The sequence below is a fragment of the Scomber japonicus genome, chromosome 16, assembly GCF_027409825.1.
Source record: "Scomber japonicus isolate fScoJap1 chromosome 16, fScoJap1.pri, whole genome shotgun sequence".
Classification (NCBI taxonomy): domain Eukaryota; kingdom Metazoa; phylum Chordata; class Actinopteri; order Scombriformes; family Scombridae; genus Scomber; species Scomber japonicus.
Genome location: NC_070593.1, coordinates 17261420 through 17379647, shown reverse-complemented (window position 1 = coordinate 17379647; position 118228 = coordinate 17261420). Strand labels below are relative to the sequence as shown.

General features: G+C 41.5%; 3 protein-coding genes across 3 annotated transcripts; 2 read left to right on the top strand and 1 right to left on the bottom strand.

Annotated features, from left to right (window-relative positions):
- Nucleotides 1-11435: 11435 nt before the first annotated feature.
- arf6b (ADP-ribosylation factor 6b) lies at nucleotides 11436-13517 on the bottom strand. The gene is made up of 2 exons (XM_053336301.1): nucleotides 13419-13517; nucleotides 11436-13188 (listed from the first exon to the last, which is right to left on the bottom strand). Exon 2 carries the CDS (start codon nucleotides 12503-12505, stop codon nucleotides 11978-11980), a length of 528 nt encoding a protein of 175 aa, XP_053192276.1. The 5' UTR covers nucleotides 12506-13188; nucleotides 13419-13517; the 3' UTR covers nucleotides 11436-11977.
- Nucleotides 13518-25775: 12258 nt separating this feature from the next.
- aspg (asparaginase homolog (S. cerevisiae)) lies at nucleotides 25776-40255 on the top strand. Its single transcript, XM_053336299.1, has 16 exons — nucleotides 25776-26155; nucleotides 28076-28202; nucleotides 31418-31529; nucleotides 31681-31806; nucleotides 31919-32002; nucleotides 32674-32800; nucleotides 32899-33011; nucleotides 34025-34210; nucleotides 34355-34468; nucleotides 34578-34697; nucleotides 34913-35008; nucleotides 35709-35872; nucleotides 37234-37320; nucleotides 37847-37946; nucleotides 38044-38109; nucleotides 39046-40255. Exons 1-16 carry the CDS (start codon nucleotides 25930-25932, stop codon nucleotides 39085-39087), a joined length of 1890 nt encoding a protein of 629 aa, XP_053192274.1. The 5' UTR covers nucleotides 25776-25929; the 3' UTR covers nucleotides 39088-40255.
- A 5955-nt stretch (nucleotides 40256-46210) lies between these two features.
- On the top strand, nucleotides 46211-111376 carry kif26ab (kinesin family member 26Ab). The gene is made up of 16 exons (XM_053336294.1): nucleotides 46211-46475; nucleotides 46735-46953; nucleotides 71445-71918; nucleotides 77133-77344; nucleotides 95252-95435; nucleotides 98234-98446; nucleotides 99485-99578; nucleotides 100210-100472; nucleotides 101331-101514; nucleotides 102364-102523; nucleotides 102877-103039; nucleotides 103927-107227; nucleotides 107866-108059; nucleotides 108974-108997; nucleotides 109091-109241; nucleotides 109332-111376. The coding sequence occupies exons 1-16, from the start codon at nucleotides 46422-46424 to the stop codon at nucleotides 109511-109513; spliced, it is 6072 nt and encodes a 2023-aa protein (XP_053192269.1). The 5' UTR covers nucleotides 46211-46421; the 3' UTR covers nucleotides 109514-111376.
- The last annotated feature ends 6852 nt before the right edge of the window (nucleotides 111377-118228 follow it).

Genomic DNA, 118228 nt, shown 5'->3' with positions numbered 1-118228 from the left:
AAATGTTTTATACATATATGGCCCTAATATTCGGCTGTAGTCGGCTGTTGGTGTAATTGTAGGCTGTGAAAGTAGATGGCAGACATGCACCAGCACAGACATGACAGCTGTGAACGCAAGAGGGGTCACACACAGAGACAAGGAAGTGATGGAACAGTTGTTTTTTAATGTTTATTTTGATGTTTATGTTTGAGGATTAGTCTTGTAAATATTGAGCTTTTTTATTTTTTGGTTGTTTTTATAATGCAAAACATATTTAAAGAAATGTGAATGTTTGGAGTTTACAGCCCAGTGAACTGCAAAAATCTACAAACATGAAACTTGCATCTGCTCCTAAGCACTGCCCTTTTTCTGTTGTGCATGATTTAATGAACACTGTAGGGTTATTACATTATAACAATACACACAATTACATATTGGATAAAGCAAATGTCAACATGTTATCTCTTTAGAGCATACTGCAGATGTGAGTACCTACTGTGTGCCATTAGTGTGTCAGAAAGCTCACCATTGTAATTTACTGCATTTCCTCTAATTGTTAATGAAGTATATAAATGACATTGCCTGTTTGTAACACTAGGGGGCACTGACACAGTCACTCAGAAATACAAACAAATAGAACTGAACTTTATCAGATGGTCTTCCCTACCGCTCTCACTTACAGGTCGTATCAACTCTGTTAAGATGAATGTGAAGCCTAAATTTCTCTACTTATTTCAGAGCATGCCAATTTTTATCCCCAAATCCTTTTTTCGACTACTTGACAGACATATCTCATCTTTTTTATCTGGAATAACCGTCCTGCCAGAATCAGAAAAGCTGTTCTTCAAAAACCTAAATCAGCTGGTGGATTGGTGCTCCCAAACTTCCAGATTTACTACTGGTCTGCCAATATCCACAGTCTCCTACATCTGTTCGCTGCCCATTATGGGCTCTGTGATTGGGCTCCTGCATGGGTTGGAATGGAGGAGGCATCTTGTAAATCGGCCTGTCTGTCAGCTATTTTTTGTCCTCATCTCTCCCTCTAGCCACCGTGTGCTTGAGTTCAAACCCTATCGTGAAGCAATCTCTCTGGATATGGAGTCAGTTTAGGAGACATTTTGGTCTACAACCTGCCTCAATCCTCTCACCTTTAGTTAGGAATCCCCTGTTCCCCCCATCTTTAATGGATGATTGGTTTGGGGGCTGGTTCAGGAAAGGGCTCAAAACAATTAAGGACCTATATATTGATGATGTATTTGGATCTTTCTCACAACTCTCTCAAAAGTATAATCTCCCACATTCACATCTTTTTAGATACTTTCAAGCCCGCCACTTTATGAGAAACGTCTACTCGCAATTCCCACACATCCCCCCCAAATCTGACATGGATAAGATCCTGGAGGTCCATATTAGCAAGAGGGGGTCTATTTCTCACCTGTATGGCTTAATTCACTCATTCTCACCCATGTCCATCTTGTCTTCTAAACAACAATGGGAAGAGGAATCTTGACTATACATTCTCAAAAGCAGAGTGGGATAAAGTAATTTCTAAGATCCACGCATCCTCTGTTTGTGCCTGTCTTGGTCTCATTCAATTAAAGCTTGTCCACAGGGTCTACTGGACTAAGACAAGGCTCGCCAGCTACCTGCGACAGATGCCATCAGACCGACGCAACACTTATTCATATGTTCTGGACCTGTCCTTCTTTAACTCAGTTTTGGCAGCCTATCTTCAATACCTTGAAGGGAGGGGGCTAGAGGGTGGGGGAGGATGGGTGGGTTAATTTTGATGACATTTTGATTGTATCTGCCTATTGCCAAGAAAAAAAAAGAAAAAAGAGAGTTATCAAAAAAAAGAAAAACAAACAAAAACAACAACTATTAATTATGCATAAACATTAAGTCTGTGCAATTACCTCAATAAACTAAGGCTGTAACTGATTATCACAGAACTAAATATTACTTGTGCTGTAACAACTGTTAAAACTTACTACAATAAGAGAGGTGGAAAAATAAAGCGTGACTGAAATTCACAATCCATATGTTTATGTAGCTCACCCATTTTTAAAAAACTAAAGCCAACACAGTAATACCAGCTCTCCCAAAAGTGTTTCCCCTCTATGTGAGGGGAATTCCACACCAAGCCCCAGATTAGGTGGAAGATTACGGCTCTTTTTCAAGCATAAACCATGAAGTACGCCCTATACTCCCACAGGCATGCAGGGGCCCCTCATGGCCTTTTATGCTGCTCTCTGTTTACACAGTGGAGCTCTAGTGTAATGAGCAGGGTGGCCTCCAACACTCAGGCCAAATAAAAATGTTAATGCTAAAGTTGATGTGATGGGGTTAACAGTAAAGTTTCCATTAAATATTCAAATCACACAAGTAAGTTTGATTATGCATTAATATGATGTGATCCTCAGCAGCTCATGCTAGTGTGACTGGATATGTATCCAGGAGTTCAACCTGTTCACCTGAAATCTGATACTGTAAGTACATGAGTCAGTGTACACACTCATGAGTCAGTGTACACACTCATGAGTCAGACAGTGACTGTTCCCGAGGTCATCCTCAAATTCATTCGATTTTTAAAAACTGGATATAGATATATATATATATATATATATATATATATATATATATAAAATCCATTTTTAACATATTATTTAACTTAATCAATAAAACCTTGATCATCATGGGAGCTTTTATCAAGTGCTTACTCTTCTGAAAACACACACTTATGTTCAAATACATTATTTCCTAACTAGTAGATTCATTATTAACCAATATCCCAACAATGATTTTGAAATGTTTGAAACATATGTGTGTAATGAAGAAAGTCAGAGGTGTGCTTGGGTTAAATTGTAGTTTACCAAACTGACCCCTGAATCCCTGTAGGCCTTGGTATTTTTATATAATTTATAAATACTACAAATGAAATAAGAATACTACTTTTCTGACATGTCTCTTGTGCCTTTAGCAGCTGGACTGTAAAAGACAAAAGCGGGCCACTCTTCAGGCTTCCTTTGGCTTTGACCAAGATAAGTCCAGCTAATTAATTTGACTCACAGCTGGTAGTAAGTCTATGCCCCCCAGTGTGGTGGAGCCAGGCCCCAGAGGGGTTATGGGAAGGATTAGAGGAGCTCCACTACACTGTGTCAACATCTCACCCCCTTGGCCACCCATAGCTCTCCCAGTCAAATCATTTAGAATCTATTTTTCAGTCTCTCTGGTGTTCTCTCCTCCATAAATGTAAAAAAAATAATTAAAATAGTGTAGTCATACACTTCTTGTGGTTGACAAATTAGGCTAGCACTACAGGGGAATACAGAGAAGCTCACAATAAAATGAGGACAACCCACAATGAAACACTGGTGTCTGTGTAATCTGTCATTATATACATGTTACAGCTGATTCTGGTGACCGTAAACATTCATTACTGAACATGTGGCATACATGCTGCATGCACCGAGACAGAATGAGGGCAGTTTCTGCCAACAGATGGTGCTATTAGTGGAAAAAAAACTCTTAGCTGTGCAGAAAACATGCACCAAGGAAAAACAGTTCAAGTCCTCATAAATAACAGAATAGACCCTATAAAGTGCATGGTTAAACAGTGACTGTTCATTAATTATGGTATTGATGATAAAGTTGTCTTATGTGACTGATTAATGTGCAATGCAACCTTGGGCCAGTCTACACGTGGAGTATACTGAAAAACATCTGCATGAGCTCCGTAATCCACACACCCTTAAACTGAGATAGCATGAGGGAGCAGTACAGCGCCCCTCCAAACCAGATGGGTGGAGGAGAGTCCGACTCCCATGCCTGTCTGCTGTTCTTCACTCTGCTACTTCACAGCCAATTGACACAGAGAAGCCTTTGTGTCACCATCATCATCACGCTGCCTGGAGCCAAGAGACACTGTTCCAGAAAGGGAGACTCATTTTCTGACTAACTATCAGGGAGTGGCTCAAGAATAGACATCAAACTGGGCTGATTAAAAATAGAAAAGGCTGCCTAAATGTGTCCTCTCATTCTTACACACATACACACACACACACACACACACACACACACACACACCTTTCACATGACAATACGTGAGTCTACTGAACTTCACTTCACACTCTCACAAACACCACAAACAGATAACAGGCCAGAGCTTCATTCCAAAACAAGAGCATGTGATCAGTGCTCTTTTTCAGCATCTAGAATAATGAGGCACAACAATTTTGATCATTTGTAACACTCTTGCTCAGTGGATTTGAGAGCAAAGAAGTGATACAATGACAACTAAGCAAAGGCATGACAGGACAACTGTTGTCGCCCCTCCCAACCACACACACACACACACACACACACACACACACACACACACCTCCTCCCCAACCAGCAGGGAAACAGGGGAAGGGCGGGGGGTGCTGTTAAGACAGCTGTGCTGCAGTTCACACAAACCCAGAACTGTGAAAATATTGTGCACACTTGCCTTCTTCTACTATTCCTACCAATGCAGTTATGTCAGCACTATGACCTGCCTATGACTGTGTATATATAATCAGAAGTGTGGGCGCTTTTTAAAAACTGTTAACTAATAGATATTTGCTATTTGGTTTGATGTTATTGATATATACTGAGTCACTGAGTTCAAACACGGCATCAGTAAAAATGTAATAGTGTATTGATCCATTGCTTGAAATACTACAGGTTTTGTGTGGACTTGACTTCCTGTGTCCCTACAGCATACTAGTGCAATGATGTATTTGTCATCATTAGGATGTGTGGTGGCCCAGCACTGTGGGGAGAACTACAGAGGGGAGGGAGCAGCGTGTGTGTGTAGCATTTCCCTGAGTCATTACCTCTCAGTAGCCTAAATCTGGACTGTGTGTGTGTATGTGTGAGTAGCAGCGCCTGACTTGCCAAAGATCTGAGATTTCCTCCAAGCCCAAACTGCTGTCTAATACAGATGCAATGTCACTCGAAACACTGACTCGTCTGTAATTACAGCAATCTTGTCAAACATACAGATGTAGTCAGTCATGGAGCATGACACTGTGGTGACAAGCTCCTGAAGGAAGCCTTTGAGGTTGCTTTGCATGGATCTCCATCATTCTGTCAGTTAGCCTGTGGGAGCTGTGAGTGAATACATGTGGCTGGTAGATACTGTCGGGTGAATGGATCCCATCTACACTGCTGCACACTTTGATGTTTAAATTGTCCACTCTGAGAATGTTGAGGAGGTTATGTAAAGCCAAATTACAGATGTTGCATGGCAGAGGTTTTATTTATTTAGTTTTTATTTTATTTATTTATTTGCACTAACAACATCCAGAAGAAGAGGACTGTGCAGGTGAGATCAGAAAACTCGGTGGGGTTTATAGAATGAATCTCACCTCCTTACTTCAATACACAATACTTCAACAATATAAAATAAAATGTGTGTATGTGTATGAGAACACGTAAACTTGAGCATAAGTACAGTATATCAAGTCAGGTTCATCAAGAATATCCTAAGCTTATGTTTAAAGTGATTTACACAAGTAGACTGGGATGAAATATGAATATATCTGTTCCATAGTTCAGCCCCTCTGTATCTCATAGAGGATCGACAGAGTTCAGTACAGAACTTTGGGAGATGTAACCTGTCTTGTATTGAGTTTGTGTACATCACTGTTTAACTGAAAAAATGCTTTACAGGGCAAAAAACTGATAAGATATTCAGTTGTTTGAACAGAGGGCCTGAGTGAGCAGACCAGTCACTGTATGTAGCAATTCTGCAGAATCGTTTTTGTAATATATAAAGTTTATAGAGATAGGTAGGGTATATAGCTCCCCAAATTATATTACAATATATTAGATATGGATAGATTAAACTATAATATAGAGTTAGGAGACATTTTTCAGTTTTTTTTTCATACAGTTCAAGCATAGCCATATCAGTTGAATACTTTTTCCTAAACTCATATTGATGTTCATAAAGAATATTGCACTCTTGGAGATGTTCCATCATTCTGTTATAAACCAATTTCTCTAAAATCTTTGAGAAACAGAAATAGGGCGATAATTAGTAAAAAGACTATGGTCTCCAGATTTGTACAAAGGGGCTACTTTAGCAATTTTGAGGTTGTTTGGTATTAATCCCGTTTCAAGGGATTTAGCAAAGATATAAGCTAGTTTTAATAATTAAGCTTGACCTGATCTCATCATGACCAGCAGCTGAATCTTTCAGACCAATAATTATGTCCATTTCTTTATCAGTAGAAGGATTAAAATTCTGTGCCAATATTTCCAATAAAAGCACATGCAATATCAGAAGGGTCAGAGTATTTTCTATTTCCATCAACAAACTGGGAAAGAAGAGTAGCTGAGACCTTTTTCCTGTTTAGGAGCTGATTAATGATAATAAGGTGTTATTTGAGGCCTCATCAAGTTCGTCTGAAAAGTTTTTTTTCTTTGCATTTCTAATAAGATGGTTGTATTTGTTTTGATAAGTTTTATAATTAACAATATTCAATGGAGATGGATTATTGATACATTTGTTATACAACCTATTCTTAGCTAGCAAAGACTTCCTGGAGACTTGGGGTAAACCAGGGTTTTCTGAAAGTACTATTCTTTTTTGTTTGATTACTAACCAAGGGAAAACACTTATTAAATAAAGCGTTGAAAGACATAAAGAAAGATTGATATGCTTGTTCTGCATCATCATGAGTATATACTGTACATCATCCCAGGGAATAACATCAATCACCTCCTCAAATCGGTCAATATTTCTTTTGTTGAACACTTTAAAGCTTGAAACGTTCTCTCTTTCCTGATGGCTAACTGAGGTCCCTGATGCTAAATGAAATACAGGAAAATGATCAGATATATATCAAAATAAAAGACACCTGCCTTCCATAAATTGTTGAAATAGTTGGTAAATATGTTATCAATAAGGGAGATGAAGATGAAGGAGTCAATCTAGTGGGTTTAGTGAGTAATGGATATAAATAATTAGCATACATAATGTTCAGAAAATCAGCAGTGAGTAAGTGGGACTCGTGGTTAAATAGGTTAATATTGAAATCACACCATCTCTATTTTTGGATTGAAAATGATTACGTAGGTGTATTAGGTCACTTCCCTGTGTACTGCATGAATAAGCACTGAGCAAATACATTAAACAAACACATGATTTCATATTTGTTTCAGGAAAAGATGCACTTTGGACCTTCCCTCCCTTTTTATACTGTACTATTGCTTACATCTGAATGCAATATGTTGAACCCTCAGCTATGATCCACTTTACTCCCTGTCTGTTACAGCTGGGAAAACACAGCTTATGAGTCCGGGGACAAATTGGTTCACACTGTCTCACAGCTGTGTTAGACATTCTGCAATTCTCAAGAGGAACCGTGTGGACAAATTTCAGGTTTTCACATAATAGAATATAAATAGAAGGCCCGAGGCTTCAAAAATATAATATGACTTAGATTGGATGTTTTTTTGTTTTTTTAATGGATGGAAAGAACATGATTATAGGCTGGTGAAACTGTACCAACTAAACTGTATGGTTAGTGGCTTAAATGATGTAGTTAATGCTTGTATGAGCACTGTGTCCATCCATTAAAAGACAAATTGGACATGTCATGTGGACTTCCAACACTTCATGATAATTTTCTGCTCCTCTGAATTTGTAATTTCACCACAGCAAGTAACCTTAAGCTGCAGATATGACTGGAATGTATTTTGGACCAATGCCCAGAGTGCACCTTGGACTTCGAAACCTCCCATTTTCAAACTTATTTTGCTTTCTTACACCACAGTTAAGATTATTTGGGAGTAAAACTGCACTCAGACACCTGCAGTCAAACCACAGTATGAACAGCAAATGATGCATCTGTGCACGCTTACACTTTTTTTTACAAGGCAACCAAAGGCTTGCATTTGCCTTGGCATTCAAGAACGTTAACCTCAGCAGGAAACCTGAAACAACTTTGAGGCACTTCCGGACCCGTTTTAACAGTGAGCCCTGCATGAGTTCATTATTAACAGCTTAGAGGCTACCGAAGGTGTACTTGAATTATAAGAGGCTGTTTGACTGTCCTTGAGGATAAGCAGCTGCAGAACAAAGCTGAGTGAACTGTGGCTTAAAGTAGGTGTTCCCTCCTACCATTTGGAAGATAAATAAACCTTTTTAATAACGGTGTTCACCTCTGTGCGTAAGAATATCTCTGTGCCTGCATGCATCACAAATCATACAGTGATTATCCAGCTGGGTGTGGCTGTTGAACAGTAGGCCAACATTAAAGATAGCAATGACTACATTCGAGCTCTCACTCAGAAATGTGTATGAATGTTACCTCCACTAGTGTTATTCTGAGTTGAGAGGAAGTGAAGACGGCAAAAGTGAGGATGGCAAACCACACCCCTGAAAAACCACAAAAATTATATCAGGCGAGGTCTGTAGGCATGGCAGTAATGCAGCTTTAACACCAATCACCAGTTATTTCTGAGTCGAGTGAGAAAGGACGACTTGTCGTTGCAACAGAGAGTGAAAGGTGTTCAAAGATTGCAGAACTTGGAAAACAGGGTCAGTTGCGACCTATTCCCACTCTTCCTCTTTCCATGTTATAATAGAGGAACTCCCTGGAAACTTGCAGTACAGTCAGTCACCTATTCAACACCAAAACCACCAGGCCACACTGGCAGAGATCCCATCAGAGTGTCGTTATAGTAGCTGCTCTAACAACAAGGCATTTTGGCTGCCTTAGGTAAACCTGTCGCACACAATTGTTGTGCAAGGCAGTGGAAGGAAGGAAGTGTTTAGGCAAATGTGCCCTCTTATTTTGCATACAATGACACCTGTGAATTATGGCTATCAAGAGCTCAACATCTCATCAGTTTCAGTTTTGAGATGCTTCAAGAACCTGTCAAATGCAGGCCACTTCTGACACATCATAAGCAAGAGGAATGAGACTCATTATGTGCAGCACCTATTACTGACCTTCTTTCTTGTGACCTAAAACCTATTCCTAACCTTTCCTTTCAGGAAATGTAAGGAATTCCAGTCGGCCACAGAGGGAGTTGACAAAAAGGCCAGGAGGTCTCATCTTCACAGAGGAAAGGCCATAAAAATGCTTGCTTACAGTATCTGTCCTTGCCTCGGGGGCCCTGGTGTTGCCAATAAAGCTGTGAGGATCATATGGTTGTAATGAAGTGGTGGGAACCAAAGTGGCCATTAGAGCCCAATTAAACTGCCATCAGCTTCTAATGGAGGTCCTTGACCAAGCCCTCACTGAAAGAGATGAGTATTTACAAATACCATTGGAAGCTAGGATAGTGGCTCAATTTGCAGCTTACGTTTGCTGCTGCTGATTTTAATTAATGCTTCTCTTTTAATCAAAGCTTTAAAAATCGCAGTTGCATGAGGTGCACGTGGGTTGTGGGAAACATCTGTAGTAGAGTCATATCTGTCTATGTCACCTGACCTGTCTGACGGAAACCTCCGTGGTTCTAAAGAAAACATCCTGAGGCCTCCACAGCAACTTGCTAAAGACCAGATTTTCCATACAGCGACTGCCACCTCGATTATACAGCTAAAAGTATGTGGATGCAGATGCATGTATACACAGAGATACAGTGTCTGAATGTTAGTGAACACTGCAAATCCTCTGCTCGTCCGCTTGAGAGGCACAGGGCATGCAGCCCGCTCTTGTAAATGCAAACTCAGCTTACACAGTGCCAGTTTTTATGTAGATATGTAAAAATGCTGGGAAAGAAAGTGGCCTTCAGACTGTTGAGAAAAGAAAAGTAATACCAACTAATCTTTTGTAGCCCTAAACAGCGATTAAAGCATTTGTCATTATCTTTGTCAGGAGTGAAAACACTTTTTAATCAGCATTAACAGAAACTAAAACATTACTTCATGTGACTCAGCAGTGTCTGTCTTTCATACTCTACTGGAATTCTCCTCAAAATTTAAAGCAGAATTTATGAAAATATCTAATGTGCGCCCCAAATCCTTCTTCTGCCATGAAAATGTGATGTAGTTATGCAAACTTGAACTGGGAAAGAATGACTATTCAGCAGCAGCAAGAATTTAATGAGGTCAGTATTTCAGCAGTGGACTAGAGCCCCAAAAGGATGTGGACCTCATCTTTCTACCCTGCTGCCAGGTACTGACACTGAGGGGTGTGATAGAAGTTCACCATTCATCTTAGATTGTAGAGGGATCACAATATCACGCAGATTATTTATAGTAGTAATACCATTACACACTTGCTGTGCTTGTAATTGTGTGGAAAAGGGAAAATATATGGTTGTGAGTGGTCTTATTAAATGTTATTAGCATTATTCATTAAGAATTTTTAAAAACTTACATACTGTATTTTCCTCTCAGTTTCTCAACAGCAGCCCCGGATCTGTCAACTTGAACATAAATCATTCCCACTGAATTAAAAACAACAGGGACTTGCTTTTTAATGCCAGTCCCAGTCAAAAGTAAAGTCAGGAAGTTTCAGCTGACAGCTCAGCATCAACTCAAATGTGGCTTGCGACCAACATGCAACATTCAAAAAGAATTCACAGTTCAGCTGTATATCTTCATTGACCCTCCAACTCTCATGCAAACTATCATGTGGCTCTGTTGTTGTTCCAGAAAGACCAGCAGTCGGACTTCCTGTTTTGTACATTTTCCCCCTTTTACTGGCAAGGGCACTGAGGCCAACGACTTAGTTTGAGAGCTAAGAGAGTTCTTATAAAGATCCAGCCCAATAGCACTAGAAACCAGAGGAATTTAAACACTGTAGACTTGTAAAAAGGCATTTTTTAGTCTTTCTTGTGTTTTCTGACCACGTCACTCTGCTACTTCCATATAAATACATAAAAGGTTTGGAGCATTTACAGACCTACTGTCGAAAAACCAGAGACATAACAGATTTAAAATCACTTTTTTAATAAGACATTACAATGACATTGTTCTGTACATGGTTCCCCTAGTCAAAAGAGGAGTAAGAGCTGCACCACAAGGTGTCTTCAACATTTCACCAGCAAGCAGCTCCCTCTGACTGCACGACAGATGGACTCTGATGGAGGGTTACTGTACTTTCGTACTCATGCTACAGATATAGGCTATCATATAATGTCCCATTACTGAGACTAATCAACTGTGGTATCAGATTGAGAGAGCTCAGAGCTGAACGACATTCCTTTGGAGAGATTGAGTCGACTGACTACGTGTTACCCAAAATTAAAAATGCATCCTGACAAGCATGTTCAAGAGTTACTGGAGGCCTATTTGTTGAATATTCAGCACAATTAAGTATCAAGACATGACACAAAAGGTCAATCAGTTAACTATATAGCCCACATATGGGGGATTGGGAGAGGGATAACAAAACAAGTCTTTTTTTCCCCTCTGATGTCAAGACTGATGACAATGAAATGTGAGCAGTGACAAATCCCCCCCCCCCCCCTTGCAGCAGTCAATACCATTCAGAAGAAACACTTTTCATCACAGTACTGTGTTAAAACAAATGTCAAAGTCCTTCAAAGTAGGTTGCTTGACATTAAAGATCTCACCTTTAAAAGAAAATAACGAGAAAGAAAAAACCAAAAGATCCAAGTTCAATGCAACAAAGATTGAAGACCCTTGAAACCATCTTTAGTCCAATAATGAAGATAAAAACTCCAGCTTCATTAGAAAAATTATATAAAACAGGAAAAACAACAGGCAAAAGCGGTGATCTCTGTGGCTTTAACAATAGGACCAATTCATTCAATATTCATCAAGCAAGCTCCCCTAAAAATGAATGTGATATAGGCCTGCTACACAGTACAAGCAAACTTTAAGCCAGCAAACCCATTTTAAGATAAATTAGTCATGGGGTAAACGCAGTATTAAAAATAAATGGGGGATAATAAACTTTTTCTTAACCATACTCATTTGAGAAGTTATTTGTTATTTGCAACTTTATTATAGTTTTGACCTAAAACAGTCAGCACTCAATCATTAAGATTTGTAATTTGAGGTTAGCCATGTCAAGCCCTCATACAGTCCATCACCTGTGGTCGCACAGGAGGGCTGAACATACCAATTCCTATCTCTGATGCGGGTCAATCCGAGCTTCTCTTGGATTTCATGTGGCTTCATGGCATCCGGAAGGTCTTGCTTATTGGCGAATATCAAGATGATGGCATCCCTCATCTCTCGGTCATTAATGATGCGGTGAAGTTCCTGCCTTGCCTCGTCGATGCGATCCCTGTCCGCGCAATCCACCACGAAAATTAACCCTTGGGTGCCTGTGTAGTAGTGTCGCCACAGGGGACGAATCTTATCTTGGCCTCCAACATCCCACACGTTGAACTTGACGTTTTTGTAGGTGACAGTCTCCACATTGAAGCCGACTGTGGGGATTGTGGTTACTGACTGCCCGAGTTTCAGTTTGTAAAGGATTGTTGTCTTTCCAGCAGCGTCAAGTCCAAGCATTAATATTCTCATCTCCTTGTTTCCAAATATCTTTGAGAGCATTTTCCCCATGTTGAACTCTTGTGCATAAATACTCGGTTCGTAAAGAGAGAAACAGCAACTAGCACACCGATTATTATTTTCACTTGGATTATATCTTCAGTTTGATTATGAGCTTACTTGTGAAAACATGACTCAACGAAGAGCATATGTGTGTGGGGGGAAAAAAGTCAAAAATACACGCTCATTTTAAGTCTAGGAAACAGTACTTGATGGACTTTTTTTTACTTGCGAGTCTGTGCGTCAGGATCCTGTGAGATGCAGGGACATTTATGTTCAGAGTACCACTATGCTTACAGGGCCTATACACACCATGGCACGGTTAGTCTAAAAACTTGGCAGCAGCTGTTGCAGGACGTTCATTGTGTAGCCCAAATCAACATAAAACTGCATCAACAAAACAGACCGTGGCTTATAAAATTCGTTCAGGGCAGATACGGCGTGTATATAAGGCCCAAAAGAAAGCCGCGGGACATGTAAGGTCCCTCTGGTGTTTGTGTCTGGCGGTCCTCCTAGCCGGGTGCGCCCTTCTTCTCTTCAGCACTACCGGGGGAGAAAAGCAGCTTTCTGCAGCTAGTCCATCAAAGCTTCGTGCCGGTTACCTTCACCTCGCTGGGGGGACGTCTTCTGGGGGGAAAATCCTCCGCGATTCAGCAACACTTGTATTCACTCACGAAACTCCACTTCTCGTCCCCCTGAAAGAGATTTAGGAGGAGGGTCAGACATCCCAAATTAGCTGGCTACTGCCCGTGGCTGCTAATGACGGCTAGCATTAGCTAGCTTGTTGCCTCGCAAGCTAACAAGCTAACGGCAGTTAGCTGTAGCAAACTAATCATATTTGGACATAAAATACGTGCGACAGTGACAAAACCTTTGCCTATGCTCTCTCTGAATATAACTGTTAATTGAAATATAAGTCATTTACCTCCTATCTCTCCCCTCCTCTTTGGATAAATACACCCAGCTCTCGTCTTTCTCCTTTAAGCCGAGCTGGTCGGAGTGCTGCTACACCGGAAAGGTGTGGAGCTGCATTAAGCGCCACTTCCTCCCGTCGGCTTCACTCAGCTGCTGCCTCTCACTGTCTGGAGCGAGTCATGAGATCAACTATACCTGATATTAAATAAAACTTCGTTTTCTGACTACTTACTCAGTTATTATTAGATGTAGCAAAACTTGACAGCGATTACTGTGAGACTGTAACTTGAATGGTTTATTCTAACGTTGTTGGTGCCGCTTGGTTTTGTTCTTCTCGGTCATTAATTGTTGCGTTAGCTGAATAGTGAATAGTATAACATTTCTGTCAAGACAATGAAAATATACTGCCTCTTTCAATAACAATTTAATGGCATTAGTTTAGTGAATCTGACTATACAGGCTTATGTAAGGGGTAATGCCACCACCTTGTGGTAGTCAGAGGCTATAGCTGCAGTCAGTCAGCCTCATGTCTGTTAACAGTCACTGAGCATTTTGTCTGTCTTTGCCTTGTCAAACCTCTGGCGATCGATCTCACTTAGCTGATTTGTTAAACTCGGAAATCCTATTTACAAATAAACAAATCATTACCAATTCCGACTCACCCCACACGTTGTTAATGAAGACAAAAGGCATTAGTCCTGCTATGGCTTTATTTTCACGTTTGTTTCAAAGTTTGTTTTCAAAAATAGCCAAAGGCAAACATGGTGCGTTAAAGGAGCCGGCCTAAAATTGGTGCGCTGGAGATGAAAGAAAAAAGAAAGAAAGAAAGATAGATTTTTTAAAAACGGAAGCTGTATTGCGTATTGCTGCCACACCAGAAAAAGAAAAACAACATCAGTATCACACGTTTCACGTTAAACGTGAAGTTTCAGTATCACGTTATAATGTGAAACTTGTCACGTTATGTGATAGTCTACTCATATTTGAATGAGGAAACGGTATAGGATATGTGTAGGATACGTGTCTCGTGTCTCTAGGAGTGCGTCTCATGTTCACAAATTAAGTTGAACTTCATGCTTGGAATAATGACGAGATCTTGTTTTTACAAAGCACAGTGGATGATACTGTGATAAATATGTTACACTGAGAAGGATTTTAAAATGCATGGGGTTGTACGGACGATCGGACTCATTCATTCAAGTGTATACAGAGGGATGAATGAGTCTGTCTGACCCTCTTATGGTAGGGTCATTCATTGATCTGACGGAGGAGGAGTCACCTCAGTCCACAAGCACGTTAAGAAGCGCACAGCAGGTAGTCTTCTTCTGACTCCTTTTATGGTGCGCAGACAAATCTCTCTCCGTAGCGTACGTGGTAGGATGAAATGCATGTACACCGAATGTTTTAACCATGGATCCTCACTTCTGACAGCTTAAAGAAAATATTCACATCAGATAGAGGGTATGTAGCAGCCAGTAAGGTATTAACGACCGACAACGTAATAACGGCCGATAACGTAATATTTTGCCAATTTTATAATGTAACCTAATACGTAATAACATACCAATGGCGTTATTACGTTATTGGCCTGGGGGAAAATCCTTTACAAATGCAATAACTGGAGCCACGTAATAATAGCTATACTAATACCACTTCATTTAAGTTTCATTTATTGGATATGAAGTGTCACTCTCAAGGCCGTAGCCTGGATTTTTCAAATACCGAGGTTAAAAACAAAATTACAAGAAGAAGCCACTTTATGATACATTTGTGCCAGTCTCTGGCTGTGCATTTCTCAGTCATGGTCACTCTTGTGGTCCAGTTCTTTCTAATCATTTCCAATTTTTCAACTTAAATCAACTCCTATTTCAGTATTCTACAACTTATATTTAAAAATTATATATAACTGTAATATATGATTTTCTTTGTTTGTTCTTAAAATGTGGAATGGAGCACGGCCTGCTGGGAAAGGGAGAAAGGGCTCATCCAGAGCGATAGATAGAAAAGCTCTGGGCTGATCCAATGAATGAACAGTTCGCAAAATCGGGTCACTAGAAAACATATTTCTGCCGATTTTCAAGTCACAGTTCACATCTACTGCAGCAAATATTTTTTTCTGGAAGTGAGCACTATATAACTGCGACTTAAAAATCCTCCAGTAATATTTTTTATTTATTTTTATCTATTTATTTATTTTTTTATCTCCAGTAATATCTATACAGTCTATGGTAATATGCTGTTTATAGTTGTGAATTTGTGACGAATCTGCTGACACAGCTTGAGCTATTCGTCATTGCCCGATTTCCGTAGCTGCCATAGCTGCCCGATTAGCTGTACGGTGACAAATATGCACAATCTAAATCTAAATGATTTAGATTTAGCATTTAGATTTAACATTTAACATTTAGATTTAGTTTTAGACATTTAGATTTAGATTTAGACTAAATCCAGCCACCAGCCACATTGATGTGTTTTGTATTATTCAACAATGCTATGCTGAGCAATCTGTAGCTAGGCTATAGCAACGGTCATTATACGGAAATATCAGACCTCCGAAGGCAGCGACTGACAACTCCAGAACTGACGGTATTTCTGCAGCTGCCAGTCAGCTGCCAGTGCAACTGACGGTATTTCAGCACTTGCCAGTCAGCTGCCAGGGCAACTGACGGTATTTCGGCACTTGCCAGTCAGCTGCCAGGGCAACTGACGGTGTTTCAGCACTTGCCAGTCAGCTGCCAGGGCAACTGACGGTGTTTCGGCAGCTGCCAGTCATATGCCAGGGCAACTACTACTACTACTACTACTACTACTAATAATAATATTACATTTAATTTGCATTGCATTTTACATTTCAACAATCTCAAAGTGCCACAGAGCAGAAAATAAAAGAAAAAGAAGAGGTTAAAAGAGAACATATAAAAGACACTTAGCAAAATGCTTTAGTAGCCTAAAAAGATAAGTTTTTAGGTATTACTCTTGTGACCTTGACCCACATTGATTTATAGATTTGCAGTGTGACTGTTGGTGAAAAAAAGGATGTTTTACAGCAGGGGTGATTGTAGGACTAGGATCAGACCTTTAGAGGGGCTCAGCTCCTAATGAGAATTGAATGATATTCAATGCCCTGCAAGTGTTTAAAAAAAAAAGAAAAAGATAATTCAGTGTTTCCCACACAATTTTTAGAGACTATGGTGGGTTTATTCTTTAGTTTTAGGGGTGCTGAGATCAAAATTAGGGGTGTTAGAGCATCCCTAAAAAGAGTCTAAAATAGCTCCTGGTTTACAGAATCCACATTTTATGCCATCTTCAATTCAATGGTTGTGTTGTTTTATGGGATGGTCTTCACTAAAATGACAGACATCTCCATAAATGTTTTAAATGTCGTGTGTCGACATATTTCATTTTGTCATTGAAGTTGAATTTGTAAATATATACCTTTACCTTTAGCCTAATTAAAACAACTAATTAGAGATTTATGAGCCCCCCCCCCCCCTCCCCCCACCACCACCACCTCCAAACCCTGTTAAAAAAAGAATTAAGTAACTTTTACTGAGTACATTTTTAACAAGCTACTAACTTTTAGACCGGTACTTTTACTTGTACTTAAGTAAAATTTCATCAAAGTAGTGCTACTTTTACTTGAGTAAATTATTTCAGTACTCTTTCCACCTCTGCGACTGACCAATCAGAATACAGCATTTAATAGAGCCGTGTAATAATGTATAAATAATAAAAATCAAAAAATAGTCTGTTTAATATACGACACATGACTTATTTTGGCATACAAAGAACCAACTTGTAACCAAAGACTACGCTGTGTAAAATGTGAATTAACTTCTTATTAGTAACTTTGGTAAGTTTCAGATTTCAATTCATAAATAATATCGATGGAGGGGGGCCCAAAAAATGCAGTCTGTCTAGTGTAGTCCATTTATGTAATCCGGCTCTGGGTTTGAATTCAGTATTTCACTGTGAAATAATACAACAAAATGTTGTGAAACCTTGGTATCAGTTTTTCTCTGTAATTTACTTTGTCTGCATTGATTTCACAGTAAATTTTAAATTATAATTATATTCACATTACAGTTAAAGCCTGTAAGTGATAATTTATAAGTATAAGTTCCAATAATTTATTGTGAAATATTACAATTAAATATTGCTGAATCCTGGTAACATGTGTTGCTTACACAGCTTTTTTAGTAGAGGCCAAATTAAACATTATGGGAATCCAGACTGAGTCAGTTCCGAATGTTTGTTAATAGACTTGAGGTCATCTAACTTATGGTAAGAGAACAAGGAAACTCCCTTGAAAGACCAACTGAGCAGTTGCTTAGAAATAAGTGAAAATATGTGATGAGTAGGGGTGTGACGTATGGTGGCCGAGAAGGGTCATAACACATGCAAATGCCAAAACACCTGCAAACTCAGAAAACACCTGCAAACTCAGAAAACACCTGCAAATTCAGAAAACACCTTCAAACTCAGAAAACACCTGCAAACTCAGAAAACACCTGCAAATTCAGAAAACTCAGAAAATTTGCAGGTGTTTTCTGAGTTTGCAGGTGTTTTCTGAGTTTGCAGGTGTTTTCTGAGTTTGAAGGTGTTTTCTGAATTTGCAGGTGTTTTCTGAGTTTGCAAGTGCTTTCTGAATTGGCAGGTGTTTTGGCATTTACAGCAAAGTGTTTTCTGAATATGCAGGTGTTTTGGCATTTGCATGTGTTATGACCCTTCTCGGCCACCGTATTGACGAAATCTCGCGAGACGAAAACGCGACGATATTTCTCGTCGAAGTGAATTTTGTCTCGTGAAGCTATAATTAAGGGGCGCACCAAAAAAAAAAAAAAAAAAGGACCATCGGTTTTCTATCGCTCATTCGCACGTCATGTCTTCTTTTTATAATGTCACGTGTGGATCATTAACCTTGTTACAGCTTCTACCTGCTGAGAAGATCTCAGTCAGAAGTAGCAGATGAGGAGAGGAGCAGTGGTAAATTGACCTCAGACCTCTCTACAGTGAGAGCCTGAAGTAGGAGGAGCACCTATGGAAGCCTAATGATGCCAAAAGTAAAAAACAAATTATAACACAATTTATATGTTGTTCTACTTTTGTGTGTATTTATGTGATACAGGATTTGTGCAATTTACTTTTATTTCTGTTTTTTATTAGCAATATGTTATAATTTTTGATAATTGGATTCTTTATTTAATTTATATTTATATATTTTGTTTCTACTCTTTATAATTTACTTTTTAGTATTTGTGATTGCCTCTAACTTTTATATTTATGGTTGTTATTTCCATAAATACCAAAATCTATAAAATATCTATATGGGGAAACCTCTTACATGCTGCATACTGCATATGATAATTATATGTTTAGAAAGTAGAACTAAAGTGATTCATTACAAGATGATTAGTTAAAACATTTCAATTCAATTTCCATTTTGTGAATTTCAAATAAAAGAACAGTCATTTATTTCCTCATAGAAGTTCTTCAAAATGAATTTAAAATCTCGTCTCGTCTGGATCTCGTGAACCCAGTATCGTGTCTCGTCTCGTCTCGTGAGCTGAGTGTATCGTCACAGCCCTAGTGATGAGTATCTGCATTTTTTGCACAGGACCCCAAGATAGAAACACTTTCTCATTCTGTGCCCACTAGTGCTGTAATTTGCTACTTAGTGACATTAAAGTTTGATTTGATTGGATTTGATATCACGAAGTTTAATTTAGTTTTTTTAGGAATATCTGTATCAACATAAAACCTAATTGTCTATATGAGCTAATTCATTACACTAATAACAGGCATAATTACTCTACCAGATAGGTGGTAAAAGGAAGGTTTACAATGCCAATACCCAAATCTAGTGCAATGAAAAAAACTGAGCCATGTCGAAATGGAATTTGTCATAATAAACTAAACAAAACTAAACTAAAAATATAGGTTAAATAGTATAACTTAGAATTTTACCATTCTCTAATTTTCCATTTTTACAGGCTACTAAAAACTGGACTTGATGTTTACAAATCATTTAACTACTGTGTCTTAAAGTATGGGTTTCATTTTTTAAAATCTATCTTAAAACATTACTGACATGCCCAAATGTGCATAGAAAGAGTTGTTGATCAATGTAAATGTTCCTCTTCTCCATTCCCTCTAAGCCATTTCAGTGCAAGTGATGGGGTACAAAATCTTCTTTTTGTGCAAAAATTAATTCTAATTCTTCCAGTTCATCTGAAGCTATATAAGGTTTCTGACAAATCAAGTTGATATCTTCCAAAGTTTCAGTCTTATTAGTACTCCTTTGTGATCATGTCCTTCAGCATAGACCAACTGTCTCAGGGAGCACAAATGCCAAATTTCATTCTAAAAAAAACCTGCAATTTTAGAAAAAATGACTTTGTCTAACTTAAAATGCTGAAACCTTTTTTCTTTGGTCCAACTTTTCCAAAGGCACAATTACAATGACTGTTTGTACATCATTGTACTCATTGTACATATGAGCATACCAGTTTTATTTTAGGATAAACCTGAAAAAATGTGAACCTCTTTTTCATGCAGCTGTCTCTTTTCCACTTTTATACTTGACTGCATATTATGTCTGTATTTTGGAGGGAAATAGACAACCTTGTTCTCCAATACACACAACGTATTATAATATGATTTAGTTGATTATTAATCAAAAGAAACAAAAGACAATAAGGGGATTGTAATAATAATGCTTGACACAAATAATTTAAGATAAGATAGCCTTTATTGTCATTGTAAACTTACCTACAAAGCAAAATTGGGAGTCCTGCAAATGATAAAAACACAGATTAAAAATAAAAAGACAAAATACAATAACAGAATAGTTTCCAAGGAACAGATTTGATGGCATTTGACTAAAAGAAGAAGTGAGAGTTAATTGTTGTTTTTGAGCTGTGGAGGGCCAAACCCAATTTCCAAGAAAAATTGCACAAGAGTCATACAGAGTATTAATATCTTCTGACTGACTTTCTGTGATATAGGATATGAGAGTTCCAGGAACGGGATGGTGCATCTGATCAAACACAACTAAATCCTGTTTTTGTCATTGTACTATCAGCTTTGACTAGCTGGTCAGAACACGAGGGACTACTACAAGAGTCTGTGCTGGGTCCTCAATATCCAACACACTTTTAATGTCCATTTTTATGTGTAAGAGTATTTTATGCATCTGGCTCCTCTTTGGGTCAAGCTATATCTAGATTACAATTGACCAATCTTCTAATATGGCTTGATAGCAGTGTCATATTTAAACAGCACATGGAGAAACTGGAACAGAAACTTAAAGCGATGGTTTGGCGTAATTTCGACCTAGCGTCATATGCACCATGAGGTCTATCTAAACACCACCTCAGCCGTTTATTTTCATTTGGTCGGAAAATAGTGGAGTTAGAGCCATCAGCCAAATGGCTTAGTACAGGCGCTAACGGGACCACCAGTGTATCTGGTAAATGACCCCACTAATAATGCCTGGATTGTTATCAAACTTCTACAGTAGTACAAATAGGGTCTTTACTCATAAATCGATGCATTGGAAAGTTAGTAAGTACACCAGGAGTTTATTAAAATAACACTTAGCTGATGGCTTTTACTCTGCTGCTACTGCTAAAGCTGTAAACATCGTCAGGGCAACTGACGGTATTTCAGCAGCTGCCAGTCATATGCCAGGGCAACTGATGGTGTTTCAGCACTTGCCAGTCACATCGTCTGGTGTTTCCGACAGCTACCAGTGAGTTGCCATAGTAACTGCCACTGTTTTACCTATATTAAAGCTATGTTTTAATTTCCAATTATTTTTCAGACCCTGATTAGTAGAACACCGGGAGGTCTAGGGCCACAACCCGCTACACCATCTACAGGTACATTAAGTGCGGAATGACATGGTGTGATAGGCTTTAGTTTAGACCTTAAAGCTGTTATAATAATAATAATGATAATAATAATAATAATACATTTAATTTGTATTGCACTTTACATTTCAACAATCTCAAAGTGCTACAGAGCAGAAAATAAAAGAAAAAGAAAAGGTTAAAAGAGAACATATAAAAGACACTTAGCAAAATGCTTTAGTAAAAATATAAGTTTTTAGGTCTCTTTTAAACACATCTGCAGTCTGTGAGGCCCTCAGGTGGTCAGGGAGGGCGTTCCACAGCCTTGGGGCTGCAGAGGAAACACAGAGGCCCGATCACCCATGGTGCGGAGCTTGGCTCTAGGGGCTTGGAGGGTACAGGCATTGAGCATGATGCGTTTACGTGAAAAGGACAGCGTCGGAAATGAGAGAATTGAGTGAATGTAACAGGGGTACTTAAAAGTTTGGTCTTCTTTGGGTCATTTATAGAAAAGTTATTGCTCTTGTGACCTTGACCCACATTGATTTATAGATTTGCAGTGTGACTGTTGGTGAAAAAAAGGATGTTTTACAGCAGGGGCGATTGTAGGACTAGGATCAGACCTTTAGAGGGGCTCAGCTCCTAATGAGAATTGAATGATATTCAATGCCCTGCAAGTGTTTAAAAAAAAGGAAAAAGATAATTCAGTGTTTCCCACACAATTTTTAGAGACTATGGTGGGTTTATTCTTTAGTTTTAGGGGTGCTGAGATCAAAATTAGGGGTGTTAGAGCATCCCTAAAAAGGATCTAAAATAGCTCCTGGTTTACAGAATCCACATTTTATGCCATCTTCAATTCAATGGTTGTGTTGTTTTATGGGATGGTCTTCACTAAAATGACAGACATCTCCATAAATGTTTTAAATGTTGTGTGTCGACATATTTAATTTTGTCATTGAAGTTGAATTTGTAAATATATACCTTTACCTTTAATTAAAACAACTAGTTAGAGATTTATGAGCCATCACTTTGTCATTTTTGTACTACAGCCCCCCCCCCCCCAACCCTGTTAAAAAAAGAACTAAGTAACTTTTACTGAGTACTTTTTTTAACAAGCTACCTTTTACTTTTACTTGAGTATACTTTTAGACCAGTACTTTTACTTGTACTTAAGTAAAATTTCATCAAAGTAGTGCTACTTTTACTTGAGTAGATTATTTCAGTACTCTTTCCACCTCTGCGACTGACCAATCAGAATACAGCATTTAATAGAGCCGTGTAATAATGTATAAATAATAAAAATCAAAAAATAGTCTGTTTAATATACGACACATGACTTATTTTGGCATACAAAGAACCAACTTGTAACCAAAGACTACGCTGTGTAAAATGTGAATTAACTTCTTATTAGTAACTTTGGTAAGTTTCAGATTTCAATTCATAAATAATATCGATGGAGGGGGGCCCAAAAAATGCAGTCTGTCTAGTGTAGTCCATTTATTTAATCCGGCTCTGGGTTTGAATTCAGTATTTCACTGTGAAATAATACAGCAAAATGTTGTGAAACCCTGGTATCAGTTTTTCTCTGTAATTTACTTTGTCTGCATTGATTTCACAGTAAATTTTAAATTACAGTATTATATTCACATTACAGTTAAAGCCTGTAAAGTGATAATTTATAAGTATAAGTTCCAATAATTTATTGTGAAATATTACAATTAAATATTGCTGAATCCTGGTAACATGTGTTGCTTACACAGCTTTTTTAGTAGAGGTCAAATTAAACATTATGGGAATCCAGACTGAGTCAGTTCCGTTTGTTTGTTAATAGACTTGAGGTCATCTAACTTATGGTAAGAGAACAAGGAAACTTCCTTGAAAGATCAACTGAGCAGTTGCTTAGAAGTAAGTGATAATATGTGATGAGTATCTGCATTTTTTGCACAGGACCCCAAGATAGAAACACTTACTCATTCTGTGCGCACTAGTGCTGTAATTTGCTACTTAGTGACATTAAAGTTTGATTTGATTGGATTTGATATCAGGAAGTTTAATTTAGTTTTTTTTAGGAATATCTGTATCAACATAAAATCTAATTGTCTATATGAGCTAATTCATTACACTAATAACAGGCATAATTACTCTACCAGATAGGTGGTAAAAGGAAGGTTTACAATGCCAATACCCAAATCTAGTGCAATGAAAAAACTGAGCCATGTCGAAATGGAATTTGTCATAATAAACTAAACTAAACTAAAAGTATAGGTTAAATAGTATAATTTAGAATTTTACCATTCTCTAATTTTCCATTTCTACAGGCTACTAAAAACTGGACTTGATGTTTACAAATCATTTAACTACTGTGTCTTAAAGTATCAGTTCATCTGAAGCTAATATAAGGTTTCTGACAAATCAAGTTGATACCTTCCAAAGTTTCAGTCTTATTAGTACTCCTTTGTGATCATGTCCTTCAGCATAGACCAACTGTCTCAGGGAGCACAAATGCCTAATTTCATTCTAAAAAAACCTGCAATTTTAGAAAAAATGACTTTGTCTAACTTAAAATGCTGAAACCTTTTTTCTTTGGTCCAACTTTTCCAAAGGCACAATTACAATGACTGTTTGTACATCATTGTACTCATTGTACATATGAGCATACCAGTTTTATTTTAGGATGAACCTGAAAAAATGTGAACCTCTTTTTCATGCAGCTGTCTCTTTTCCACTTTTATACTTGACTGCATATTATGTCTGTATTTTGGAGGGAAATAGACAACCTTGTTCTCCAATACACACAACGTATTATAATATGATTTAGTTGATTATTAATCAAAAGAAACAAAAGATAATAAGGGGATTGTAATAATAATGCTAGACACAAATAATTTAAGATAAGATAGCCTTTATTGTCATTGTAAATTTACCTACAAAGCAAAATTGGGAGTTCTGCAAATGATAAAAACACAGATTAAAAATAAAAAGACAAAATACAATAACAGAATAGTTTCCAAGGAACAGATTTGATGGCATTTGACTAAAAGAAGAAGTGAGAGTTAATTTTTGTTTTTGAGCTGTGGAGGGCCAAACCTAATTTCCAAGAAAAATACGGAGTCATACTGCTAAAGCTGTAAACATCGTCGAAATGTCGCGTGATCACTGAAATACCGTGTGGTCTCGTGAGACACCCGCACAGCTCACCTATGATCTGTGCATGATCGCACGATATTTCGATGATGTTTATAGCTTTAGCAGTAGCTGCAGAGTAAAAGCCATCAGATAAGAGTTTATTTTAATAAACTCCTGGTGTACTTACTAACTTTCCAGTGCATCGATATATGAGTAAAGACCCTATTTGTACTACTGTAGAAGTTTGATAACAATCCAGGCATTATTAGTGGGGTCATTTACCAGATACACTGGTGGTCCCGTTAGCGCCTGTACTAAGCCATTTGGCTTAGTACAGGCTTAGTAACTCCACTATTTAGTAACTCCACTATTTTCCGACCAAATGAAAATAAATGGCTGAGGTGGTGTCTAGATAGACCTCATGGTGCATATGACGCTAGGTCGAAATTACGCCGAACCATCCCTTTAAGATAGAACATGTGTCTGCCTTTAGGTCAGGAACATGAATGTACAGTCAGCCATCATGTCTGAACTTGACTATGCAGGTATGCGTCTTTCCCCTGCTTATATATGTATATATATATGTGCTTTGTGTGTTTCATAAGAAGAGATCATTATAATACACATCACTTACATGAAAAAGTAGGCTGGTCAAGTAGTATTCTATTCTGTTGTTTTTATTGATAAATGTCTCCTGCAAAAGCTTCCTCACTTCTCTACTTCAATTATAAAACCACTGCTCAGCAGACCAGACCTCAGTACTATTTAACTTGGGTAAAAACTTAACTTATCCTACTGGCTGATTTTAGACTTGCAATCCCAAGTTTGTCTGCCTGTTATTTGTATCTGCTTTCTCTGCTGTACTCAGGTCCCTCTTCTGATAAAATAAAAATAAAAAGTTATATAAAATATATAATGCTAATTATACTGTATTGTACAGCTAAATCACACAACATCAGTGAGTTAGCCCAGCATAAGTAATTATAATCTATACAGTAAAGTTATGCCTCTTTTAATAAAGTAATAAAATCATTATTCCACCCCTGTTAATTAAAACCTCACTTGAAGCAGTTGTATACAAAACTGCCATTATTTTATTTAATTCATACAATTCAAATATAACATTGCACATAATTTTATTCAAAAGCAATCCCTTAAAGTTACATTTAAAGGTTTTGGAGTGACACTGACTCACACATAACCTGCAACAGTGTAGAAGGAATTTGATGGGTGTCGTTAGGCCACACCCTAATTGACGACGTCAGAGTGGGCGCGTGTCAAGGATAAAATTAGAGAGCGGGACATAAATGAGGAGGGGACAAGTAATGTGCTACTTATTATACTACTTAAATATAATTAAAACGACTGTTCCGCCCTCTTTGTATCACATGGTTACGATGGAAGCTCTCTGTTTGTATAAAAGACCGGGGGAAAGATAGCCTACAGTTTTCAGAGCACTGAAAGCACCACAAGACCACTGTGTTTTGAACACTGTCAACGCGCGTTTTTAAAGGGACAGCATCTGCTCACTTCAAGATCATCATGGCGGACACCAGCACAACGACATCTCTTGCCCGGGCTCTATCACACCAACAACTGGACCCGTGCGACCCTTCTCCTCGTGACCCGCTAGTGCCGGGCCGGAGAAGGGCTTTGTCGTTCAAGTCGTCCCTCAACCGTCTTGATACCGATGACTCCTGCGTTATAGAGTCTCGGGTCCTGGTGCTCAACACCGGAGGAACCATCGGAATGAAAGTCGATCATGACGGTAGCTATGACCCAGTGTAACTTCTGTCTTTTCCATTATAGTTTAGTTTAATTTATTACTCTACACATATTCAAATGATACAGATTACACACATAGACAACATGAAATGTGTTGGAGATAACCGGTAGCGATTCGGTTCTCTTCTCTTGCTTTGTTTGTGACACAAGTTGCAGTCTGACTCCTTAAAGGGTCTGCATGTGTGGTCAGGTCTTTAAGCACATTTGAAGGATACAATAGCAAGACTAAGTGCCATGGAAGAGTGACACTTCATGTCCAATAAATAAGTAAATATAATAATAAATAAACTTAAATAAAGTGATATTAGTATAGCTATTACTTATTGGTAGTGGTATGTTGTGGCTATGGAAGCTAGAGTCGGTGGTAGTTTGCTGATATCATGCTATTGCTATCATGTTACTTTGACTATAGAAAGAACTACGTGTCAACAACATGCACGTGCATCCCAAAACATACTGCGATCAGTTTAACTTAACAGCTGAAGCTATATGAGTAAGCAGGCTCAATAAAACGTCGTGTTTTGAATCCAAACGTAAAGTGGACCAAATCAGTGATGAACACAACTAATACTTTTAAGCTCAATAAAAAAGTTAGACTAGTACGATCACAAGTGACTCTAGATAGCTGACTAAAGTAAATAATGTGGGAACACTACTGTATTGTACAAACAGCTGCCTTGTGGGTGTGAGCATCACTCACTCACTCCCTCAATGAATAACTAGATGTTGACATGAGCTGTTAGGCAACATCTGGACCATGCAGGGAGGCAAAATAACACTCAAAGGTCCTGCCACCTACACTCTTATTTGCTGTTCACATTTGTTTCATTTCCTAATCTCATAAAGCCAACACAGTGTCTGACAAATACAGCAGAATTATTGTCATTTTTATTGTAATTGTAGGTTTGTCTTTAAATCCAATTAAATGGCCTGGAGCTGACATACAGTTTGTGTGTCAGAGTGTTGATCCATCAGCCTGTACACACACACACACATTATGACACATGACTTAGGTCAGTGATGTTAGTCATTAAGTCTGTCAGTTTAGTTAGACAGATAAACAGATAGATAGATAGAGTTCAATTTCATAACATAAATAACTTAAAACAAATTAGGGAGGTGAGAAACAAATACTGAAGGGCCAGATTAAAGAATGACAATAATTAAGATAGACTAAATAAAGTATATAACTACTTAATAAAATAAAATGCTGACCGTAGATTTTAAAAAAAGTACATTTACTATAAATGTACTGAATGTACTCTTGTAAAGAAAGTAACAAACTGTGTAGTGATGTTCTTTGTCTAAGGTCAGAGTGAATTTTTTTTTTTTTTATATATATATTTTTTTTCCGGCATAGACGCCTTTATTCAACAGTAGACAGACAAGAAACATGGGAGAGAGGGAGATGTGACATGCAGCAAAGGACCTCCGGCCAGGATTCGAACCGGGGTCAGCCGTGTATATGGCATGCACTCTAACCACTCAACCACCTGCGTGCCCAGAGTGAAATATTTTAACTGTGTGTCATAAAATTTGGAAATTGTGTCAACACATTTAGACAATGTCACAATAACTTGAAACATAAGTTAACTCCACTTTGGACCTTTTGATATATGTTTATTTTGTGTGAATATGGAGTTATGATTGCATTGTCATTTTCCTTTTTTAATGTTACACACAAAGTTCGCCTGTGATGATTTCAGAACGTAGGTTTCTCGATGTCTTTCCGGGCTGATGCTGGAGTGGCAGTCAGCTGTCGCACGTTATCTACAATTTGTGCCAGTGTTCAGTGAGAGTGCACAAATGGCTATCCTTACATTTACCACTAGGGTTCAGTATGAGACTGATATATGGTGTTGAGATGATGGTAAATTCCTTGTGCAATTACTGTGATCCACAGTGCTTAAGCCAGAAGCCAACGCTCTTGTGGCGATGCTGAAAAAGCTGCCTATTCTCCACGATGCGGCGTATGCTGAGAAGACCTGCCTGTATGACTACTATAATCCTGAAGACACCCTGGTCCTGCCGTAAGTGCTCCCTGAATTCCTCCCTGCTCAGTAGGGAACAAATACAGTAGCCTATTTACTGCACTTTACACTTGAAGTGTTTTCACTGTATGTATAATCCATGTTGGGTATTTAAAGCTGCAGTTGGTAACTTTGAGGAGAGAGAGGACTTAGCATCAAATTTGAAGAAGTACTGTACAACATTCAGATCCCTCTCCCTCTCCCTCTCCCTCTCCCTCTCCCTCTCCACTGCACTCCTGCCCTGCCTCCAAAGTCCCTCCCCCAGAGGAGGCTGACATGCGCGCGACGGCACGGGACCACGTGCACCCGACCACGTGCACGCAACCGGCAATACATGAACTACACTCCACACAGCTAGATATAAAACGCTTTACAGTGACTTGCACATGGCTGTACCTTACCTAGAAACTCTGAGATATGAGTTTGACCGAGCTGAGGAGGAAGGGGAAGGGGGAGGGGGCTGTGTGCGTGAGCAGTGATCGACAGCTGTCAGACACTCCATCAGACACAATCCTGCCTCTGATTGATTTTTATTCCCAGCTGCAGTGGATTCTAGCAATTTGCAGTAGGAGCAGTAGGCGGGGCTAAATGAGCCTGTTTTTTTTTTCTTTTACAGATTACTAGTTTCATGTAATGCTGTCTTTACATAGTGACAGTCTTAGCAAATATGACAAGAAGTTACTTTTATAAGACTTACTAACTGCAGCTTTAATGGCTTATTTAAAAGTGTTAGAACCATCAGTTATATGTGTCAGCTGCCCTGGAGAGAGGGTCATAGGGTTAACTTTTCCCTATGGCAAACTGTCAGTATGTTTAACTGATATATCAAGTAAAACTATAATTATCTGGTGCTTGAAAGATTATTATGTGAGCATTAGGTGAGTAAGGGCAGTGGAGATTACACAGAGTTGCCACAAAAATCAATGTAAGAAAGGATATTATTGTATTTGTATTATTGCATGTATTATGGAATAAATATGTTCACCTATAGTACAATTTGACTTATACTACCTGTCTCAATGAGAGAAGTATTTTGTGAAATGCTTGCCTGACAGGAAACGCATGTTGACGTGGCCTTTAGCAATAGGGGTAAATACCAAGAAGGATACAGGAGCACGGAACTGTATAACGCCTGAAGTACTTTTGTGTCTCTGCACTTGCTTACGTCACCTCTGTTGCCACCAGTGTCTCTAACAGAAACATAACCTTGATAATTGCAATACAGATCCTACGCCTCTTATCTTGCCTGCCACTGTGAAAGTTGAAGGAGTTGCAGGGTAGTAGCATGTAGATGTCTATATAACAGACCGTGGTAGATGTTTTGTGAAAAGCTTGAGGTTGTGCAGTTTTGGCTTATAATAACTATTCTAGAGGACTAAATATTACTACTAATATTAAATCTTTGCAAGGCTCATATTTAAAAGATTTTTTTTACATGAATATTTGGGCATGCTTTCAATAGATTTCCTTTTTAGATTTTTTTCTCTTATGTGTTGTATTTACTTACTTTAATATCTGCTTATCTTTGAGTTTATACAGTGTTAATATCAACTGAAGTCTAATGGGTGTACTGTTGATAGCATGCCCAGCCTTTGCTGAATACTTACTTCAGAGGAGGGAATTGGTTTATTGATTTATTGAAAAGCTTTATTCATGTGATCTTGAGAGGCAACGCCACAAGGTTGTATGCCCTCCCACCTCCAGCCTTCCTCTTGCTACTCTCGAGCTCCCCATTATCCACACACACACACGCACACACACACACACACACACACACACACACACACACACACACACACACACACACACACACACACACACATATTCATTATTCGTAAGCTATGAGGCATCTTAGCACGGGTATGCTAATGTGTGGCTTTGCTACACCTTAGGATACACTGCCAGATAGATGAATAATTGGTGATTTGAATGGTATTCTTCTTGTGGCACTTTGGCTTCAAGATTATCAACAGCATATGTTGTAGGGCCGTGTGTAGACTTAAGGCTAATTAGAAGAGTGTGTTTAGGACCCCTGGTTGTGTGGACTGGGGCTCACCCGGTTTTCCCCCTGCTGTTCCATTCAGCTCATATCTCCATGTTAGAAGGCTGGCCTATGGTAATTTCGCGGGGGTGTCTCCCACTCTGTTTCTTTAAAACGGAGATTAAAAGGAAAATCTTTCCATGGCTGTTTAGCCAGTCACGCTGCCTTATACGGAGTGTCGCAGGTGGGGCCATGGGACGCCTGAGTTAAACTCCACTTAAAGGCAACATAAATATGGATACATGCACCCCCCCCCTCCCCCCGCCTCTGCCCTAAACTGAACCAAATGGGCCCAGATATATTGAAACAGCCACCATGTCCTTCAGCTCTGCCTGTATTTTTCACTGCACAGTGGTAAAATCTCACAGAACATTAATACTTTTCCATGGAAAATGAAAATGCCTACTTTGCAATATGCAACAATATGCACTGCCGTGCCCCTCCCTTTTACACTTGCAAAGGTCTGTCTCTGCCTGGAACAGGTTTTGGCAACTTGCTGCTGAGACAGAAGGCTCAACTAAATATAGAATGTTTCGCTTCATAAAGTTGGCTTGGTTTTGGAGTTCCCCTACCATTCTTTAAACTCATGGCTGACATTTAACCAGCACTTGATCCAACTTTGTTAAATGAACACAATGAAGACAGTCATTAGCAAAGCAATTAGACCTATAAAACACGGATTTATCAGCAATTCATGCATGGGCGTCACCTCTACGTTTTTTCTTTTTTAACTTTTCAGTTCCAGACTCGTGCTGTCTCTTACTTGACATCTTGACATAATTCAATCCTCACAGTCACCGTTGAAAAACAGCATCGCAGCAACTGTGCAAACTCTGATGGAAGATGTGATAACTTGAGGGCTGTACCATTTCATTCAGGAGAGGGGGGGGGGGTCTTTTTTTATAGATAAAGTAAAAACATTTAATTTGCCCAAATTGAGTATTAATAATAATGATAACAATAATAACAATTAAAAAAACAATAGTGGGCCTGTTCAAAACATACTAGTTTTTGTAATTTAATAATATGATAATTAACATGACTTTTTTTTTTCTACATGCTCTGACAGCTGAAACCCATGATTAATAACTGGCTGTTGTGTTTTTTTGTAAATATGTAGACTCAGTTTGTGTATGTGATGACTGAAACTCATACTCTTTTTTTTCTCTTTCAGGTTGAGTAAAGAAAAACGGAGGATAATTTACACTATTGTAGAGTACAACCCTTTGTTGGACTCCTCCAATATGACCACAAAAGACTGGGCTAAAATTGGGAGGGACATTGAGGTACTTGTTGCTGGCTTCCTTTTTTAATTTTAAGGTTTTGAGTTGATTCCCTATCTATAACACTGATAAACAACACATAATATATGCTTTTAAAAACCAAGCATCAGTCTAAAAAGTTGTCACAATTGATGGTGTATCTATTGATTTCCAGACAGAATATGAGAACTATGATGGCTTTGTGGTCCTTCATGGTACAGATACCATGGCTTACACAGCATCTGCCCTGTCCTTCATGTGTGAACATCTGGGCAAACCAGTCATTCTCACCGGCTCACAAGTAAGAACTGCTGTCTGCAGAAGTCTCACGCCACACGGCAAAGAATAAAATACTTCTGCAGCATTTTAAGTATTCACTTCCCCTCTCAAGATAAGATTTTTTTTGTCTTCAGGTGCCTATCTATGAGATGAAAAATGATGGCAGAGGCAACCTGCTGGGGGCGCTAATGATTGCTGGCCAATATTGTATTCCTGAGGTGAGGAAACAGAGAGAATACTCACAAACATGATATGAGATTGTTAGATATGTGTTATGTATCAGCCTCAAAGAAAAAAAGTGAGGATATGCTGTATTTGTGAATAATAGAGAGAGAAGAAAAGTAAATGTGAGACCCCAGACTTTTGAGACTTCCTTTATTACTGTCAAGACGTTTTGTGTGCGTGCGGGAGATAAGTAGTAAATTAAATGAATCCCAAACTAATTGATAAAGTAGAATAAGTAACCCTGTCATATTACAAACCTAATGTATATATTTTGTAATGTATTGAGAAAATGTGCCGTGTTCTTCAAAGACAGGTGTGGGCACAGTTGGCATGCAAAAAGATAACAAAACCTCTCCTAAACAGCTCGTCTGATGAGAATGCTTTCTAACGACAATGAGATGTGTTTCGCAATACTGAACAACAATTATCAGAACAGGAAGAACACGGAAAAGTCTTATCTATGTCTGTACGGCTGAACTTGCATCCGTTATACATACTGTGATTACTTGTGCTTAAGCATTGACATTTTTAGATCCATAAACGCAGATATCCAGGCACAGTGTATATATCCCATAGGTTCTGCTGTGTAAAAGGGATTTTCATTTGCACAGGAGCAAATGTAGTGCATTGAGTAATATGTAGCATGGTGTCTCTGTCTATTCAGGTGTGCTTGTACTTCTACAACAAACTCTACAGAGGGAATCGTGTGACCAAGGTGGATGCTGGGAGTTACAATGCATTCAGCTCTCCTAACTTGGCTCCTCTGGCCACAACTGAAGTGGACATTGCAAGTAAGCCAGTGTCCTAAAAGGGCTGTCTTCAATAGTTAAGAAAAATGAAATAAAATAGAATGAGAGAGTTTCTTTTTTTCCTTTCTTTCTTCCTGTAGTTGACTGGGACACCGTGTGGATGCCAAACACCACATCAAAGTTTAGAGTCAGCACCGAGCTGAACCGGAACGTGGGCTTGCTCAGGCTGTTCCCAGGAATCACTACTGAAGCTGTAAGTCACTTTGTGAATCAGTATCATCTAATGGCACTCCATTATTAATTGGTAATTACATCAAGGGGAGTAATAAACTAAAAAACAACATATTGTAAATGTTTTAGCTAAGAATGTTATAATGAGCTAGTTTTTACTTCTCAGACTATTATAGTGTAATTAAAGATGTGTTCTTTGAAAGGTGACAGACTGCTCAAAATCTGTTTTTTACTAATCTAATTGTGCTAGTACACACGTTAAGTTACTTTCCTGGTCATGTAAACTGCCATCAAAGCTCAGCCCGGAGAAAGATGAGACGGAGTTATGGGCCATGACCAATCACACTGTAAAGGGGGGGCGGGGCGGGGGGGGGGGGGGGGTTGGCATAGATGCTGTAACATTTAGCTACACCTCCCCCTCTCCAGAGGCTGCTGGGAGAGTGACTTTACTGTCTCAATCTGCTCCCACTGCCCAGCCTGGCTATCAAGACTTCCTTAGAGCCTTAAACTGCCTTTATGAGGCACTTTTTTGATTAGGCTCCAGGCTCTTGTGTGACCACTGCGTTTGCGTCTGTGAGAGCTTCATTGGTAATCTGCATCAAACAGTTCTTGACAAAGTGCTTATCACATCAAAAATTACTGACTGAACTTGGTACTTTTAATGATACCTTCTTCTCACATTTCATGGTAACTGCCTTGTTCTTGCCAAGTGACTTTATGCTTGCTAACACCTTCAGATTAATTGCTCTCCTTCCTGCCATTTCAGTCATCTGCCATTCTAGTCATATGCCATGGCTAATGATGTGGTATAGGGCCTCCTAGTGCCAGCCAACCAGCGACTGAGATACTGGTTGCATAGATGGTACCAGATGGGCTTTTAGGAGAGTGTATGGTCTCATGCTTTGGAGGGCTGCAGGAAAAATGACATGGAATACTAATTCTTCAATCTTGATTCTCCCTAGTTGAGCAGCCAATTCAGTTTGCCATAAATTTGTGGTTTTTGTGATATAAAAATGTGCTTATATGTGTTTCCAGGTGAGGGCTTTCCTGCAGTCTGCCATAGAGGGTGTGGTCCTGGAGTCCTACGGCAGTGGAAATGCCCCCGATAACCGCCCTGAACTGATTGCAGAGTTGAAGAAGGCGATTGCTTCTGGTACCATCATCATGAACTGCACCCAGTGTCTGAAGGGGACTGTGTCTGCTTTTTACAACACTGGCAAGGTTGGTCGTGTCACCCGTTCATCGATCATGATCTTTTCCATCTGCATTTGGTAGATAATAAATTTCCCAATTAAATTTTTTTTTGCTCTGACTCAGACAAGAGAGAAGAAATCAATCCAATCACTTGTCCCTATGATTCCTCAGGTGTTGCTGGATGCAGGGCTGATTCCCGGTGGCGACATGACTCCAGAGGCCGCCCTGTCAAAGCTGTCCTATGTATTGGCAAAAACAAATCTTAGTATTGAAGCCAAGAAAAAGGTTTGTGTCTAAATTCATAAATGACTTCATTGTCCACATAGATATTTGAAAACATAGGAAAAATTAAGTGTGTGTGTGTGTGTCTGTGTGTGTGTGTGTCACTCTCCAGCTGATGAGTGACAACCTGCGAGGTGAGATGAGTGCTGACCGAGGAGCAGCCACGCTGTGCATGAGCGACAGCCGTTTCATTCAGATCATCGCCAAGACTCTGAGCATCAACTGCACAGAGGTGAGGGTTAATATTTAAAACCTACACACACTAAAATCAAAATGTTTGTTCCACCATAGTCAAGACATTTTTGAGAATTGTGCCACAATGAGACTCACATACTCCATGTTAAAAGTTTATCCCAAAAATGCATTTAAATTGTAAAGCTAATTTATTTCATTTTTAGATATGTTTTAGCATCAGTATTATTGATTTAAAACTTGTGGTGTCTACAGGAGATGAAAGCCATCTGCAATGCCCTGACTCCCACACTGGCATGTGCTGCCACAAAGACTGGAGACATAGAGGCCTTAGAAGCCCTAAGAGAAATGGTAATACACACATACACACACACACACACACTAGGAGTATTATAGTGTGCTTCTCTGGGCACACGCCACCTATGAGTCACCACACATTAAGTGTTGCACAGGGAAACCTTCTACAGTCTTATTATCATCAAAAGCAGATGTATCAATGCTCTGAGCGTAACATGGCAGACACTGTTCAACTGTTTTAATAGAGATGCATCTGATCCAGCTTATCTTGATTGTGTTTCATTTGTAAGGTCAGTACACTCAGGTGAACCCTTCACTGTGATGCTTCACCAACAAAATTTCATGGCCACTATTTGTGTATTAGAGGGGTTTGGGAAACGCAGGACAAACAGAGCCAAACAAAAGATGAAGCTAGACTGGTGACACAGGACTATTTCCCAGCGGTCACATGTATGTGTTTGAGCTGGTATGCAATCACTGCTTAGTTTACCATAAAGTGTCTTAACGGCCAAGTTAAGGTTATGTTCTTACACTTAAAGTCATGTTCACATTTTCTTGTCCAAATTAGATTTTTGTAATCATATTTTGGTTTTGAAATCATTGTAATTTAAACGATGCCCTTTACACCTCATTTATTTGCCTTTGTTCCATATTGGTTGCTGAACAATAATGAAGAATAAACCATACTGACATACTGTGTAATGTGACTGATATTTAGGACATATCCTGTTTTCCTTGTTTTCTTTGGACACAGGGCAATAACTTGTGTCTGAGTGACTACGATGGACGTACACCCCTACACATTGCTGCCAGTGAGGGCTACCTCAATGTGGTGCAGTACCTACTGAGTCATGGAGCTTCAGTCTATGCCAGAGATCGCTATGGAGACACACCACTGAGCAATGCTGTACGCTTCAGGTAAGACACCCCTCATTTGAAACAATAAGTACTGTTTGTTTTTCGTCAGTCTGTTTTTAAAGTCATAATGGCATTTAATGAAGTTGGAAGCAATGACATTAAAAATCCCCCTTTTGGCCATTAGCAACCTCTGTTTGTTGAAAATATGTTGTTAATAGCTGCTTTACAGAAGACCTCATTAAATGAGGTGCTGCAAGGTAGGAAATCTGGCTCTGCTTAGATGACAGGAAGAGACAGCGGTTGAGAGAGGGAAGAGGAGGGAGAAACCAAGAGAGCAACTGGTAATGCAGTATAGAGGCCAAGCAATAATTATAAGCTAATTAGGCTAATTGTTATCTGACAATTTAGTCAGTGTTTATTTTTACCAAAGCTGTTTTTCAGTTTTTGTCATTTTCTGACATTGCTGTAGCTAAACGTCTATCTGGGACGTCACACTTTATGTTGCTGTGTTAGTACTATGTTTAGCCCCAGGGTGAAAACGTTGTGACAAGTGGCTGTTGTCCTATTTTAACGGTTGGCACTGCAAGTATAGACTTGTTTCCATTTGTGATGGTTAAAGATGCAATGGAGCAGTAACACCTGCCATTACACTTGCTATGGTACACACCGTAGCTCCCTATGCCTTTCCAAAATGTATTTAAGGACGTGACACCAAAGTAATAGAACTGGACTTTGTGTTGCTTTCAGGAAGTTAACATTTCTTATACACCTTGAATGTCACCAGCATTTCACAGCATGCTACAGCCTCATGCCCATATAAGGAATGGCAGCGAGAGTCGAGAGGTGTTAAAAAAACGAATGTGGGGAGTGTCGTCTGAACCAGTCCTACCAGCCTGCTCCCAGTTTCACAGATGAGAGATACTGGCTACTTAACACTGAACAGGAATTCTTCTATGTCCCTTTTAAAAGTTTCTCAGGCTGAACTCCCACATACCTCTAAACAATTAAGCTTTTGGGTGACTTCCCTTATTGTGCAGGAAGCACAGTTCTAATTTATGTGTGGACAGTTCTAGGCCTTTTAAAAAAAAAATCTTGTCACCACAAATGTCATTGCAGGTGACTCCTGTGTGGGCGGTTCATTGTGGGGGATAAGGAACATGTTCCTACTTGCCAAACAACCACTGCCACACAGCCTCTTCCAATGAAAAATTCAGAAGTGTAGAAATGACAAAATCAAGTTCTAAAATGTAAAATTATCACGTATGCCCTCAAACAGTTCCTTATACCTATTAAGGGATCATCACTCAATGATTAAGTGTGTGTGTTCTAGCTTATTATGAACGGAATGGTAGTGTGATAGTATTTATATATTACTTGTACTGTGATAGTTATTAAACCCTGCTGCATGTTGTCTAACTTAGGCGTAAGGAAGTGGTGAAGCTTCTGAGAAAAACTGGAGCCCACTTCTCCAGAGACGAGTTGGACGAAGCAGGAACAGAACTGTCCAGGTGAGACACACAAAAGCATGCCTTCAGACAGTTGCACACATCTACAGTCATAAATTTTGTGGGTTGCGCAGCCATCCTTAGTGACCCATGCTACATAGTTGACACAGGTACAACCAGTTGTCCCGCTGTTACACAAACTGTAGGAATGTTCCCTGGCCGCATAGTTTTGGATCTCCTCTGCATCTCTAGTGCCGACTTCTGTGCGACACACTGGCTGGCCCCTGTTGTGTTCAATTTAGAGTTTCAGAAACACGGCTTTCAGTAAGATTCAGTAAGCAAATCCTGTGGCGCTGCAGAAGTAAAACAAAAGGCAGCAACTTGCTCTGTAAACATCTGTGAGTCATGAACATTATCGATTTGTTGACTTGGTGCACTTGCCCAGTTTCTGAAAAGCGTGTTTACACAAGTTGTCCTTCACCTGCTGTCTCCTGGATTGAGTAGCAGCCAAGGTGCTTGTTCTAATAATGTGATTTTGAGAAACAGAGCCCTTTTTATTGTAATAATACTGTCAATTTCTGTGTGTTAGTCTGGCAGCCAGCGGTGACTTGGAGGGCCTGGAGATATGGCATCTTGCCGGAGCGGACCTGAATAAACCAAGCTATGACGGGAAGACAGCAAGTCAAGTGGTGGGTTCTACTGGGCGACGTATATTCCTCTTAAAGAACAAATTCTCATAGTTAGAATTTCCTCTTATTCATGATGTTTCTCCTCCTCCTGGCCCAGGCTGAGGCTCTTGGCAAAACTGAAGTAGTGAGACATTTGCTCAAGCTCGAGACCAACAAACCAAAGGTAACCGCCATTATGTATTCTAGCTGCTTTATATCTCGATTTCTTTCAGGACAAACTGCTTCTACTTAATATGCTAGTGTCTTATTTAATTTCAGATAGGTTTGGATGAATCTGATGATGAATATGAGGTAAATGAGTGTAGTGAATGTGTGTGTTTCCCATATTTAGCATGAGATCCCCCTTAGCATGGTTGCTGTGGCTTCCACTTTTCTGTTTCTGCACATCACCTCATGCCCATTATCCATCCATTTTTTTTTTTTACCCACTTATCCTGTTCAGGTTTGTGAGTTGTGAATCCCAGCATGCATTGTACTAATAGGCACCAAATACAAATGCATCCAATAAATGCTTCATACCTACAGTCAATTCACTCAAGTCTCCAGTCCATCCAATAGATAGTTGGCAGTGAAAAAACATGAAATTTTTTTAGTTTTTTAATGTTTAACTTTTTTTTCTTTTAAACGTTACAAACAGAAAATGAATCTTGAACACAAGCCGGTAACTTGTTCCAACTTCTCAAATTTGAAGAACTACTACAAAAGAAAAATGAGAAAAACAATTATTTCTCCTTTTTATTTCGGTTGTCCAACAGTCAACACTGTACTTTAGCAGTTAATCAAACAATCTATAAAGTAATCATCAGATTGACTGATTCATTCATAAATAATTGCTCTATGCTCTAGTTTTTAGAATTTGAGTTGAGCATGCCTGGACCGTTCGCTTTTAATCTGTATCAGATAAAATGTGATTATCTGTGATGGCTTTGAGGTCTGCCCACAATGCCTGAGAATCCTGAACCTGCACAGCCTGCTTTACACTAGGACAATCAGTGTGTGTTTGTGCTCATGTGTGAACACTGGTACTCAAGAGTGTAGAAACACCTCTCACCTGATTAGTGCGTCATATTAATCATGTCTCTTATCATTTCTGTGGTAGAGCGGAGTCATTGAGTTCACCGCCACTATGACCGGAAAGTGAGCTGACCTCTACTTCAGGCAACGGGTGTTGTCCACTTCCTCTGAAGCCGTCCTCATCACACCGTCTCCTGTTAAATTTCAATAAGTCGCCATTGCTTGGAATGTCTGCAGAATGCTTATATTTACATATTGTTAAAAGCCATAACTGTATGTAGTCTTTCCGCCCAAATCTATTCATAGTGCCCAGAAAGGGCAAAACTTGATGTATGCATATGTGCCTTATGTATGAGAAAACATATTACTGAATGTTTTAATCAAGTGCTTTTTATGTCTATGTATGAACAACAGACTCAGTTAATGGGTTTAATTTAGGGAATTAAGGGTGAACATCACCCAAACATTTTTAAGACAGAGAGCAGTGAAAGCTCCCATTACTCCTTCAACAATGAAGAACGGTGGTTAAATCTTTTTTATATCAAATGAGTTGCTGTAGTATTGTACCATTACTGTTTGTCTCTATAGCAATAATATTTGTGACATCCGAAAGTACAGGGTACATTCACAGATTTTATTTTTATACTTATTTTTGTAGTGAGATGCTGGAAAGTATCACATAAACTAATGAAAATAAGACTTTCTCGTCATTATCTGGGATGTTATCTGACTGTTTCCATCGTGGTCAAAGTATAGAGATGTTCTTTTTCCGTCTGTTAAACAGGTATTACAAAAACCTGCAGTTACCCTCCAGACTCATCCAGCCTGTTTGTGGCACAGACTGTCACGCTAGAAGAGTGGCATATCTGTCACTTTGAAATGGAAAAGAGGAAATTCAGACTATGCAACATAGACTGAAAATGTCCAAAGTTTCTGTGATCTAAGAGTCATATATAATATGCCTGAATGATGATGATGATGATGTATTGTGCTTTCCTTGACTTTTAAATGATGTGAAAAGATTGCTTCTCTTTTGATAGAATCTTTTTCTTTCTCAACAAATCCAGATTGGATTTTGTCACACTTTGAATGTTATCACCTGTAAAGGAATATTCCTTATTTTTGTGATTACTTGTGATTTTAAAGTACAAACAAATCATAATGATGTAATACCACTGCTGATATCCTACTGCTGTTATTATCCCACTGTTGTAATCAAAAAGTGCAAGATAATGCGATTTTGGTCTGTTTCTCCTGTGGGTAAAAAGCTATACAAATAAATCTCTTGTTTCAAAGTAATGTCTCCATTTGTTTTTTCTACTGTGTTGCACCAAAAAAAGAGGATAAACTACCCCATGAACCTCACATGAAACTGTACATTTACAGCTCCTGGCTAAAGATTCCATAGCAATTTTCAAATGGTTTTCCTGTATGAATTAGTGGGCGTCTACCCAATAGTTGGAGGTCATTTTTATTAGTGTGCAGTGTTCCTTTGTGTCCTCTAAAGAAATGTGTTCAGAATAATAATTGGATTCACGGTGATGGCATCATGCCTTCAGGAGAAATACTGCATCAAACCCAAGCGTAAAACCAACACCACCCAATGTGAGCAGAGACTGTGATTTGAATGAAGAGTTTAACCGGAATCAAGACAAACACACAGATAACAAAAAGTTTCAGGTGTCCATGTGACTTTCAGCCTGTAGAAGCTGGTATTTGCTGTCTTCAGGGCGGCTGCCCCGTCGTGCTCCTTGCTGGTGGAACCCAGCTCATCCGGTTGAACCAGCATGGGCCTCATTCCTCTCTGAATGAGAGGCTTGTATGAACCTAGCCCCAAAACACTATATAAAGAGCTCTACCTCTGCAGTCAGTCAGTGTGAGCACAGACACCAAGGAGAACACCGTCGCCAGGACAGAGCCCATCCTCTCCAGGTAAGCGTGGGCCTGTTGTGCCTCTTTTCTTGCTTTTACACATTTATCTATCAGCAGGCCTAGGCTCTAACACCTGTCCTGAACCTGTCGTTGTGACTCGTTTACTTGTGTCTTCAGCAAACAGATCACCTCAGAATCTAATAGCGGCTCCCCTTTCACTAGTGGAAGCAACTATTAAGAGGACGGACGTTGCCCTGAAGACGTTTGTGGTCTCCCTGATTAAGTGGTTCTCAACAGTTCAACAGTTCTTTGACAAAATTGTGAAATGTTTAGGACCACTTGACCAGTCAGTCAAATGCTGCCAACTTTGTAAAATGCTGCTGTTGATCGGACCTGTGAACATGAAGGCGTGGACTTTTGACGATTTTGCAAGATGTGTATGTAACTCCAACCCTAACCCTCTCTCGTTTTCTCTCTCTCTCTCTCTCTCTCTCTCTCATTCTCTCTCTCATTGTGCCCCCTTGTGTTACAATGACAACTGCAGTCCAGAAAACTGTGAAGGGCTGTAAAAAATCACCAGGCTTCAGTAATTTCATTCTGGTGGCACGCATACATTTTTCTTTTTACAGCTCTTCTGCTGCAGTAACAGCCTTTATCTTCCCTGCTTTATTGTTCCCTGTATTCAAAAGTACTGATTAAAACAAGTCAATAAAGCATCATGTGTCTCTTGTTGAGTGTGTGTGGGATGGACTGTGAGTCTGCAGGGATGGTCGCTGTCCAACGTACTGAAACTTCACTGCTGTGGTAAATATGGCCAAAAAAAATCACTGCACCTGCTGCCTAATACACCAAACCAGAGGAGAGTGATGAGCGAGATGTTAGAAATAGGCCAATATATATATATATATATGATGATGGTCACATACAGTATTGCCAAACAAGCTTTCAATCTGCTTTGTGTCAAATTTGCTAGACTTACATTACATTAACAAAACACGTATTGGTCTCAGTAAAATTCTAAACACAGCTACTACCTTTTACTTCTAGGAAAAAAACCTACTCAAAATCTGACACAACTCTGGCAGGAAAATCTTGCTTTTTCCCAAGGAATAGGCTACTTTATATTGCATAAATCATTCATGAAAGCACTGTGCACCGATTATTCCCCCTCTCCCATTCAGACACCCCCTTCTCCTTTCCCCTTTGATCTCCTCCATGCGCCAAGAACTATCAATATTTGCTAAACGTTTCTCACAAAGCCTGTCCGTGCACCGGGAGAGGCTGCAGCAGAAATCTCGCAGGCAGGGATAAGACATAGGAGCCGCATTAATGAGATGCCCAGAGCGATTTCCCTGTACGTGCACAAGGGCAGCAGATGTAGCAGCTCAGTCCCAGGGGGATCCCGTCCACGGAATTTCATCAGCGGCCAGGGGGAGACCCAACCCAGAACCCCTCCTCCTCCGGTGGAGAGAGCATGGGTGACGGACGTGGTAAATCATCTTTACTATGGATTGTAATTATCGCTCTACTGACAACCCCTGCCTCCACCCTCTCACGGATAAGTGTGTGTGTGATTTCACGTGTGAGTCTGTGGGATCAAAAATAATTTATTCATCTCTAAAAATGTAAATGATTTACCCCTCCTCTGCTCATCTGTCAAAGCATCATTGTTACAAGTGAATCTAAGTCTTGATTCAATCATCTCTGACCTGCTGAAAAATGAAAACTTTTTTCCTTCTGAAGACTTGCAACTTTAAAGCTTAGAAACACTGATTCTCTGTTTCTGGAGTTTCTGCTAAATCAGAAGTCTCCACCGAATATAGGGGAAATCCGCATTGAATTATGATCTCCCGCACCACTGTTGTGTTAGTATCCAGTTAATATGAGTCACAACACAAACCTCTAAGATGGGAATACAGTAGGGGCTGGCTCAATTTGCGGCAGCGGCATCTTCCGCGGCATTTCTTGCGGCACCCAGAGATGCCGCAGAAAGTGCCGCTGGCTGCCGCCGGCAGCGGCACTTTCCGCGGCATTTCTTGCGGCACCCAGAGATGCCGCAGAAAGTGCCGCTGGCTGCCGCTGGCAGCGGCACTTTCCGCGGCATTTCTTGCGGCACCCAGAGATGCCGCAGCTAGATGTCGCTAGTAGGCACTTTCCGTGGCATTTTTTGCGGCACTTTCTGCGGCATCTCTGGGTGCCGCAAGAAATGCCGCGGAAGATGCCGCTGCCGCAAATTGAGCCAGCCCTCTCTCTGGGAATAAGAGCATCAAGACATGAATTGGTGATGTAATTGTTTTTGGAGCTGATTCCTAGAGCTAGCTGTTGATCAGAAAATGTTTCCTTATCCAACTAAACCACCTACACCCACCTCTGGTGCTGTCACACTATCCCACTGTTCACTGTCTGTGGAGCAGCTCCAGGATGACATCATCATCACCGCCACAGTGTGTGTCTCTCTGTTGCTGCTCAGCAGCTTCAGGAAAAACTGGTTCTAATTCATTCATTCAATCTGAGCTGACAATGCTCTGTGATTTCTGTTTCCAACTGACTTTCCCTACTAAATGCAGAGTCAAAGCAGTATTCACATTTTCTTTAACACTGCCTAGTCAGCCTAATTACATCGACATAGCCTAATGGCTCCCCTGCACCACATGAAACTACCCCGCTGTCCTCAACCATTCAATCTATGCGATAACAAGGTCCAGCCTTTTGGAAATGGTGAAGGCTATTAATTGAATATTGACCTGCAATCATGAGATCTCAATGGATTTTAGACTTCAGGTACACAATGAAGAAGAGATGGCTGCCAACACCTTAGAGCTGCTCAGGGGTCACATAAGTGTTTCATTGTTAGATGATCATTTCAAAGAAAAAGCAACTAGTCTGATTCACTTGATTTTGATAACTTGCAATATAGTATAATAAAATCAATCAAAAACAAATCAGGTTTAAATGAATGGAGAGAAGGCTACCTTTTACAGCTCTTCATCATCATAATGAGTAAGGATCCTCATGATGAAAATACAATTCTGCAAACAGCAACACTAACCATGCTGCAGGAATATTATTAGATAGAAATGCCATAGAGTACGCTATGATGAAGTCATTACTGTAAGACATACTGTAAGTCCTTGCATGAGTATTATAGGAATATTACAGAGAATCTCCCATTAGAGGTTATGACCAGGATTGTCACATCTTCGTGTGGGCTGAAAACGACGCACCAGCAAAGCGGGTAGGAGAGCAGGTCATCACTGTCTGACAGCAGGACTGAGAGAGCGAGAGAGAGAGAGAGAGAGAGAGAGAGGGAGAGAGGGGGGAGCGGGAGGCTGGAGAACAGAGAGCAGCAGATGCACAAGGTGCTCCTTTGCTCTCAGACTTGCAGCGCTGAAAGATCAGGCTTGCACGCAGACTCAGGATGGCTTAAAAAGTATTTAAGTGGATGTAAAGCTTTTTGCGCACCGGATGGATTGTATTGCTTCATTGTCTTCTTGGACCACTGGAAATCTGAGTGGCTGTTTTACGCACACGTGTAAGCGCTCTTCTTGAGTCACTGGATGTCCGGATTAAAAAACCTTGTGGATATTTTTGGAGGGTACGAAAGATACGAATTAAATGGCTTCACGAATGAAATAGGTTCCCCGAGGAGTGGAATAATATTTAATATAAGTTCACAGCCCACATGGCTTTACCAAACTCACCAGGGTCCCCTGGAGCTGGGAAGCCCAACCCCAGCGTCATAGACCTGGGGACAATCTTCGTTGACTCCGACATCATATTTGGATTTACAAGTCACCTGCTAAAGAGAAAAACAAAGGTAAGAGTACCCTGGAGAGATGACTGACACACAGGTTATCTAAAAAAGGACAATCTTTTCTTTGAGTGAGACCACTGCCTCTAAAATGAAAAGTGGTGATGAGGAGACAAGTGATGCGCCTTTGACAACCGTGGTTCCGGTCCACTGGTATTCAGGACCTTGAACAGCACCTCGCAGCATCCTGAACCACTTCTCTTGATCTAAAACTTCATTCTCTTATTTAACACTTCTGCAGAAATGACCAACATATAAAATACCAACGATTAACTTTAATTTTGTTTAACAAGCGCCAGTGGCCAAAATGTCTCTTAACGTTGGACAGAATTTGGTGAATAAAATATAAACTGCTCTTATATGACGAGATAAGGACTAATTATGATTTTAGTTTCCTATTAATATATTTTTGTGCCATTTCAAAAAAAAATGCAGCATCAAATAATTAGCCCCAATATGCCAACTAGTCTGAAATGTCCCTTAGATGACAACGAAAACATACAAAGTCTATTTACTTATCCCGTTAGATTGTCTATAATTTACAACTAGTTGTGCTGTCAGACGACAAAAGGATGAGTTTCTCCAAATAAATCGTTTGAGGGCAGGAGAAAGAGAAACCCTTTCAGATGTTAAGGGCAGCAGCGCATGACCACTGTCGTCTACATCATCCACATGAAATATTAAATGTTTACTAATTAATATTTAACCTTAGCTCCCCCACCCTTCCAGTTTTTAGAGATGTTGTTCTCCATTATTGCCAGAGGATGGCGCCAGAGTAACACCAACAGCACACAGCGGCCGTTCCGCGCCTGGAAGCAGAGGCAACAGTTGTGCACTGAAACAGAGCAGTCACACGGTGTGCACATCCAAGCGTAAAACCAGCTGAAACTAAAATCTTAAAGACAGTCTCTTCTGTTCTATTCCAACTTCATGGGATATATTAATATAAGGAGGAATATAAAGAGATAAGCAGAATAAAGAAACTAATTTTTATTGACCTTTAACTGAAAGAAAATCTGCTTGATGTGATAACAGTGAACTGAACTAAAAGGTCAGTCTCGTGATCTTTTGGGAGCACAAATAATAATGATTTTTTTAAAAGTATTTTTCTCCTTAAAGATGATGTTACAGTGTCACAGTGTATTGTCTTACCGTGTTAATAGTTTTCTCTGATGATCACCTAAAGGAGAATTGTCCACCTTGTTTTAACCCCCCAAACCTCTCTAACGTCCGGCAGTGCTAACTTACATTTTGCACCAGAAATTTGTTGAAATACTTTACTGCTCAATAACTTAACATTATTGTCTCTGTAGAGATCCCAAACTGTGTATAAAATAATGCTCAAGATCTTCAACTTCATAAAGCCACTTTGTAGTAAAAGGGTGGACGTCTTCTTTAAAGGGGTTAACCCACTATATACTACCATATGTATTCCACACGGTCCACTACACCGGCAGGCCGGTCCATTTGATAACCTCACATAGTCCCCTCTGCCTGCGCAGCAAAGTTTTCTTCAGCCCTCCCATTCCAGGAGTAATACCGCCTCCTGCGCACCACTGATCTCACTCCTGCACCAGAACTCCTTCGCTGCCTGTAAACTTATGGGACACATTCACCAGTTGCCTTCGATCTGCAGCAACTGGTGTAGCACAGGCTGACAGATGACTGGTAATCTTCAGTCGGGTCTACGGTCTTGCCTATGGCTCTTCCTTGCGTTTTATTTTGGTGTTTGACGAAGACGTTCTCCTGAAGGTGTAGTCTAACCTTGATCTGGGAGAATGAACTCATTTGGGGGCAATCCAGCTCCTGATGAGGGGGAGCGCATGTTCACCGTAAGTGTCTTACTGCATGATTAAGTGTAACAAAAAAAAAGAAAAGAAAAAGAAAAGGTGATTTGCTTTTACTCATGAAGCTTTTCCACTTACACTAAAGGTCGCATCTTTGTGGTGCGAACTTGGACAGGTGTATTCAAACGGGTTGGCAAGCCACAAACACTTTCACCTTCTTACTTGTACGCACTGGAGGTGTTTGACTTGCTCTTACTATCACAGTTAACTCAAAACGCTTTCTTTTCTTTCTTTTTTTTTGAAGGTGGAGGGATGTCCGAGTGGAGAGTCTCCAGCAACCCCCAGGAAAAGGCTTCCCTCTGCGGAGGACGCGCGGTGCAGCAGCCGGCCTCCTCCTGAGGGCGCCGGGTCGGTTTCTATCTCTGAGTCGGAGGAGAAGGGAGGCTTTTGCCAGCAATGTCAGAAGAAAGTCTCAGAGCTGAGGAAGCAAGCACTAGCCCTGGCAGACCAAAACTCACTGAAGGTTAGTCTAATCATTTTATTCACACCTTTTTTAGACCAACCTCTGTTTTAACGTCTTAATATTTTGCAGTTATTTACCTTTAATGTTGAAATATTGTGATCACCTGAAATACATTGCTAAATTTCCCAACTTTTCTCGTTAAAAAGGATCAAGTTAGATTCAGAAAGCCCTCATGTGAGCTGTACAGTTACTATTTCACACACAGGATAGTGGGTGTGAACTGTGGTTTCAGCATTGGCAGCTCCTCAGCTGTTGTTATTATTCTGTACTTACTGTATGTCTTCTGGCTTTACATGCCCATCTGCACCTGCTCTTATCACTGTTGTATATGTGGACAATTAAATAAGATCCCCTTGATGTATTATAATCGTACCAAGAAAGCTCTCACCATCTGCTTGTAAAGTTGTTTATTGCCATGCTTGACTTCAAATGTTGGCCTTGGATGTGAAAATGGAAGCTTTTCAGACTTTGAAAGTGGCCCATTGTTTAGCTAAACAATGCTTATCTCTTTATTTTGTTGTTGGGTGTGGGGGGTCGAGGGGGTTGAAATAAGCGAGCCGCTCACGTTGGAGACTGAGGAGGAAGTTAAGTCCCAGTCGACCTTCGCTGTGCATTGAAAGTGTTCCTGTATATCTGCTCCCACAATTCCCACCGCTGTTAAATATAGGCCCTGAGACCGTTGTGTGTTGTGGCGGGTTGGGCTTGCCCTTAGGTCGGTCCTCCTTTGTTGCTCTGTTTTAGAGAGAGTCTCTCAAAGTCAGATTGAGTTACAGCTACTTCAAGGTTCACCCCAAATCCCATAGCACCTGATGTTCATAGGGGAGCAGGTATACAGGGGGACAAGGGGGCACTTTTATAGCACCTGGGCTCCCTATTTGAGACATCTGTATGTGTGGTCTAATCTTTGTATGTGGGTCTTAGCATATCAGATCTATATTCAGGTGTCATCAGGTAAGTCCAGCCTGTAAACACATTAAACCTCCACCTAACTACCATTATCTGCCATGGGAACTGACCACCCCTTTTTAGTGTGGGAGCCTCCAGCAGTGCTTTGTGGCCTTCACCAGGTGCTCAGCTGCCGCCCCCCATTTTGCTCTTGTTGATGGCTAAATTGGGCCTTAATTCCGGGGTGGCAAACAGTGATGGGAGGGTGCAGTTTTTGTAGCAGGGTTATGGCATGGGCTTCTCCAGCTGAGGGATAATAAACCTATTGTCTTTGTGAGTTTGAGGTGCTCACCTGTTGGGCCTCATAGGAGGGACGTGGTTATGGATGATCGCTTCCAAATTGCTTCCTCCATAGAGGGGAATAAGGTCAACGGGTCGAGTCAGGTGGCCGTGTCTGGGATCGCACCACCTGCTAGAGTTGGTTCGGGCCAGTGTTGTGTCTGCATTTGTCATGGGAAAAACGAGAGCGGAGACTGTTTACCCGAGGTCGCACTTCCCCTCCCTCCCCATCCGCCTGCAGTCCCGTTTTTGTGAAGAGGAAGTCGGCTTGGTCCCCAGACATCCCTCTCCCCCTCCCCCTGACTGTAAACTTATTGTTTGAATACAGTAGTAGCCCCGAGTAGATAAAAATTCAAGGAAGAGTGTTTGTGTAAAGTGAATGCACTTTTATACATAAGGTCTACTGTGGGGAAAGTTCACCATTCACACACACTGAAGCCTTCCAGACAGCTTTTGTGTTTTCCTGTTTGGGTCTAAAAGAACCTGCTTACAGTGCGTCCCTCAAGAAATGGAGGGAAGTGAAGGCCTTTCCCCTCCATACTGTAGTTCAGCACAGCAACACATTGACAGTTTTGTACAGAAATCACTGGGTCAGCATTAGAAAACTTCAATTATTTTTTGGTGTGCCAATGCTTCCACATCGACTGAAAACACTTATAAATATTAACATTTTTTATGCCTTCTATCCTTTTGGCACCACTGTGTCTAGAGTTTCCATGTCTTTAGTTGCTGTTTGACAACTTTAAAAAAAACTACTTAGATTGCACATATTAAGTACTATATTGCCCTTTATACACATCATTTGCAGTGCTTTTTCTAATTCTAAATATTTTATGACATTGTGTGGTGGGCCTCAAATTAATTTTGCTGAAATTACTGTATGTCCTTGAGCTACCACCTATAAGTTTCCAAAGGCGCCTTTGCACATTTGACATCATTAAGACAACAGATGATTAAAAAACCCTTAAAAAACATTGTTATCAGTTGAGACACTGACAACCTGCAAACTTGATCTAATCAGGGGAATTCACCTACTTAATTTGCATCATTAAAACCTCCAGTAAAGAATGACTTCAATAGCAAATAGGAGACAGTCTGGATTCAATAATTGTAGACTGGGCTTAATGTGGCTGGACGCAGTGGCTAGGTATGATATAAAGAAGGATGATTGCCTAATCCCCAACTTCAAAGTAACCAGTTAGCTCCTTACTATAATCACAAGGTCTGTCAACACAGACAGATTGGACTAGCATGCAGCTGGATTAGATCCAGCATTAGCTCATAAATGCTCATCCTCCTTTTGTATGTCTGTAAGGGATTCTTAATATTTTTGGTTGTGTATGCTGATGAGATTAAATGAGAGGAAAGTGTTTTTTGCCTGTGCCATCAACCATGCAAAAGAGTAAACGAGGGTCAATTACAATAATAGGTGATTAGGGATTGTATAAAGCCAGCAGTCTGGAGTTACTGTGACCTGTAAGGGCTATAATTCCTTGCCTGTGGCCAGGCTAGAGTAGCTCAAGCCCCTCAGTCACAGTTTAGACAGGAGCACTGTCACTTGATATCTTTTTTTGAATAGGCTACCCTTAATTGTATCCCCTGAACCATGAGAGAGATGACATTTAGGAAGAATGGGAGCCAAAAAGGCTGGATTAAGTTGATGAAATATGCAAGGAGGTGCATTGTAGCTCAGGTTCAAAGAAAAATTGTGGGTGCAAAAGCTATTATTCAAATTCACTCTCTATTTGCTGAATATAAGGCTACAAGCAGCAACTGGTTAGTTTAGCGTAGTCGGAGACAAGAAACTGAAACAGCCAGCATGCTTCTGTCTGATGGTAAAAAAAATCTGCCTACCAGCATCTCTGAAGCTCACTAATTAACATGTTATATCTTGTTTGTTTGAATAAAAACAAAAACTGTAAAAATGTAAATTAACTGTTTTACAATGGGTCATATGCCATACTATTTCAGCAGTGACTACCTGGAGACAACAGGGCCCTTACCCCAGTTTCCAGTCATTGTGCAAAGATAAGCTAACCAGCTGCCTGCCACATTAAATGGACATATTATCATTTTCTCTCCATCTTATCATCACCATCTTACTCTATGCCAGAAACCAAATATGCTTCTTTCTGAAAATGTCTGACTATTCCTTTAAGGTTACAGCTAAGAATACTTAGCGTGTTTGTTGTCTGCAATGGTTTTGTAAATGAATTTACATGGTTAAACCTACAGCTTGGACGGAAACTGCAGAAAACTACATGGTTTGTAAAACCAGCCAGATGTTGTGATATCTTAATCAGTATAAACTGGACTTTTAGAGCACACACATCAGGGTTTGGTATGTTGCTGAGACTGTGAGTCAATGATAGAGTCCACAATCTGCTCATAAATACATATAAATGGGAGTGTTGGACCTTGTGAGCTTCACTAGTACACTGACTGATTAACAGAGAATGTCCTGCAGGCCTTCGAGGGCTTGCAGGTTTGGGTTAAGTTGAGGTGTTGGAGGTTGGTTTGGTTTTGCTTACAAGAAAATGAGTTTAGGACTACTACTAATCAAGCCACTGTCTAGATCATACTCACTGTCATATAGAGTGAGCAAATTGCCAGCTAATCATGGACACCATTCAGTGCTGATATATGCAAAATGTGTCCAAATCTATTATGGATGGTGTGTATGAGTGTGACTATGAATGTGGCTGCAAGAATTAATTTGTACCATGGGGCCATTTGCCAGTTTTTCATGTTCAATTCATAAATTATGTGAACAGTAATTCTCACAAATGACTAATTTGGATTCATGTTCGATTTGTTTCTGCTTTGTTCTACACTTGACCTTTGGTCCACTTAAAGTGCAGAGAGTGAATCCATCTGTGTGTTACAAATCAGTTTTTGTTTCTTGAAATGCTGAACAAAGGAAATGAATCAATGCCCTATGTCATGCAACAAATGTTTCAGAGCCAAAAGCCAATAGCACTGTAAGATCTGTGGGTTTGTTTGTTTTGGTTAGGGTGTGTGTGAAATGATCATCCACACTGCCATGTTGTGTGCTTGTGTGGGCACATGAATTAGTTTTTACTTTATTGAATCTCATGTTTTAACTGTATGTTGCCTGCACTCTGCACATTTCCCTAATGCATTCAGCCTCCCTGCCCACCTACCTAATTGTATAACCATCACAGAAGAAGTGGGGCAGACTGGTTGGTTGCCATGGCCAAGATCATTTCTTGTATTTCTTGCACTGTGCATAGAAGACTTAGGGAAAGAAGGAGAGAAGATGTGGATGTTGCTAAACTGTCTTGCAGATTGCAGATTTACCTGCCTGGCTACTGTTTCCTGGGTGAGTTAGGGGGATGTATCATTTCTCCTTTGTTAACTGACCTCTCACCTTTCTGTCAGTTTGCTCAGTCTTTATGGTGGGTTAGGATTTCAGGGGTTGACCTGAGCTGGAACAGGTGTACGTTGCTAGGTTCGCTGCAGGAGGGCAGATGATAGGACAGAGTGACTGTCAGACTGATGGAGAGATGGATAGTAAAAGACTGTGTGAAAAACTCCTCAGTTGTGAAACTTGAGCCAACGTAGACTTAAAACAGATGACCACATTATTCTATTCACCTCTAGGCACCTGAGCCCCTGAGGCCCTGTGTGATGTGTGTGCCTGGGTCCCTGCTCAGCAGTGCATGCACTCCAGAGAGAGGGAGGAGATGAGAGACGAGACAGGAGAAGAGAGGAGACTCTTGGCTGAGCTGTCCCCTCGCTTCATCCCTGCATGCAGTGCGACTTCTGTTTTATGGCATGTGGCTGTATTAAACCGCAGAGCAATAATCTGGTGTCAAGTGGTGCAGAGACCACAGACATCAGTCATGGCTCTCTGCTGCTGTGCTCCACTGTATCTGTGAGCCTCAGCAGCTGTTCATTGCCACGTTACCTCAAGACTCCACAGTTTCATTCATTTACTGTTCCTGTTAGGTCAGGGTATTGAACCTCAGTTGTTTTTTTGGTACCTACCTAAGTGTTTCCATGGCACCAAGCCATTCAAGCACTGAAACCGGCCATCAAATGCCTGGTTAGATTTTGTTAGCTTGTTTACTTACTATTTGACCTTTGATATTAACTGATCGGGCTGTATTCAGGTAAAGTTGAGACTTGTATGTCTGGCTTAGACGCTGTGTCTCAGGAGGTAGAGCGGGTCGTCCACTAATTGGAAGATTGATGAGTCCTGGCTCCTCCAGTTGAAGTGTCCTTGGGCAAGATACTGAACCCGAAACTGCTGTGGCTGCACCACTGATGTGTGAGTGTAAATGATTAGAACTCCTTCTGATGAGCACCTTACATTGCAGCCCCTTACATATGCATATGGATGTGTGTGTGTGTGTGAATGGGTGAATGTAGCTTATTGCTTAAAAGCGCTTTAGGTGGTCGGAAGACTAGAAGGTACTGTATAAATGCAGTCATTGAACATTTTAGAGTTTGGGCTTTTGAAATATGAAAAAGGGGTTTTCCTGAAAAACATGCTTATATAAGTATCACAAGAATAATGCTAAAAAAGGTTCATACCAAAACTTCGGTAATGTCTTACTAGTATTCCATTTTTTTTTTAACAATACCCAACTCCACAAACTATGCAGTGAAGTGGGTACAGTGGCATTACATTAAAGGCTTGGTTGCATAAATGCACTGTTGAAAGCAGGAGGGTACTTTTCTTTTTTTGGGTGGGGGGATCCCTCATTTTCTTTTTTCTCAGCCTTTATCTCCACCTGGGAACTGTACAGTGCAACCACGGTCTTTCATATGTAGACAGTGGAACAGCCCTGACAGCAGCTATGGGAGAGTGGAGAGTGGAGAGTGGAGTATTTCTTATTCACTTTCCTGCTTCCAGATTTTCACAGCTGGTTCTGCTTTTCAAAGGAGCCGACTTTCACTGCCTACAAACCTTTTTCTAACCTCCAGGCAACTCTGGAATGAAGCCCACATCTTCACTATGCCTACTCTAGTTTCATTTTACATCTTTAATTTAGTGAGCTGAAAGTGAATTGTCCCCACTTGTTGCTTCTCAGTCTGCTACTTATCGCAATTGCAAGGGTAAATTGCTACGAGGCAGACCCCAGGAAATGGGTTCAGGGTGCACAGATGCAAGGGCTGATGAGTCTGCATGGTGCTAAACAGCAGTGAGGCTGATTTTCATCACCTTTCATCTGGAGAAAAGTGAAAGAATCTGTCGAAGGAGGTTGAGGAATTCTCCGGCAGGAATAACTGCCATTTCTTACATCTGCACTGTGGCACTGTGTTCTTGACTGCTCAACAGTGGGCAAGATGAAACAGGAGCTGACTGAGGCTTTCCAGCAGATGCACACACACACACACACACACACACACAAAGGCACGTGCACACAGGTGAACTCATGCGTAAACATAGACACACATGCATATGCACAGAGTTTACCTGAATGTGTCCTCTTCTGGCCATCTGGCCCTTTCTGGTACAGCTGTAATGTCTACTACAGAGAGCAATCCAGATGTTCCTTCAGTTACCTGTCAAGGTGAGCAGAGCTTTTTAAAGCTGCGTAGACCCGTGAATTAACTCTACTACCTTCAGTTATTGTAAAGGTTGCAGCACCTCTCTCTTTCAAAGAAGTAAAATAAAGTCACCCTGTTATCCTTAATAACAGCTATTCAATAAAGATGTTCAATTAAAGTGTGTGACTTAGGAGACCAGCTGTACTATTATCTTATAATGAGCTGATGAGAAAGCAATAAGCTACACAAGGTTATGAAGCTTGGGAGAGTGTCTTAGCTTCTCTGTAAATCTTGGCCTGAAGGGTTAGGCCTGTTGTAAGAGATGTATTCTTAATGAAGAAGTGGAATAACGATATTAATCTGAAAAAAGGTCAATGTTGCAATGCATGTAATCTAAAATCATACATTTCTATTAAAGGAACAGCTTGACATTTTAGGATTCACTTCCTTGCAGGGAGTTGCATGAGAATACAGCGAATAGAAAGAATATGATTTGTATTTTTCAAGCAAAATGTTGAACATTTAATGCTTTCAGGTTTTAAATTTGAGAATTTGCTGCTTTTTCTGGTTTCACATTGCAGTGAATTGAATACTTTGGGGTTTAGGATAAGGTTTAGGTTTAGGTTATCTTTATCAGCATAAATACTGTAAACAGTGGGAAACACATAGCCTGGCTTTGACAAAGGGTACAATAATCACCATACCCAAACCTCTAATGCTCAATTATTACCAAACTGTATCTCATTTGTTTAATTTGTGCAAAAGCAGATGTAAAAATTCAACAAGGCTTCATAGAGTGAGGTTTAGAGGTCAAAGCAGGCATGTTTTATTACTTATGGACAAGCTTAGGCTAAGCTGACCATCGCCTGAATGACAGTTCATAATTAATGGACAAATATGAGACTGGTATTAGTCTTCTCATGTAAACTGAAAGTGAATAAGCTTATTTAAGTGTTTGATTCTTCTTTCAAACAATATAGTTTATCAGCAATATGGAAGCTAGCTTTATATACATTTAGTATTAGTGGTCATTTCCAGTGACTGCAATAACATGTAAAATCCTGTTAATAGCCAGTCACAGGTTTATATTTACTGACTGTTTTAATGTGACTTAGTCAGGCAATCGCAACCGAGGCCCGGATCTGGTTTTGTTGTGTAAACAATCATTTTGACAGAATTCTTTGAATCGAAGCACCAGGTAATGCTGACATTCTGAAAGCACCTATATTCTTTAGCTGTTTCTCATTGTTAGGGTGTTTGAGGAATGATTGCCATGCATAATAGCACTTGTCTGAATGAGTTTTCTGCTGTTTGGTGAAGGATCATGTGTAACAATGAGCCAGACTGAAATGAAACAATGGTTCTGTAGTCTAGGCTGACAGGGTGAAGTGTTACAGCAGAGCATAGGTCTGTAGAGCATGAGAACAGAGCCAGGAAGGGAGAAATGTCAATGAGCAACGAATACAAATGCAACAAGAAGTGTAAATAGTGGGAATTAATCAGTTTGACTTGTTCATTTAGGGTGAGCCGCCTGCGAATGAGTGTGTGTGAGTATGTGTGTGTATGTTTGCTTTATGCTGTCACATAGCTCCTGCTGCTCGGTTCCATATATCATGGTGAAGTGAGACATGTACGATCCAGGCAGGCTGCAGTCCATTATTGAGTCTGATTCAGGGCATTGGAAAAACATAGTTGTTGAGATAAATTTTCAAGACGGTACACAGACACTGAGGAGCACTGAGTTGGAGGTAATCTCCTGCTGGCTCCATAAAACGCACTCAATTGACAGCAGGCCTTGTGGTAGCAGACAAATCGCCTGGCTTATAGCAATGTGCTGAAAGAGAATGCCAGCACTGTGTATCCATGCCAAGATGGATATGCAGACAGAAAACTCTGGTTGTCTAGGCGTGGCTCCCTCACTCACTGCAAACAGTAGATCACTGGAGTATGGTGCTAAAGTTGGACTTTACATTTCCCTTGTTTGTTTTCCTCTTTGGCAGATGGAAATGGAGCTTGTACCTCTCACCTGCTGGTTCAGAAGGCTGCCTCTCTTTGGCAATATTTACCCTCAAAGAGTGACACAAAACTATCAAATGTGTGTTCAATGCAATGAACTGTGTTTAATGTTGAAGCATTAGAAAACAAATTTAAAAAAGTTTAATTATTAACCACTCATTTTGTTCGTTTTTAAGTACAATTATCTTGTAACATAAGTGAATCGGACATTTTTTGCAATTACTTTCCGCAAATGAATATTTCTTAAAACCTTGACCGTCAAATCCCAGAGGAGCTCCTTTAGTAGCCAACACAGACTGTGGTTGTGGTTTGTGGCTGCTGTGTGTGTGAGCTCACTGGTGTCCTTTGATGTAATATATCTGTATATGTGTCCTGGTGACAGTGTGCACACATCTTTGTATGATTCTATTTGTGTTTGTGTAATAGTAGATGGATTGTGATGTGATAGGTAGATGGTTTGCGTTAGCTCGTCTTACTAAGCTTCCCAGCTGTGCGTTGGGCTATTCTTTATTGTCAGAAGCTCATTCAGATAGGTATATAGTGCTCCATAAATCCTGGCGCAGTGTGAAAATGCCAGTCAAAGTTCATGCTGCTCATGTTCATTTCATGCTTGAGTGTCCAGCCCTGTGAGCGAGGATGAGTGTGTGTATTGATGATGTGTGAATGTGCGTGTAAGTACCAGAGGAAAAAGAAAGCGATGAAGCACATTCAGACTCTCTCCATTCCTTTCCACTTTGGCGCAGAAGTCATCCATCTTTCTGAACTTAAGCGCTATCCGATTTATGACGGCATTATTACAGTCAGTGTTTTATCCTCATTCCAACACACAGGCGTGGTGGTGGTCTGGTTAATGGAGAAGGTGATAGAGAAGGTGACTGGCCAGTGCCATTACTCTGGTATTCAGTGGGCTTAGCTTTAGGGTGAAAATGGTGAGAATATGAGCTCTCTTTGGGTGTGCTTTTAGTCCTTCTGTGCCCTCCTTTTAGTGCTGCTGGTTACTTACACCAGAGTCTATTAAATGCCACAGTTCATATTATCAACCACATTCAGTTTTTAGCTTTTATATAATTACATCATTAAATATCCAAAAACCCTTCCGAAGCATGTATCCTTTCTGTTGACAGGAGGAGTAGAAGGAAAGAAGGGGAAAGTGTTTGTTTCTGTGGGCTTTTTTTTTTGTTTCACTATTGAATGACTTGACATAGCAATTTACCTGCTGACATTTTAAAGGAAACAGCAGAGCACATGCATTTTACAGAATGGCAGCAAAGTTGCTTTTATTCCCGTGGAAAGTGGTGTCGTTTAATTTCTCAATAGGTGGAACACTGAAAAGGTCAACCTCCGCTGTATGGATTTTTTATAATGGATTTTCACCAAGAAAAGTCAATCAAGATACAGTGGCTGTGTTATTTGTCTTGGATTGGCAGGTGAGGTCTTTTTTTTTCTGGGACTTTTTCTGAAAAATCTTTTAGTAACTTCCACAATAGCACAGGAAATGGAGTGGATTATTTTGTTGTTTTCATACTGTAACATAAAAAATTAAACATTTTCATCCTTTGTTTGTATCAGACAAGCATCTAATCTCTTTTTGTGTCTCATCCATCGACATATTGAGATGTGTACACCAGAGTTGTGCCTTGAACTTTGACAAACAAGTAATGAAAAGCCATTTCTTCATTATTCATTCATTGATGTTCAGTTGGATAAAAATAGTTAGAGTCATATTTAGACTTTCAGAGATACTGTCTTGAGTAATGATGCCATCCTGAGCTTACCACTTGCTCCCAGCGGATGCTTTTGGAGTAAAACTTCCCTTGCCTCTTTCTCATGAACTGACTCCCATTAATACATCCATCCTTTATGCTTCCCCTCTTGTTACTGCCGCTCTATTTTATGATGTCACTCTCTCTGCTGAAGAGCTCTGGGCTGCTTTATCTCCTTCATGTGTGTTGGGCACTTAAACTTAAACCTCTCTGTTTATGAGTCCCAGACTGCCTCTCCATCCTCTGCATTTGCTGCTCACTATCAGTTCAGCGTTGCCTATAAAAGCCTGAGCATCCTTGTTGTTCTGGGAACTCAATGTCGGGCCCTACAGTGCAGACCCCCAGCAAAGTGCTACCCAACTCCCTTGCTGAGTATGAGAACAACCCTGTGAGAGAGTATTTGAGCAAGTTTGTGTGTACTATATGTGTGCTTATGTGCAGGTTTATGTGCCTTCCAGCATTCTCAGTCAAACCTTTTTAGTTTTCTGTGATGTTGACAGCAGTCTATCACCCTGATTGCAGCTTTCTGGCTTGCTTGCCTCGCCATTTGACTTTTATTTGGAGTTTTGTTCTTACATGCTGGTGTTTTTTTCTTTTCTAAAACTGTCATTATTAATGTGGTGTGTTTTAGGTACTCGACTGCCAGGGGCTATTTGGCACTGGTTCACCCCCTGCTTGTCTCAAAGAAACATTTAAATCAGCTTGGTAGATACTGTAGCTGTTATTTACTGCACTTAAATTTATGCATCAAACAAAAACATTGCTGGAATGCCTTTGAACGTGTCTGTGCAACACGGAAATGCTTAGTTTCCTCTGATGCCCAGTGAAGAGGAGGGAAGCTCATGGAGAGCACACCTGTGCATATGGCCTTGGTGAATTCCTGCATAGCTTTACTGTTTTGAGCAGAAGTGGATGCTACTGTTGTGTCCAGCAGACCCCCCCCCCCTCCCACCAAGAGCAGACAGCCAACTGGCTATAAAACTATTATGTAGTCTAACCTGACTATGTGGTTTTATTTACACACAGCATTTTATAGGTTGTGCCAGCTTTAGTTTGACTTTCAAACGATGTGTAAGTTTCCAGGGGAGGTCATATGAAGCAGTGCTAAGCTTTTTCTCTGGGTTATAAATATGTTAACCAGGATTTTCTCCTCTTTTTTTTCTTTTTCATGTTACTCCTGCACCCAACCTCAAACACAGTTAAACGTGTTCAATCTTTCTAAAATGACCTTCCCACTTTGCAGGTATTCCCTCACTAGCATGCATTCACTGCTTTCACTCAGTCATTACCACATCCATCTAGCAAGATGTTGCCCCCTTCTCCCCATTCTGCCCATCCACTGACCCCTCGGCCTCCCTTTGTCCCACGCTGGGCATTTATCTTTTCATCTCTTTGTGAGTGAGAGGCTGTTTTGGCTGCAGAGTCCAGTGGAGTGGTGAAACCAGGGCACACTTGAACTCCTACAGAAGCGGTCACTGGAGACCGTGTTTGAACTGGATTTGACCTGCCAAACTGTACCTCATCTGTGTGTTTTCTTCTCTTTTATGCATTTCTCTCTGCCTCTTACACATACACTCATGAACAGACATGCACACAGCATGCACGTCTGTAGTCAGTTTTTGTCAGAGCTTGGTTCCCATACTATAAAAAGCAGTTTAGAAAGTGATTCCTACTAGTTGTTAAGTTATAGAGGGTGCTGTAAAAGTCCTACAGTAGCCATTGAAAGTCATGGTGGTGCTGTGGGGATGGAGGGCTCGAGACTCCTGCAGTAACTGAACAATGCTTAATTAGCTCATAAACAAAGGGTAGTGGGGGATCAGAGAGGGCAATCAAAGTGTCCCGTTCCTTTGAGCTTCTCTCACCATCAACAAAGCCCCTCTAATGGCCCTGTCACTCCACTTGTTGTGTCTCACTGCAGTGTGCTTCCTGATAACATAAATGACCCACATTCCAAAAAAAGCCTCGGACAAGAGACAGTACCCATCCACACCTCCCTTGGCCTTCAAAGCAATCCCCATGATGCCAGTGGTACTCCCCACCCCACCCTTCCTCTCTCTGTTAGATATTGACATTGCTCCTCCGCTCACCTCCGCAGTGTATCATTGGTTCCCCGTGGCGACCACCACAGCTTTCATCTACGCTCTTTCAGTCTTGTGTCCATGACTTTGGTGGTCTGTTTTATTGGGTTTCTTTGTGTGACACTGTGCTGGCACGCTGCTGGGAGCCCGTGAGGAAGTGCTCGACACACAGACGACTGTGCCAGACTCTGGAAAGGTCATTGAAGCTTGGCACAAAGACAGGTGTGATGCGTGTGCCAGGTGTGCCTATGTGCATGCCTGTGCGTCACAGTGGCATGGTGTCCATGTTTTTATTTCAGAGTGAGTTTGCTTTGCGCACTTCTGTCTGTTATTTTTTCTGTGTTTGGACACGAGGCCCTCTAAAGAAAACAGACGTCCTCTGCCACACGAGGACAGCTCGGCAGCAGGTCGGAGGCAATCTGTGCTTGTTTGTGCGACTATGTTATCGTCTCCTGTTTCCTGTCAAAACAGGAAAAGACAGGGGCGAAAATGGAGGCTAGGAAAGTGCTGCCTTGATGTGTGTTGGCTGGAGGTCCAACTCTGCCTAACAGTGACCTTTCTGGCCAGGAAAAACAGACCCGTTCAGGGCGTAACCCACAGCGTGATACTTCATGGTGTTATTTTTATCACTTTCACAAAGCATAGCGAGGGATGCTTTTCCCAGCTGTTGACACAGGTTTGGGTCATTTTTTGTCTCCAAAACAGTGCAGCAGTCGTAGGCAGAGTAGTGAGGGAGATTTCCCAGCTGGCCGTGTCCCTCTGGCTGCCAGCCTCGCTTAATTGTGGTCTCTGTTTAAGAAAGGATATCCTTTTTGACATTTTGTTAATCTTGAAAGTGAGACACTCCTTTTCTTTGGATGATCCCTAGACCCCCAATCACAATACCTTTTCCGTGAGTGCAGTTGTCATGTGATATTATCCATCCATCATATGTATTTGTTAGTGCTCTACAACAGGATGGCACACACACACACACACACACACACACACACACACACACACACGCACACACACACACACAGAGCACAGTAGACTTGGTGAAGGGTCTTTTACGAGGCTCATTCCAGACAGTAGAGTCAGCTATCAGTGTGGTTCAAGCAATGGCATGGCAGGTAAAAGCCCCGGTGTCTGTTGTGATACTATGCTAAATGAGAAGGCACGGACAGGCACGCTGCAGCAAACAGCTGATTAGGGAGTCAGCTAATTATTGACTGGTGAAAAATGATAACCTTCTCCTGCTTAGGGAGTGACTCTGTAAAACTGAGAGTTGCTCTTGTGGAATTCCGAGAGTTTGAAGGCAGAGCTAAGTTTAGCTCTTTATGGGATCTCTAAAAAAGAAAGCGCTGCTTGCACAAGAATGCTATTGTTAGATTGACCAGGTTGCACTAAGCAGGCATCTCTGTTATTTCTTTTCCCAGCACTTTTAATACAAATTAAAGCCTGAGTGGCCACGGCTTTTATTTATGATACACAAGAAGCAACAGACCACTATGACCCCATGAAGAATGAGATTTTTTTCTTATTTGTGATTTTTATGACTAAATGAATATGATATTGGACAGGTAAACATCAGCCATAGCTACTTCAGCACGTAGTGTCTGACTGGGCAGCAGCGGTCTGCTTCTTTCTCCATGACCCAGATTAAGATATGGCGTGTGCTTGTGGACTGGGATCTCTGTCATCAGCAGGAAGGTCAGAATTCATTTGTCTTTCTTGACAGACCTTCAGGTGGTGTTCCATTGCTCTGGCAGAAGGCCACACCGATGCTGACCTCCACGAGACACACAATTAGTTACCCTTTGACCCCTTAGTCCCACAATCAAACCCTGAGCACGGATGAGGCATGCTTCTGCATCCCCAGAACCACTTTACATAGAACTGTGTGTGTAATAGCTCTGAAGCCATTCATCTTTTCACAGTGACATGAAATTAAGAAAACATTAGATTGGAGTTGCATAAGAATTTATACCCCCCAACATAATGATATATACTTTCAATTCTTCTCCACTCATAAATATATAACATATCTACATCTCTCTGAGAATAAGCTGCTACAGACTGGAGAACTCTTCACTCCTACAGTGACTATTGCTGTTTAACTTCTCTTAACGGTGTGTTTTTCATGCTTTTAAGTGCAGTTAAAGCACATAACTCACAGGTTATTCAGACAGACAGACTCAGATGAATACCATTATACCCATGAGCCAAAAGTATAAATCTCATTGTAGACTCAAGCTTTCTGTGTTCACTTTGTTTGACATATTCCGTCCTTAGCAGGGGCTCTGCACACGCAATTCAGCACAGCTTTCTTTCTATATCTCCCAGGATTTTGTGTTTCTCCGTCAAGCTGAATTTCTCAGCTCTTGCTGAGCTCTGCTGTGTTGTGACATTTTATATGAGCAAGCAGAAAACCTCCCGAAGAATGTGAAGAGCACAGTTCAAGACCACAAACTCAGAACTTGACAAAGCCGCCAACAACTACAAGGTTATCTGTTCATTTCACAATGTGAAGCGACAGCAGAAATGTCCTTGTCCGCCCATGCTGGTGTCCCTGGCATGAGAATAGAGACAGTTTTGTAACTTGTGTCCTGTTTTATGATTGGCTGTGCAGAGGAAAAGGCTCTTTCAGACAGGTGGATAACTTACAAAGCCACAAGTTTGTCAGCTTTCTCCTGTGTGAGTCCGAATGTGTTTGAGTATTACTCCTATAATCAGTTTGCACAGAGTTATAACAGGGATGTGTTTCATTTAATTTCATTGCAACTGAAAACATGAAATATAACATTCTATAGCTATATATAGTCTATAAATTGTATGATGAACTATTGAGGTGAAAAGTGATTATTATTTCCTGCGTAAGTATATATGTGCCATTCTGCCCAATCAATCTTCACCTCATCTCATTTGAATATTAAGTGAAATAGTTGCAGTAGCTTCGTGTTGCGGGCCACAAGGCCATTTGTAGGATTCTATTGTTCCTACAAGACAAAGTGGCAAAATGTGCGTATGAAAATTTTTTGATAAGCCATGCATTTTCTAGGATGCTGAATGAAAATCCTTCAGACTCAGTAAGTGGATTAGTGTGCGCTATTCTCCACCGAGATAGTTCAGCTTACTTCCTTATCTCGCAGAGATTCAATTGAATGTGTCTAGACATCTCAATTAGCAAGAAAAAAAACAGATACTGGTTAGCGCTTATCTCAGTGTGTTTTTTTCAGTACTCTCACCAGCCGTCAGTGTCTAGTTCTCATAAACAGACAACAGTTTTCCATTAATACAACCCTTCCTGGCTGAAAGCTCTTGGCTGATGTTTAAATTTCTATTATTAGTGATAATTGTATTCTGTGAGAAGTCATTGGCATGGTAATGACATCTTTCATGATAAATTAGTATTCCCCCTCTCTCTGCCGTACCTACAGTAGGCTGTTGCACCAGGCTGATTCTACCGCTCACAACTCTGTTGTTCCATTGTTCTGCCAACACGCAGTGGCTTTGTGAGACACAAAGCGTGTCACTCTCTGAGATAATGCACTGCAGACTGGGAGTGGATGGGACAGGGTTGCTCAGTACAGCTCACCTTGGCTGAGGATGATTTGTGCTCTTCTGTATGAACAGAAGTTAAGGTGCCAAAATATGGGATTAACCTTTAGCTTGTTCTATAGTCAGTACAGCTTTATGATGCTAATCAGTTAGCCTGTTGTTCACATACCCACACTGTCACACAGGCCGATAAAGTGAAAATTGAGATATCTGCCAAATAAAAAAGGGCTGTGCTCAAACAATAACCACTTACTGAGCCTCATTATGTGCCTTGTCCTCACAGAATGAATCTATAGAGTTACTCCATGTGGAGAGAGAGAGAGAGTGGGAGGGAGACTGAAACTCCAGCAGCCACAGAAAACTTGAATATTTATTCATATGGCAGCTTTCCAGTGTAATTACTGCACCGTCCACTCTGAAAGGAAAGTGAAGAGAATACTTGCTGTTGCATACTCAACATTTCACCTTGTCATCACTTTCATACAGATGCATGGTCAGGGATGAAAAATTGCAATAACCATATAAAATGAGGCAAATTTGGACATATAGATCCATGTGTTTAATGTATATGCACTGGAGCTGTGCTGTGTGTGTGTGTAAGAAATATTTACATGTTGATCTAAAAATGATTCATTCCAATCTTGTTGTTGATGTGTAGACTCAGATTTTTTCCATTATGGGATGTGGAGGATGTTGATGAGCATACAGTGTGCAATTACTTCTTGTTGAGCATGAGTAACTCCCTTTGCATTTTTCTTTGATAATTAAGCACTCACGCGCACACTCGGCATCTCTGGATGTTCACCTCTTGTCACACTCTACTCTGCTTGTGGCTGAGGGAGTCGTGTGATTGAGATTAGTTGCCATAAGCTTTAACAGCAGTTTGTTTTCTCTCTAAATAAACTGGTGGGGAATGGGGGGGGGGGGTGCTCTGTCTCCAAGTCAAAACCAAAAATCCTGTAGAACAAAACGCAGTGCACTCAGCAGTGTGGCAGTTCAGACAGAGGAAAAGCAGGTGGCTGTCATCACTGCCTAAACACTGAATGGGGGTTTGAAATTCAAGTGAAGTACTGGTTTAGGCTGTTGGAAGAGACTGTTGTATCAGGATCCTATGCTTTTCAGTGAGTGCTTTTAGAGTGGGCTCTTGGACAAAAATAGATCTCTCATCAAGCTCCAGTGGACGGTTAGGAATACTGAATACTGCTTCAATTTCACACTGCACATTAATGAGGACTTTGCAAATGTATGGAAGAGTAGCTTTCAAATGCCAGTGATTATATATCTAAAAAGTGAATCTCATATTTTTTTAAGGCAGATTCCATAAAGGAGATGACAAAACATATGTGCACACGCCAGAAGATTTTTTTTTTTAACCCTCTTCCCCTCTCTTCAACCTCCCTCCCCTCTCCCCGCCTCCTTCTGTCCTTGCTTTCACCTGCAGTTTACAGCAACACCTGGCTCCTGCCTCTCCAGCTTGCCTGTTGAATTTTTCATTATTTTCTCATTTTGGTTCTTTTCCCTAGCTGACGTGTGGTTGGGAAAAAGAGAAACTACCTTGAGAGCGTCTTGGAGCCAAAAAAATCAGCCATTCTAATTAGAAGTGAACAATCGCTGGTGAAAGTATACATAAACACAATCCAGCAGTGTGTCCCTAGTGAGGACAGCATAGCAAACGGCCCTTCTGTTCCGCAGCAGCTACGGGCAGGGATGTGGAAAATTTTTGAAGAGGAGAAAAAGTAGTTTCATTCGTCTGGTTTATCTAGTGATGCAGCCAAGCGTTACTTTTATTCACTAATGAGAAAATTTTGGAGAGGTTCATGTTATTCTCCCTGTGCAAGCAAGAGTATTATTTCATCTCCAAAATCAGTTTCTAATTGAGTAACAATCATCCACCTGCAGATCTGTAATGAAGATGTTGTTGAAGTCCCTAGTTCTCGACCTCCAAGCAGAGTCTTTTCCCGGCCAAAGCCGATGAACGCTTGACGGATCTGAGACAGGCTGCTGTGAGTCCACAGAGGAGACAGACAGAGATGTTGGAAAAGGGGGGGAGGAGGGGGGGGGGGGTAAGGAGGGTGGGGGGTCAGTACAGGAATGAAGTCTGTCCAAACAGTCTGAAAGGGGCTTGTTTTCTTGTGCGTGAGTGAACAGGAAAAGGTAATTAACTGACCAAGTGGCGAAAGGCTGGAGTGATGGATTGGTGTGGTGGAAAGAGACAGCCACACAAGGGGCAACATATACATACCTACACACACATACACTCATGCACGTGTTTCACCCCTCTTATGTATAGCCACATTTAGTGAATCTTATTATTGTGATGACACTTTTAAGAAAACCGTGAGTCAGTAAGGGGAGCTACAAGCACTCACACCCTGATAAATGGGTCGACCATATGGAGTGGTGACACATCATTATACAAGGTCATTAATGGTTGCAGGGTGGCTTGCCAAAGACTCATGAGTGATTACATCTGACTCTATCTATATTTAACCTGAGGGTCAGCAGGATCTATGGCCTTTTTATTTTTGATGGACAGAAGCTGTAGGTTGCAGTCTGTAATAAGCTGCATCACTGTGGAAGTAAGCCAAAAAAACAACAAGCTATTTTCATCACAGTGGATCTTATGCAGATCTGTGAAAAACAAGGTAACAACTGTATTTTTCAGTAAATCTTAGTTCCGTTTGGCATATTCTGCTCAACCCTGTAATCACTCACCAGAGGATGTGTCAGTGTGATACTCAGGACAGGTGGTGGTATCATGTGTTGAAAGTGTCACTAAGGGGTAAAGCCTATTTGCATTTTCTGTCAGCAGTTCACTGACAGTTAAAGGGAGGAAAGGGCTAAATCACACAGGGCAGACATCTGACATCTGCCTCTGTAAGCCCGTCGTGAACAGATGCTTGATGCTCAGGGACTTGGCTGTTCATTTAAGGGAATACTGATGCAAAACTCTCATGCACTTCTCCAAACAAGGTAATCATTTGTTTGATCTAAATACATGGAAGTTTAGTTTCACATTGTAAGCAAGTAGTTTGTCTTCAGGATATTGCAGAATTATGCAACACTGGCTTATTTATGTTAGAAGAAAGTATTGTCTGGCTCAATTTTACCAGTTGTCAGAGTTGAAATGATCAAGTTCTTGTACATAAGTAATACTGAATGTTTAGAATATCTTTATCAGTAGTTGTTTTGTGCTTGTTTTGCTCATCTTTACCCTGAGCTTGCTTGTGATTTACCCTCAAGCAATTACAAGATAATCTGAAATAGGAGGAGTAAGGCAGGAGTTTATGAAAAGCAAGCACTGAATCCATTTTGCAACCATATCTCTCACAAAAGCTTAAACTCAGATAATAGGATAAGAGTCTACTGAAACAAAAGCTGGATTTCACATTAGAAATGCTGGAGAAACCGCTGAGATAATTCATCTTTATTTGATGGAATCTCATTGTACTCCAATAAAAAGCCCACAGAGTGACAATGAAAAAAAAAAAGTTTTTCACACTGCCTCGGAGGGTGAATGAATTCATGGCTTTAGCTGCGAATGTTTTCTGTCTGAGGTGGTGTTATCATTTAGTTAATGACAGTGCTCCTCTGTTGCTGCAGATACTGTTGCTTTGTTTGGGGAAAGTCTTATTACAGGTTTGTTTAATCTGTCAAGTCAGCAGACAGGAGCAAACATCTGTTTGATGTGATTTGGTGAGCCGTCCCATTTTGTGTTCTACCAAAGGCGTTCCCACAGAGTTAAATAGCATGCTAGTGTGACATCCTGAGTCATTGTCTTCTCTTGCCTCCGAGCAGGCAGTGGTTAAATTTAATGGTCTGTACCCGAGATCTGTTGCAGCACTAAAAGCTTTACCTGATATCTAATCAGAGTCAGGGCTCACAGGACTTTCAGCTCTCTTCTCCTTCAGGGGATCTGAGTTGTGTCTGCTGTCTTAGAGGGCGGGTCAGAGAGGTGGAGGTGGTGGGGACAGTTGAAAAGGAGCAGGGGGCAGAGAGGGATTATACCACTGGATGTGTTGCTTTTATCTTGGGAATGTAATCTGCCTTAATGCCCTGCACTCACCAGGGGCAAGGCCAGCAGCTGTGCTCGTTTTTCTCCAACTTGGCTGTCAGAGTGAGCCAGGCTACCTGTGGGAAAGCAGGCATGCTGGAAGCTCTCGTCCTCACCCCATGATCTGGACTGGGCTCCTGTGGTTTATTGGGGGCCAATCTCTTTAAGACTTTGGGAGATGGTGTGTGGTTAGGGTCAACACTGTCTCAAGCCAAGTAAACAGAGATGACTCAGTCACAACCTTAGTAGGCAACAGAGAAAGGGAAAGCCGGGGGTTGAAAGGGCATTATTTGGCAGCTGCTGTGTGGTCTTGATTTTACAAGAAATGCAGTCATAGGAAGTACTTAAGAATTGTAATGTGTAAACAGGACTGGTGCTGGTGAGAACAAAGTTTAGTGAGGACAGATATAAAGCAGCGTGGTGTTGTACTGACTCATTTTGAAGAATGTTTCCATGCTGCTAGAATAATATAAGAGAACCCTTGAAGGGGAAGGAAAGGAAGGAAGACTGAGCAATTTAATCTTAAAGCCAACTTGCACTATAGTTAACCTGGCTCGTGTTTCTGTTACTGAAGGCTTACAATGAATACAGAAAGGATTGAAGAACAACAAACGTCTTATTTCAATAGTGCCACTTCTGGACTAATTCTGGGCAAATTGCACTTTGACTGATGTTAGAAGAAAAATAATTACATTCAAACAGGACATCACAGATCAAACAGAACAGAAACAGTTCAGATAGTTCACAGTCTGCAGGCTGTATCAGGTTATATCAGAAGTTTTCACTTCATTATTTCCCATCATAGATGCAATTTTGCTTCATTTATCTTTCTGTCACTGCTGCAGTGGGTCATGGGGAGCTTTTCTTCTGGGGAAATAACTGTTGGGTTCAACTGGAATAGAAAATATGGTTTCCCAGAGTGTTTTACTTTCAGTGGAGCGTGCCTAAAAGTCTTTTGGCTAGTGTGGGGCCTCATGCATTTCAAATTGCTATGACCTTCCCTTGATTTAAGTCAGCTTGCTACATCTGGCCTGGCTCTCCACATCAGAGGTATATTAGATGCTGAATGTGGAAACAGTCATATGGCAGGCTCGCTCTGTCTGGTTAGAGAGAAGGTGAGGTGGACGAGATGGGGTAAATGAGGTGTGATTTGAGAAAAATCTTCTGTGTGATTTTTGCTCGGTTCTGTTTGCACCCTAAGGAGGCAAGTGGGAGAAATCATGCACATCTTTCTCCCGGTCCGCTCATCCCAAAGTAGTTACGGCTGAGGTTGTTTCCATCAGCCTCTGGGGATTGGCTGTCTGTGATGACACTCTCCATCAACCCAGAGAGACAGTCAGTTAGTTGGGCTGCTCTCTCTCCTGCTGCTACTGCCCTGGTTTTCATCACAGTTAGTGTTAGGGACAGAGACAAACTTAGGTCTCTAAGGGTTGTGAATGCTCATTCCACAGGCAGAGTTTTCTCTCCCCAGTGTGCTCAGCACACCTCCTTTCCATAATAAGGCCATAGCATCTGACTACATTTGTCCCCAGAGTTTAATAAAGATCAGTGCTGACAGGCAGTAAACCAGCACAACCACCCACAAGCCTCCAGGCAAGGGCCACAACCCCAGCCTACCTCCTCCCACCTTTCTGTCTCTCTCTGTTCTCTTTGCCTCACTCGTGCAGCTAGAGTATTTCCATGGACAGAGCTCGGCTCGAAAACCAAAACCATCTCCCACTTGCACTTAACAATGGCTGAGGAGTCAGAGACCTGAAGTAGCTCCACGCCTCTCTGCCAACGGGAATGCTTTGAGCATTCTGATTGTGTTGATGCCGTACATCACATACTTCTCTGAAGCACTGCTACTCTTCACATCCACTTGCACCTGTCAGTAATAGATCATATGGATAACATACAAAACAATATGGCTTCAGGGCTGAGTTCACTCATGATATGTTTCATGTTTTTCACTTTATACTTATGTCTGTCTTCTCAAACATGTAGCATGAACATGATAGCTCAAACATATAAGGCTGTTGAAGCTTGTGAGGGTGATTTTTCAGATTGCTGAAAGTTCAATTTCTATGTATTTATATTCAAACCTGCCTCCCCAGAAATATTGTAAGGAACATATCTGGATCTTGATGCCTATTTTTGCTATCCTCTGTCTCCACCTCTCATGAGTTGTGTACAGATGGTTTGTGTGGCCTTCAATTTCATCATACCCTCATCATTCTCCTCCACACCCCCAACATCACCATCACCCTTCTCATCATCAGTGCCATCATCCTCATAAGCCTTGTGGCCCTGACCCTTTATTCACTCCACTGGGTATAAAGCTCACAGACAACTTTACAGGAGAAGCCCGCTCTCTAACCTCCAGAAAGAAACTGAATAGCAGATGGGCTCAGCTTTGTGTGTCTTTTTATTAGCTGCCCTAAATCAACACCTAACAATGCATGGAGAGAGATAGAGGAATTGATTTCTTCCATCTACCAGTGCCCTGAGGTGGGTAAGGGCTGGTTGGAGGGTAAAAGGTGAGGGGTGATAGAAGGGTGGAGTTGATTGGTTATGATCTCGCTTAAATTTCCTGTCTAGGAAGCATGTATGAGGCCAGTCTGGATGGTGAAAATAGCACCCAATGTCACTCTAATTTGTCATAGACTATTTCATCTTATTTCAGCAAAACTGTCCTGTGTTGTCCATAAATATCCTGCCTAGTAGAAAATATCCTGATGTCAGGATCATGCAGCGTTAGGTACATATTTTTAAAGCTCTCCTAGCTTTATCATATGTCTATTGTAAGCTTCTTACATTTAAATCCATTCATCATTAGGATCTACACCAGCATCAATATTCACTTGATACCATATCACACTTGATCTACCATTATCTGCTGGTCATCAGCCCATCCAAGTCTTTCATTTGCAGTGAGATTTACAGTGTTTTCTACATCCTGTGTGTATTTCTTACTTGTACTTAGGTTCTGTCCCTGCCTGCTCAAGTGTGAAGTAGCCAATATAGTAAATCATTAACCGGGACTAGAAAGTAGTCCAGTCCAGTCTTGTGCATGGTTGTCCATTAAAGTCATAATATGGAAATTCTGCTTATCTGTAAATTGAGTATTATTCTGTGGAAACTGTAAGGTTGTAGAAAGGTTACGTGATAGTACTATTAATATAGTACGTGTTTGCATAGAAAGGTCATCTAAAAGTCTTTGTATTGAACTGCTTACATGGGGGGAGATTTAGAATGCCTCAGCCTGCTTCTATAGCCTCTGTGTCTATTGGGTTAGCTGTATTAAGTGGCACTGCATTAGGGCAGTGGATTGTTGTTTCCCCTCTGCTTCACTCCTCCTGATCACCTCCGAGGTTCCATGGAGCAAAGGCCTCATAAACATTTATGTATGGGCTGTGGGTTCCTATCTTAGGCCATGACTCCACTGGGCAGGAGCTCGGTGGCCCTTTATGCCTCTTAAGAGACTGTGTGTTGTCTGTGTGTTTGTGTGTGTGTGTGTTTGTTTCCCTAAAACACAGAGAAAGTTATGTTCCACCCTCACTTAGGATTTGAATAGTTAGCTGATGGCTCTGTGTGCTTCCAGTTTCCTGGAGGAGGTAGTTATTTTCGCATTTGGCAGCTTATCACATGTTTTCATGCTGGGACACTTAACATATGTAAATTGTATAGCTTTGGGCGCAAGAGTCCCCTCAGCTGTTGTTTTCTTTTGTCATTCCTCACAAGCAGAGATAAACACCCTAGGGAATAAAGCAAAGTGAAAGGACAAAACTCCACTGGAAACCAACTCTAAAAGCTGTTGTAAGCTGAAATCTGGAAATCTGCACAACCTTCTTATTTCTAAAGCTTAAAGAAATAAATAAAAAGCACATTTTTTTGTTTTTTTTCATGAGCCCTCTATGAGATCTACTAATCCCTCCAAGCCTTATTTCAGAGTTATCTCCTGACGTTTGGCTTGTCTGGTGTCCCCAGAAGAAGTGTAATGAGTGCATGTTTGTTGAATCTGATCAGCAGTCTTAAGTTGCATGTAGGAGAAAACAGCTCAGTCTAAATAAACAGCCACCCTGGAAAAGAGGAAGTGGTTAAGGCAAGAAGTGAGGGTCCCAGAGGGCATGCAAGAACCACACTGTTCACAGACCACTGGCACGCCTGGAAAATGTGAACAACGTACAGGATTTGTTTTTTAAAGAGCAGATCTTGAGATATGCTTCAGTGCTACATGTTGCATGCATATAGTTTGTGTGTGTCACTATTATGAATGGTGTTGAAACATATTTCTTGTGTGTGTCTACTCTGCAGGACCCAGGATATGCAACTTTTCTGTTTGACCAGCTCCAAATACCTGGGAGACACGAAGCTGGTGTCAGCTGTTGCCAGGTGTGCTTCACGCCTCTCCGCCAACTGAGGCAGGAGGCTCTACAGACGCTGCATGCTCCCATCCTGGCACTCAGCTCAGACATGCCTGCGCTGCCTGCCACATCATGTTTACCACAGCCCTCTAGATTCACCATGTCATCCTCCAGCACCAATGCTAAACTGTCCAAAGGCCAACCCATTGCCCACTCTGTCCTGCCCTTGGGGGAGCGTCACATTGTGCCAGGATGGTCGCAAAAACCCTCAGTCTCTTCAGGTCCTAAGACCAGTGTTCAGGTGACGGTGGCAGGAGGGCAGCTCACTGGAAACCTGAGCTCTGTCACCATCCAGGCACAGCAGTACCTTGAGGGCATGTGGAGCATATCTAGGGTCAACAACTTCCTCCCTCAGCCTAAACCGGTATGTCTTTAATATCTCCTTTATCACATTAATATTTCATTCCATTCTTTTAGCTGCCATGGCCACTTAGAGCAACCTTTTAAATAGTGCAGTAGTAGAATTATCTTAAATTCCTAGGGGGACAAATGGCTAACGATATTTGGTTAAGTGCCCTTTTGAAGTTATGTGCCATAACTCCATTATGTGTTGGGAATATAATAAAACTGAGAATTTTAAAGCATTTTTAAGAAGGAAGTGATGAGAAATATTCCCGAATAATCAAATTGAATTTTAAAAAAATGAAATGCTTAAAGGCTTTTTCCTTGAATTTCGTCAAACTGAGTTGTAGTGCTCATCAGGTCAAGTCTCATCACTACAAATGTCACATGTCAGACCTTTTGAAGAAATGAAGCCTTGCAGAGAATCTGTGAGTCAGAAGTCTAGGGGAGTGCTGACCTCTCATTCCTCAGTAGTCAAGCAGTGATCTGAGGTCAGAGGCCATCGCAACACTAATCTGCTGACCTCCTCCTCAAGGGCATTTCAAATGACCACCCCATAGCGTCACCATAACTCTTTTCTCATGTTGGATAGTGCTTTGTTTGAAGTCTGAGAGACTTGGAAAGGTCCTGCGTTTTGCCCTTTGTGTCATGGGAGGTAATGACTAATCATGCTGTACCTCTTTTATGACTTAAACTAATACATTTGAACGTTTTATCAGTTTTCATTGTAATGTAAACTTTACAATAAACACTGAAAGTGCTGACAGTGGCTTCTGGCATATTAGAGTGTACTTCTGGATGCTGATTAGTCTCTTCCTGCATTGATGGGGACATCTGGTCGCTGACCTGATTGGCAAACCTCTGTGACATTCTGCACCAGACAGACTCAGTGTACAGAACAAACACTAGTTATCTAGTCTTTAATATTTCCTGTCAGATTTATACAATGTAAAATTAGGCATTTCTGTTCAACCATGTTGGAAACTGCAGTCTGTTACAGGCCATGGCAATGTTATTCCCTCCTCCCTGTTTGAAAATTGAAGACAGATTCTTCACTCCTCCTTTTACTCCTTTAATGTCAACAATGCCTTTAGAGATGGTTTATGGGCGGCCATCAAAAGCTTTTAACTGCATGTATGCAATCTAGGCCAAATCAAACAGCCTGGTGCAGAAGGGAGAGGCTGACTTGTGTTCTCCATCTATGTGTCTAAAAGCAATTAGTGGCCCTTGGAGCTGGGATGAGTTGCTCAATGCCACATAGCTGAGGTTGGGGCCTCTTTGGACAGAGAGAAATGTCCCTTCAGGACATGAAGTTACAAACACAACAGAAATGGGTGTTATTTTCTCAAGCTTGTTTCTTTCATTAAAACCAGATCCCTCAGAATGACAAAAACCCACACCAGCTCTCGTGGATTGGGAGTTATGCCGTGCCGAAAGGCAAGAGCTTTATGATGATTCCCACTTGGTTACTTTGTGGGGAGAACATGCAATGTTGTTCAGACAAAGACGCAGAGACAGACTGTGTGTGTTAGACAGAAAGAGTGTGTCAACCAGGGAGCCTGGGGCACTCCCACACACAGCCCATTATAGGGCACCTTGAATCTCCCATTTGCGAAAAGGCTCTGGTTAACATCTGGAATGATGTTTGTGGGCTTTGGAATTGAAACTATCTGGCTCCCTCTTTAGTTTTGGCTGATATATGAGTGTAGCTGTCTTGAATTGAGCAAATGGCAAACAAATGCACTTTTCTGAGATAGCAGGTTTGTGGAGAAATTTAGTCTCCAGCATGTCTAGAACCTGATCCAAAGCTTGAAATCTGATAACCTTCAACTTCACTATTACTGTGTAATTTTTTCGAGATGTTTTCACTTTGAATTAAGATCTTACAGTTGAGGTAATCCAAAAAATCATATGCACTCAAAACGTCAAATTGACCCAAATTTGTGAGTCACCCTGTTCTCCATTAAAATCCACAACCGCTAGTGCACCCATCTACAAAGACCAAGTGCTCTTGACCCATGAGGGTTTCTGTTATTGGCCCTCTGGTTGCCTGGTGCCATGGCCTGCTCCACTGTCACCAATTTGAAGCCCAGCAGATGATGTTGGCTGCTGCTGCTCTAGTGCAGCTGGGCTTGCATGGCAGTGCACCACAGATAGCGACGATGACAAAAGAAGAAAATAATTCAGGAAGGAAAGAGAAGGATAATTCCCACTTTTGCCAAATTAGGAAACAATTTTAAAAAATGTGCAATTATGTTTTAGTATAAAAGCATTGCACATTTTCTGTTAAATTAGCTGTTTCAGTCCTTTTCCCACATAATGGGACTCCACCATCGTTAGTAGTCAATTTTCAGTCAGTTACTATTGGTAACAGAGGCCAGTTAAACGCGACAGCCCAGATTAACAGAGCCTATTTCACTTAAGCAGTAATTGTCTGTTGACCGCTGGGATCAAAGGTCACAGGAGAGTCCTGGTACACTCAGCTTCTGAGGGGAAGATGGTCAGCTGATTGGATGCTGGTGGCCTGCACTGCTTACTTGAGACTTCATAGGGAGAACTCTTTCTCTCTTCAGATCCTCATGTTCAGTCTTTCACACACCTTCTCTTTTCCTTTATGATCAAATCTCTCTGGGTTTGTCTCTTTCCTCCTCTTCCTTTTTGTCTTTCCTTTCCAGTGGCAAACCAAGGTAAATGGATCATGGAGGGCTGGGGGTTAAAGGGTTGAAGGCCAGCTCATTACTGGCTTGGTGCAAACGGCCGAGCACACATGGCTCCACTGACACAGCCTAATTACCTGACCGGGGGATAGATTGTACTTTTCAGCTAGAATCAGGGCCAGTCTAGGTCCAAGGCTGTGGAAAGAAGCTTGGCTGAACAGCTTAAGTCCCCAGTCTTAATACAAGGGGGAATACTCTTTGATATACGCTGTGATGTGCTAAAGTGTGTGCATGTGTGTGTGCACATATGTGTGTTTGAATCCATATTTTTTTATCCAGTTTGAGCTCACTCCCAAAACCCACCTGTGGCCAGCTGTCCCTATATGATCCTGAAATTGGCAGCTATTTGATTTTAAAACCGACTCTGCAGTTCCTCAATCAGTTACAGATTTGATGAGCTATACACATCAGCTTCCTGTACGGCTGCGTGTGAAGTGCTCTGGTCTTTCGTGCCAAAGTGTAATGGGTCTACTTCTCTGGAATGCGCAGAGTTCCCAACCTGTCACCGACACCAGCATGGTGCAAGGCTTTCCGCTCTGGAGGCAGCGTGAGGATCTGTATTTGGCTCATTTCAGTTTGCAGCCAGCTTTTCCATCGTGTCCTTTTCAAGTCATAACTTCACACTCTGCAGCTTGATATCTGACATAACCTTCGTGATGAAGTCCCAAGAGAGCGAAACCAGACCTCCAAAACAAGGCTGCTGATCCTAAGCTCTGATAACAAAAGGAAGAAATGGGAAACGCGGAATTCATGCAGAGCATGAACTGCTGGTCCACTGTTTGACAAATGGTCAGCAAAGGTTTCTGGTAAGAAATAATGCAACCAGGCTTTAATATAGCAATATATCATACTGCATGTAAAGCTAACAGTGGTGGCACTCTGCAGAGCAATAGTTAGGCCTCTCATGTGAATGTCAGAATGTAAGTATGTCCCCACATCCTGATGTATAGCATTCACATGTCAGACTTGGCATATAAATAGTTCAGCTGTCAGGCCTGTGATGACAAATGGCAGATAGTCGAAGGCCACACACTTTATAAAAAAGATTGTAAAGGATGTTATTTTAGTTGCCAAACATGAATGTAGGGCAAACACTGAGGTGGTAAATATGCAGAGGGCCTGAACTGTGTTTATAATACATATCCTGTCAAATGGTAGTGAGGCTGCAGTGCTGTGTTGTGCTCCATTCAAGGTCGTTGCTGATTACACAATGTTCATGTGTCACTGTAATAAATGTTTTTAGGTAAACTTTGGCCTTTATTTATTTAATTTCCAATGCTGAAAACCCAAAGAACCAGTTCTTGGTAGCTGCTATTGATCATTGTCCTGCAGGATAAACTAGCGGCTCCGGTGAGGTTTAACCTTTTGTCAGTATGGTGACTTCAGCTTAAGTGCAGTCCCTGAGTTGGTTCTTTGTTTGTATAATTAGCTCTCTATACTCCTTGTGTTGGAGTATGAGTAATCAGTGAAAAATGCAGGACCCAAAGCTCCAACTGAACTTAAATGCTTCATCTTCACCAAGCTGCAGCATTTGCTTCAACCCTAAAGATAAACGGAGGGCTTAATATAGTAGTGGCCTCTATTTTTACTATGTAGCTCTGTGTTAAAACCTTTTGAACCATATTAATACTTTAAACCTACTTCATGCTTCATCAAAAACTGCATCATGATCACAGGCATTATGGTAATCTGTATAAAACCTTTTGTAAATTTGTCTTCTATCAAGACGACATTATCAAAGAACAAATATAGAGCCAACTATATTCTCCAGTGTTTAACTTTAACCACAACCACAAAAACAAAGCTTTTAAAAAAATGATATAATAGTAGTTTATTGTCTTTTCATTATCCTGCTCTAAATCCACTGTGCTGATGAAACTGTTACAGCTGCAGCACAGATGTAACAAATATGAAGGCACACAGAGCCTCAGGGCTGACATAAGGGTATCTCACCTTTGTTTGCTGCTGTTCAACTGCAAAGCTTCCAGAGTAGAGTGTGCCTATGCAAGCACAGTTTAGCTACCTTATAAACATTTAAGCTATGAAACAGATCTCACCTCTCACATGATTGTTGATTTGTTTACTCCCCTTTAAACTTAGCGATTAGCCAAAATATGACTAAACCTGCAGGATGACATGTTCCTCACTCCTGATGAGTAAATGGCCAAATTAGCCATGGAGGTATAGATATGATCAGGAGCAGAGTGAAGTAAATTGCTAGTGATTTAATTACTAATTAAATGTAGGTTATCACTTAATTACAGTAAGCTTCAGCCAGAGCAACCTTAAGATCTTTGCCAGAATCAATGAATGGTGCAGCTCTTCTTGCTGCTCTGTAGGGAGCCCTGTGCTGTGGATACTGCTGACTCCCACAACTGTAGCTGGCTGCAGCAGCTGCCCATCCATCTGTGGCAGAGGAGAGCAGAGGGGGAGTAAATGGAGTGGAAGGAAAGTGGACAGGAATGGTAAAACCTGTACGTGGCAGTTGTGGTCTTATCTATGTATCTGTGTGTCAACAGGCCCAGGGTTTGATGGGGGAAGCAGACAGGGATGTCACAGCCTCGGAGGCCCCAGTCACCACCATGACCACCACCACCACAAGCAGCAGCAACAGCATTTTGACGCCCTACCAACTGAGGGGCTCCAGCCAACCGGGACTCCCAGCACCCATCACCAGTACATCCACCTCCCCCTCTCCTTCCTCATCTGCAGCAGCTTCCTTCTTCATTAGGTAAGCACCTCCCCCCCATCACATCAATTCACACCATGGCTGAGTCTGTCAAAACGTAGATAGATTAGATTTAGCTGTTGTGGTGTTTAAGGAATAATTTAGTTTTGGTGTGAGATTGAGTGATACACACCTGCATGCGTTCATGCTTTAGAGTGTGTAGGTGTACATTAGGAGATATGCACAGACTCGCCTTCAAATGTCTGCCGAGTTCATGGTTCATGGTGTTAACTTCGATGTGGGACACCTATTCCATGGAGTTGTTGTTCTTGCCATGGTTGAATTACAATGTACCTTGGGATATGCACCATCATGGAACTAAATGAACCTTGAGTTACAGGCACCAGTGCCCCTGAATGGATAATAGAATTACATAATTCAATATGAAGAGAGAGCGTCTCACGAAGGGAATTAGGTTAAAGCTGAGTATTGTCCTGAGGTATTTCATGTTTAGTTATTCATTTTCTTTGTTTTGCTTCTTTCATTCCAAATAGCTCTTCAGATATTTTGGCTGTGTGTTGAATGATTTTGCAGCCTCAGCTGGAGCGGGAGCGTGCTATTCTGTATTTTGGTGAAACCATTTGGTCCCTGTGTATCTCAGGCTAAAAGAGGATTTTTCAGTACTGTTTGGCTCCAGTGTTGTTGTTGCCCTGGAGAATACTTCACCCTCTCCAGGCGGGTGGATGGCTGGTGCAATGTGCTATATTGTCATTGACAGATTCCCTGGCAGCCTGGTCAGTGCATACATTCCCTGCCTCTACTCTCTGAGGGGTGCTATGCCATAATGAATGTTGGCGAAAGAGAAGCCACTAAGAATGATGCATAGGACCATTGAAGCTCTGCACCACAGGAGGCAGAGGAAACCGGTGAAGGGACTTTTGGAGTGTGACAGTAAGCCCATGGGGGATCACTGTGGGGCTTAGCATTTCTCCAAGCACCCCAAATGGAGTTTGTCTTGCCAGCTTTAACAGGGTCAGAGTACATACATATCAGTGGGACCATGAGGCCTCGTCTTTGGCTATAGGGACATTCCAGATCTTCCACTAAATATGCAACTTCCTATGCATCTCACTTCCTGTCACAAGAGTAGTAGACCTGAACAACAGTGAGGCGTGGCCCACAGCTAGACAGGGTTAATTCCCGACACAGATTTATTAGTTCTCATGTTTTCTTTGGACCTGAGCTCAAAAAGAGTAGGATACAGAGCCATGTCTAGCCAGACAGTGTGAGCTAAACGCAGGAAAAAAGAGGGAGGTGGACTTGTTTTTTCCCCTGTAGCATGTCCTGGTGGGGCAGAAGGGGGTGGAGATGGAAGTACAGTGAAAAGTTCCACCTTTCATTTCATCCCAAAGATAATTTGCTGCCAAGAATGTGGTGTTTTACTTGGCCTGGAGAAACACAATGAGGATGGGCCAGCTTTAAACAGCATCACATTCCACAGATATAGAAAGGGTGGTGGAGATGCACTGTGGTTGATTTGAAGCACACCCACTTCCTGATCCTCTGCAGCTGTTGCCTGCAACAGGAATATCATCATCACGGTCATCATCATCATCATGTTGTTATCTTTGTTTCATTTTTCATCTGTTTCATCTGCATCACTGCAGATTGAAATGTAACATCCCAAAAGTCAAAATTAATTGAATCAATCAACAGATTTTCTTGTTTTCTTGCTGTTCTGCTAGTGCTTGAATTTAAACAAGAAAATGTGATGAAATTAGTGTTTTAGACTTGATTGAAAACTCATATCTGATTAGTATTCCTTTTTGTACTTGAAAGATACAATTAGTCGGATGCATGTTTAAATCCAAAGAGCCCAGGATGTAGGAGCTGAATAACCAAACAGCACTTTCTACCCCAACGGAGTGGAGACGGCTCCTTAGACACTTGTCTGACATTCACTAACACTGTTCCACTCAGAGATGAAATTTTAATTAGAATGCAATTAACCAGAGTCTAGCTGGTCTAGCCAGTGTGGTGCTGAGAGAAAAGATGAGAGCAATGAACAATAGGAATCCACTGTTTAATTTTTCATTGGAAAATAAGCCAACCGTTCAACTGGATAAAAAAACCTTTAATTTGTTTCATTTATGATGTTTACTGAATTGAAAAATCATTTTAATATAAATGTTGATGTGATAACTACAGAGCCCCGCAGGTCAGAGTCACATTTTTGATAAATCTACCTCATGAATTAGGCTAGTAATGTGTCCCCACAGATAAATAATTTGTGCCCCCAAATTACTTAATTGTGCCTTTTGTGTTTAGGGTAGTCATGCTGAGCCATTGGGGGAGCATCCAGAATGTTTTTTTCCACAGCACAGCAAGGTAAAATCAGTTATTCACCTGTTGGAGGTGTGCTGTTTGCTGAAAATTGAGCATAACTGAGCCATTGCACAAGTAGCTACAAATATCTCCACATCTTGTTGTCGTCTGCTGCGAGGCTGTAGTGGCAACGCATTTCATTTTGGGTTGGCAGACCACGGCTAAAGCGGACGAACCCAAGCTAATGGAAAAACTCTTTAAATACCTTCAAAATCTGATAATAGTGTTAAATGATAAAAACTGAACTTACAGGATGTTTTGGTTACTATAGTTACAAGTTAGCAAATTAATGAATTCTTTCTCTTAGATTTTGACTCTAAATTAATGCATTTATTACAGTAAATGAACTTTGAGGATTGTCTATTTAAAGCAACATCTTTTTATTCTGACATTCCTTAAGCATTTTTTTTTGGACAACAACAGACTGTTTGTGTTAGTTAGTATAGATACATTATTACAAGGAACTGGCTATTTGAGCACATGATACCCACCAGACTGTGTTGATAGAAGAGAAACTTAAAGTGCTTTTAGTGTCTGTGTTGATGCCTGTGGGGGGATTTTCCCATCGAAGACCAACAGCTGTGAATTATCTGGTGATGACTCTATTTTCAGAGAATACAAAACGCCTTTGATCACACAGTGAATGTATCTTTTAGAGCTTTTTTTTGTGTGGAAATTCCAGTTATAAAATTTTTCTTTCATCCTGCTTCCTGTCTCTGATTATTGAGGAAACAGAGACGACCCCAGGGTCAATAATGACCAATTGCCAATTAGACTGACTATACAGTTGCAGGGAGACAGAAAGAGTCAAGGGTCAAACTCTGACCGAATGGTGTGTGCGTGTGCATGTGTGCATATCATTATGTGTGTATGTGTATTACTTGGGGGGTGGGGATAATGAATTTAGAGCCATGTGTTCAGCTGACTTGCACGTTAAGCACTGATTGCCTTGTGACAGAGCATATGATTAGTGTATTGACACAGCGTTGTGTAATGAAACCAGGCAGACCTCGCAGCAGGGGCTAGACTGTGTGACTAACTGCTGCCTCACAGATTCTTCAACTCATCTTTCTGTTCCATTAACACCTACTGATTGTGACGGTGTGTTTATTACCCACAGGGCCTGTGGGATTTGTCATTGCACCCTACTGCGAGGAGTAGACTGCTCAGTTTGCAGTCTATTTTTCTCAGTGTGCTAATTTCTACATAGCAGCATGAGATAGTTTCTGTGGTCTATTATTGGTCCCTTGTTTATGTTTGTTTGCTGGGGGTTAGTCCCTCTGTCACTTTCCTCACACTAATCATATTCACTTTGAAGGTTCAAGGAGATAATGAATAGAAGGCATAGGAAAGACCTTGAGGGCACATGACGTCAGGTGAAGAGTCAGGGGCACCTTAGACTACAAAGGTGGCACATAGGCTGGTGGACGGGCTATTTCAGAGCTGGGACAGCTGTTTGCTGGAATGTGGCCCTGGAGGAGTGTCAGGAGGAAGTGGTTTTATGGTCGTCCATCGCCGCCCTGCAGCTGCTGCCCAGGTGAGTGTTTGCGCAGTAATGACTGTGATTGTGCAGAAGGAATCCTCCTGTAATTGTGGCAGCAGGGCCATTTAGCCTGTGTTCCTCCTGCACACACAAGACCCTGCTTTTGTGTCCACATCACTCACTCTGCCCTTCATCCCCCAGGCTCCTCTGAGTAACCATAGAAACAAGTCATTAGCTTGTGGGAATAAAATGTGACTGATTTTTCTTTCACAAGTGGAGAGTGGAAATCAGGAAGTTGAAATAGGCCTCTCTACTCCACTGTACTATAATTTAGTCAGAGGGAGGGACAAGCATCTCTTCAATAATGAGTCCTGCGTGTGGAAGTGGAAACACTGCGGGATCACAAGTGCTTGTTCTAAGCAACATATGTTGGGTGACTTACTAAAGTCCATTGTTCAATCAGTGTATAGTGTGATTGTTTATAAAGTTTTTATGAGGAGTTTGGCCACTGAGTGCTTCCTGTTTATTTGTAAGGAAGGCAGTGATGTCGCCATGCGTTGCTGGAGGAGATAGTTCAGTGAGGAAGAGCCAGCCTGCATTCATGCTAGTTCTTTCATGGTAGGGGTGATCCACAAAGAGATGCTAGAAGCAGACAAAGCAGGACAGTGCTGTGTTTGGTTGGTTTTGCTGGTGATTGACAGCAGGGATCTCTGTCAGTGAGAGGCTCGGCAGATTATGTGGAGCAGTGGGGTCTACTGAGCACAGAGAATCTGGCCCACATGACAGGGAGATAAAGATACAGAAGAGTGCAGTAGCTGCCTGGGACGAATGTGCTTGTAAATGTTGTCATTCAGAATGCGTGCTCAGGCTGATGCTCCATTCTGACAGCATCAGGAGCAAGAGGTCTGTTCATGTGGAGAAGAATATTGGATTCACTACCATGGGAGTCAAGTAAGTTGTGTTGTACACAGACAACAGTGAGCTCACTTGGGTGTGTGATACCCCAATGGTGTGTGTTTGTGTTGTATGTGCAGACAAATGTGTGTTTATGTGTGTTTTTTCTGCTTTTGCTCGCTGAGCTGCAGCGTCAATGGTTTTTCTTTTCTCCCCATCTTTCTCTTTCCTCTTTCTCTTTACCTTCCTCTCTTTCTGTGTTGCTCTCGCTCTTTTCCGCTCTGTGGAATGTGCAGTTTTGTGCAGTTGGAGTTGGACTGTCTGTTCCCTGGAGGTGAGAGGGTAATGGTTTTGTTGTCAAGCCACAGCGAGATGGATTCCTCTACCGGAGCGAGAGTGTGAGCAGAATGTATAGCATGGCAGAAAACACATCGCTGAAACACTGGCTCCATTTTGAGAAAACTACCACAGTGGTGCTGAATTGTTAATACTAGCTCTACCTCCACAGCCTGACAAATGAGAATTGATTCATATTAATCTGTTGAATCTGAGCAACACATGCCCGGGGCACCGAATGGCTCATCAGAAGTATTGAGTGGGTGGTAGCTGGGATGGTTGAGCTGCTCTGTGGTATTTGTCTTTGTTTACTGTGGGATAAAACACCAGCTGTTATTTTCCTGCCATAATCAGGCTGATGGGACTAATGGCTGCCTCTGTGCAGCGGCAGACATAGTGGCAGCACCAGCTGAGGCCATGAAGGGGCTGCTGCCTGTAGATAAGCCCAGGTGTGATTCCATCCATGGCCTGCTAGGCGCCGTCAAGGCTGAGGTGTTGATGGATATCCAGCCTCAGGGATCTACAGCAGGTACATACATCCTACTACCATCATGTACCTTCTTAACCATCCTTAAACAGTGATGGGTTGACTCCTTCTGATTCATAATCCCAGACATAATTGTTTTCTGACATAAAGATACAGATTCAATCTTTGTCATATCAAACATTGCCATAGAAAAGACCATGTTCAGACAGCGACTCTTATATATTGCTTACTGTAGGAGTATACACTGAATATTGCCTGAGAAATTTTAATTTGGATTCTGCATGTCACTCTTATAATTTGTGTTGAGAAGAATTTACTACACAGTTGAAGGACAGATCTTGAAGTATTGGATTCCCATATCTATTTCCGGGTCTCATCCCTGAGCTATACGATAACATGGTTTGATAGTGGTGCCCCCCCCCCCCCCGCAGCACCAGGGTGATGTCCACTGTTGTGATGGGCAGCGTGGAAACACTTGTGCCTGTCATCATGAATGGCCAACAGCTCCAGTGATTGGGTAAAAGAAAAGCAGAGGGTTTGTTGCAGCCTGCATGAGGGATAACCCTGTGCCCTCTTCCCTGTTCCCCCAAATAAACCCCTGAGTCAGGAAGTCTGTCTGGCCCACTCACACAGCCTCGAGGGGGACGCATAGGAGGGGAGCTGACAAACAAAGGACCGAAACGCTGACTCAAGTCTGTGCACTCACCCTGGGTCCACGTGTACTAAGCCCTGTGGGGAGAGGGGAAAGTGCTACCATCCTTTCCTGACAGATTCCTTTCACACGTAGAGAAATGAGAGGATGTGGAGCATATGTAGACTTCTGTCCTATGGGCCTGTCACTTAACACAAGGCTGCCTTTGTCTTAGTATGTTGGTAGTGGTGATCAAAAAGGCAAGGTTGTGTGTCCAGTTGTGTGTGGGCAGGAGAGGTCAAGCCCTCAGCATTAATCCATTTCCAGCTCTGTTTGCCTGCCCACATTAAGAATTCCCCATTCAGTTGGATAATGACTCTGATAGTTGCCCACAGGGCTCCATGATCTGTGCATTAGTGTTTAGTTATCGTGTGCAAATTCTTTACCCCTTAGCCTGTTGAATGGATATTATGCTTCATGCCTGTGGGGGCTGAGGGATGCCATCTAAACCTCTTTAGTGTCCCTTGTTGAAAGGTGTCATGCAAATGGAGTCTATTATGATTGTCATTACAGCCACAGTCACTTCTGCATTGTGGCAATGTGAGAGTGTGGTGGAATAAGAAAGGGTGAATTGCAGTAGCTGGTGGCAGGGAATATACGTTGAGGAAATTTATGACCTATTATGTGCAGACGCAGAATAGAGCTTCTGCTACCACGAGCGCACCCTGTCTTTATGTCTTACAATCCAGACAAACAAAGACGGCTCGTGGTCGGCCTCTAAGGCATCGCTGCTCCTCGGCGCTTAGGCTCACCAAGGCCTTCTATTCCACATGAATAACTAATAGCTACCTAATCAGTGGTAGTAGATTGATTTCCCCAAACACTAGTGCTTTATTTTTTCAGAAACACACACACACATAGCACCCCCATCCTTTTTGTCAACGGGAAGGGCCTAGCTTTTTTTTTTTACAGATGGAGATCAGATTACCATTGAGGATAAGACCATTGTCAGGACAGGTGATTTAGCTTTTACCTCATCACCCACAGTCGCATAATAGCTGGACCATTTCACCTTCATCAGGTCACAGTGTCTTTTTAAAAAATCTCCATCGAGTGGTAACTTGGCTGCCGGGAGTTTAAAATTGTTCAGTCAGCCAAAATGGCAACTGTGGGGAGTTAGAAACGAGGAATAATGGGATTGATGAGACTGATGAAACATACTGTGTACTGGCGACAAAATTTATTATGTGCAGAATTAACCTTTGGCTACACTAGACAGGCACAATAAACAGAGTAATCAGGCACATTACGACACAAGGGGAACATACAATAGTGGAGCCCCTAGTGCATTTTTCCACATCACATTTGTGTGCTTCATAGCAGAGTATTAGTCAGTATCATGCAGGATATTGTGCCCCAGTACACTTTTTTAGGATTATGTATTAAATAAGTAAACTCCTCGGACACGTGCAAAACTGCTGTATCAAACTAAAAGTAGCGACAAGGGTTTATCTCCTCTTTGTTTCTGTCGCTGCTTTCTGCATGTGCGTTGTCTTGAATGGAGAGGATTATAGCCTGTAATCGGTTCATGACCCAACACGTGAGAGCCAACTGTAGTGTGCTAAAAATCCCATTATCCCCATACGCTCTATGTGGCCGGGTGAGCGTTGCTGTGTGTGTTTCTGTGGTTGACTTTATGAGTTTGTGATACAGGATAAACTGCTTAACTTGAGTAATGCGGTTGAAGTCACTAAGTCTTTTTTTTTCCAGAGCTACATTTCTTCATGCCGTTAGACCAGTATTTCTCCTTCAGTGTTGACTGTAGTGTGTTTATTGATCTGCATGATCTAAATAATTAATTCTCTCTTTCATCCAAGGAGATTTTTGTACTTATTTATTATTGTAGTTCTATTTATATCCTGTTCTTTAAGGAAATTGCACCTTAAATCTCGTTGAAATTCTATTTGACTCTTTTCTATTAAAAGACATTTCACTCCATCCTCTGCTCCCAGATCTGCTATCATGGTCATCTTGCTGATAGCACAGCTCATTTCAGCTGACTTGGACCCCCTTCAGTTTTTGTTAGGTTGCCTATTAACTTGAATATAGATGAAAGATTAAAAAACACATGTTTGAACTCCTCTCCCCCCGCGTTATGTCTCCTTGGACGGCCCTCTGATTAATCACTCCCAAATGTCCTAAGCAGCCTGCGGGCCTGTTTGTTGTGATAGCTTCTGTGTGGTGAAGAGCAAATAAATAATCACTAGGTGTCTTGCCCTGGCAGCAAGTGATTAATAAAGCAGGGAAGTGGAACAGAAGTATGCTTGCTTTCTTTCCTCTCTGTCTGTCTCTCCCACACTCAACATGCTCTTTAGTTCTGACATGGTGTAATGTATTGATCTAACAGGACATTATTTTTGATTGGTGAGGCATCTCATGTTATTAATAGTCCAGATTTGGCCTCCACTAAGTGCTGCACTGATTTCCAAGATAGGAAATGTCATTCAGTCAGCAATGACATGCCAAGAGTTTTTGTCTGCATGCCCTGTAGCAGCTTTCCTGAGGTTTTCAAGGGAAGACGTGGGTGGGATGGTGGGTGAATCGGAGTTCAACGTGTGTATTGAGAGTGTGAAGTTATTCCAGATACTCTGCAGCCTTGGAGAAGAGCGTAGCAGAATACCTAGAGCAGTGTCTGAGGAGCAGAGTGAAAATGCAGTGCAAAAGATGAAAGCAGCTGTTAATCTTTGTCAGCAGTGCCAGGGGTGGGTAGGCTGCAGTCTGCAGAGCAAAGAGGAACATGTCTTCATTATCATGTGTCACCCATCAGCTGAAAAGGTGAATTTTCTTCCAAGACTTTTTATTTTTGCTGGCTTAACCAATTTTGACGTGATAGCTGTGCAATTTCACATCCAAAGGTGCAGTTTCTGGAAGCCTCTGGTAAACAAGTTAGGGTCAATTGCTAGAGATTTTCTTTTGAGGACCTTTTGACTCCCATTGCAGGTATTTCCAATTCTTTCCTCTGGGGGCCTTAAATTGGCCCCGTTATCTCATTGACTGACAAATGTGTCCTGCAGAGCTAAAACCCTGTGCTTTGTTCACCTCTCCATGGCCTAGTGTTCAAGCTAGTTAAGGACATATTAGCAAGATGTGAGCCTGAATGCCAAGAAGAACAATAAAATGAACAGTAAATAGATTTATAGCCCCTGACTTTTACCCCCAAATTTCCTTCCTTTGCTTGTCTTAAGCTCTCCTTAAGCCCCTAGTTTGGCAAGGGAGCTTTGTGGCCTCTCAGTGTGGGGAATGGGGGAATAGGTTGGGGTGTGACAAGCTGTGGGGTTTGTGGAGACGTAATGCTTAATGGGCAGAGCAGGAAATACAAAAGCAAAAGGTTGGTGTTACAGGAATGAATAAGGGTTTGTCACAAATGCCCGTGGTGTGTTTATGTGCTAAAAATATTCCCTCCTCCATCTTTAAGGGGCTAACCTTGGCATAGACACAGAGCACCTTCTTTACACAGTCCTTTGGGAAGTGAGGGTATGTTGGCAAGAGTGTTTTTCTCTTGATCTGATGTTTAAAGCCACACAAGATGAATCTGCTTAAGATTTTTCCCTTGAAAGTTAACGAAAAAATCAAAGTAAGATGGAGGGACATGTCCCTGTGTTGATATAAGCCAGTTGCTTTCCCTGATCTCCTGTAGCACCAAACCAGGCTTTCTTGAATATTGATGAGTTTTTTTTACTTTTTGGCACCAACTGTTCCATTTATTCTTGGCCGACTGGGGAATCCCATCTTTGGGAATAAAGCAATTCCAAGCTGGCTGTGGCATAGACCCAACGATCATTTTCCCCTGTTTCTTTCTCAGGCAGAAAATGATTTACCTCCTCATAAACAGAGCCTCACTGGCACAGAGCCAGACCCAGTGATCGAAGAGAGGTCTTGGCTGTACACCCTTATGCTCACTCTCTCGTTCTGTCTGTGTCTGTTGCTTTTTCCTCTTACTGTATTTGGAGATTCTTTCTCCTAGTCCATACCAGTGAGCCCTAATTTATTATTTTTTCATCACCATCCTTACCCCTGCACTGCTTTCCTCCCGGTTCCCACTTGCACTCCCTTTCTTTTTCTTTTTTTCAGATGTTTCAAATGATCCCCCGTTATTCAAGCTATTCTCCAGAGGATGCCCTAATCCCTCGTTTTCCACCTCAGTCCACAGACTGTTTCAAAAGGGTTCTGAGGAGGCCGTGGCAGAACGGGTTTACAAACCCGTAGAATTTGGGATTTATTTACGCATGTTTCTCTCTTGCACTCATAGGAGAGCTCTTTTGAATCTGCATTATGACATGAATATGAAAAGTCAGTTGTGAAAGGCACTATTAGTTTTTTGGAGAACATTTTCTTTTATATGACAACACATTGTATTCACAGATGTTACATGAATGCATTTGGCCTTACCTAATTGGCCAGGGATTGGTACAGTGAAGATGTGTGTGCAGCCTTGGGCTGTCAGCAGTCAGCACACAAATGATGCCCCATTTGGTATTCTGTGTCCAAGGCCAGACACTGTCCAGGAACAAAAGGCTTGTTGAACACCTTGTTGGAACAAAGAGCTTTTCTAAAAGGCCTTGGCCCAATGTGTTTGGAATGTGCCGGGCAGGATATTGCTCAGCTAACTGGACATCACATTCATTGCTGTCTGGTTAAGCTGAGATCCGTTTATCTATTTCTGAGGATTTATAGAAAGTCTATAAATCCTAGCCTGGAGGTGTTTGGCCACTTCCTGCAAACTGCTGCTGTGTAAACTACCACAGGAGAGAGGAGCTCTTCCTTCAGACTACTATTAAAACAGCCAAGCAGGAGGAAGCAGTCAGTTGAAAGCTTCAGAGCTTCGGATTGATAAGATTCAACTGACAGCCAGATAAGGCTGTTAGTTCTCTCTTCCATTTTAATGTATCTTGGACTGCCTAAGGAGAGAGGAAACACATTTTTCAAAATGACTGCAAAGATCTGGGTTTTAGTTGATGCTAATCTGAATAAGATAGCCTCACTGCATGGAGGGGATTGCCTGCTTCTGTATCTCCAGGTGGGAGCTTTTTTTAGCAGCTTCTGTGAAACTTGCACATTTTTGTCACAATTAACATTGTTGAACCACATTCCAAGATTAATCGTTGTATTCAGGATGTTGCAGTCTCAGGCCTTAGTTGTTTTGAGTGATTTAGAGTAAGGGAGAGGAAGTGAGAAAAACAAAATTAATGTTTATACCAGTGGTCTCTTAATTGCAGGGGGACCTTAGCAAGGAGACAGGCTCATTACCAGACTAAACCTCAGTGCCACACAGAAGGTTTGGATGCTTAGTCATATTTTTTCTCTCCAAGGTTTGTTAAGTACTTCCAACAGTCTGTTCATCTGTTATTGTCTCAAAGCGACATATTTCCTTTGTTATTTTAAGAGCTCCCTCAGAGTTTAGGGGTAATGCATATATTTATACAGATATGACACTCAAAGCAAAGTCGTCTCTTATCCACTGCGATTCAGCCACTATTGAGTGACTCTGAGAAAAAGCTTTTTATGGTGAGGAAACGTTTGCCTCGTACTTAATGATCAGCATCCTGACCTCGCTAGTAAATCTTGTCTGGGTGGGCCTCCTTGCTGCCAGGGCTGGTTGGCAGAGTATGACATCATCTACTCTTGTCTGTGCACCATATGTATGTGTGTGCACTCACGGGTTGATGTCATGGACTCTTAATCACCACTGAAGCTTAACAGAGGCTGGGTCAGGCTGCGAGTGACCTGGGAACATGGCCATTTAGGCCAGCACAGATATGCAGATTTGCTTTAATCCAATCCCAATTTGGCAAAGAGCAAACCGTGCAGCAATGACTGTTTGCACTGTTGAGTCCGAACATCAGTCTGGTCTGGTCTGCTCTGCTCTTGCCTTAACTAAACTAAGTCTGTTTTTCTCCTGTAGTTGAGCTCAGATGGTAGATTTATGTTATTCCCCCACACCTTTGGGGCGAAGGGCTGTTTGATCATGTCAAGGGCAGCCCATCAATAAGACAGTGTGTACTGATTTTAGCTCAGGGGAGGTTTCCTATTGATTATCTTTTGAGTCAAAAACATAGCACCTCACCTGATAGACCAACACACATCCACCCCAATCAATCATGACCATCTGCTGATCTGGCATTTTGGGCTTGACAGTCTGTCTAGCACACAATATGGCATCATGCATCCATATCCACTTTAAAACATTTAATACATGCCTTTACTCATTTATTGAGTGCAGGACAAATTCTGAAAGTCTCATACAGCAAGTTAGCCTAAATCATTGTGCTGTAGTCATTATTATTGCATAGTTTTGAGGCTGGCTGGAACCCAGTATTCCCATCACCATTCATGAAGAGCTATTCTGGCCAGCTAATCAGCAGCAGTGTGAGCCAGACTCACTGTGGGAGCAGTACAGCAGTCTGATATCAGACCAAGTGATCTGATTCCTGCATGAATGGCCAGAGCAGTCTTATCTTGTCTGCAGAGAAGAAAAAGGAGAATCAAAGAAAGGAAATGTCAAGGATAGTAAATGTGGCCAACATGGTAATTAGCTACAGAAAGGGGTTACCTCAAGATCTGTATAGCTGCATTGTAGAACAGAGACAAATTTGCACAAACAAGCTAATGGGTGTGCCAGCTAATGATTCTCTGGGGCTGAGGAATTTCTCTTGTTAATTTGACAAAGCTTAAAAAGAGGGCTTGAGTGATAACTGACCACAGACAAGAGTGTGGCTTTGAAAGTATCAGACAAACACAGCTTCTCCACTCTCTCTGTTTTACAGTCATTGACCTCCTCTCCTCGTTCCTCACTGTCACTCCCTCCATAGGCGAGGACGGAATCTAGATATCCTTTCTTGAACAAAGGCACCAGGAGACCTTTTATTTCAAATGGTCCTTGATTTTACATCTGTCTTCCTTTGGCTCATTTATATATATTAAAATCATTATCTGTCCCAAAGGTCTGTTCAGAAGGAGACAGTGATGGAGCTGAAAGGCTATCAGGACACTTCCAACTGTGACTGTTCCCACTTATTACATTATCTTGATATATAACACTTGAAACCACACACAAGGCAGCATTGGGAATGAGACTAATGACTGGTTGCACTGTCAAGGTGACCAAGGTCCACATTAGTATTGTCTTCTACTCATTGACTGTTCAGTAATCCTGATTCAAATGGATTCAGTGTTATGAAAGCAAAGCTTCAGAAGACAGTTCTTGCACTTTGAAATAAGCTAACCTCAGGCAAATTAATTTGACACATGGCAGAAAAGCCGAACTTCCTCCTTGTAAAGGTTATGTGATATATCAAACTGCTTCATTACTATACTGCGCTCTCCAAATAGGTAGGCAGCGCAGGATTTTATTTTTCTCTTTTGCCTCAAATTTAATCCAGCAGAGTTCATACAAGGGGCACTGTGTCAGAATGAGAGAGGCAGAGAGGGCTTGGTGTGTGTTTGTGCTGAATGTACTTTCATCTGGCAAGCCTCACACCCACTCTGTCTGCCGATATGTTGTAGTACGCACTCTACAGCCAAAGCAGCAGCCTTTCAAACGGGACTGGCTGGTCGGGGGCTGAGAGAGTTTACTGGTAAATTGGCAGCCCAGGGAATACAGGGCACTCTCACCCCAGCGCTCGCCCACTCAGATGCTTTCATTCCCCTTTTTACCCTTGACCATTGACTGACTGCACTCTCTCTCACTGGCCAGCATAAATCTGCCTTTCTAAGATGTCATCTGTTCATTGTCTGCCCTCTCCCTCTCTCTCCTTTCCTCTCACTCTTTTTTAATCTCTGTCAGCTTTCCTATTGAGTCAGAGCATCGCTCATTCAGGCAATCCATCTTTGTGCTCTTAAGTACTGTATATCCTTCCTTATCTGGGTGTCACGCCTTATGATTAATAACAGTCTCATTCATCTGGTTAATTACATCCTTCAACAAAGGCAAAAAATTACAAATGTGCACAAGTGTACTCTCACTACCCACATAAACACAGAAGCACACATACACACTCACACTCATGCATGCATGCACTGTAGGCATACTAACCAAATCTGTTTGAAGTGTGGGACCCTAAAAGAAGAGAGGGCTCCTGTACACATTAAGTATTCATCTGACGTGCGGTGGGGTGCAAACGCGCGCTCACATGTATGTGTGTGTGTGTGTGTGGGTGTGTGTGTGTGTGTGTGTGTGTGTGTGTGTGTGTGTGTGTGTGTGTGTGTGTGCATGTGTGTGTGTATGTGTGTGTGTGGAGAGTACTCGCAAATTGCGCCGCGAGCAGCCAGCAATCGAGCGCTGACACCTTGTCTGGCAGTCAGAGGGAAAATGGGCTGGGCTGAGAAAAGAAAGAGAGAGGGAGGGAGGGAGGCAGGGATAGAGGAGGGAGTGTGTGTGTGTGGAGAGAGGCAGGGAGAGAGAGCGAGAGAGAGAGAGGGAGAGAGAGACGCAGGACAGCTGCCAGCATTTCTCCGATAGCAGGAGAAGGACAGAGAAGCGGAACAGGAGTAGGAATTCTCCTCATTCTCAGCCACCCAAGGAAATCTCCCAGCCCAGTTTGGCGTGCTGGTTCTCTCCCCCTCCTCCTGCCTTTGAGCTGCAGAGACTCTGGGAAGGACCTGGGCGTCAGGACCTGCAGCCACTTGCAGCAGCCTCACCACGGTGGATTTACTGAATGAGAGAAAACCATGCAGCCTGTGGGATGAATGCAGAATTGGATGGGAAAGTAGTGAAGAACAGCAAAAACAAACTGGAGTGCAAGGTGTTGTTGCGTTTTTGTATCCTTGAACTGAAGTTGAACTTTTGCCGGTGAAGAGGAAGGAAAGAGTTAGAAGGGTTTCAGAAGCGTATGAACAGACAACGTGCTCCTTCTCGTCCTGACATCATTTTTTCCTCTTCCCAAGAAGCTTTGAGGACTGCCTGCACCTTCTCACTGTGAACTTACTGCTTCTCCTGCAGGGTACTCATCCTGTCTGCCCACCTCCAACCTGCCCCACCTGGCACTTGTTCCATTTAGTTACTATGACGCCTACGCCTCCTCCTCCTCCCCCTCCTCCTCATCCTCATCCTCCCTTCACCCCTCCAGCTCCTTACAAACCTCTGTGAAATCAAGTGGAACCTCGATGATTGTGATCAGAGCAAAGAGGACCCCCGTGCCCCAACTAGTGAGCAGCCCCGCCTCGCTCTGTTCCCGGCATATCAAATGTGCAAGTAATGGAGAACACTGACAACACAGACATGGATTGCAAAGTTGAACTCTATCAGTTGTTTTTTTTACTATGAGCATAAACTAGATGATGGATTGGAAAGAGCTGTAAGTATACCATTGCAGCATTTTCTTATGGTGCATGTTTTTGGCATTCAACAGAGTGTGACTATGTGAATATTTCTTACAAACTTAAAACTGAAACTGACTGATTTCAGAGCCTCTGCTATACTAGATGCTTTTTTTCCTCTAGACAAAGTTGTGTAGGAAAACAGCTTCATTAGCATAGGGGTTGGGAATGAACAGGTGGACAAGCTGTTATGGGCAAAGAAATCTGAGCCTCTCCTCACTGCCTATTTTACATTGACTGATCATATAGTTGAGAGAGACAGAGAGAGGAAAAGAGAAGGAGGGAGGGAGAGGTGGAGAGAGAAAATGACAAGCAATTAATTTCCCTTTGTATTTGTGGTTATGGTGAAAAAATAGCAGTATCGTCCCTTTTTTCACTTTTCATCCAAGAACATGTACATCAATTGTCATTGTGCAGCATGAATTAAACCTCAAGGTTACAATCCCAGCTTTGGGTTCGGTACACTCCTCATTGGTCAAGACAATTATAAATCACTATCGTGCTCTTACCAGCCTTTTTTCCCTTCCTGGGGTCTTATGGTGACACCCTGATGCCTGATTTATCTCTTTGCTGAAAGAGGAAAGAGACAGAATGAGGTGAGAGACAGACATGGAGACATGGTACATTTATCTTGAATGAATATTCTGCGGATACCTCTCATAAATGCGCATACATACTCACAAGCCCACATACACACACACATGCAGTCGTGTTCAGCCACGTGCACTCTAGTATAGTTTCCCCTTTCTTTTACTCCGTCTCACATTCATCAGTTCCATCTCTTTTTTTTTTTAAAGTCACACGATCCGGCTCACATGCTATCACACATAGGCAGCTCCCTGGGGAAAACCATCTCCTGTAGCCTTCTTGAATGCAATAATTATTCCATCAGTCGGCAGTGTGTTCTCTGATTGTGCTCTTGGGCTGTCGCTGCAGGGGGCGCACAGTGGAGAGGGGGGTGTTGGGGAGAGGAGGGGGGCCAGTTGTCACTCCAGGATGCAGGGTAAAGGAGATGGGAGGGGGTTGTGTTGCTGGCAGCAGCCCACCCAGTCCTGTCCGGAGGAGCCCAAAGCAGGACTAATGAGCTCAGGCTGGCCTCCTAGGAAACTGCTGCCCACCAAGACACACATGGATCTGCTCTTTACGCTCTCTCTCTCTCTCTCTCTCTCTCTCTCTCTCTCTCTTTTCCCCTTTTTTCATATGCTCTACTTCTTCTACTTCTCCTAAAATCTCTTGCTCGGCAGATTTTTCATCTTTTAATCTCTAACTCCAGTTTTCTTTCATTCTCTGTGTCACTCTTCCCATCCATGTTGACAAGCGTCTCTTTGTCTTCCCTGCATTTCTCTGAAATCTGACTGCTTGAGTGAAAACCATTTGAGTGCATTCGAATTTCCTTGGGGTATTACTTTTCTTCCTGACCTTGAATTTCCAGCTGAGGTGCGGTGTTAGCTGATCCAGGGCGATGCCATACCTGGAACCACTCTAAAAGTCTGGCTAGATTCCCTGCAGGCCAAGCAGAGATATTGGTGCTGCCCTTTGAGTTTAAACAGAATAAAGCACATGGACCTGACTGAGTTGTCTTTGTGAATCTATGTCTCCCCAGCACTGACTCTGGCAGACAAGAGGGCAGGATGACAGTGGATTTTAATCATAGGGCTGTCAAAAACCTGGCTTCTGTTATAGCAGAGAGTACTCTTAGGTACCAACACAGCAGAACTGTTCAGATAGCCATTTGTCTATCTAGATATGACTAAAGTAGAGGAGACAGATAATGTTTAATTACTGCCTTTCATCTACTGGTGCTGACCTGCTTACTCATCGTAAATGAGCCAGGCTGCTAACAAACAGAGCATGCTCCAGCTTTGACTGAAATCACATTGCATATAATCTGTCATAATTGCTTAGTCTTAGTAAAATGGACATGATTTGATCCCAGAGGGCAATATTCCAAACATCCTTGTCATGTCCAGTTGGTTTGTGTTTGATCAAGGTAAATACATGTATTTACTGGTAAACTATTGTCTACTGTATTGCCAACCCATATGGTCCCTGACATCTGGACACCCTGGATTTGTATTTTCTGTGAAAAGAAAGGACATAAGAGAACTCTACCAGCTTTAGATCAAGTGGGAGGTGATATCTTTTTTAGAAGGGTAGTATGAGCTGGGGGTTGGGAGAGAAGCCGTTCTAGAGTGGTGAATGTTTCAGATGTGTTGTCATAGAGTACCTCTCCTGCTGACTTTGTTTACTTTGAGGAACTAAAAGGAGCTTGTTGACCTTTGTGTTACAGCTTCATTGTGTGATTTCTGGCAGCATTCTGGCATCATGCCTTTCTAAGTTTAATTTCAACTTGGGGACATTTTTGTTTTCTTCTTCTAGGGCAGCACAGAAGCTGAACTTGTCCTCCAAGCGGAAGAAGCACCAGCCCTCACTGCTCCACCCACAGGAGCCCTCCATCTACCCCACCAACTTCAGTGGCATCCTGCAGGTCTCACCGCCTCCTGCCCCACCATGCCTACTCCGTGCTGTGTCCAAAGTGAAAGAGAACCCAGGGATGGGAAAGGTGAGAACAGACGCACATCAGCATATACACAAAAGACTAAAAGGTATATATTTGCCAATACAGCTTGAAAGTAAAGGTACAATAAATGTGCACTCTCTGTGGACACCTGTACACAACCACACACAAACCCTTATTTAAAGAGGAGAATGCAGAGTGGCGACACACTAGTCCAGAGGCAGCATGCTGTCTGGTCCACTCCATGCAGAGCAATCAGATAAGCCTGCTGGAATGTCATGAATTCACTCAGTTTGTGAGAGCAGCATTTTTCTCTCTGAATACAGAAAGACAATAAAAACTATAATTCACAAATCTGTGGTCACGTTAACAGCGGGACTTCTAATCCCGTTTTAGGTACAGTGTGTGATGATGAAAGTCAAGCTGGCAGCAATAAGACAGTCATTAAACAAAGCTGTATAAACACGTAGCTCTTCCTTTGTGGTTTATTGGGTATTGTTTGTCGGAGCTGGCGTCCTGTATTTATAAAGCAGAAGAAGTCCCCTAACAAGATTAGATCCCACCTGGATAGGAAGTGCTCGCTTCTGTTGCCAGGTATCCAGACGGTTGAGATTTTGCCACATATTGTAAATTTTCCCATTGACACACGGGCTTCATAAAAAACCTGTGTTATTAACAAGCTTATTCAAGCCCACACCCGAGGTATACTGTGCATCTGTGCAACTGAAGGGGCTGATTTCAAAGAGGGAATCGAGATTTATGACATGTTCCAAGCATATAAGGCCAGATTTTCAGATTTTAATAAAGAAAAAAGCAACCAAGAAAAGCAAAGAAAATACATCACTGTTCTACCTTTGTTTCTCTGTCCATGTCTCTCTTTTGCCTGTGGAATCGGAGTTACAATATTCGGTGGCCTTTTTTTGCCATCATCTGTTTTATATTAATTCACCCTAACGGTCTACTGTATGTGGGTCACTTCCACTTTTGACCTAGACAAGGTTCTTTCAGGCATAGACAGTTGAGTGGATGAAGGAATGCCGAGCTACACTAATGGATTTTGTGGGGGATCAAGGGACAGGGAAACAGGGGCCATTAGCACGGGATTGAAGGTGTGAAAATACTACAGCCAATCCTCTGTGGCCTCCAGTGTCTGATCTCTGCCAACATAAATAAAACTGAGACATTATCTAGCCTGGTAGCCTCTGTCTGGTAGACAGCAGACATATGTGGAAGCCCAGTTTAAATGTCATAGCAAATGTAATTTACTCAACATATGCACATGTCTGTCAGGATAACAGCCCCCCACTGAGTATAAAGAGAGTTTGCACTTGGCCTGCGGTATCCAAGATCAATTCACTCAGTGAAAGAAAGGGATTTCCAATCGTTTTGGAGTACTGGAGTCTGGATCTGTAGCAATATTTATATACTAGTCAGTGGAATAATGGGCCTTTTGTGTAGGCGTGAAGATGGTTGAGACTCCCAGGCTGAGAAAAATAGTATTCTGTCATAAAGGGAAGGGAGTTAGCTATATTTTAAGGTTTTTATTTCAATGCCTGAGAAGCATCACAAGTACTTTTTCAAGAAGCATTGAAATGGCTATGGATTGAGTTTCCTACTGCCTTCTGTAGAATATAGAAAGTGTTTAGTTGATGTAGGGCTAGGTGTAACACTAAACACTCAGGGGGTTGACAGGAACTCCAAAGACTGCTATACATATCCCAAGGGCCGTTTATGTGTCCTGTCAGTCAAAGATATATTTCCACAGTGCCTTTAGAGAAATAGTAGAGGCATGCTGTATTTCTGACCATCAGATTGTAAAGCAATATGGAGTTGTTGGAATTTCAAAAGAGGGTGATTGTAAACAGGGGTGTCATATAGCTGGACATGTACAAGCACAAGTAGGACCACACCCGTGCAAACCACACACAGTGCATCCGTTCAGGGTGGAAAAGGCAGGAAATGTTTTTGCTGTTGTTTGTAAAATATGCCACCATACACAACTGGCAGAATGACTTCACTCTTGTAACCATGGCAATAACATTAGACATGAACAGGCTTGTCAGACCAGTGGTGAATCAATACCCTTAGATAGAAGCTGTCATCCTAGTTAGCGTACCATGCAGGCATGATGATGAACTGTACCGTGACCTGTGGAATGTGTTAAGACTGTAAGCTCACTTTATGAATGTCAAATCTCAGAATGCAACAGGGTGGGTTTCGAGCCTCTTAATGTGGAGCTGCCATTTTACAGGCACAGAGCGCAATAAGGGTAGACAGACAAGAGAAAGAGGAAGAGTGAGTAGGTGGGATAAGAGGGGGGCCATATGCTTGTGCACTCCCGTGCTGGTGAGCTGCTCCTGGTCCAGAAAAACAACCCGCTAGAGGGATAATCTCCCAGCATGGTGCCTCACACACAGTAATCTCTACCATTTTCTGCTATGACTTTCAATACGCACCTTGCTGCCTTCCACTGACACCATTAGGCAATGTGTTGACCCATCAGGTTTGCCAGTCAATGTGAGACTTAGGGTTTCCATGGTAACCTTCGATGTCCATCAACTCTGACACAGTGGACGTGATGCCAATTCACAATGTTCTCAGTCGTTCTAACCTATATTTAGAACACCTACCATACATTTCTTCTCTTTTCCCTGCACTGTAAGTAAAATATGTTAAGCTTAGTTTGTATTTTTTTCCTTCTCTGTGCTGAACCTGAAAAATGTATCCTCATATCCCTCTGCTGGGTCTGTCTGCCCATGTTTTTCATGTTTTATAGTATCTCAGTTTCTAATACACCCTCGCTTTTTTGTCCCTCTGCTTATCTGGTGTACTCTGGGGTTTAGGTGAAAGTGATGATGCGTATCTGTCCATCTCTGGAGGCTGCAGACTCCTCAGAGTCTCAGTCCTTCTTGAAAGTGGACAGCAGGAAGAAGCAGCTGACCCTCTACGACCCCGCATCCAGCCCACACTCGAGTTCGGGACATAGAAGATCTGCTACTGTCGCTGTCCCAAAGATATTCGCCTTTGATGCTGTTTTTACCCAGGATGCCTCACAAGTAAGACCCACTGGAGATGTATACCATAAGTGTGTTTGCGTGTACATAGAGGTTTAGCTTGTCAAGGGCAAAGAAACGTCTTTATGCTGGCAGGGTGTGGCCAGGGGCTTAGAGCAAAAATGCCTGTCTTGGGTCAGGGGGCATTCATACCAGTGTAGGCCTAACAGCTGGGCCTTTTAAGCCCTCTGGGGAATGATTTGAATCCACTCCAGTTATATCTAACCTCTCCTTCCGTAGAACAGCTATATCTAATCTCAGCCCTTTGCAACCCACAGCAGGCATGCCTACTGAGATCAAAGACAAAGGTCAGATACATGTTTACTGTATGGTGACTTGAGAGCAGACCAGTTTTGCTCTCTCCACTGCTTAAAACAAACACCACAGTCTTTTAATGGAATGATTGGATCAATGTCACTCACTACAAAATATCCTAAATACCAATGTTGAAGTATTTTATGCTTTTCCCCTTGGTGAAGTAAACTCTAAATAGCTGTGAGAGCAGAGGAGATTGTCATCACTTGAGAAAGACAGTGTCTCGGTAGTGGAGAGTCCCTTAGATCTTATATCATACCTCCTACTTGGAGCAAGTATTTGCTTAAGTATGCTGCTGATAGCTAAAGCCTAAATGTTGCTGCTAGAGAGCTGAGACCAAGATTGTGCCGCTGGGACAGCACTGCTGGTGGCTAACAGAAACAGCAAGCTGTTCTGCTGTTACAGGCCTTGTTTGCAGTGTGATGTATGGAGAAAGGGCCTCTGCTGCAGAAGCCTTGTCCCAGAGGACCCATGCTGAAACAGATTGCAAAAATAAGCTACACATTGCAGCACACACAAACACATGTAAACACACACATGCAGGAGTGATGAAAAATACTGAAACCATAAATGTGACTTGGTGTAAGCAATGCCAAATAACAATTTAGTTTATAGGATTAATTATGGATTCATTGTTCTCAATTTGCCTTTTTTTATAGTAATTCTTGGATGTGACTGACTTGTAAATTGACTGCAAGAGGGGGTGTCTGCGTGTGTTTTTCACAGGCTGAGGTGTGCTCAGGGACAGTAGCTGAGGTCATCCAGTCTGTGGTGAACGGTGCAGACGGCTGCATCTTCTGCTTCGGTCAAGTCAAGCTCGGTAAGCTCCTCCACTGGCAAGAGATTAGACAGGAACCATTGTTAGCTGAAGAAAACTCTCATTGCCCTTTGTTAGCTACACTTGATGTCCACAATTGGCTTAGCAGTGCACTGGGGTGAGTCAAGGAATGGGAGATTGGAGGAAAGAAATGGGCAGTGTGGGGTGGGGGTGAGGGTCTAAAGTGCTGCATCCAGGCTTCAGGGCTCAGTCTGTAATTAAAATCTTAGTAATTGGCCTGGCCAGTGCTCTTAGGCTTGAAGGGCTTGCTCTCCTCATGCTGCTGTTTCCACCAGCTATAATTCTCCACAGAATGACTTCTTATGGAATGGGTCCTTGGATTAGCGTTTGATTTTTATTTGGCATGGACTTGATATTAATTCCAAACACCCCACCTCAGCTGTTATTAATTTTTTTTGTCAGCAGTTGTTAAACACAATAACCCTCAAGAAAATATCCAATGTCAGTGTATTCCTTTGTCCTGGTTATTCCAGACAGCTTGAAGAAAGAAGTAATTTTAGCTTGAACACATAGTATATGTAACTGGCTTCCAGACACAAGGCAATATTCCATTTCCAACGCCCCCCCCCCCCCCCCCCCCCCCCCCTCCTCTCTCTCTTTCACACATCTCCAGGCAAGACATACACCATGATTGGCAAAGACAGCTCCACTCAGAGCCTAGGCATTGTGCCCTGTGCCATTTCCTGGCTCTTCAAGCTTATCAATGAGCGAAAGGAGAAGACGGGAACGCGCTTCTCTGTCCGTGTGTCTGCGGTGGAAATCTTTGGGAAAGATGAGGAGCTGAAGGACTTGCTGTCTGAGGTGTCAACAGGCAGCTTACAGGAAGGCCAGTCCCCAGGCATCCACCTGAGAGAGGATCCCATCTGTGGCACTCAGGTGAGAAGCCTTCCAACTCTGCACTCTTTCTTTGTTGGCTGATCCTTTCATTCTCTCGGCGGGTTACAAAGTATTAGTCTGTCTGAGTATTGATCTCTTTCTCTCTATGATCTTGCTCATCCTCTCCCAAAGATGTTTGACTTTATATAGTGTGTATGTGCTTTTAAATCTCTCAGGTCTTCCTAGTCAGTCTTGTGCTATCCTGCCTGCCTCTGAAATCCTTGCTTTATATTTCCACCAAAACCATCTGTGGTATTGATGGCTTTCTTCTTACCTTTGTATTGACTCTCTTGTCAGCATCCATCAGCATCTATTACCTGTGCATAAGTGCCAGTCCTCTACAGCACAATAGAAGTATTATTGGGGGATGGTGGAAGGGTTTGAAGGTTTGAAAGCACTCACAGGTGTTGCTGTCAGATGTTGTTTTTTGGAGAACTGTATGGACTCTGACTTCAAAGGCTGTGCAGTTCTGTGAAGCACCTTCTTGCTCTTCCTCTCAGCAGCCACATGTGGGCTCCCTTCATATTGCCCCCTACCTTCTTTCTCTCTATCACCTCCTGCTTTCCCCTCCCCTTTTTCTGTATCCCACCACCACATCATCATCACATCCATGGTAAGGGAAGTGCTGCTGCCTCCTGCTCCACCGTTACCTCTCCTAATCCTCCTCCCCTCTGTGTGCATATCTGCTGTTTTAATTGCCCCTGAGACCTAATCTAATGGTTAAGAAATGTGTGCCAGGGTCCAATTAACTAGCTCCCCTCTCTTCCCCGGTATATTTTTCAGATCTGTCCTCCTTCTCAAGCACTATGTGGTCTCTTTTGCTCACCCTAACCCTGTTCTCTGCCCCCCACCTCGTAGCTTCAGAATCAGAGTGAGCTCCGTGCCCCAACGGCTGAGAAAGCGGCTTTCTTCCTGGATGCAGCCATATCTGCACGCAGCACCAGTAAGCCCAATGCAGATGAGGAAGAGCGACGTAACTCCCACATGCTGTTCACGCTGCACATCTACCAGTACCGCATGGAGAAGAGCGGCAAGGGAGGAAGTTAGTAATATTAGATTTCTACACCTAAAACTCTATGACAGTGTTTGTGACATGTTGTCGTCACCCATTTATGCACTAAATTAGTATGGCTGTTGGTCAATATCACTGCACTTTCACATGTATTCTCTCCAGTGTATCTGTGTGCAACCACATCAGTAAATGATGTCCATACTTTCTCTACTTTCTCTAAATACTAGTCTCTAGATAATATAACTGTTGTGTCTCTTTAAACATTCCTTTTCCTACTTATGTATGCAGAGGTGACCTACCTGTCACACTGAATAATCACAAGTTGTTTTTTTAGGCTAGATAGGAAATTGCACTATAAGGTATGAATGGAACATCAGACAAGTCACTTATTTGCAATGTTTATGGATGAATTGGTTCTGGCCTCAGCAAGAGATACATTTGTTTGTGTGCATGTGTTGTGCTTGGGGCAAGTGCGAATGAAGATTTGAAGTCTTACTGACAAGAGTTTAATGTTTTGCTGCTGCTCCTGCAATTACACCCACCCACAAAACAATGTCTAGCCCCGTGTTTTTTTTTTTTACAATGACAGACAATTCTTTCTTGCTGGATTTTAAATTATTAAAAGTGGACTGAATATGTGTCTTTGAATGTCAGTGGAATTTTTTCATTTTTATGTGTCTGTCCAATGGAGTCTCCTGCTTACTATGACTTGCACATCTGGTGGGAGTTAACCAGTCTGGGCACAATTTGAATCACCTCAGTGTGGGAATCTGGGCTTAGCTTTGCCACTCCTGTCATCATGGCATTGTGTGTGAGCTGACTTCAGAGAGGGAGTGTCTGCGCTGTGCTTACCTGGTTCTTCTTCTATCATTGACACAGTGTCAGGCGGACGGAGCAGGCTGCACCTCATTGACCTGGGGAGCTGTGAAAAAGTCCTGAGTAAAAGCAGAGATGGAGGAGGAGGCTTGTGTCTTTCTCTAAACGCACTGGGAAATGTCATTATGGCTTTAGCAAATGGAGCAAAACATGTACCTTACAGGTAAGGCAACAACTGTTAATTTTACAGTCTCTTTCACTTTCTCTTTGTTTTACCATCTACTGTATGAAGTGGTATCTGTACATAATTGTTTCAGGCAAGTCTCTGCATGCGTTGTCAGCTGTACAGGTTTGCTGTGTGTCAATTTAGTTTGTTTAGTTAGCCAGATATAATAGCTTTCATTGGTGTTGCACAAGATTATGTTATACTAAGTCAGGTATGAAACGAATAATGAATCATCATATGGGAGTATTTTTCACTTCAGAGAAATTGAGAGCCTACTAAACCTATGCCTAAACTAACTAGCCTATGTAAACTACTTTTACCTTTTGCTAATAACAATGTAAACCCAATAGGGACAGCAAACTGACAATGTTGTTGAGGGAGTCCCTTGGAAACATCAACTGCAGAACCACCATGATCGCCCATATCTCCGATTCTCCTGCCAACTATGCTGACTCACTCACCACTATCCAGCTGGCATCCCGCATCCACCGCATGAGGAAAAAGAAAACTAAGGTATACTGATAAACTGATACATTTGGATGAACGGTACTGAATGGATATACTGTATGAAATTCCAGTCAGTAGTAAAGGCACATTTTTACAATAACAAAATACGCACTTAGCAACTTAAATTATGATACTTCTAAATGATGACTCCTACAATAATTGGGCTTCATTTGATGTTATCAATTGTATAAAACTGATGAATGTAAAGTAATTGTTATTTAACATTATATTGAAGGTTTGCTATAACAGCAATTACATTCCTAATGTGCATGTGCATGTTTAATTATATTCATCATATTACATGCCATGACTTAAGTCCTTAAATTTGTCTTCCTCCTGTAATTTTGGAGCAATTAAGTAAATTAATGTGTGAATGCCTCTGCAAATGAAAGATTATTAGTGCAGTAACTCAGAGCTAGTTTTTCTCTGCTCCTCAACAGATAATCATGTAATCAATACCACTGCCTAAGGAACTGTGTAATGCATTCCCTCAGATTAGGGAAATATATGCTCCAGATAATTAGATGGAATGACAGCATGTATTTCTTTGGTATTGGTTTCAGGCATGATTATAATGCAGTCCACATACAGCAATTCATATTATTGACATTAATTTCTGTGTGACTATTGATGTGCACTTTTAACCTTTAGATAAATATTGACTTAATTTCATAGGAATTAATATTTGCCCCAAGATTGATTTCAGTCTGGAATTGTCATGAAATTAATGTGCTATAAATTAGGACAGTTAAATGGTTCTGGAGAAAGACAAGATTGTTACATTAACATTATAAGAAGACAGAATCATATTACTGTCATCACTTAATGAGATCATTTTTAATTTTTAAATCCCAAAAGACTCATGGATCTTTTGCCTGAACTCTACTTTGCAGTATGCATCCAGTTCATCTGGAGGGGAAAGTTCCTGTGAGGAAGGGAGGATCCGTCGGCCGCCCCACCTAAGGCCCTTCCACCCTCGGACAGTAGCCCTGGACCCAGACCTGCCCTCCCTACTCAGTGACCCAGACTACTCCTCCAGTAGTGAGCAGTCTTGTGATACTGTCATTTACGTGGGCCCTGGGGGAGCTGCAATCTCAGACAGAGAGCTTAGTGACAATGAAGGCCCACCTGCCTTTGTTCCAATCATCCCCTCCCTGAACAGGAAGAGGTCTACAAAAGAGGGCCCTCTGGACAGAGACCAGTTCTTTAAATGCAACACTTTTGCTGAGCTGCAGGAGAGGCTGGAGTGTATAGATGGCAGTGAAGAACCTACTGCCTTTGTTGGTGAGGGCAAGCGAAGCCAGGTTAGCCCCAAGATGGACAAATCTAAGGAGAGCCAAGGCTCTGTTTCACCAAAGACTGTAGAGAAATGTTCTTATACCCAGGAGGGCAACTCACCAAACCAATCTCCTAAATCTGTAGCTGCACATCCAACCTGCAGTCCCAACACTAAATCTAAACCAGAGAATGCCAAGAGGCAATGCATACCTACAGAAAGGGCACCATCAGAGAGTATTCAAAATGTTTGCCGAACCAGTGCTGATGGTGAGAAGGACTTGATTTCAGAAAGCAGAGCTAGTACACCTAAACTGGCAACAGCTGCAGCACCTAATTCTGAACCTGTGGTGAGGGAGAAGGTCTACTTAAACAAGAAAGCCTTGCCGAAGCCAGCCCCACCTCCTTCACAGCAGAAGAACTCCAGCAAGGAAAATACAGACAAAGAGGAAAGATCCAGCACCAGAATGCCTCCTGTGGGAATGAGCCACCAAGCTGTGAAAAGACGAGATCTTTGCACTTCCCCTATGCTCCGAGCTCCAGTGGAGGTGTGCCATATGCACTCCAGCTTGAGGGAAAGATGTCTGGATCGGGACATCCTTAGAGCTACTGTCACCTTGCAACAGCCTGTAGAGCTGAATGGAGAGGATGAGCTGGTGTTCACTGTGGTGGAAGAGCTGTCTATAGGCAGTATTGTTGATCAGGGTCGGCCATCCAGCATTATCAGCTTTAACAGTGACTGTTCCCTTCAGGCCCTGGCCTCTGGTTCCCGACCTGTCAGCATCATCAGTAGCATCAATGATGAATTTGACGCCTACACATCAGCTGTAGGAGGATCGGCGTTGAACATTGCGGCCACACCACTCCAGGAGGGAACAAATGAGTGTATAGATAGCAGGGGTTCATCTATAAGCTCTTGGCTTAGTGAGGTTAGTGTTTGCACCTTGGAGAGTGAAGGAGCCCATTCTACAGATGTCTTCCTTCCACAGGTCAAACACATGGGACCAGACGCCACCTTTTACTTTGATTCCCTAGATATGTTCCATTGCATTTCTTCTCCTAGAGATGCCAAGAACTCCTTAAATGACAGTGGATTTAGTTTTTCTGAACTAGACAGTGACAGTGCTGCCTCAAGTAAACTATCCCTGACAAAGTACCCCCCATCTCCAGAATCAGCCAAAGGCTCCCTCAGATTCACCTCTAAAATAACTAAAGCTCACTCACTCAGCTCCTCCCAAATTCCACAGGGCCCCTCCATAGTCCACTCCAGCCTTCCCAGGAAGATCAAACCTACCTCATCCATCTCTCATATTAGTAGCAGTAACAGCAACAACAGTAGAGAGCTACCAAGGCAAGAGGCTAAGCAGGAGGATCCTTGGCAGCGCTTGGACAACCACTCAGAACCTCAGTATTCTGACTCCAGCAACACCAGCAAGTTTCTCAGAAATCCCCCCAGTGGCATCCCTTCAAGCAAAACGTCCAACAACAGCAACAGTGTACCTCGCCCACCCAAGGTGCAGGGGTCTACCTCATCCCAAAGGGTGGTCGATGGCTGTGAGAAGTCAGCCTGTAAGAAATCCGATCCACCTAGCAAAATGCCTCAGCTGAGACGCGGTGCCACCACCCTGGGAACAGTACCTGTTATCCATTCCTCCACAGACTACAAGGGAACCCAAGACATTATTGCATCTACCACAAGCCTTAAATTCTCCTCTCTGGGGAAAAACAACAAGGCTAACTCACAGAAATCAAGCAATCTCCCTAAACCTGGTTGCACCTCACCTCCTCCCCCACCAGTGAGAAAGTCCAGTCTTGACCATAAAACTAAGACCCTGCTGCCCCAAAGTGCCTTAAAGTCAGCATATGGGGAGGCAGGGAGGGCCTTTGGAGCAAGGGCAACTGTATCAGAGGATGAGCTTGAGGTACGTCATAGGGCAGACTCCTACAGTTTCAAAAATTCCAGCATCAAATCCGACCTCAACACAGCCAAAGTTACCTCGAGTCTGAAGGCCAGAGGGCCTAGAGGTGAAACTGGGCAGCATTATGGCAGCCAAATGTCCCTGGAGAGATATGAAAGCTTGTCTTTATCAGGTTCCAGGGCTGTGCTTAGTAGGGAGAATAGTGGAGCAAGTTTGGGGAGCAGCAATGGCAAATCCAGCAAATCCATACCGAGATTTGGTATTCCTAATTCATCCAGCTCTCCTATTGCTACCTGTCCATCATCCCCAAGTGCAGGAAATATAACCAAACCTGGTCAAGTAAAAGCTTCTGTAAATCCCAGAGCATTAGGAGCAGTCAGTGGTAGTGGTAGTAAGGCACGCTCACTGTCAGCCAACAGCTCCAAGGGTCTAAGCTCCTCCACCAAATCACTGGCCACTGCTGTGACCAGAAATACCAATGCCAATCTTCCTCCATCAGGAAGGACATCAGCTCCTCGGTCCACTGCTGCTGTCAACAACAAGCCTGGGAGAGGAACTATCATGGGTACAAAGCAGGCCATGAGGGCTGCCAACAGCCGTGTGAGTGAACTGGCAACAGGCAACATATCAGGCAAACACATGAGAGGTTCTGGAGATTCAGACAGTGGGAATGACAGTGGGGTTAATGTGAGTGATGACAAATCTCCCGTAGCCATGCTGCCCTCTCCATACAGCAAAATTACAGCACCCAGGCGGCCTCAACGCTACAGCAGTGGCCACGGCAGTGACAATAGTAGTGTGTTGAGTGGGGAGCTGCCTCCAGCTATGGGCCGCACAGCTCTTTTCTACCACAGTGGTGGCAGCAGCGGATATGAGAGTATGATCCGTGACAGTGAAGCCACAGGCAGCGCTTCCTCTGCCCATGACTCGATGAGTGAGAGCGGCATGTCAACTTCAGGGAGAACAAGGAGCTCCAAGTATCCCAAGAAGAGAGCAAACGGTGAGAAACTCATTTGTGTTTTGGTGTTTTACACATAAAAGAATAGGTAATATTCGCAAATATTATGGATATATCATACTATGCGTATGATATAGCATCTATCAAACAGTGCCTGCCCATGGAAATTCACACATTGAAATAGCATCCAGAAATGAATGCTCTCTCTGAGGAAATTAACCATACAGGATTCCCAACTTTATGAATCCATTCTTATTATATTCACAAATTGGTATTTCATTGGATTTTCTGTCCCCCTGAATCAGAAGCATACATTATTCATACATATATGGGAAAATGATAATGAATGTTTCAAACAAGATGACTTAACTAATTGAATATGAGTGATAGTGACCTGGTTCAGGTTTTGGTAGCGCTGCACATATAAACATTTGAATTTATGTGTATCTCAGACCAACTATTTGAATTTATTTGAGCTGTGGATATAGGTCTAGAGAATAGTAACTCATGAAACCCTTATAAATATGCAATCACCACATCTCGGCTGGCCTGTGTAAAGTCCCACATCACTTTACATTTCAGAGTGAGACTCATACATATTTACTCACAGATCCTAGCAAATACTATTATATGTCACTAATGTAACTGGTGTCTGTCTGACCGTGTGCATAACCTTGTAGGCTTCCAGAGAAGACGGCTTATCCCGGCACCACTACCAGACACCTCTTCCCTGGGGAAGAAGGTGGGCACAGCAGGCCAGTGGGTGGATTTGCCACCTATGTCTGGACCACTGAAGGAGCCTTTTGAGATAAAGGTGTATGAGATCGATGATGTGGAACGGCTTCAGAGGCGGCGTCAGGAAGAAACCACAGAGGTGAGCAGAGGGTCACTACTGATGTGTTCTGCATGGTGGTTCATCTTGCTGAACTTTGGATCATGTATTGTCTGGGTCAAGGACTTAGTCTATGAATCAAATGTGCTAAGCCTTAGCAATATTTTGCATATGTGACATTGACCCTATACATTCTCAAGATGTGCCACATTGACTTGGTTTGTGGGAATGTCTTTGCTCACTTCTTCCCAGTTTCTTTTTAAAGAACAAGACAGGAATAATATGTCTCAGACATCTGACCTTCAGTCAGCTCAGTGGCAAATCCTGGAGTTAAAATGTCTGTGCCGAGGTTCCCAGAGCTTGGTATTTTGGCAGGGCTCCTCAGAAATGTCAAGAGTTCAGCAGGCAATTATTAACGAGGGTTAATTGGTTTGGATTTGAGTGATGACTCAACTTACACTGAAGATGGTTGGTGGTGGTGTGGGGGGAGTAAGAATGAAAAAGAAGATGTTATGAGGAGATTGGTTAGGGAATTTGTGATGAATGAAAGGAAGCCCAACACCATCCCAAATCAGCTCTATGCTAGGACTCATCACTGGCTGCCTGATTGCTTTTTATAGCTGACTTATCTTCTGTGGTTCGTTAACTGCTTCCACAAGTTCAGCACAGCCAGACAGGGATTTGTTAAAAGAAGATATTAAATCAGCTAGATGGTTTGATTTCTACTTTCTATGGGGATCTTTAATTTTTTATTGCCAGCCATCACTGCCAGAATGGCAAGTAATTAACTGCTTTTCCTTCTTTTTTTTTTACCATTTTGAAATTAGTAGTGGAATCTTGTGCATTTACATCAATATTGAGTCTACTATGTGTATAGTAACTCACTGTTAGTATGTATGGGTGTCTTGTTAAATATTCTAATTAGGTTTTGTGTTTTTCCCAAATCTTTCCTTCAGCAACCATTCCAGGATGTTGACAAGGTGAGTCACAAGGTGGTCACAACTTGTTGTTTTTAGTGATTTTAATTTGATTGTACATGGACACTGTATTCAATTATCTGTCTTTTTTCACAGGGCCTGCTATATTTTAACAGTAAGCTGAAGATGTTGGAAAGAAGGCAACAGCAAGTGAGGGAACTTAGGGCAAAGCATGAGGTGTTGTTGGAGGAGCTGGAAGACACCAAAACCCGGCTGATGATGGATCCAAGCAAGTGGACAGGAGAGTGTAAGCAACTTTTAATATCATGTGCAATTGTCTAAGAGGTTCTTAAGTGACAAACTATCTAACCAAACAATAATATCTTGTTTTCTACAGTTGATGTGGACCAGAATTTGGATAAAGAGTCTCCAGAATACCTGGAAGCCTTGGCACAGGTCACAGAGGAGCTGGAGTTTTGTGTCAACCTATGCAAGTCCCGTGTCATGATGGTGACGTGCTTTGACATCAGCATGACAACACCCAGCATGCAAGAGGGACTGCGTGAAGTCGAAGTCTGAGGACAAAAGAAAGTTGACGTGGAGAAATGAGGAAGTGAGAAGACGAAGGATGATGAAATGTAGCAGCCAGTTTATAGATATTACTGGAATGAAGAACAACAAGAGACAGAGATGAGCTGAGAGTGGATCTTTGCATGAAAACAGAGGAAATCTTAACCACTTAGCTACAGTGCCTCGTTATCCAGGACATGTTTTAGTGGCAGAGAAATGAAACGTGAGCACAAATGCTGTTACATAGATGTTACAGCAGTGGCCATCACTTACTCAAGAGTCAATGAACAACACCTGGAAGTGCCTTTTTTTATTGTTTTGAGTTATTATTTTTCATATGGTGTTGGTATCTTAAGCATACCTAACCAAACCCTGAACATATTGCTTTTAAGAAAAATATTTTATATTACATTGTAAAGTGTATTTATATGATTATGTGGTGTGTACAAATATCCTTTCAAGGGAAAAAATAAAGAGAAAAAAAGAAAAAGCAATAAGCTAATGTTATTGCGCTCCCAGACTTTGCCTTTTCTCTGTTTCAAACCTCAGTCACAGCATTTTATCCATGTTCATTCAGCCTCTTGCGCCTTATGTTAACTCTCTGGTTCTGTAGTTGTCTAGATTTTCAAACTGGACTATGTTATCTCATCAAGGACTGTATTTGCTGTTGTCACTCTTCGCCTGCCAGCTGGCCTGTGAAAGCTAGCAAGGTTGAGTGAATGTTTTTCCCTCCAGTTGCCTTGATCAAAATGGGTCTCAGTGGATGCACTAAGGTAGAGCAGCAGTTATGTTCGGGGACGGAGAGCTTATTCAAGTTGTGCTTGCCCATGTTTATCTCACTGAAAATGAGAGATTAAGCCAAACATATCAATCAGAGGGCCACTGTGATGGATAGTGAGTGATTATTCTTGATTCAGCCATTCTTTCTGGTGCTTCAGTATGTGGCCATGCAACACTGAGAGGCATAACCGTCCCTACACAAGCTTACGTGGATGGCATGATGAAGGGTTTCATTGATAGCAGTGCTCATCAGTGATTCCAATTTCTCTCTAAGTGGGCTTGGACTGGTGGCTATCTTAACACTGTAAAACAAAAGGGCACAGATGAGATACTGCAAGGCTACTTTTTTCAAGTGCTACCAAGCCTCAGCTCTATGCATTCCAATACAATTTACTGCAACTACTGCAAGAACCTCAATACTGACTTAAGGGCAGCAACGCAGTTTGACCTCTTTTGTCCCCTACTCCTTTTTTTCATATAGGCAAATTATCAGTCGGTCCAGTGTCAAGGACTCCCAAATTGTTGGTTTCCTGTGAAATGATGCAGCAAATAAGAGCAAATGATTGTGACATTATTTAGCAAATTCAATCATGATACCAGCTCTTTGTAGCTGCCAGAATGTGCTTGTTGGGAATCAAATGGCTGACAGAGAGAACAAAGATGATCAGTGAAAATGATAGAGAAAAACAAACTGGCTTTGTTATATTTTGGTGTGTTTGATTTCTATATCTATGACAAATATGAATTTGTTTACTTTCTTTTACAAAGATGTACTCTCTCAGGCCCTCTCTGAAGATGCTGCATGAGATTTTTTAATCATTTTTAAGAATGATTTCTACTCCATTTTTACCATTCAAATTTTTTACAATAACTTCAGTTTTCACTAATGTGGGGTTAGGCTCATAAATTAAATAACTATTACCAAACCAAGACCTTTTTCCAATAAATTATTATATGTAAGGTCATATTTCATATCAAAACCCATATTTTCGAATATCTTTGTTTTTGTATAGGATTTTCAAACCCTGTGTATAAATGTATGATATGGCAGCTTGTGTTTTACTTTTACAGTACCTGTGAATAAAATGTTTCTTCTTACTGCTGATTCAGCATTGAGTTTTTCCCCTGTTCACATATTCTATAATCAGGGAATATTTTTTATTATATATTATATTTTTTCCCCCATGCCATGGCAAAGTGGATAAAGCTGAATGAAATATTTGCATACATACACACTTCAGATAAGTCTATTTAAAATAGCTGGATTGGTGTTTAAAACAAAAATGATAAATCACTCTTAAATAAGGGCTACTTATCCAGCAAACCACATGTCCCTTGTGTTTGCTCATTAATGAAATGCTAACTAATACACAGTATGAGACACTGAAATAACTGTAGCTTACTGTACTTACCTTTGCACACTTCATTTTTTAGTTGTTGGTACTGTAAGTTTTAGTCTAATTTGAAAAAGGTGAAAACATCAAGACCTTATGATTGAATCTAAAGTCACTATGATACTATGATAAGTATATGGATATCTTCCCAATATTAAGAGCCGACACGCTAAATTTGGAGATCAACGAAGGAGTTTCCACTTAGTTTTTCTTGGCATGATTGAAGGCTACTTCCTTTCAGGACCCTGCCAGCGTTCTTTTTACAGTCTATGGTCTAACCGCTTCATTGACTATGCTGTACCTGGACACACGTTGCCAAGGTTAGCAGGACCTTTCTTTGGCATTTATTCACATAGTGTCCTGAGTATTAGCCGGAGTTACTGAAATATAATATCTGGGAAGATATTGCTCTCAGAGTTTTTACAATGTATTTCACTGTTGTAGGCACTAAGTCGCCACTCAATTCTCCTCCATGTTGCTATGACGGCAAAACTAGAATGGATTACTCAAAGCAAGCAAGCAAACAAACAAACAAACAAACAAACAAAAACAACTACCTACAGCAGCTAGATGCCACAAGAGGTAAGTCAGAAAAGGATTTGCTGCAATTTTTTTTAACACAGTTTACCACTACATTGAGCTTGGAGCTGCTCTCATTTGTAGCTTAGCTCTGCCCAACTTCAAACCTGAGTGGTGGCCTAATCAGCCAGGATAATTGAAAACACCTGCGTGTGTTAAGTGTGTGTCTGAGCTTTTAAATAATTCAATTAAGTCGAGCTCTTCTCCAAGGAGGTAAACTAGGGTTTGTCCAGCACAAATTGAGTGTCACATGAGCTTCACTACAATTGCACCATGCACATGTCATATCATGTTGTTGTGAAAAGGTTGCTCCTCTCCCTTTTTATTAAGCACTGGTTTCCAACATTACCAGTGTGTGTGGGTGTGTGTGTGTTTGTGTTTGTGTGTGTGTTAAATCATTCATTTCAATCCATTGAGTTTATCTTATCATGGTAGACAATGAATGAGATTTTTCATAATTCAGTTGTATGGGTTTAAGGACTTGTTGCTGTGATAGTTCCAAATTAATTTTAAAATAGCTTTAAAAAAAATAAAAAAAATAAGACTTGTGTTTTACTGTTAGCTTTATAATCTTGATAACCAGGATACCCACTTACCGAGAACATGGCCCTGCTGTGAAGTGTTTCTTTTTTGAGAGTGTTTTGTGATGGTTTTCCAGGTTGTCTGATAAATCAGTGATAGTGACCTATTAGGTGCACTAAGCAGTAAGCCACTGTCAGTTTGAGGTAGGAAGGATAAAATAGTTCTCTAGTAAATGACTTTGTGTCTGTGCGTGTGTGCTCATAGGAAACTGTGATTGTTGATGTTATTCTACTTGCTTTGAAAGCTTTGTATCAATCTAGCTCACACTGTCTAACCCGAGATGGAAAACAGTTAGGTGAGGCTGTGAAGGTAAAAGCCATTTAACAATCAATTGCAGTGAGCAAGGGAAGAGAGAATAGCAGCTTGCTGTGAGGCTGCAGATTTCATTTAGTTTTTATTCTACATTAATTATCTGTTGAATTTCCTTGGATTAATTTTTCGCTTCTGTTTCATTAATAGCTTTCCTATGCCATGCAACACCTTCTTCCCTTTATCGGAGGTGGCAAAGTTACAGTTAACATGACATCATTTTATTTCTTGGCCTAAATATATACTGAACAGTTGTTTTAAAATCTCAAATCAAGTGGTTATTGTCCACTTGGATACAGTGAGAAATGAGAGAAATTATTTGAAACCATGGCTGGTATAGATTTGAGGGTTGTTGTTTTTTTTAAGGAAACCCATAAATGATCTCCCAACAAATGTATATGTTGTGAATAAATGTTGCATCTTTTTGATCTTTTTGCAACATGTTGAGTGAAGATCACGAGCTCCCTGTGAGCATTGTCTCACATGAATGAACTGGCATCTGCAGAAGCAAATTGGAGAAATTGTTGAAATATTGATTTTTTAAAAAATAGAAAATATAAAAGAGCTGGTGCAGGTCCAGAGTGATTAATTACTCCTTGAATCAGGAAGGCCCTTTGCTCAGTGTGATACAAGACATCCTGTCGAGTTATATAGTGTAGATGTGTGGATGTGTTCAGCTTGAAAGTGCATCATGCTGGGCAATAATATCTCATCTCCTCCCTTTTAATTCTGTTTTGATCAAAAGCATAAGAGGTTAATTTGGCTGACTGACAAGAGCAGCCGGTCATCTCGTTTCAAATAAAATTTGTTGGTGATTTGTCTTTTTTTCTTTCAGGCTCACTAGTTTGTGTTGTTCTTTAACACAGCAAAGACTATTATTAGGCAGAATTCACCTACATAGGAAATCAAATTAATGACTAACCAGAAGAATGTGGAGAATGTAATAATTTTTATATCAATATTCAGTAATTCCTCAGCCTGCAGTGATTTGGCAGACAGTAAAAGCCTTAAACCTGGGAGTGATTTGTCAGGCAGCTCAGGTTGTACCTCGTTGCTCTTAGGAAGTCGGTGTCTGAGTGAAAACAGTTGGCTAGGTCTGCTGCAGATGCCTGATGGCTGCTGAGTCTGCTGAGCACAGGGAGCCCCATGCATCCGAGCCCTCTTTGCCTCAGGGCTCTCATCATTAGCAGGGAGTTGTGGGGTGTTGTATGGGAATAGAAATGAGTTCACTGAAAAGTCAGGGGTTTCCCCCTCCTCCCCTTAACCCAAACCCAGCTCTGACCCTGAGTTGGAACTATCCTCTCAGTCCTCTGTTGGATAGTTTTTACTCAAAAGAAATCCCAATCCACTTAAATTCTCGGTCCATTTGATATCTTCCCCTTTTTTCATGTCTTAAGTCTTTGTTTCCATTATCATCTTGTTACATTCCAGTGTGTGCACTGTTCAAAGTGGTTTCTCCTGTCAAACTGGCTCAGAGCTCTATCTCTTTGCCTCTTTGTCACTTAAAAGATGTCTAAATCCTACAAATGCCAATTCAAATCTCTCAGAAAAAAATGTGTATAAAATTGTTCAATTCCTTTGGTATTTTGTCATGTCACAATTTAATAATTTTAGATGACCTCAACCCTTATAGTAAGACTTAATGTCAATTGTTTGTTCAGATATATAAAAGGAAACGCGCCCCCCCTCACCCGCCCCTGTTAGGCTGCCTGCATCTGCCCTTGGCATTGTGAGTGGTAGTGGTTGCTCAGTTTTGGATTTACAGCTCTGCAGTCCCACAGATTGGTCTGTCTAAACCAAGCCTGCTCTTTGAAGAAGACCCATAAACCTGACCAAATGCTGCCACTTATTCTCAGTAATTAAAACAAGCTGGCGTGGAGAAATAGTCCTTAAATTATCAGAGGCTAGGCAAGATGTAAACCTCACACACAGCCTTCATGCTTCAGGGGGGTCGTAACTATTGACATCCCCTAAACACATTGCATGTGTGAGGAGTTTTGCACCAAGACAGAAACCTTTTTTAAGAAGTATAGTCCTGAAGGCTTTCTCCACGCCATATGTAGTGTAAATTCAGGGTGGGCTGCCATACAAATCCAACAACAAGCCACTAGGTTTAGATAACGCTACAGGCAGTAAATCAAACCAAAGCAATCCATAATGTGAACGTGAATTAATTAGCCTTTTAGAGACAAGTTAAAATGATCTATCACTGAAGATTTAACCTTGTTTACTGTGTGTAATTTAGCAAGTGTCAAGGGCAAGAGAGGCTAGGGAACTATAGTCAGCCTTGCCAATATGAGTTGTAATGATGTACATGATATAGGGCTTATAAATAACCATATTGGTACATATTGTAATGTGAATCATCTCCCTTGTATTATTATTGCTAAACTCCAATAGTCCTCCTGAGCCAGCCTATGTGGTTTGGACAGTAATGAGAAGCGGGATATGGGTCATGAGTTCAAATAGCCTGTTGTGTGTTGACCTGCGAGCTGGCAAGGTAATGAGTATCTAGATGATGAGGATGCATGTGTAGCTCACTCACACTCACACCCGCACACTCACACATGCACAGTTGTCTCTGATGCTGCCTGACAGTGAGCTGGCAGGGTTGTCCTATTTTATTATGCATCTGAAGCTGGCAGTGAAAGAATAACTCACAGGAGAAGTGGATGATTTTATTATTTGGGCCAAGATGAAGCGTTACACTTTTTTTATGCTTATGTCATTTTCTCCACTGTTGTGATTCAAAATGCTAGTTATTCATGCAGCAGTCAGTGGTTTGGTGATAACATGATGTACTGACCTTGTCAAGGAATGATGAGCAGAATTACTTTCTCCACCTCATGCACTGACCTTGTTTTATCTGTACTCTTGTAGTCCCTCGGTCCAGATTCCTTGTAGATAACACTGATTTACATAAAGGCTTTGTTTAGAAAGTCTGTTGTAAAATGCTTTTAGAATACTGATGTGAGGAGTTAATGCACAATGAATATTCATTATTTTTAAAAAAAAGCGTATATACAATTGAGCAAAAAAAAAAGAAAAAAAGAAATAGAGTGAAGTTCTTGATAACGTCAATTGTTGTGTAGGTTCCAGTACTATGGTCAGGTTAATTACTTGACTGTGTTTTTTTGTAAAGGTTTCAGCTCTTTTTAAAGATCTACAAATTGCACTCATGAGATCATTGGCCATAAAAAAAATGAATTATTCCCATAGAAGAAGCTAAATAATTTAATTCCAGAAAAAGTGCTCACTGAGATATTGCTGTTAATTGCACAGTGAAACTGAATAGCTAGCAATTCCATCAGGTTGTGCTCTCTTAACAGATGGGCAGGCGTGATGAAAAAGACCCTTTTAATTAGTCTGTCTGAAGAGGTTTCTTCATAACCAGCAGCCCCCTCTACATTTAAGTTTCAGTGGCCACCAGGCAGGCTCTTCGCTGGCTCCCAGCAGCAACCATCTGGTGGACAGCAGAACCGTGGCTACAGGGTGGCTCCCCTCTCCACTGAGCCGACACATAGCCCAAGGACGCAAGCAAAATGCCTGCGCTGAAAGGTCTTACACCATTTAATCTGGTACCTTTTGTGTTCTGCATGAGGATCAGGGGTCAAACTAAAAAACTACACACCAAAACATGTAACATTGCAGTGGTGACAGAACGTCATAGTAGCTGCTGTGTTAAATTGAATTAATTAACTGTGTTGGCATGTGCTAACCATGTAGCATATCTTACTAAAACCTTACCTGCAAGATTTAAATGATTGAATTATTTAAGTGAGATTTATAATATTCCTTTTTATGCATTTTTATTCTTCCAAATGGTTCTCCAATGGCCCTTTACTGGTAAAAGAATATGTTTTATGTCATTTGATAGCATATATTTTCAGAAGGATTACCACCTGGCAATTGCATTTTGAAAGGCTGTATGGGAGATATTTGCATCAGTAGATTGCAGGACACATTTTAGAGTGTAATTGTAAAGCATCTTATTTCAGCTTGGATGATTTCATGTTCAGTTCACTATGATTGGCAAGTCACTTATCTTCCATTCTGTCCCGTTTGGTGGTTAGATCATGCATGTTTAAACTGCAAAAGCATTGCACTTCTGAAGATGTCTTTTTCCGAACCTTTACTCATAAAATACAAAGGCTAATTTGGTTGCAGGTCTGTGTTATGGCGACTGATAAGATGAATTGGAGTTCTTAAACTTGCTGGATAGAAGAATTATATGTGTTATTCTCCCTTTCCATCAAAATGAACCATTTTCTTGTTGAGAGGGGTGTTTGATCTGATGCATGAGGGTTTCTGAGAAAGCAATCAAAGCACTGAGAAATCAAACTGTCCGGCCTCTGTGAAAACAGGCTTTTCTGTGCATAAACAACCTTCAAGTGTGAGAAATCCTTCCAAAGCAATATCTCAAACGAAATATACTCTTTTGATTTGTTTTTTTACTTTGGAATTGGAAAAATAACTTGTGTTGTTGTGTGCAGGTCCTGTAGCAATTTGGCAGAAAGAGAGCATGATAACTGTCTTTGTATCTGCATGATGATGTGAAATTACAACATTGAGGAGATTCATTACATACCACTTTTTTTTAAACAGCAAGTTGTACAGCAAAGCTTACACACTAAATCACATACCATCTGAACTTAATTGCAATCCATGTGTGAATGAAAACCTTTGCTTTGAGGACTCTGTAAGGATTGGTGCTATGTTCTCTTTTTCATTGGAAGAAATGGAAGAAATTGCAATGCAATTGGTATTTAGCAGTACTGCTACAAGATATTTCCGCCTACTCCTTTTTGTATTTGGTATTTACATTATCTTATTGTGATACCATTAGTGTCGCATTCACAGTTTGCATGTTTACTGTGACTAGAAAAGTATAATCAAACTGTCATGGTCGAGCCTCTGGGTTAATCCACCAATCAGACAAAGCCTTGTTCTATCTATCATGCTTTTGTGTGCTTTTCACTCACACATTTTTGATTAGGTGGGCTGTTTTCATTTACACATGTAGATGATGATGATTATAGCTGCAAGGTGTTTTTCCTCCTCGGGCGTTTCCATCGCCGCA

What these genes read in the sequence shown, in the direction of transcription:
- arf6b (XM_053336301.1), bottom strand. Translation starts at nt 12,505, where the DNA reads ATGGGGAAAATGCTCTCAAAGATATTTGGAAACAAGGAGATGAGAATA.
- aspg (XM_053336299.1), top strand. Translation starts at nt 25,930, where the DNA reads ATGGCGGACACCAGCACAACGACATCTCTTGCCCGGGCTCTATCACAC. An exon ending in TCATTCTCACCGGCTCACAA is followed by an intron (nt 31,807 to 31,918) that starts GTAAGAACTGCT and finishes TTTTGTCTTCAG; the next exon opens with GTGCCTATCTATGAGATGAA. An exon ending in TGAGCATCAACTGCACAGAG is followed by an intron (nt 34,698 to 34,912) that starts GTGAGGGTTAAT and finishes TGGTGTCTACAG; the next exon opens with GAGATGAAAGCCATCTGCAA.
- kif26ab (XM_053336294.1), top strand. Translation starts at nt 46,422, where the DNA reads ATGAACTCATTTGGGGGCAATCCAGCTCCTGATGAGGGGGAGCGCATG. An exon ending in TCCTCCCTCAGCCTAAACCG is followed by an intron (nt 71,919 to 77,132) that starts GTATGTCTTTAA and finishes GTGTGTCAACAG; the next exon opens with GCCCAGGGTTTGATGGGGGA. An exon ending in GAAGAGCGGCAAGGGAGGAA is followed by an intron (nt 101,515 to 102,363) that starts GTTAGTAATATT and finishes TCATTGACACAG; the next exon opens with TGTCAGGCGGACGGAGCAGG.